General features: G+C 37.3%; 1 protein-coding gene across 1 annotated transcript; it reads left to right on the plus strand.

The window, feature by feature from the left end:
• The first annotated feature begins 1,406 nt into the window (after positions 1–1,406).
• Positions 1,407–108,825, plus strand: ofcc1 (orofacial cleft 1 candidate 1). Its single transcript, XM_058060813.1, has 22 exons — positions 1,407–1,416; positions 1,899–2,006; positions 4,051–4,119; positions 6,025–6,234; positions 6,986–7,083; positions 8,107–8,193; positions 10,822–10,892; positions 12,108–12,213; positions 18,377–18,610; positions 24,217–24,365; positions 24,521–24,635; positions 26,031–26,292; positions 34,122–34,213; positions 36,678–36,811; positions 51,232–51,489; positions 55,571–55,823; positions 57,531–57,694; positions 62,003–62,162; positions 78,531–78,737; positions 87,837–87,960; positions 88,115–88,207; positions 108,036–108,825. The coding sequence occupies exons 1-21, from the start codon at positions 1,407–1,409 to the stop codon at positions 88,183–88,185; spliced, it is 2,982 nt and encodes a 993-aa protein (XP_057916796.1). The 3' UTR covers positions 88,186–88,207; positions 108,036–108,825.
• Positions 108,826–144,179: the final 35,354 nt, after the last annotated feature.

Here is a 144,179-nt window from a genome sequence, read left to right on the forward strand (position 1 = left end):
TTACAGCAAGTAATAACAGCGTTTTATGCTAAAGAGGTAGATTGTAATTTTTTAAAAATACAGTCTCAAGGGGCACAGAATGTGAGCAAAAGTCAGGGGGTAAACATACATAATATGGAGAATAATAATTCAGTGTATTAATATAAATGTTCAATTAGCAATAGAACAATTGTGATGTTTTTTCATTACTTAATCTGATTCTAATACATAAATTTTAGTCAGATTAATCAGTTTATTTAAAATGTTTTTGGATTAATGAGGCTAACCAAGGACTGAGGATGAATCGATATCGATATGCTAAGTTTGATATGCTAATGTACTTTTCATTTTGGTCCTCGAAAGCACCAGTCCTGGTTCACATTTCTTATGATGGCCCCATCATCAAAAAAATCGAAAAAATGTTTTCGGATTAATGAGGCTAACCGAGGACTGAGGATGAATCGATATCGATATGCTAAGTTTGATATGCTAACGTACTTTTCCTATTGGTCCTCGATAGCACCTGTCCTGGTTCACCTTTCTTATGATGGCCCCATCATCGAAAAAATGTTTTCAGATTAATGAGGCTAACCAAGGACTCAGAATAAATCATTATCAATATGCTAAGTTCGATATGCTAACGTACTTTTAATTTTGGTCCTCAAAAGCACCTGTCCTGGTTCACAATTCTTATGATGGCCCGATCGTCGAAAAAATGTTTTCGGATTAATGAGGCTAACCCAGGACTGAGGATGAATCGATATCGATATGCTAAGTTTGATATGCTAATGTACTTTTCATTTTGGTCCTCGAAAGCACCTGTCCTGGTTCACATTTCTTATGATGGCCCAATCATCGAAAAAATCGAAAAAAATGTTTTCGGATTAATGAGGCTAACCAAAGACTGAGGATTAATCGTTATCGACATGCTAAGTTTGATATGCTAACATACTTTTCATTTTGGTCCTCGAAAGCACCTGTCCTGGTTCACATTTCTTATGATGGCCCCATCATTGAAAAAATTGAAAAAATGTTTTAGGATTAATGAGGCTAACCAAGGACTGAGGATGAATCGATATCGATATGCTAACGTACTTTTCATTTTGGTCCTCGAAAGCACCTGCCCTGGTTCACATTTCTTATGATGGCCCCAACTTCTAAAACGGAAGCCCCTTGCATGGAGTATTGAGTATAACATGATTTAATGCATATTTTTTTGCTCCAGCACCTGAGAAATACATGCAAAACTATTTAGATGGGAGTGAAATATTCAAGGGCGGTAATGAGAATGATTTGGGGTTAAAAAAGCTGCTCGGTGGGGTGCACCCTTAATAGAGAGTGCCCCCGAGCAGTCGGATTCCCATAAACTCTGTGCAGCAGACTTGATACCCATAGGTCAGTGATTGCTAATAAGAAGTCAATGAGACATGGGCCCAGGTTATTTTTCTTTTGGATCTACTTTTCCACACTTGCCCGCTCCTCAAGGCTGCTGACCTCCCAGTATTTAGACGGTATTGTCTTTGAAATTCCAGGTACTTTTGAGCTTGTCGACTTTCTCATTAGTCCCTTTTGAACACAGAAACATATGGCAGTCGTATTTAAGAGATTGCCTGCCGTGACCTTTTGCAGCATGCTAATTAGGCCCCAGAGCACTGCAGGCCGTGGAGGGGTGCACACACACACACATACACACACACACACACACACACACACATCGTGCACACTCAGTTCTGCCTCTTTGCTCGGGTCTCATCCTGGCTCTGCCTTATCAGGAAGCAGCCGTTGGCCCCGCACCTTCCACAGTCAAAATTAACATTTCGCTTCATGTGCTTCTAATAACCACTAACCTGAACCTGTACAACCCTGGTATCGCCGCCCCGCCACCACCAGCGAACCTCTCATTCTCTCACTTTTCACAGGAAATGAATGTGCGAGAAATTACTTTGACCCGACTTTGACGGAGAAGACGGACCCAAGGCGGAGCAGCGGCGCATCCGGGGTCAACAGCAAAGATGAGCTTGAATTAAGTACGCCATTCGCCATCATAATAGTTCTCCTCGGTTCATTAAAGTGAGGTGAGAGAGATCACCAGGTACAATCTATGTAAATACACCAAATGATGATGTCGCTAGATTGGCTCCCCCCCACCCGCCTCTACCACTTCACTGTCATTGATGAAGGTCACGTATCATTGGTCAGTTTTCCATTCCCTTCTCGTCCAACTCAATAGTTTGGAGGCCTATTAAAAGCGAGCTCCTGGGAGCCAAGTAATATGCATGTTATAATGAAACATGGCTATTAATGGAGAAGCCATTTCACCTGTATCTTTTTGGATATCACTGCCGTGTAATGTCAAAGGATTCACTAAAGCAAATCTCATCACATGATGACAGGCCGGCTAACAGGCATGTTAATGCTTCCACTTCATTACCCGGCCACTTGCACTCCATTTTCACCCTCTCTTGTCCCGGCGACTATCAGTCGTTTGCATGTTAATATGTTTTTAAAGCATAATTTTGAAGGTAGTGTCATTTATATTTGAAATTGTTTTGTTTCTTAATTCCTTCCAAAAACCCAACAATATGAACAACAAATGCATGTTTCTCAGCTTCTGAATCTGTAGTTTAAGTGCAATATTGTATGTAAACCAAGACAGTGTTTGAAAACTGAGGCATAAAATTTGATGAAAACCAAAAAATGGAGTGTATGAAAACCAAGTGTAGGAAGTATCCACTTCCACTTCATTACCCTGCCACTTGCACTCCATTTTTACCCTCTCTTGTCCTGGCTACTATCAGTAGTTTGCATGTTAATATGTTTTTAAAGCATAGTTCATGTCATTTATATTTGAAATTGTTTTGTTTCTAAATTCCTTCCAAAAGGTCTGACACAGGTCAAGAAACCCAACAATATGAACAACAAATGCATGTTTCTCATCTTCTGAATCTGTAGTTTAAGTGCAATATTGTATGTAAACCAAGACAGTGTTTGAAAACTGAGGCATAAAATTTGATGAAAACCAAAACATACAAAAAATGGAGTGTATGAAAACCAAGTGTAGGAAGTATCCACTTCCACTTCATTACCCTGCCACTTGCACTCCATTTTCACCCTCTCTTGTCTCGGCTACTATCAGTAGTTTGCATGTTAATATGTTTTTAAAGCATAGTTTTTAAGATAATGTCATTTATATTTGAAATTGTTTTGTTTCTAAATTCCTTCCAAAAGGTCTGACACAGGTCAAGAAACCAAACAATATCAACAACAAATGCATGTTTCTCATCTTCTTGATCAAATCAGCAATTTGCCATCAGCACTTGCAGCATTCTTTGGCCCCATGGTGGTTATTTAGCAGTCACACTCAATAAAAAGGCACTGACAGGGTGCTTTCTCTGAAACAATACGGTACAAGGCAATTTGACTAGTTTAAGTGCAATATTGTATGTAAACCAAGACAGTATTTGAAAACTGAGGCATAAAATTTGATGAAAAACCAAAACATACAAAAAATGGAAAACCAAGGCTTAAGTGTAGGAAGTATCCACTTCCACTTCATGACTTGCACTCCGTTTTCACCCTCTCTTTTCCCGGCTACTATCAGTAGTTTGCATGGTAATATGTTTTTAAAGCATAATTTTAAAGGTAGTGTCATTTATATTTGAAATTGTTTTGTTTCTTAATTCCTTCCAAAACCCAACAATATGAACAACAAATGCATGTTTCTCATCTTCTTGTCACACGCAACAAAAAGGGCACTGACAGGGTGCTTTCTCTGGAACAATACAGTACAGGGCAATTTGACTAGTTTAAGTGCAATATTGTATGTAAACCAAGACAGTTTTTGAAAACTGAGGCATAACATTTGATGAAAACCAAAACATACAAAAAAATTGAGTGTATGAAACCAAGTGTAGGAAGTATCCACTTCCACTTCATTACCCGGCCACTTGCACTCCATTTTCACCCTGTCTTGTCCCGGCTACTATCAGTAGTTTACATGTTAATATGTTTTTAAAGCATAATTTTGAAAGTAATGTCATTTATATTTGAAATTGTTTTGTTTCTTCCCAGCAACATTAAATGGGCAAAAGAGGGCTGTGGCTTTGTATGAAGATGAAGACACCTTCATTGACATACCCGGTATGTGATTGCTACGTAGAACTCAGGACTGCAAGGTGGACAAGTGGTTAGCATTTTGGCCATGCAGTCAAGAGATCTAGAAGATCTGGGTGTGTATCTACGTATATCTGTGTGGAGTTTGCATGTTCTCCCCGTGCATGCATGGGTTTTTTCTGGGTAGTCCAGCATCCTCCGACGAACCCAAAACATGCATGTTAGGTTAATTGGTGACTCGAAATTAAAAATGGTAATGGTAATGGTTTTATTTCATTTGAACATGCATCAGATTACAATTGAATGCAATGAATTGGAAATAAAAAATAAAAATTTACAAATTTACAAATTTACAAATTAAAAAAAAGAAATAAAAAAATAAAAAATAAATAATTCAGCATTAATAGTTTGATCAAACTATGTGGCCACGTTCCCACACATTTTTGTCATGGAGTGACTTTAGTGAGAAAGCAGGCTAGCAACACTGAGAATGAAGAATCCAATGGATTCAATGAAGTGAAAAGAGATTGGGAGTTTGGTGAACTTGCTTACTGGTAACTTGCTTCTTGGACTCCCGTGTAGCTGAATCATTGTTAATTTGTAAGGATGGTATTGAGAACCTATTTCAATGAAGATACACATGCTCGATTTTGATGAGCTTTTCCCAGGTTTTATATAATATACTATATATAATAAAGGAACGCAATATTCAAAATGTCTGTATTATGATGTCATGTTTCAAATCTATTTTCAGCATATTTGTCCAGAACAAAGCCCATGACCAGAGCTCACTGGTATGGCGGGTGCTTTCCAAGCAGGGATTGTGTTTAATGTGAGGCGTGCCCGTGCTCATTAGCACACTTTCATTGAAATATGTGACAGAGCAGGGCCACATTGAGGTGCTTTAAGCTTAGCATTGTTTTTCCGGATGAAGACACTCGCACCAGATCCTGTTGACATATGACGCATATCTTACCTTGTAATTCCCGCACACGAGTGATGGGTTTAGGGCCGCTTCGAGTCGAGGGCTTGTATTATTTGCTTTTGTCTTGGATTTAGCTGTACCGCAGAGATTAGCAGCCTCGTCTTCATTGTTTGGAAATGTTCATGAAATCCCACAGAAAAAAAAAAAAAAGTAAAGAGGATCTTGGATTAAGAGTTCCTGTATGCAATACAGGCTGAGAAGCAGGCAAGGAAGGCGACTTCACTAAGCGACAATAGTCTACCTTATGTTTTTGTGTGGATGCCTCCCACCGGTGTATCGGCCACACGTCCTCAAAGCTCCACACGTGGACATTTTGTTCCTTTTCCTGCATAAATATATACTAATATAAGGAATAGTGGACACTTTTTCAGGAAAAGAAATCCTAGACAAATCCTTTTATTCCCATCTTTCTTGTCTAGGTAGACAAATTCTACCACTGAAAAAAACACACAACCACATCGAGATATCGGCTTCTACGTGAAAAGCATTAAATGGGCGATAACGGCTTTGGCGCTTGCACATGTGGGACTGCACACGTCGCATATACTCTTCACACAGACGCTTAAAGAATAGATTCTGCTTTCTACCAACGAGGCGGTTGATGTTTTAGCTCCAATTTTAGGGTCTAATTCCTGGTTGGTAAAGAAAATGTGTTGTGGAGGTGTCGGGTAGCTGATGAGGAAGAGGATTTTCAGGAAAATTAAAGCAGGCTTGCATCATATAAGCACTTGAAAACAACCTATATTTATGTATAATATGAACACTCAAAATGGCCAGAATGGTACCTGGGGTAGGCTCCAGCTAGTATAAAGAATATATTTGAATGAATATTTGTGTCTGGTAAACACAAACAGGCACCCATCAGTACGTGTATGCATGTGATAATGTTTATGCGTGCCGATTTATTCATGTGTGTGAGTGCATGCCCACTGATGTTATCTCTCCAGGTACAGTGGTCGCCTCCAGGGATGGGGAGGTGTTGGAGGTGAAGGCGGGTAATCCAGTGCTGCTCCACCGTGGTGGTGGTAGTGGTAGTGGTGCCTCAGGCGTCGAGCCCTCCCAGGCCAGCACCACTGCCAAAACACAAGCTGGGCCCATTACTGGGCGTGGAGGGGATGGAGTGAGGGGCATAAGGAGCAGAGAAAGCACCGTAAAAAGTAATTATTTTCTTTTTAATTTGAGTTCATGTATGCATGCATGCAAAATTAAAAAATATATATTTATCAATAAATACACAGGAATTATTTTCCATATTATTATTATACTTTATATACTGTAATAATAATGTACTAATATAATTAAGGTTTTATGTCATTTAAATTAAAAAAATATATAATTACATGTTTTATTAAATTAAATTTAATCATCATTATAATGATATTATGTATACTATTAAATGTTATAATTACCACATAATTAAATACATTATTTAAATTCTAAAATATGTAAAAAATTAGGAAATAAAAATCAAATAAATAATAAAATAAATAAAATATCCAATATCAAAACATGCTATAGCAAAAACATGCTATAATATATAATATATAATATAATATTAAAATTGAATGAATGAATGAAAATAATAAATAATAAATAATAAAATACTTAAAAATATATACATTTTTATATAAAATTTATAAATTACTACTGTAAATAAAAATTTTGCATTTGTATGAATTCTAAAAATATAATATAAAAATGTAATATAAAAACATTTTATTTTATTTTACATTTTATTTTACTGCTATGTAAAGTAGTAGCCTACAGAATGTGCAAATTCAACTGCAGTTTAGGCGAATATGCATTTTAGGCTCATAGGCTAACATACCCATGAACCTCGTGAGTGCAAAGCAGTATAGAAACTGGATAAATGGATGCTGTAAGAGAATTATCCTCTTCTTCTTGCAGTAAAGCCAACCGAGGAGGTAGTCCCCCGCCATGCTTTGCTGCTGAGGGAGCGTGAGCGACCTGACATGATCACGCTTGGCAGCCTTTCACTGCAGCAGGTCAGCGCTACAAAGAGGAATATCTGTGTCATCCTCCCATATTCACCAGCACATCAGCCATGTCCATTATGCTGCATGCGTATGGGTGCAGCTAAAGCTAATGGACAAAGGATAGTATGTGTGTGTGTGTGTATTTAACTTTTTCCCTTTACTTGCAGCTTTGGCCCACTTTTTTTTGCCTTTTTCTTCTAGTGCAACTATTCTGATATTGCTACATCTCTTTCACAGAATGTCTCCTGAATGCACTTAAGTAAAAAGCTTTTAGTACATCAAGCATTCAAGATAGTTTGCAGGAAAGCTCCAAAATTTGTTCCATTCTCCGTTCATGGTACCTGAGCTTTCGACCCTTGCATAAGATTTGTAGCGAAGCCTTTTTTTTTTTTTGCTGTATTCTGAAGCTACATCTACTGTAGCTCCGGGGTTGGTCCATCTTATTTTCTTTTGACTTGCATTCCAGTCACAGCATAAACAAATCAATACAAGAATTCAATTCTACAGTTAGGGAATATAGAGCAACATTTACATGCCTGTGTAAACAGATTGCAGAACTTATAGCTACTGTTTATTTAGTCATAATCTCATTTGAAAGGGGAGTAGGAGTACGGTATTGTCAGAATAGAAAGGAAGTGTAATTGGCGAAAAATGGTCCAACAATGTCTCAGCATCACTGGGAAGTCAAAGACGAAGTTGACTCATCCTTTCTTACTGGATAATCAGTGTTGTGATATTCATGCACAGTTTCCACACCCACTACCCCCATTCAAAGTGCATGATCCATGAGAGATTTCACATCTATTTAAAAGGAAATAATTGTGCTTTTCTTCTCCAGCTATTCTTTCATGGAAAGCCTCTTGTCACTTAGCTGCGTCAACGTGTCGTGTGAATGTGCTGACTTGGTTGTAAACTCGCACTCTTGAAATATCTTCAGGGTTTGGCCCAGTATCGATTCACAACAGATTGCGGTGGAGTTTGTTTATTTTTGCTCTTCCGTTTTGCAATGACAGCATCCATGTACATTTGCAGCAAGATGCTGAGAAGACACGGCGGGATTGGAGTCAGTGGGCAAAGATGAAGAGGAGAATGATGGCGGTCTTCAGTGGGAATGTCGTAGTAAGTGATGGCCTAAGAACACGATACGATAAAAAACTTGGATCTACAGTGGTGTGAAAACATGTTTGCCCCCTTCCTGTTGTTTTTTTTATTTTTATTTTTTTGCTTGTCACACTTAAATATTTCAGTATCACAGGAAGTCTTCCAGGTCCTGAAGCAGCATAACAACCCCCAGACCATCACACTACCACCACCATATTTTGCTGTTGGTATGATGTACTTTTTCTCAAATGCAGCGTTACATGTAAATGTAAGCGTTACACGTAAACGTAACCCTGCATTTGAGAAAAAGAACATCATACCAACAGCAAAATATGGTGGTGGTAGTGTGATGGTCTTGGTTACATGTAAATGTAAGCATTACGTGTAAATGTAACGCTGCATTTGAGAAAAAGAACATCATACCAACAGCAAAATATGGTGGTGGTAGTGTGATGGTCTGCATTACATCGTTACATTGACATGTAACGCCTACATTTACATGTAACGCTGCATTTGAGAAAAAGAACATCATACCAACAGCAAATTATGGTGGTGGTAGTGTGATGGTCTGGGTTCCATGTAAATGTAAGCGTTACATGTAAATGTAAGCGTTACATGTAAATGTAACGCTGCATTTGAGAAAAAGAACATCATACCAACAGCAAAATATGGTGGTGGTAGTGTGATGGGCTGAGGGTTGTTATGCTGCTTCAGGACCTGGAAGACTTCCTGTGATACTGAAATATACTGATACTGATACATGTAAATGTAAGCGTTACATGTAAATGTAACGCTGCATTTGAGAAAAAGATCATCATACCAACAGCAAAATATGATGGTGGTAGTGTGATGGTCTGGGTTACATGTAAATGTAAGCGTTACATGTAAATGTAACGCTGCATTTGAGAAAAAGAACATCATACCAACAGCAAAATATGGTGGTGGTAGTGTGATGGTCTGGGGTTGTCATGTATGTCAAATGTATGGGGACATACACTTCAACCTTTGTCTCGTTAGACCACAGATTATTTTACACTGACCTTAACTGAGGCTTACAGTCGTGGGGTCTTTTGTGACCTCTTGGATGAGTCATTGCTGAGCTCTTAGGGTCATTTTTGGTTGGCTGGCCACTCCTGGGAAGGTTCACCACTGTTCCATGTTTTCGCCATTTGTGGACAATGGCTCTCTCTGTGGTTTGCTGGAGTCCCAAAGCTACTGATAAAGTTAAAGGCACTTTTCACACAAGGCCATATAGTTTTTTTTCCTCTTAATAATAAAAAAGTTTAATTTAAAAACTGCATTTTGTGTTCAGTTGTGTTGTCATTGACTGATATTCATGATCTGAAATTTACAGTAAGTGTCACAAACATGCAAAAAAAAAAAAAATCAGAAAGGGGCAAACGCTTTCAAAACAAAGTAACTTAGAGTATTTTATGGAGGAGCAGCATAGATTGGAGTTGCTCCCAAGTACATGAAGATAGTACAGCAGTACAGTGCCACAGAGAGCAGAGAGGTGGCAACAAAACATTTCCAGCAGAACATAACACACTCTTTTAATCATTATTATGTGTGGGTACGTGTGGTGGATTATGTGTTCATAGAACACATGCAGAGTAATTAACAACTCTGATTCTGTCTCATTTATTCCTCTTCCTAAGCACTGTGCCCCCTGCGTTGATGATACAATCAAGCACACTGTATATTTCTGACTGTTCTGTGTAGATACAGTACATATACTGTATAAAATGATATGTATATGTTTTTTAAAGCTGTATAATACCATGACGCCAGAACGTTAATATAAAGGTGACAAACACTCTTTAATTAAATAAAGAACCCGTAGGAAAGCACGATGTTAGCATTTGTTACAATAGGATATAAGTTAAGTATAACGCACGTTGCAGGGGGAACGTTTTAAGGGAGACACAAAACACAGAGTGAGCCGGTCCAGTGTGCGTGATAATCACACCTGATGATTGCACCTGCTTCTGAAGTTGACCGTGATGTTTAATTGAGCAACTTTACAGCTATAATCGTCCACTTTTTAAAGTTAAATTTGTACGGAATTAGAATTAAATAGCGTCTGCGTGGCTGTTCCGTCTTTCCCCTGTACTCCCTCCACTGTTCAGCAACAAGAGTCTTCGATAAAGGTGATGTTAATTCTTAATTTATCCCTTTTAGTCGTTATTTGTATGTGAGACTATTATTTTTCTTGATAAAAATGTGTTCTTATTTCTAAGTGTGGATGAACTGTATTTGTATTATTTCCCAAGGGAACAGTTGTCCGGTTTTCGTCGTTTCGACATTTATTGTTGTCGGACTAATGGAGAAAACTGACGTTTTCCACTGTTATTGTGTGTTCATATTTTCATAATATTTTCATAATATTTTCATAATATTTTCTTAGTGTAAAGGTAAGAAGTGTTAACATTATTAGAGCCCTCTACATATGACATAACACCCCTATAGTCACATTTACTATCATATTACTCAATAAAGTTGACATAACCAGATAAAAATAAGCCATATTAGACATATATAAGACAACATGGACTTACACGTTGGCATCGGGGGAGTTCACAGGGTGTTTTACTGTTTGTGTTGCTAATTATTGTTAAAGTTAATATAGTTTTTTTATGTTTAAAGGCCCCTCATCCGCAGAGCCGTGACACACCAAGAGAAGCAGCCCGCCACAGACACAATACACTTCCCCACTGGTGAGTCCAGCCCATTTCATTTTCATATTTCTCCCCATACGTAGTACATCTGATGGCACATCATCGCCACTCGCGTGAAAAGCATCCCCACTGACATTTGAGAAAGCATGTAATCATATAAGTCCTCCGCGTGCATTGCATTGTGGGTAGGATGGCTCGGGGCCATGAAAATCTGTCCATGTCATTGGGCTCGGAGGCGCATCAATTCTCGCCTGCGTCCACTTGAAGCCGGAGATCACACGTCACATCTCGCAAAGCCGAGCGCCCCCGGCGGGCGTGCGGCTCAGCATGTTTGGGTTTTTAAGTAATTATGAGCTAGCATGGCGGCTGACGTGATAGAATCAAGAAACTACTGCGCCCATCAGGATCTTCACTCGTGTTTGCTTGCTTTATGGGTGGGTGGTAGTTGGACACCAGCCCTGTCAGATGAATGTAGTTGGGAGTTTAGCGCTATGACCTCCTCTCGACAGCTTTGAACCCTGTAAATTCCTTCTGATATCAATGGTGGGTGGCTATTAGACACGGGAGACTTTGTACGCATCACCTAGGGCTACATCTGCCTGGAATTGAATGAGAAATTATTTCACGTTTGCTCTCGCTGTGCCCATGAAAGGAATAAGAGGGGAGACATGGAGCTGACTTGTGGTTTTTGTAACAAATGTAATTCATTTGTCTCCACTGTTTCTGATTTAATGGAGGTTGAGTAATTGCATTAGGAGGCACATTGTGCCTTGTTGTGAACTGATGAAAGCGCACGTAATACTTTTGATAGGCAAACAGAGACGGCGGGGAAAGAAAGAAAAGAAAGAGCCATTGCCTGCCTTTGATGCCGAGCATTTATTTGCCGAATTATCCTTCTTTTTACTCGCATCTTATCCCCAGTCACAGGCAGGCCAGGGCCCCTGTGATATTGCTTTATTTTGAGGAATTAAGAGACGTAGCGAGAAGACAGAGGGAAGCAGCCGCTTATTACGTTACTTCTGATAAGATTGAAAGGCTGAGGAAGAGAGCGAGAGGAGGAGAGAAGTGTTTTGTTCTGGTGTTATTAGATTGCGCTGCTGTTGGCGAGTCTGAAATGTGCCGAGCTTGCTAACAGGGTTAGCTTCTTGGCTGTCTTTGTGCTCCGACGTTGATCAGTGCTGTCCAGCGCGGCTCTTAAGGTGTCGGGGAGTGACGTTTACCTGCATGTTTACACTTGTGTATTTGTGTGTGTAGTCCATCGCACAGAGTGCTGGGGGAAGGCCAGGAAGCGATCTCCAAATATGGACAGATGACAGAACTCCCAGAATCCTCTTCGTCGGTGTCCCAATCTCTTTGGCAGGTAAAGATATGGTGCTAGTTGTCAAAAAACAAAAATATCTGCAGTCGACACCCTTACAGAATGTTGCCAAAATGTTTTCAACAATGGTAGTACTCGAAATTACAGTACTACTTGCAGGGAAAATGAACAGTTGAACATCCAAAGACATTAAACGATGTTTAAGAACTACGAAAAGTCAAAATTTTACTTTTTACATTTATGATCTTCTTTTTATCTTTCATATATTTATATATTTTATATATTTTATATTTTTATAAATTTTTTATATTTTTTATAATTTTTTATAATTTTCATAATTTTTTTATATTTTTTATATTTTTTATATTTTTATATTTTTTATAATTTATTTATAATAATATATATATTATAGATATTATACATATACATATATTATAATTTATATATTATAATTTATAATATATATTTATATATATATATTTATATACTTTTATCTTATCATTTATTATATAACATTTATTATCAGGTTTTATTTATACTTTATACATTTTGTACGCCCCAGTTTTCCTGATTACACATTGCTGGAGCCTATCCCAGCTGTCTTCAGGCAAGAGGCGGGGTACACCCTGGACTGGTCACCAGCCAATCACAGGGCACTTATAGACAAACAACCATTCACACTCACATTCATACCTATGGACAATTTGGAGTCGCTAATTAACCTAGCATGTTTTTGGAAAGTGGGAGGAAACCGGAGTACCCGGAGAAAACCCATGCATGCACGGGGAGAACATGCAATCCAAATGGCCGAGGGTGGGATTGAACTCAGGTCTCCTAGCTGTGAGGTCTGCGCGCTAACCACTAGATCACCGTGCATCAATTTTTTTCATCAATTATATGTGACTACAAATGTATAATTATTTTCTTCTGACTGGAAGGTGTTAATTTGATTTAAATGGGAAAAAATGCCTCTGTTTTGGTATGTTTTTGTTTTCTTTTGCAGTGAATTAGTGATAAAAACCGGAGTTGAAGAACGTGGGAATCTGAACCACCATTGTGTACGACATCCACAATTTTACGAGACTTCAAGTCAGCACATGTCATGTCTTCATTCAAAACGTGTCTCAGGTTTTATGTGACATACAACAGACTACCCTAATGCCAGTCAGTTTAATGGCCGAGTGAAAAACAATGAAAACAAGGGTATTTTCCGCACTTAAAAAAAAAATTGGAATGCCTGTAAAGGGTGGAAAAGAAGGAAGTACATTTGGTCACCATGTCCTATGGCAGGGGTGGGCAAATATTTTGACTCGTGGGCCGCATTGAGTTAACAAAATTGTCCAGGGGGCCGGAACATATATTTAACACACACACACATACTATTTTATGCTTATAATTTTCCTTGAATTATTTGTCTAATTTTATCTGTAAAAGTGCTTTACTATCAGCTGTATGTTCTCAGGCCCCTTTTTCACGAGCACTTTAAACATCAGACCACATCAAACTATATAATTTAATAGTTTTGTTGTTTTTTTTGGGGGGGGGTTGCACGGTGGTCGAGTGATTAGCGCGCAGACCTCACAGTTCAATCCCACCCTCGGCCATCTCTGTGTGGAGTTTGCATGCTCTCCCCGGTTTTCTCCGGGTACTCCGGTTTCTTCCCACATTCCAAAAACATGCTAGGTTAATTAGCGACTCCAAATTGTCCATAGGTATGAATGTGAGTGTGAATGGTTGTTTGTCTATATGTGCCCTGTGATTGGCTGGGGACCAGTCCAGGGTGTACCCCGCCTCGTTTTGTTTTACTAAATAAGACATCCGACTTGCAAGTCATGTTACCAGTTTGTATGTTAAAAGTTGAAATACTTAAAAAGCAACTAGCGGGCCGGATTCAAACGCTTAGTGGGCCGCATGTGGCCCTTGGGGCCGTACTTTGCACACCCTTGTCCTATGGGAACCTTTTAGACCGAATTAATGAAGACAAATCAAAGATCCCTTGCGTTTTTACTGAAATTTTGGAATGGATTGTGTTCAACCTTGGAGGTTCCAGTGTATATTTGTTTGGAAATATTTAGCAATTGCTAGCAATCAAAAACAATCAAGTGATGTAATTTCCGTGAAATCATGTAATGAATAGTCACCCAGACAGGTTTGGTGTTTGGGATATGCACGAATGACCTTCCCTATTGAATGATTTCTTGCAGCTTTGTGGTTCTAGGTATGGAAGTAGGAGGAATAAGAAGATGAGAAGTACGAGAGTGGAGTGAGAAGGAAGCTCAGCAGCAGCTGTGGGAGGAGCGCGCTGTTGTGTTGCATGCGGGGATGAGGCTGCCATGCCACCATGCTGGCTTAAAGATGTAATGAATCTTCAGTCAGGGGCTTTCCTTCCAGGGTGACAACTGGCTTTGAGGAAGGTTGTAAATGCAGGGGAGATTGTGGTATAATTCCTCAGACTGGCGTTTGTGCCCCCCAGTCACCATTCGATTATCTCCCAAATTGCTGTGTTTCACTGAGATAAAGATTTTTTATGGCTTGCTGACTTGAAACAACCGGCACAGGCAGAAGAGAGAAAGCAATGGCCAAACCTGCTACGCATAGTAATTTCCTTTGGTAAATGACAAAATCTTTGTTTAGGTGACATTTCCCCAAAATGACTGCGGCGAGATGAATCTGAAATATGAAATGCCGCATTTGGCATGCAAAAGTATGAAAATGTATTTCTGTGCAAAATTCATGGAGGCATTTAATTTAGAACGTGTTTAATAACTATGGCAGCCTGCATCAGTAATCCTGCCCGGAGGTCCCAAAAAGATTGTCATATTTATTCTCTCCTTTCTTCACCCCCCCTCCTTCATTCCGAAGCCAAACATTTTTAAGGGTAAATGTTCATTGTTAATTAAGATTTACTAATTAAAATGAAAATAATTAACGAGAAAGCTTAATCTCTGAATATTAGCCCGTACTTAGAAAGAAAGGAAGTTTTTGTATGTGGCATTTCCTGTCTCCATTAAGAGTGCATTTTGTGCGATCAGTCAATGTGTGCAAAGCCTTGAGAAGATACAGTATGTCAGCGACAGGACGGGGGACGGCGCCTTGCCAGCCGAGGCATGGAGGATCCCTCTGCGGAGCCTTTGATCTCATCTGTAGGAGTGCTGTAATGTTACGCCACTTAAAGCACGACTCCCGCTCGGGGGCGAACAAACCACCTCTGATATGGAAAAATTGGCCCACTTCACCTTTTGCCTTCACCTTGCCGTCTCGTGCAAACAATACCTCTTAAATACATACATGTGCAAATTGGAGTGCCGTGCTATTATATTTTGATTCCTTTGCTCCTTTATTCTCTTTCTCCCCATCCTCCTCCTCCTGTGCACTCTTTTTTTTCTGTGTGGGGGTTTAGAGGCCTCCGTCAACTCCTCCGAAAATGTGTGGGATAAACCCCTTTGCCACCAATTATACTCATTTCATTGAACTGGAGGGAGCAGAGATGCGGATGCTGAAGTTCTTATTGGGAGTGACCGGGATGGATAAGATCAGGAACGAGGGACATTACATGTTAGAGGCCTTCACTGAACTGGAGGTAGCAGAGATGCGGATTTTGTGGTTCTTATTGGGAGTGACCAGGATGGATAGGATCAGGGACATTACATTTTAGAGGCCTTGGAGGCCAGACTGAGATGTGCGGACAAGAGGAGGTTTATGGATGTAGTGAAGGAGAACATGAGGGTAGTTGGTGTGAAAACACAGGGTTGGATGTAGAAGATTGATTTGCTGTGGCAACCCCTGAAGGGAAAAGCCCAAAGAGAAAGAAGATTCTCATTTCACTTCTGCTCAAATTATTTTGTTTTGGTATAGTGATACACATGACAGAGTATGATAAAAGATATATTTTTGTACTCATTCATTTTCTACCGCTTACCCTCACGAGGGTCGCAGGGGTGCGTGAGCCTATTCCAGCTGTCTTCGGACGAGAGGCAAGATACACCCTGGACTGGTCGGCAACTAATCACAGGGCACATATAGACAAACAACCATTCACACTCACATTCATACCTATGGACAATTTGGAGTCGCCAATTAACCTAGCATGTTTTTGGAATGTGGGAGGAAACATTCCTTAACATTCAATAAACTTTCAGACCGTTTTAGTGTAGTAAATACATCTGCATGTTGATGTTGATTTTGTTGATGTGTGTCTTTATTTGAGGAGCCCAGAGAGGGGCTAACGTCATTGCAGCACCCCAACGAGTGCATTGCTCAGATGCAATACAGTATGGGAAAACTTTTAGGAGTTTTTTTTAATATTCATATTGGTACATGTTTGTATATTTGAGTGTGAAGTTGCTGACTTTACTGACTGTTATATTGTTATATACAATATTTTTATACACTATACTGTTATATACAATGACAGGGCACATATAGACAAACAACCATTCACACTCACATTCATACCTATGGACAATTTGGAGTGGCCAATTAACCTAGCATGTTTTTGGAATCTGGGAGGAAACCGGAGTACCCGGAGAAAACCCACGCATGCACGGGGAGAACATGCAAACTCCACACAGAGATTGCCGAGGGTGGAATTGAACCCCAGTCTCCTAGCTGTGAGGTCTGTGCGCTATATTTGTGTACTGTACACTTCAGCAGGCATGTTTATTATATCTCTAAATAGCGAGTATACCTCAATGAACAACGCTCCTGACGTCGAGTTAAGAGTCAGGTGTTTTAGCTTGATGGCTATTCCTTTTCTGGACCTTAGTTTGAGCCTAAAGCAGAATGTGGGAGCTGCGGGGACAGCTATTTTGGTATTAGATTTTTTTTTAAATGCAACTGAATGCAGCTTCTTAAATGTGAATATAATCAAATTTCCTTAGTTAATAATGAAAGCAAACTTACTATGTTTGTGTTTGGAAAACAACCTGAACCCCAAGCAAATCTTTGTGTTTTTGTATTGATTTGATCCATCATGAGCAAGGATGGGCAAACTGCAACTCATATATTCCCACCGCAAGGCATGCTGGGTAACTCTTTATTGCAGCTGAACTACCCAGCATGCTTTGAGGGCATTTGTAAATGACATTTTTAAGTTACATGTTGTGTTTAGCGCTTAGTTGTTTAACTTGCCGTGGATGTGATGTGTTTTTGTTTCGTTGCTCCTTGAGCAGGTATGTCATTCTGTTTGATGCCGCATATATATATAGACCTCCTCGTCCACTTTTCCATGATGATGTCACTGGTGACCTAACTTGTGCTTTCCCCCCCACCTTCCTTTCTTCTGGAGTTGTGTTTGGGCTAAATTTTTTTTGGACAGTTTTCCATGAGAGGGAACCATGCTTTGCTTCAGAACATCAGTAATGGTAATGGTTTAATTTCATTTGAACATGCTCAGATTACAATTGAATGCATCACATAATCAGTTCACAGTTCCACATGTCCAAAAGGAGTAGGAAGAAGCAAAGCTTATTAAATCCTACCCCTCCATCTGGTACTTTTACAATCAGTAACTGTTATATTTGTTCACTTCCTGCTTTCCTAATATAGTTTAAGTTTATTTTTTTATTTTAATTTTTTACAATTACAATACAATGACATAATGGTTACCATAGTAAGTGTCAATATAGTGATATAGTATATAGCACATCATGACTGGTTCAAGACTCTTCATCCTTGTATTTAGCAAACATCAACTGCTTGTATTGTTTCTTGAATTGGCTCATCGTTGTGCATTGTTTGAGGGTCTTACTCAATCCATTCCATAGTTTGATTCCACATACTGAAATGCTATGGCTTTTTAACGTAGTCCTAGCATATAAGTGTTTCAAATTTAGTTCTTCCCTGAGATCATATTTCTCTTTCTCATATTTCTCAGTACATGTCGGAATGGAGCTCCCCAGAGCAGGGAGCACTCATGCAGCCCCAGATTGTAACTGTGGGTAGCAGGAGACAATTTTCTTGATGCTCTCCTGTGTTGCCAAAATATTCACATTTAATTACTATTGTATTGTCATATAAGAAGACGTACTATATTGGTAATGCTGAAAGATGAGGGGTGTATTTTCTGAAACAAAGATGGTGGTATGATGTCACATTTGCTACGTAGCTGATGCAACACTCACCATCCTGCCTACACATATTATGGTAGCAATACATGCATAAAAAATACAAATATATGTGTGTGTGTGCGTGTGTTATGCTGTAGGTGCATCACACTACAACGACCACCCCCCAGCCTGTGCATGTGTGTGTGCGCTGTTTAAGGGCCACCAGAGACAAGCTTCCAAGAGGCCTCTACAGCATCAGTGTGGCCCTTCACAGCCGTCTTGGAGGCCCAGCTCTAGCCTGGAATAACGAATGGATGGTATCCACCGACCCGGTTGAACACCAAGGCCACCTCTACGACATTGACCTGCACTTCAACCAGAATGTGGTCATGGTGAGGCTATTTCCAAAACGTTTTTTAAGTGTATATTTTTTAACCTGATTCTAATCTGATGCATGCCAAAATATGATTGAGTGATTCCTAACCGCCGTGTTTTTTTAGCTGTGTGTAAACAGTGGAGCGTGTTTGGTTTGCACTATGCATTGCGATTCACAGATAAGACTTGCATGGCTCAATGACAACGGAAAGATCTTCATTGACAGGTAACAGTGACATGTTGCCTCCATTTCCTTTTGTGGATACTAATATGTTTTTATTCAAGCAAGCAAAGACAGAATGAAGTGGGGGGGCCCCCCCGTTTATTTACATTATGCTCAGGGAAGTGTCTTTCTCTCAGATGTGTGTATGATGAAAAAAGAGGCACAAATGCAAAACATGTGCTGCCTCTGCAACTCTGACGCTGCATGAGAAACTGGAACTGATGGGAAATTCATTGAAAAGCAGCACGGGATGCAATCTGGCATTCTGTACAGTTTCTGAAATCCTCCCCCTGTTTCTCAATGTGAAGACGGCATATGAAAATATGCCTGATACGCAGCCGCAAGGTTTTTTTGTTTTTTTTTTTTACCCCGGGAATCTTAGCATGAATAAAACAACAACTTTTCAACGTGACATTTAACCCTCGCATGTAAATCAAACCTAAAATCAATTATTCATTTAAATAAGGGAAGTCATGTTTTATTGGAATGCAATGAGAAATGCTGTCTGTAGGCATACTTGGAAAATAGTGGAGCAGAATTTTTGCAGAACTGACTGAAGCTGAACTTAAGTCTTAAAGCAGTGACTTTATTTATGAACTATACAAAAATAATTAGGGATGTCCGATATTGGCTTTTTTTTTTGCCGAAAACCGATATGCCGATATTGTCCAATTCTCAAGTTCTGATCCTGATATCAGCCAGAAAATAGTCTAGCAGAATTTTTGCAGAACTGACTGAAGCTGAACTTAAGTCCTGAAGCGGTGACTTTATTCATGAAATATACCAAAATAATTAGGGACGTTCGATATTGGCTTTTTTGCCGAAAACCGATATGCCGATATTCTCCAATTCTCAAGTTCTGATCCTGATATCAGCCAGAAAATAGTCTAGCAGAATTTTTGCAGAACTGACTGAAGCTGAACCTAAGTCCTGAAGTGGTGACTTTATTCATAAAATATACAAAAATAATTAGGGATGTCCGATATTAGCTGTTTTGCCGAAAACCGATATTCTCCAATTCTCAAGTTCTGATCCTGATATCAGCCGATACTGATACCGATATGTGTAACATGACATATCTCCTGTGGTGGATTTAATATAGTTTTTCATGATCAGGGAAAAAAAAATCAACCGATTTTTATACTGATATCGGGCTGATAATTATCGGCGACCTAATAATTAGAACGTTAATTATAAGCGACCTGAACCTCCTGTCTGAGTGCACTCCTTTCGTCACACTGAATTGGATTAATTTTTGTATTTTGCTTTATTTACCAGCTTAGATTATATGAAAAACTTCTAAAATATACTTATACATATACTATAAAAGTGCCCTTGTCTCACACACACACACACACACACACACAGAGGAGAGTAAGGCAAATATTTGTAATTTCTACATGCTTTTTGCTGTAATTTTTACACTGTTTATGTTTAATCACCTTTACACTTAACCAAAATCCCCCCAAAACCTACCCGAATGTATTCACATGCTATTTTTGGTATTGTTTCTTGAGAAGGTATACTGTAATAAAAATGTTTGATTTTTGACTTTTTATCTTTGCCAGATTGGAGCCATTTGATTAGCTTCTAGCCATTCCCTACTGTATACTGCTGAATCAGGGATCATTTGCACAGTGCATGCCCAGTTTTATATTTTCGTAAACTCTTTAAATTGGTCTTTTTTGGTAAAGCATTTCAGTCAATTGCATGGAATCCATGCACATTTAGAAGAAAAACATCTCGAGTTGCTGCCAAGTGAATGGTCAATAGTGACAGCTGGATCTTTGTGTCGGTTTATCCTGTGATCTTCACACTGAAGTTGAAGGGTTTCTTCTCTCCATTATACCATCCACACTAAAGGCCTTAGCTATAGCTGGAGCATTCAGCCCATGTGGACACTGTCAGTGCATCTGTGGGCGTATTCACTGAGCTCCAGCATCCACACGAGATTGTCTCCTGCTCCCATCAAACATAAAGAACGGGCTAAAAGCTGGCATGAAGTGAATGCAGACCTGGGATCTGATTCAGAAGTTTAAAAAAAAAAAAGGTTTAAGTACAGCATGGTAAATGGCTCATGACACTCACCCCCGTTCCTTCTCATCTCCCCAAAAAACAGCTATTGACAAACTGTTGTTGTCGTCCTCATTGCAGTGGTTGGTTGCTTGATCAGATTTGTCTGACGATCAGAGCTGGCTTGGTTGTTTTCTTTCTTCCGTCTGGCCCACACTATATAGCGTGCAATCTTTCCCCAGCCTTCTCTAAGAGGAAATGAGGAATTAGTGATAGTAGGAGGAAGCCAGGAGCTTATTTTTCTTTCCTCCCTTCTCCCTCCCGACTCTTTTTTCATGCACCCAGAGTCACTTCAGCTGGCGAGTGGGAGCGAAAGAGTCAGGCCTGCTGTCTTTGTTGTTGGTTTTTCTCTGAAACACTAAATAGGAAGCAGCACAAAAGTTTTAAGGTTAAGAGGATTTAAGAATTTATGGGATCCCCTTCCCTCCTACAATGTGTTTGCATGGTCAGTGAGGAATGTTTTTTTAATGTCTTTCTATTAGCTGCTGGGAAATTGGGCCATGATTCTCAAGAATTTAGCAGGAAAATAATTTTTTTAATTTTTTTGTAGAACCAAAAAACAAAATAGATGCTATTATTCATTCATTAATTCATTCATTTTCTACCACTTATCCTCACGAGGGTCGCAGGGGTGCTGGAGCCTATCCCAGTTATTTTTTCTTTTTTTTTATTTTGAAGTTTTTTTTTTCATTTTTCATCTGAAAAATTATGAATTCCAGACTATTCTTTTAAACAATACTAGCCCTAATTCATTCATTTTCTACCGCTTATCCTCATGAGGGTCGCAGGGGTGCTGGAGCCTATTCCAGCTATTTTTTCTTTTTTTTTCTTTTTTTTCATTTTTCATCTGAAAAATTATGAATTCCAGACTAATTTTTAAAACAATACTAGCCCTCATTCATTCATTTTCTACCGCTTATCCTCACGAGAGTTGCGGGGGTGCAGGAGCCTATCCCAGCCTTTTTTTTTCATTTTTTTCTTTTTTTTTCTTTTTTTTCATTTTTTTTCATTTTTTTCATTTTTTTCATTTTTTTCTTTTTTTCATTTTTTTCTTTTTTTTCATTTTTCAACTGAAAAAAGATGAATTCCAGACCAATTTTTTTAAACAATACTAGCCCTCATTCATTCATTTTCTACCGCTTATGCTCACGAGGGTTGCGAGGGTGCTGGAGCCTATCCCAAGAATTTAGCAGGAAAATCATTTTTTTGTAGAACCAAAGCATTCATTCTTTTGCAACAGTGAATAACTCATATGAGTTTGCCGTAGAAGGCAAGCGTTACAATAGGTTAACCAGTGTTAACCTATTAAACTCGACAGACCCCAGCACAGGGGGCGGTCTGTGTTGTTGCTATGGTAATTGCTACCCTCGGATCAATAAACACATGCCAGAGGAACATCAGCTAAAGCTAAACAAAACAATTTTAAGCACATGTACTCGATATAAAAACAACATTTTTCATTTTGCTTCTATTTTTCATGATATCACGGATCCGAGTGGGTTGAAAAATCAGTATTTTGTGTGACCACTATTTGACTCAAATACAGCATCCTGTACATACTCAGTGGGTGGTACAGTGTGTCCATGGAATCATGTACAGATCCTTGCAACATGGGGGCATGCATTATCATGCTGCAACATGAGGTGATGGTCGTGTCGTACCCATACCACCACCATGGATCACCTGATCTGCGGCACAGGTAAATTTTATTAACAGCATTTTAAATGCGGATCGGCATATGCACTACTTGAGGTACCTGGTAATAACACCAGAAAATGACTGCTTATTTTGGATTGGCCTTTTATTGTAGACACACTTGTTTGATAATCAAGAGTCCTGACCTGAATCCTATTGAGATGCTGTGCCATGACCTTAAAAAGGCGCTTGGCCAGAAGATGTGTGTCCCATTACATCTGGCGTAAAAGAACAGCAAACCAACAGTAAAATACGGTGGTGGTAGTGTGATGGTCCAAGGCTGTTTTGATGCTTCAGGAACTGAAAGACTTGCTGTGATTAATGGAACCATGATTACTGAATACATGAATGTCCTGCCATATGTTCCTCAAACTGAAACCAACCTGGGTTCTGCAGCAGGACAGTGATCCAAAACACACCAGCAAGTCCACCTCTGAATGGCTGAAGAAAAACAAAATGGCCTATTCAAAGTCCTGTGATACGACCTTTTAAAAAGGCTTCATGTTGGAAAAGCTTCCAATGTGACTGAATGACAACAATTCTGCAAAGATGAGTGGGCCAAAATTCCTCCACAGTGCTTCAAGAGACTCATTGCAAGTTATCACAAACACTTGATTGCAGTTGTTACTGCTAAGAGTGGCCCAACCGGTTATTAGGTTTAGGGGGCAAACACCTTTTCTCCCTTTTTATTTAAAGACAACATTTTTTGATGATATGAAACATTTAAGTGCAACACATGCAAAAATATAATAAATCAGGAAGTGGGGAAAAACACTGTTTCACACTACTGTATGTTTAGTACATTGGATTCTCTGAAGAAACACAGCATGTATGTCAAAGTGTGTATTCAAAAGACAGTCTACATGCATTATTTAAACACCGACTTCATGCAAAATGCATTTCTTACATTAAATTAATAATATGAAATGCTATTTTAAGTCATAAGTTAGTGTCCTACATTAGATACTGATGCTTTTTTTTTTGGTATATATTCATCCGAAAAGCAAATCAAATCTCTGTGCTTTCTATTCCTACTAATAGACAGAATAAGTATTTCCACCTGGTGATGGATGAAGTGGCCCACACCTCACTGTCAGTTCATTTTTTACACAATTCTCCGGGTAAATAAGAATGCATGTGTTTGGCATGGAGCACGATAACCACTAACACTATTTGCCTCATGCAAGATCGCCTTAATAATACCATCAGTCTGATTGATGGTCTCCTCCATGCGTTGCGAATTCAGTAACTGTCAGCTTGTCCTGTTCCCTCCACTTTGCTTGGATGCTTTATCACTCCAGCATCTCACTTCTGTGGACGGGTGGGAATGACAGTTAAGGAGGTTCGCACCCAAAAAGAAAAAAAACAAAACAAAACATGGAAATGAGATAAAGAGGATTCAAGTCTAGGATGTAGATTAAATTGACCCCCGAGGGCTCCTTTTCCTGTTGTTACCTTCTGTCTGTCATTGGCTTTGTGGTTGAGAACACGTCTGTGCATGTTTACTTCATTAGTGCTGCATTAATAAATGTACTGTGTCCATACTGTATGTGTGCTTACGTTGCGGGATGCACCTGCAGGCATCATCTGCATAAAATTAGGAGTTAGGTTGCACCCATTTTGTGTCTGCAGATCATGCCTCCAACCTGCGAGCTTCTCCCCTCCATGGTACTCGTCTTCCAACTGATTGCAGCACCTGGGCAGAGCAGCTACATGAAGTCGGTTCTGGCTTGGGGAGCATTTCCGGTTTGTGGACCGAGACTTGGCCTGGTCCAAGGCAGGTATGCTATATACTGTAAAACAGCAGACTATGAATATGCATTCTTAGGTTTCATGTATTCAAATATTCATAAAGAAGAGGACCTGCAACTGTTCTGTGTGCATAAATCAACTACATGAATTGGCAAAACACATTTGTATGCTTTACTCAAACCAGCTACAAAACTCCACTGCTGAGAGGGGAGCCCAACAGCCAAGTGAACCAGTTTCGGAAAATTGAAGCCCTCATGTCCTCTGATCTCGATCACTGGCTGTGCAACATGTACTTTCAGGTAGGCTATTTTTCCTTGATGGTGGAATTCTAAAATTTCAAGTGCTCTTAACTCAGCTTTTTTTGTGTATCTGCAGCTTTAATGCAAATGAGCTGTGTTTGTTTACAAAGGTCTAATGTACACTTTATCTACCTTAATCTACTAACACAATAGATGCTATAAATCATCATTCATTTATTTTCTACCGCTTATCCTCACGAGAGTTGCGGGGGTGCTGGAGCCTATCCCAGCTACTATTTCATTTTTTTAAATTTTTTTTCATTTTTAATCTGAAAAATTATGAATTCCAGACAAATTTTCTAAACAATACTAGCCCTCATTCATTCATTTTCTACCGCTTATCCTCGCGAGGGTCGCGGGGGTGCTGGAGCCTATCCCAGCTATTTTTTTATTTATTTTTTATTTTATTTTTTTTCATTATTCATTTGAAAAATGACGAATTCCAGACTATTTTTTTAAACAATACTAGCCCGCATTCATTTATTTTCTACCGCTTATCCTCACGAAGGTTGCAGGGGTGCTGGAGCCTATCCCAGCTATTTTTTCATTTTTTTTTCTTGTTTTTTAATTTTTCATCTGGAAAAAGACGAATTCCAGACTATTTTTTTAAACAATACTAGCCCTCATTCATTTATTTTCTACTGCTTATCCTCACGACGGTCACGGGGGTGCTGGAGCCTATCCCAGCTGTTTTCGGGCGAGAGGCGGGGTACACCCTGGACTGGTCGCCAGCCAATCACAGGGCACATATAGACAAACAACCATTCACACTCACATTCATACCTATGGACAATTTGGAGTCGCCAATTAATCTAGCATGTTTTTGGAATGTGGGAGGAAGCCGGAGTACCCAGAAAAAACACACAGATGAAAAAAAAAACAGATTGCCGAGGGTAGAATCAAACTCTGTTTTCCTAACTAAGGCCTGCGTGCAGCCTATAAATCAATGTTTAGCCATTTAAGCTAAAGTGCTAACATCGGGATGAGCTAGTATCTGTTCACCCATCTAAATGGTCTGTACAGAAACATCATGCTAAATGATCCAACTTTAATCAGCAACAGCTGACTGAGGGGAAGTTGGCAGCCATGCTTTATTTAAAGATGTGTAGCGAAGCCTGCTTTTTTACAGAGTTGTCTTATAGGAGGCGATGATAAAACGCTTTACTGTACTGACTAATAATCATGCACATTTTATACTCGTGGTAAGCCTGATCTTTATTGAATTAAAGTGTCATTATTTCATGCTGTGACACGCTCATTGATCACACATACCTGTAGTTTAATTACACACACATGCTGCTCTCCCACAGATAATAGCTATAACAGTCGTGCACCTGCAGAAAACAATAAACTGAGTATTTGAACTCAAAATATTTACCCTTTTTTATATTCAAGATAAAGGCACACCCACCAGGAGCATCCAGGGTACCAGAGTGCCCCGTCCCCCTGCAGTCGCCACCTTTAAATACGTCTGTCATGCTCCAACCTGTGGTCAGGCACAGCCAACCCCAATCCAAACCTGATCCACAATCCCAGTTGAATCCGCTCCATGGCGGCGCCAGAAGCGGAGCAGGAGAACCCGCCTCCATTCACTCTCCCCAGGGCTCTCCCTTTCACCTGTCAGCTGATTCCACTTGTTCTTCATCATCTCTGCCAGGTAGGGGTTCAAATGTTCAGTCCCACCCCCCACAGACTGTGCCACAGTGGGTAGAAAATGTCACCCTAATGTCACTTGAAGTGGGATTCAGTATGTTTCTTTCCCGGTGCTGTAGGGCAGGGATGGGTTAAGACAGTGGGCACCTCAACATAACACCTCAAAGTGTCTAAGGATCTCTTTGGTAAAAATATTGAAATACAGCATATTAATGGCCTTAAGTCATTGACTATTGGGATAATTAGTCCAAAAAAATGAGAATATCCGTATTACATGCACACAAGCACACCCTCCAAATCTTCAACGGACCACCGATTGCCATATGCAGATCGATACCAACTGATCCGACTGACTTATGTAGACTGAGGAGGTAGTAAGTACTCCAGAACTTGGAACGAGTATTACTTGCACCAACCTCAATTTCTGCAGAATAGTTTTAAATTGTTGACCCATTTTGTGGTCCCTGGAACAGGACTTTTTGTATCGTTATTGTTTTGAAGTTTTGGGTATCTTTTTCTGGAAGAATCGGTTTTAGAACTTTTGACTTTTTGTGTAACTGACGGTGATGGGTAGGTTTTTCCAGATCACGTTGCCAATCACTTGTGTTGTGTGTTTAGCGCGCAGACCTCACAGCTAGGAGACCCGGGTTCAATCCCACCCTCGAGCCATCTCTGTGTGGATCTCTGCATGTTCTCCCCGTGCATGCGTGGGTTTTCTCCGGGTACTCCGGTTTCCTTCCACATTCCCAAAACATGGTAGGTTAATTGGCGACTCCAAATTGTCCATAGGTATGAATGTGAGTGTGAATGGTTGTCTGTCTATATGTGCCCTGTGATTGACTGGCGAACAATCCAGGGTGTACCCCGCCTCTCGCCTGAAGACAGCTGGGATAGGATCCAGCATCCCCGCAACCCTCGTGAGGATAAGCGGTAGAAAATGAATGAAGGGGGGCTAATATTGTTTAAAAAAAATTGTCTGGAATTCGTCATTTTTCAGATGAAAAATTGAAAAAAAAAAGAAAAAATAGCTGGGATAGGCTCCAGCACCCCTGCGACCCTCGTGAGGATAAGCGGTAGAATGAATAGAATGAATATCGCCAATCTAAGGGGTGTAACCAGGAATTTGGGGTTCTAGGAAAAACTAATAATCATGTTGGGCCTTGTTCCGTTTTTTAAGAATTACCTATGATCCCTTGGAATAGGAATTTTAGCATTCCATCCGTCCATCATCTTCCGTTTGCCAGGCAGGCATTCATACCACCCCCACCAGCTCCAACGGGGGGCCTTCCTTGGCCAGCTGTGAGACATGGTCACTCCAGCATGTCCGAGGTCCGACCCGAAGGCGTCCTCCATGTTGGAATCGACCTGGAGGCATTTGACGAAGATGGGGATTTGTCCATTGTTTTTCCTGACATTATCTGTTAGCTCTTACCCAACTTTTAGTCTTTGTCTTAGCCTTGGTCGTCAACTTCTCACCCAACAGCTTCAAACACTCATTTGGTATCGATCCCCTTGTTGTTAATCCATTCCACGCCTCATCTTTATTTAACAGTCCTCAAAAGTTTCTGCTTTAAACATCACACGGGCTTTTTAATTACAAATGAGTTGTGACAGGTCTGCTGGGTAGCACCCTGGCCCATTTTAAACGTGATGCCGACTGACAGCTCGGCAGTGTTCTCCCAGCGCTGAAACATGTGGAAGAAATTGGTCTTTTACATTTCACAGCTTGTCGCTTCCTCCGCCGACTGACCTGTGACCCTCCACAGAGAGCCCTAACGCCCACAAGGGAAGTGTCCCCAACGAACCGAGTGGCTTTCGAGGGAGAGCGGGAAGACTAGGGTTAGATTTATGTTCTGCCAACACAGGTCTAAAGGTACACGGTCTCCTCGAAAGCACATGGCTTCAGACAAACTCGGATATGTCAGCACACACATCCACACTCTAGGTGAGAAGGTTGCTTTGGAAGTGAACCCGATCCGTAAGTGAAATAACGGATCAAAAGGTGTCCCAGCAAGCCCCTCATATCCGCCGCTGCCTAAGCCAAAGTGACGTTTTTGCCTCTTTTGCATGCAGATCCGTTCATGTTGCATTATGTCTGGAGCACATTCTGCTGTTTTATATGGAGGGATTACATCAACATTGAAGGAAAACCATTGGGCGGACAGCTTTAACCGATCTCAAAAATGCAAATCCAACTCAATGGGGAAAAAGAGGAAGGAATTATTCCCTCCCTTCTGCAAGTATTCAGGTTTGAGACGTTTTCCTTCCCATTTCATCGCTTCTAATATGTTCTGCGTGGCGCCGGATGTTCTTCATCAGTCATTTGTCTCCGAATTGGGACAAGTACATGGAGACCTCTTGGCATGCCATGTAATATAAAGCCGAGCATGACAGTCGGGCTGGAAGTTTGGGTTCCTGAGGCTAAAATTTAATTAATCCCCCTCGAAAAAGAAAAAAAAAAAAGTGTGAGGTGTCTGTTTCGGAACAAAACCTGACATCCCAATCTAAGAGAATAACTGACATGTTTCAACCCCTAAAAAAAATGTTATTGTGTAATGATATAGCTTATTTTTGGATGAAATGTCTCATTTGACTCATCCAAGCACGATGGAGAGTATTTGGCTTTTTAACTTGGAGATTAGCTGCAGGCGTTCTGGGTTAAGTGACCTTTCCCATTAAATGAATGATCCAGTTACATCGGGGTTTGTTTGAACCTACATGACTAATTAGATTAGCGTCTTGTTTCGTGATCGCCATTAGTGGATCACCATAAGCATGCAGATGATTCCGCAGCTCCTTCATTTTTGCTGCCTCCATTAAGACATCCGTCGCCCTTGAGCGGATATGTGGATTTCAAGGTTTCCTTATTGAATGTCTGCTTCGGAGCGTCACCCCTTCAGTTTCAGGATGTGGTCTCCTCGGGGGCCCCCGGTCCCTGTCATCATAGTTTGAAACCGCAACATCCTCCTGATGGATTCAATATTGGACTTCACAAGACATGCATAGTAAAAGGATTGGCTGAAATGCGAGGCGTTTTCCTGGGACAATAGTAGAAAAATCTTTACAGTAGTCAGTGAACAGTTTATATGCATTTGTAATGGTAATGGTTTTATTTCATTTGAACATGCATCAGATTACAATTGAATGCATCACATAATCAGTTCACAGTTCCACATGTCCAAAAGGAGTAGGAAGAAGCAAAGCTTATTAAATCCTACCCCTCCATCTGGTACTTTTACAATCAGTAACTGTTACATTTGTTCACTTACTGCATTCCTAATATAGTTAAAGTTTTTTATTTTATATTTATTTAATTTTTAATTTATTATTTATTTAATTACAAAGTATTTTTTTATTTATTTTATTTTTAATTAATTAATTAATTTTATTTGTAATTTATTTTTTTATTTAATTTTTTGTCACGTACCGAAGTACGAAGTGATATGACCATCCAATGACATAATGGGTACCATAGTAACTGTCAAAGTGATATGTATAGCACATCATGACTGGTTCAAGACTCTTCATCCTTGTTTAGCAAACATTACATACATATATACATACATGTATTACTAATATGAACCTATTCTCCTTACATTGCACTTTTTTGATCATTTTGGAAAAAATTTTATTTTATATTTTACTTTCTATGTGTTTTGTTACTTCTAGTATTTTTACTTTACTTTATTTTTACTGTTACTTTATTAATTGTCTTAATATTATAACTTTTCCCAAATTAATCTGACAAAAATTTCAACAAAATTACATATTTTCATCAATTTTTCAAAAGACAACCCCTTCAGTTCCAGACATTTTTCACCCTAAGGCACATAGAATGTTTTAAAAAGAATTTTTAAAAATATACTTAAAGTTGCTTCGAGATGAAATCCATTAGTGGAGAGTTGCATCATCATTACTTTTTGCCTTTCGCGCAAAAAAAAAAAAAATCATAAAAGATGTACTCTATAAATACGTTGTTGGGGTCAAATATTCCGTAAATGGCCCCCATGTCACACTTTGGACACTGCTGGTATAAATAGCTGGTGTGTACACCTAACAGTGAACATGTCCAAAATGTGACTATTTAGTGTGAGCATCCTTTAGCATTGCCTTAATCATTTGTTATCAATTGCTATTGATTTATGATGATTTCATTGGTAGAGCAAGTGGAGACACCTAGCTTGCCAGGGCACTCGTGCAGCCCCAAAGCATGACGCTACCACCACTATGCTTGACGGTCTGTACTTAGTGCTCACATGAGAAGACATAATTAAAAAAAAATGGCTGACGTATTTGGGGCGTACTCACTTTTGTGCTACTCGATGTTCATTTTTGTGGATGAAAGTAAATGTCCTATATTTTTAAAATTTTAGTTTTTTCACCATATGATTGTTCATTTAGTCATTTTACCCATGCTGAGATGATGAGTACTCACACGAGAAGACATAATTTATGTTCATTTTTGTGGATTAAAGTAAATGTCCTATATTTTTTAAATTTTTGTTTTTTCACCATATGATTGTTCATTTAGTCATTTTGCCCATGCTGAGATGAGTACTCACATGACAAGACATAATTTTAAAAAATGGCTGACATGTGAGGGGCATACTCACTTTTGTGCTACTCGATGTTCATTTTTGTGGATTAAAGTAATGTCCTATATTTTTAAATTTTAGTTTTTTCACTATATGCTTGTTCATTTAGCCATTTTACCCATGCTGAGACGATGAAGCATCTAAAAAAAAGTCCTGAAAGCATCACAAAAACAACCCGGCACACATACTCAAGGGTGAGCGGCTGACCTGTGATCCCTGTGTAACTTTGGAGCAGTCATCAGGCAATTAGGGGCCCAGGTGAGCAGCAACTGCCATCTCAGCGGTCAGCGCTTACACACTGATGGGGTCTCGACAGTGTTACGGCCCTCGGGCGTTTTCTGTCTCCTTGGCCTGTTTGGCGAGTGAGGTGTGTAGAAAGGCAGCACTCCTCCCACTGTGGGAAATGCAGAGAATAAAATGTTACTAATGATGGTGCGTCATTACAACGCAGGATGAGCGTGTTTGCTTTCTTCATACGTGCTCATCGCACCGGGGGATTCTTTCTGGCCTTGAGTACTTGAAGAGGCCTGAGTCGTGGCGGCTCCGGCGCTCCGAGTTCACGGACGTAGCCCTGGAGGTGTGCACGTTGAGGCTTCATGAAATGACGAGCAAAAGCATCTGAATTCACAGTGGGCCAAACGGTTGCTGTTTGTTTTTGCTTTTGTCCTTGAATGCATGATGAGACATTTGGCTGGTCTGCTTGTGTGTATTCATTCATTGCAGATTTGCCGCTAACCCAGTTTAGACAGTTCTATGGCTACATACTGTACCTGGTGTACTGCAGAACTCTTTAGTTTTGTTGCTCAATTACTAATAGTGTGTTCTCTCGCTGTGCCTAACATACGTATATTAGATTACTATTTTCGTATAGCAGGGGTGTCGCATATTTTTCCAGCAAGAATGCAAGGGCCACTTTGATATTTAATTTACTTATGCTAAGAAGTTGTATATATGGTATATTTCAAGATATATTTTGTGATAGTTTTTACTTTTTTAATTTTTTATTTATTTATTTTATTTATTTTATTTATTTTATTTATTTTATTTATTTTATTTATTTTATTTATTTCTTACTTACTATTTTTTATGAATTTTAATATGACAGTATGACTTTATTCTAATATTTAAATTATTATATTTTAATATTAAGTTTTATTTAAGTTAAATACATTTTCAAAAAAATTCTATTATTTTTTATTGTTTCTCATAATATTACAATTTAAAAAATAAGTTTCTTTAAAACTAAACAACATTTCACCTCAATATTATAATATATATCAATATACAGTATATTATTCCTTTTTTAATTTTGAGTTTATTCTTGTATTATTATATGCTTTTCCGCAACATAATTTTCCAAAAATGCGCCACAATTTATTATTTTTTTTGATTGTCACAATATTACCACTTCACGATTTGTCTTTCGGATTTTTCCTTATAAAATTACATCTTTTTCTCTTTACATTGCACATTTTTTATCTTAACATTTTGACTTTATTCTTAATAGTTTTTATTCAGTTATGAAAAACAAATAACTTAAAGCAGCAGAAAAAGGGTAAATAACAGTAAAAACTGACAAACATTATATAATAATGACTAGATAAATACAGAATATACTATTGCTAAAAACATAGATAGATAAAACCTTATTAAATACTACTATAATAAATTTGATTTAACAATTCAGAATTCAAAACCTTGCAAATTTGTGGATTTTTGGCCAGCAATATATATATATATTTATATATTTATGAAAATACTCTGAAAAGTCCATAATAGTTTTTAAATATGTGATAATAAAGCAGAAATATAATAAAAAAATAATAAATACAGATTCTTCCATAGTTAACTTCTGGCTTCAAAACGTCCAGACACAAGTTCATATGTAGAACTCATTAGTATGAATTGAATAATTAAAGTCAGTTATTGCAAATGTTGATCCAAAATCAAAACAGAGATGCAGCAGGAACAGGAATCAAAATTTTTCACAATGTACCAAATGAATTGCTGCTTTTTATTAAATATAATAAGCCCTCTGGTGGGGGCTGTATCTTCTCAAAGCCCCCCCAAAACATTGCTCCATGTATCTCTTAAATATAAAAATATATGATTTGTGTCTGGTTTTACCAAAAAATTTAACTAAAATCTGATGCAAAATGTAACTCACAGTTATGTAATGATAATGAAAGCGTGGAAAGACATGGAACCTTGTTACCGTGCAACTGAATGCAATCCAAATGGTTTGCAGCACTGCACTCGTAATTAACGCGAGCTGTGTGTTAGGATGAAATCAGATTTCAGACCCCCTCAAAAATTGATCTTAGCACTCTCGTCCTGCCGTTTAAAAACTATTTTGCTGTCAGGGAATTCTGATGGGTTGCCTATTTTTAGGTTTTTACGACTGATGCGGGGGGGGTGTTTCATATGTATTATATAGATATGACCGCTTCCACTGGGGCACCGAGTTTCACATAGTGAGATTTTTGCATGTATAAAAGCTAAGGTTTACTTAATTACAACCTTCAGGCAATGCAGGAACCCCGTTTTAAAATTCTGTGAATGTTAATATGCTAAATAATGCAGATCTCTGACTCTTCAAGCATGAGACACACATCTGGCGGCTTACCATTTAAATTACAGGAAAAAGGGATGGAGAGGGGGGAAAAAAAGAACACTTCAAAAAGTAATTTTCCAAAGAAGAGACAAATGGGAAACATGTATTATTTCATTTATTTTTTATACGTTTTTATTGCATACATTAGAGTCTGCTAGATGACTGTGCACTTAAAATGTGTGCTATGCTATAATATATTATTTATTTATATATTTATATATTTATTATTTATTTTTATATTTATTTATTTATTTATTATATTATATTATATATTATATTATATTTATTTATTATATATTTATTATATATTATTTATATATTTATTTGTTGAAAATGGATGCCAAAATGTTGCCTTTTTCCGGTCCAACTGTGTTGATGATGATGCAAGGGATAAATTAACATTCATCAGGTTATTCTTCTTCTTATTATTGTAATTATTATTATGCCTTTTCTGCGTTTTGCAGCTGCTATCAAAAAAAATCATTCAATTCAAAAACTAACTCATGGCAAAACAGGAAGGTGGTGTCATTTTGAAACAATCACATGTTCTCTTTCATTCATCATTTGTATTTATGCATTGTCAATACTATTGATTGATTGAGTTTTCTTCCTTTCTCTTTTTAGGGAAGGATTCTTCTCCACGAGCCATTTGTGGCAACGCCGGAACAAAGGGTCATCCTCGCAGGGAGAAAGAGGAGCTTGGGCCTCACTGCAAGGTAACAAAATATCAACAATATTAACCATTAGTTGAAAGTGTTTTCTAAAAATATACTTTAACAAGAGAATTTCAAAAAACAATGACAGCAAAAATGAAAAATGTGCAGAATTTTTACAAAAAGTTAGAAGTTAGAATTTTGAGAAAAAATAACATTATTTAGTCACATGAAGTTTCAATATTAGTCGTGTGTGTGAATATAAATATTAATATGCTAATATAGCATGTTAGCAATGCACATTAGTATGCTAACACGTGATAGTGGTGTTTGTGTCTAATATATTTTTTTTAATATATAGCATGTTAGCAATGCACATTAGCGTGCTAACACGTGATAGCAGTGTTTATGTCTAAATCCAAAAAAAATTAATATGCTAATATATCATGTTAGCAATGCACATTAGCATGCTAACGTGTGATATTGGTGTTTGTGTCTAATATACATTTTTTAATATATAGCATGTTAGCGATGCACCTTAGCGTGCTAACACGTGATATCAGTGTTTATATCTAAATATAAAAAATGTCAATATGCTAATATAGCATGTTAGCAATGCACATTAGCATGCTAACGCGTGATATTGGTAAGTGTTTATCATGTGTCTGAATATACAAAATGCTAGTATGCTAATATAGCATGTCAGCGATGCACCTTAGCATGTTAACACGTGATAGTGGTGTTTGTGTCTTAATATAAAAAATGTTTTATATGCTAATATAGCATGTTAGTGATGCACATTAGTATGCTAATATGTGATATTGGTAAGTGTTTATCATGTGTCTGAATATACAAAATGCTAGTATGCTAATATAGCATGTTAGCGATGCACCTTAGCATGCTAACACGTGAAGTGTTTATATGTGTCTGAATATTAAAAAAATACTACTATGCTGGTATCATGCTCCAGCTTGTTTGTGCATGAAACTCCTCCCTCCATCTTCTGCATGGTGTCGTGTCAACAAGGCATCACACATTTTTACCAATCACATGCGGCTTTATCAGAAACAAAAATGACGTCTCGTTCACTTCAAAGAGACGCCTCTAAGAGCCGCTTTGTTCACGAACAGCCCATCTCTACTTCCCACCTCCCCAGCTTATTATCTGAGATTTGTCAAAAAGCATTTCACACCGACAGGTATTTGGGAGCCTTCAAAGACTGTTTTGACTTGCCTGACAAACTAAAAGCAGGTAAAATTCAGTAAAATCATCAAAGCCGCATAACCTGGCCTCCGCTTTGCTCTTCTAGTTTGCATGTTACCTGATGTACTTGGAAGGAAAAGCTGCTTCTTTGTTTTTGTTATCCGTGCTCCCCGTTCAGGTCTTGAACCTCCCTCCGCTGATGTACAAGCGACCCCACTCATTCATCTGTGATGACCTGTTCTATAAATTGGTTTTAGTTTGCCGCATCCTCAACAGACTTTTCTCCTCCCGCTCTTTAAAACCTTGCTACGTCTGTCAAACGTTGTGGTGTGGAACCCAGTTGTCTAATGATTAAGTGGAGTGATCTCCAACTTGCCCCAGCCTGGAAGCACAAGGGATCAAATTTCAACCATTCAACCTGCAGTGCAGGCCTAATTAAAATGAATTTTCTCCAGGCGACCACTTTGCCCACAGGGCAGGAATCCAGCTATACACCAGATCTGCTTTTAAGGTATTGCATTAAATTTATTGCAGGGAGACGCCAGAGAACATTGTGCTTCATATACCCACTGCATTTCTTCTCTTTCTCCCTCTCGCTCGCTTTCTGCTTTCTTTCCCGTTTTCCTTTCCACCTTTTTATTGTGATCATCACTCTGGAATCCGAGCTTTCTTTGGCAAAGATTGCCCTATGAAAACGAATGGAGCTTTTATTGGGCCCTGCTCGTTTACTACTTCCTGGGTTTGTCTCAGGAGAGACAGAGAAAGGAGGGAGACGGAGGAGAGGAGCAGGTTGAAAAGAAGGAACGAGAGAGCGTGGAGCTCATTAGCATACATCAGTATGAGTATTTCGCAACTTCAAGCAGAAAAAGGCACTAAGCCCACCCAAGGGCAACGCAGGCAGGGGCTGACAGGGCCGGGGAAAGCAAGCCGTTAACATGTTGGCGGCTTAACAAATAATATCTGCTCCCAAGTACCTTGGTGAAATATTTAAAGCCCCACTTCCTAACTCCATTTGACTGTGTTTATGATGATGACAGTAAACGACTTGTATGCGATATCATATATTTAACACCGCCGTCGCCGTCGCCGCTCGCACGTTTCCCCCCCCCAAAACAGACGCCGAGTGAATGATGGCGTGCCATATGCGATTTTGCCATCGTGCTCGTCTCGTGTCAATGCCGCTGCGTTTTGAGACGCTCGGAAAAGCGCCACCGCTGTCAACCGTCGCCGCGTGCATCCCCCAAGATAAATTCCGAGGCCTTGCTTCCTGCTTTGCTTACAAATGACGTCCGCGTGTGTTCTCCCCAATTCCTGTTCCTCACAGAAGAAGCCAATCAAGAAGACAAATAGCCGCGGTCCCAGCGTGAGCGGCAGCAGCAGAAGCAGCGGCGGCGGCGGCAAACACACGATGCACAAACTCTCTGTGGAGGAGATGGAGGAGTACACCTTCTCCCTGCAGTAAGTCACATTGTCACTCATGATGAAATACACAGTATCTCATGAAACTGTTACCTGATTATGATTCATATTAGCTAAATAGTTAATGGATTACAGTCAATAGTCAGAGTCACAGCTCCCCAACGTCAGCAGCACTCATGCAGCCCGGCCCTCAGTTAGTCATCAGTACAATTTGAACGTTATTGAACAAACATCCCGATCATAACGGCATTTTATTAATAAATGCAACCCCTCACCTCTCATTCATTGAACCACAGCTCACCAACGTCAGCAGCACTCATGCAGCCTGGCCCTCAATTAGTCATCAGTACAATTTGAACATTATTGAACAAACATCCCAATCATAATGGCGTTTTATAAATAAACGCAAACCCGCACCTTTCTTTCATTGTACCACAGCTCCCCAACGTCGGCAGCACTCATGCAGCCCGGCCCTCAGTTAGTCATCAGTACAATTTGAACATTATTGAACAAACATTCAGATGATAACAGCATTTTATTAATAAATGCAACCCCTCACCTTTCATTCATTGAACCACAGCTCCCCAACGTCGGCAGCACTCATGCAGCCCGGCCCTCAGTTAGTCATCAGTACAATTTGAACGTTATTGAACAAACATCCCAATCATAATGGCGTTTTATTAATAAATGCAACCCCTCACCTGCCATTCATTGAACCACAGCTCCCCAACGTCGGCAGCACTCATGCAGCCCGGCCCTCAATTAGTCATCAGTACAATTTGAACGTTATTGAACAAACATCCCGATGATAATGGCATTTTATTAATAAATGCAACCACTCACCTTTCATTCATTGAACCATAGTTCCCCAACGTCGGCAGCACTCATGCAACCCGGCCCAACTGCTTGACACTGCTTGACTGTTGGCAAGACAGTTGCTACTCACCTTTGTTGCCATGGAATCAGTAGCTATTAATAGGATACAGTAATTGCTTCCAGACTTTGGTTCCTATTTTGCGGAAATTCACTTATCACAGTGATAAGTGAATTTCCACAAAGTAGGATTCAGTATTAATAAAATGAATATTTCCGTAGTTTGAGAATATAAAACCTGGTTAAGACCTCCTAATATGTTTTGTAAACATTATTAGAGACCTCTTGACATGAAATAACACCCCTATAGTCACCTTTACACTCGTATTACCCAATGTAGTAGACATAATAAGAGCAATTAAGCTTTTCTAAGGGATGATTGTGACTGTTGTGAGATAATGATCAAGTCTGGCATTTGTGACCATCATTTGTGAATATCATTCAGGGTCTTTGAATGCATCTTCTGAATGCATAATATTTACATTTTAGTTAATTTATCAATTTTTATGTTTGGAAATGCTTAATTTGCTTCAATATGCATATTTGTACATTAATAATAAGGCTGTATTCAAGCACAAATATTCAAGCTGTATTCTGACTACTCTGAAGCAAAGCATTTTGGCCATTTTCTTGGTCAGAATGCACCAAGCAACTGTAATCTTCACATAAAAACTCCATGTTCATTGCTACCAACAAGGTGTCCCAATACTTTAGTCCATATTGTGATCTTCTGGTGGAAATATTGAAAAATCCTGCAAGCACAACTGGCAATTTTGGGAGTAAGCAAAAAAAAACGAAACAATGTCCTTTCATTCCTTAATGAAATTTCAACTGTTTTGTATGCAAATGAATATGGAGTCCATATTGCTCATGTGTTCAGCTTAAGTTTTTGGCTACAATCATTTATTTTTCCCGGACCCCATTTTGGCATCAAAATTAAGTGACTGAAGTTTTCCTTTTCATCATCGCTTTCGGCATTTGATTTTAATGAGAAAAAGGGGAATGCATGGAAAACAAACAAGGAGCAGGGCACCGCAGCATTTCAAACAGAGTTAAAAGCAACAAGGTGCAGAACTTGCCCGTGGTGCATCAAAAAATGTCTGAAAGCGACATTTTCTTATTTGAAAGTACACACAGGTATTTGTTGGATTTGAAAGCCGGCTAAATTAAGGGGGAGGGTATAACCAAACGCTACTGAAGAATATGTTTCTTCATTTGTGCGTGTTGGTGATTTATAGCTGCTGGTCACATATTAAACAAGATCAGAGACTACTCGCTGACATCTTGTGAACATACTGAGGGAATTCAAATGATTAGCAGCGTGTCCTGCCAACAAATGTCGACTATCTGGAGGGAAAGTGAACACAATTAAATATTATTCAGTTTCAGACGTTTCTTTCATTGCTTTCTATAGAAGCAAAGTAATGGAGGCATGGCTGCATCCAAGTGTTGCTATTGATTTCATCTTCACAGGAGAAGACATTACACCATCTTTTGAGCTAAAGGCTCTTTTTATGACCTCACCTAATCAGAACATTAGAGAGACACACAGTGCCGCTGTCGGCTTTTCACAGGCGATATAAAAGACACACCGCAAAGCTCAAAGTCATCGCCTCACGCTTATCCCTCCTGCTGTGATGTTTGACTTTGCAGAGGCTTCTCCACATTACCTGCAGGAGGCAGAGATTGTTTATTTGTGTCGAATTTTTTTTGTTTTTGGATGCTAAAAATCCTATCAAATCAATAGATATAGTACCTGTATAGTACGTGTACACATGCCATCCCTGCTGCAGTGATTGAGGGATATTACTGCCATCTATTGAGCCACCAGAGACTGAGCTCACTGACGTTTTCATAGGATGTCCTAATACTCATGCATTATTAAACAAACATTCCACAACTCTACATGGGGGATTGATTGGGGATATTCACATGAATGACACGATGCATTCATTCCCAGTCATGCTCATCAATATGGTGTGCAACTGTTACCCAAAAAAAAAAAAAAAAAGAAATACACTGTGATGTGTCTTAAGAGGCTCCGCGGCTCAGTCTAAAACAAACGGAGTACATTCATTCATTCATTTTCTTCCGCTTTTCCTCACAAGGGTCGCGAGGGTGATGGAGCCTATCTAGCTGTCTTCGGGGCGAGAGGCGGGGTACACCCTGGACTGGTCGCCAGCACAATCACAGGGCACGTATAGACAAACGACCATTCACACTCACATTCATACCTATGGACAATTTGGAGTCGCCAATTAACATAGCATGTTTTTGGAATGTGGGAGGAAACCGGAGAACCCGGAGAACATCCAAACTCACACAAAGATCGCCGAGGGTAGGATTGAACTCGGGTCTCCTAGCTGTGAGCTCTGCACGCTAACCACTAGACCACCGTGCAGCCCCAAACAGAGTACATATTTGTGCTATTCAACATCTGTAGCAAGTCAACTGTCTGTCATGCGCGTGACAAGTGACAGCTTGTATAGGAATTAATCAGTGGCGCTAAAGTGTGTAGATCACAAACAAAATCCTCAGCAAAGGAACTCACTAAATCATATCTGAAATGATCCCGACCTTCCCTTACTGTATTGCTCGTGCTTATTTTTTATATTATGAGAAACCAGCCATGTTGTTTGACCTTAGAGACAGTGCCACTGAGTAAAAGACAGGAAGCAGAACTGGAGGTAGCAGAGATGAGGATGCTGAGCTTCTCATTGGGAGTGACCAGGATGGATAGGATCAGGAACGAGTACATCAGAGTGACATTACATGTTAGAGGCCTTGGAGATTAAGTCAGAGAGACCAGACTTTGGAGGAGAGAGAGTGAATATATTAGACCTGCCAGGTCGGAGGCATAGAAGAAGACCAAAGTGGAGGTTCATGGATATGAGAGTATTTGGTGTGAGAGAGACAGGGTTGGATTTTCTGCGGCGACCCCTGAAGGGAAAAACCGAAAGAGAAAGAAGAAGACAGTGGTTGTAGGTGAGGAACCTGTTTTAATCAAAGTCATTCTCACATTGCAATTAGATCTAATTAGTCCAATTATCAAGATTCTAATTACATTGAAATATATCCCCTTATTCTCATATCAATTATGTGACTTGTCCTGATCGGGAGAGACAGAGAGACGGCGTCAGGACGGAGCTGGGAGGTAAAAGAGAGACGCATTCTCTGTCTCGGGAGGACTTCACTTGTCCCCGAAGGTGTTTCCCAAAAGTGAGGACATCTTCTCAGTACTATAGAAATGAGCAGTCAGTCGCCACGTTTACATTAGGAGTTTTCCTCTTTCCGAATGGAATCTTTCCGAATGACCTTTCCGAAAGCAATGGTATACATGGAAAGGAATATTCCAATCGCGTGTCTACATGCGCCGCTATAATCAACCAGAATAGTCAATGGGGCATTAGCAGTAAAGCGTAAACACCAACATCACGTGATACCGACTTCCTCCAGTTTTTCTTTCACTTGTTGGAATAACTCCGTATTGACAGTTTTTCTGTCATCCAGTCTTGAAATTTAGTTTCGAGCACGTCTCGAGCTGCGTGTTACGTCATATCTCAGCATTCGCTGAAAGAACGCACCCGGGAACAGGAAGAGATAAAATTTTCTTTTTTAATAAAACTGGACTTGTGAATGGCGTATAGAAGGGTTTAGATTCTGTTCCACAGATGGCGCTAATGCACACGAAAGCTGCTTGCCAACCGCCAATAAACAACAGAAGAAGAAAAACACGAAGAAGAAGAACGCAGTCTGACAACTTTCCGATTGAGCGGGTACAAGATACCTCAATCGGATTGGGGAAAGGAATATTCCACCCCTGGGAATCCGATTATATATTCATTCGGATTGGCACTTTTTTTTCCGGAATGAGGTGTATACAAAGGTTACATTCTTTCCGAGCAAATAACCCGAATGGAATTGGAATATTTGGGTCCATGAATATGTGGCTAGTGTACGGCTTGTATATCTGGATGGATGCACAGGTGAAGTACTTGGGGTGCATGAGTGCTGCCGGCATGGGGGAGCTGTGGTGCATCACATGTACTGTGAAGAACCCACACACACCTAGAGACTGTGAGCCTAATTTTAGTTTTATTTAACTTGGTGATGAGACAAAGAATAACTATTTGTTATGTTGTATTTGTGTGCTAATAACATCATAACTCCCCAGATCTAATAGTAGAAATACTGCTACTTGTATTAAAATCAAGCATTCACACAGTATTAGCAGTATTGCATTACGGTATTGTAGGTACAAATGACACACACGGCATGTTCTTGTTGTAGAATCAAAGAGAACACAATGACCTAATTTCCCCCAGTTAGCTCGCCTCGTTGGGGACCAACGTTCCTCTCCGCAGCCTATCGCCGCTCACTCGCACCGCTTCTCGCCGTCTGCATGCGTCCTCCATCTGTTTACAAATGCAGTAGGAAAATGGACGTTCTTGAGATTTCTCAAGAATCCATCTGTTTGGCTCCGTGTCGCTAATTACTCAAGCGGAGCTGCCAACCTTGAAGAAATTTTACGAGTACATCCCCCATCCCATGCCAACTTGAAAAATCACCTTTTATCAGAAAAAAAATGGTAATGGTAATGGTTTTATTTCAACATGCATCAGATTACAATTGAATGCGTCACATAATCAGTTCCCAGTTCCACATGTCCAAAAGGAGTAGGAAGAAGCAAAGCTTATTAAATCCTACCCCTCCATCTGGTACTTTTACAATCAGTAAATGTTACATTTGTTCACTTCCTGCTTTCCTAATATAGTTTATATATATTTTTTTAATTTTTATTTTTATTTTTATTTTTGTCACATACCGAAGTACGAGGTGATGTGACCATACAATGACATAATGGGTACCATAGTAAGTGTCAATATAGTGATATGTATAGCACATCATGACTGGTTCAAGACTCTTCATCCTTGTATTTAGCAAACATCAACTGCTTGTATTGTTTCTTGAATTGCCTCATCGTTGTGCATTGTTTGAGGGTCTTACTCAATCCATTCCATAGTTTGATTCCACCTACTGAAATGTTATGGCTTTTTAACGTTGTAAAAAAATATCTGACGTTTTGTCGTTCTTAAGTAATCAGCAGTAGAACACAGGCAAGTTTCAGGGAAATATCGGTTCCCGACTAAAACAAAGAGAAAACTTTCAGTAAACAAAAAAATTAGTTATTTTACATGAAAATAACAATTTATTGACAAATAATAGTGTCATACTACAAGTCGAGGGTAAACTTGAAAGAGAAAACAGCAAAGTACAACCGAATTTGTACCTGGAGAAACAGCAAAGTGCACAAGTGTATTCAAGGGTCAAAGTGTGCGTCATGTATGAAAAACACGAACGTTGGCAGGTCTCCACAGGATTTTGTGTGTTGTGCATTCAGTCAACCTCACAGAAAACTAAAATAATCCTGTGGGGGGCAAGGAGAGGTGGGCCACTTTCCTGTGCTGAAGGGGCAGAGATGTTTATGAGTGGCCCCCCCACCACCACGGCGTTAGGGATTTCTATGTCCAGGCATGCTGTCAGCTTAGCAGCAAAGCCCAACGTGTGGGTCACTTCATATCTTGCATCATCTCACTTCCTCCTTTTACGGAAATGAGATCTGTCATTTTCCTGACAGGCGAATGAAGCCAAATGATTGGCTAATCTGCAGCGATGTGGCTGTCAGTCGATGCTGACTGGGATCCCATTGGTGCGCTGGGTCACATGCATGATGCTTGACAGGAACGATATGTGTGTGTGTGTGTGTGTGTTTTTTTTAGGCCAGAGCTCTGCAATCACTCGCTCCTCAGTCTGACACAAACATTTCAGCCAAAGTAAACAAACTGGTGCTTAAAAGCAGATTGTTATGACTTTTAGCATGCAGATGTGTACGGCAATGCAAAGAAATACCCGACAAGCACTTTGAATAATAAAACTGACTTTTTTTTTTGCTTTCAGAATTGAATGTTTGGACAGATCTAATACTACGGTGGTCAAATAGGTAAATACAATGAAGGATAAGCGGCATAGAAAGTGCATGTATGGATGAGTGTTTTGAGCAACAACTCTTCCTGTCGTGTGCCCTTCACTGGCTGGTTTGTCCCTTTTAGCTTTTCACTGTGGCTCACTCAATTTTCCACCAAGATCTCTCTAGCGACCATGTCCTGCAGTTTGGGATACAAGGTCGGAAACCAGTTAAATAATGATGCAGTTCTCTGGAGGCCTTGATCCTTTGCAGTCCTGGAAACGGATAATAATGCAATGCATATAATAGCTGGTTATTTTATCTAATTTTATTCCATACAGAGAATGACTTCAGGAAGTGGACGTAAGTGTACCTGTTTATGTGTTTATGTACGTATATGAAAAATGCCATGTCATCATTTCAATACTTTTATAAAATGTAGTACTTCTATTATAAGAAGTGGTAGTTATTATTAATAACTGGCAGAAGGTGCATTGATTTTACAACATGTACATATTCAGTCCCCATGTTGGGCTCCTGCACGGGCAAGCAAGCGTACCGTTGACTTTGTGGCTTATTTCTAGTTGTTCTGGTTAGTTCTGCTACACAAGGTGGTGATTAGTAATAATAACTGTCAGGAGGAACGATGCGAGTTGAGTCCGCATGCTGCGCTACCACACTGTCGTCTTTGACATTGTGGTTTATTTTATGAGTAGCTGGTTAGTTCTGTTATGCAGGGTTGCAATTATTCTTAATAACTAGCAGGAGGAACGATGTCACTGAGTATACAGTGCATGAACAACCATACTGTCGTCTTTGACTTTGTGGTTTATGTTAAAAGTTATTCTGTTTCGTCATGCAAGTTTTCAATTATTTTTAATAGCTGACAGGAGGAACAATGTAACATGCCCAGGTTGGGTCCCCATTCTGGGCTCCAACATTACCGTTGTCTATGCCTTTGCGGCTTATTGTATGAGTCGTTCTGGTTTGTTTTATTATGTAAAGTGGTGATTATTCTTAATAACTGGCAGGAGGAGCGATGACATGTTAATGTTAGGTTCCCATGCTAGGCTTCTGCATGAGCAAACGTACCATTGCTTCTGACTTTCAAGTTGTTTTTATTACTTCTGTGGCGCAAGGTGAGGATTAGTATTAATAACTGGCAGGAGGAGCAATGTCATTGATTATGCAACACATCCCGATTCGGTCCCCATGCTGGGCTCCTGCATGAGCAAACATGCTGTTGAAGAACTGTATGAGTCATTCTTGTTAGTTCTACGATATACGGTGATTATTCTTAATAACTGGCAGGAGGAGGGTCCAGGTTTGGTCCTCATGTTGGGCTCCTGCATGGGCAAGCGTACCATTGCTTTTGACTACAAGTTATTTTGATTACTTTTGTGATGCAAGGTGAGGATTAGTATTATAACTGGCAGGAGGAGCGATGTCATTGATTATGCAACACATCCAGGTGCCAGGAGCGATGTAATTGATTATGCAACACATCCAGGTTGAGTCAACATGCTGGGGTCCTGCATGAGCAAACATGCCGTTGAAGAACTGTATGAGGCATTCTTGTTAGTTCTATGATCTAAGATGATAATTCTTAATAACTGGCAGAAGGAGGGTCCAGGTTTGGTCCTCATGCTGGGCTCCTGCATGGGCAAGCATACAGTTGCTTTTGACTACAAGTTGTTTTGATTACTTCTGTGATGCAAGGTGAGGATTAGTATTAATAACTGGCAGGAGGAGCAATGTCATTGATTATGCAACACATCCCGGTTGGGTCCCCATTCTGAGCTCCTGCATGAGCAAACATGCCATTGAAGAACTGTATGAGTCGTTCTTGTGAGTTCTACGATATACAGTGATTATTCTTAATAACTGGCAGGAGGAGGGTCCAGGTTTGGTCCTCATGCTGGGCTTCTGCATGGGCAAGCATATTGTTGCTTTTGACTACAAGTTGTTTTGATTACTTCTGTGATGCAAGGTGAGGATTAGTATTAATAACTGGCAGGAGGAGTGATGTAATTGATTATGCAACACGTCCAGGTTGGGTCCCAATGCTGGGCTCCTGCATGAGCAAACATGCCATTGAAGAACTGTAGGAATCGTTCTTATTAGATTTATGATATAATAACAGGCAGGAGGAGCGATGTCATTGATTATGCAACACGTCCAGGTTGAGTCCCCATGCTGGGCTCCTGAATGGGCAAGCGCACTATTGTGTTTGACTTTGTGGCTTATTTCAAGTCGTTCTGGTTCGTTGTTGATTATCATTCACAACTGCCAGGTATCATGTGGAGGCCAGCGCCCATATTAGTCATAACAATTCAGACCTCATGTGTCTGAACGTAATATAATTTGTCTAGTGTGAGTGCATCCTAAAAAAACTTAATAAGCATTCCACAAATGGCTGGCAAGCCTGCCAAAGACAAATACCATCAAATCCTAAAACAGATGCATAATCAAGAAGATGAGATGTAAGCAAAGATAAGGTATCACCCGTCCTATCTCTTTGACACCTTAGATAATCACGCTTCTATAATCAGCACAGCAGTCATGCATGTGGGCCACGAAGAGAACAATCACATTATCTGTCAATCTTTTAAGTCTATTTTCACACTCTCAATCTTTAGCTTTCTCCACTTGCCCAACAGCAAGCCATTCCTCGACGATGTGTGAAAAGATGGCTGGTTTTTAGTGGCATTTATAAACAATGCCAGTGGCCCAAATAAGAAAGTGACAGGAAATAACTTTAATCCTCAAAATGAAAGGATAAGTCCGATACTTTAAGTGGCCCTCCACTGGAGGGTTTAAGCCAGCGGGGCCGTTGCAGAAGGATTCGGAGGGTTACCTTCTGTGTTCCCGGCCCCTGGAGACGTCTTCCCATTAATCTGCTATTTAAAATGAAACACACTACTGTAATCCCTCCCTCACGTTGCCCATTCTCATTACCTATGCATTTAAAAACATTTAATTCCTGTTTGTAGCAGCTTTTATTTTGCTATTTTTAAAAGGGAACCCCTCCAAGAGACTGTTCTTTGCACAGATGATTGACGGGTTATTTGCATACCTTTGCACAATCTGGCGAGGTTCGGATAAACTGACGAGTCCGTTTTTGCAGGGGAAAAAAAAAATGGAACACAAACATATCCAAAGTAAGCTAATTAGGGAACAGCTTTTGACCCAGATTTGACAGAATCCTTTAAAGTGCAATTAAAATGTCGTAATGTGTGCCAATGCATGGTTCATTTCAACTCTGGGCCTTTGCCACATGCTATCAGTCGTTCAAGGGACAAGCTCTTTCCTGCAAATCCAACTCTCCAGTCCCTGTTTATTGACGCATTATACATTTTGTATATGGAGGTGCTATAATGACATCAATTCAGTGGTGAGAAGAGATTTCACATCGAGTTACCAGCTCGCTTTGGAAAAGACGCAAGGCCGCCGCTCAAGTGTCTAAAAATATTCCTCTTTCACGCATCATCAATATCTTCATTATATGAAGGATGTGCGTCAGGTTGTGTTTGCTGTTTTCACTTAATGCCACATGACAGGGGACCGTCTTGCCTGTGTCTACGGCACGCTATTTATTTTTTTTAACCACGGTTGTACGATTCATTGAAAAGGCTGGCAATACCGATCACATGGATAAGTGCTATTGGCTATATGTGTCCGTGTCTTCAACTGAGGACGATGCCAAAACTCATTCATTCATTTTCTACTGCTTATCCTCACCAGGGTCGCGGGGGTGCTGGAGCCTATCCCAGTTGTCTTCGGGCGAGAGGCGGAGTACACCTCCAGCCAATCACAGGGCACATATAGACAAACAACCATTCACACTCACATTCATACCTATGGACAATTTGGAGTCGCCAATTAACCTAGAAGCCCAGAGAGGGGCTAACGTCATTGCAGCACCCCAATGAATGCGTTGCTCAAATGCAATACAGTATGGGAAAACTTTAAAGGATTTTTTCATTCATATTGGTACATGTTTGTATATTTGAGTGTGAAGTTGTTGTATGATGACTTTAGTGACTGTTATATTCATACCTACGGACAATTTGGAGTCACCAATTAACCTAGCATGTTTTTGGAACGTGGGAGGAAACATTCCGTAACATTCATTAAACTTTCAGACCGTTTTAGTGTAGTAAACACATCTGCATCTTATACTTTTGATGATGTGTGTCTTTATTTGAGGAGCCCAGAGAGTGGCTAACGTCATTGCAGCACCCCAATGAATGTGTTGCTCAAATGCAATACAGTATGGGAAAACTTTAAAGGAGTTTTTTAAATCAATTAATTTTTTTATAGAGAATAATACCGATATCAATGGGCCGATATTGTCAGACATCCCTAGTTATAGGTGGTCAACTGAGTCAACTTCACATATTACCGACAAAGACGGGCTCTCTCCGATTTTTACTTGGTCTTATACTGTCAAATTCCTGGCTTTTTTGTCCGCTTTTAGGCAGACTGTCCCTCACTTGAAAAATGTACAACATGGAGTCGCGGGGAGGGCTTTTTGCCAACCTGGACAGGCACACACAGTGTAAAATGAATTCTAAACCACGAACCAGAAGGGCTGTGCATCTCTGCAGATGAACAATTTGGTGCTGATCTGAATTAGAATGATGAGACTCTATAGGGATCTGCACTGTAAACTAGTCCTTTTGTATTCAACCTTTGCCTCACAGCTCGGAGGACCAGGGTTCAATTCCACCCTCGGCCATTTCTGTGTGGAGTTTGCATGTTCTCCCCGTGCATGTGTAGGTTTTCTCCGGGTACTCCGGTTTCCTCCCACATTCCAAAAACATGCTAGGTTAATTGGCGACACCAAATTGTCCATAGGTATGAATGTGAGTGTGAATGGTTGTTTGTCTATATGTGCCCTGTGATTGGCTGGCGACCAGTCTAGGGTGTACCTCGCCTCTCGCCCAAAGACAGCTGGGATAGGCTACAGCACCCCCGCGACCCTCGTGAGGAAAAAGCGGTAGAAAATGAATGAATAAATCTTGTTTTTATGATAGTGTCATGGATCCTTTGTATACAAAACTATGGTGAGACCAGCCATGTTGTTTGGTCCAGAGACAGTACAACTGAATAAAAGACAGGAAGCAGAACTGGAGGTAGCTGAGATGAGGATGCTGAGGTTCTCATTGGGAGTGACCAGGATGGATAGGATCAGGAACAAAGTACATCAGAGGCCTTGGAGAAATAAGTAATGGATCCTTTGTAAAGAAACACTTTACAATAGTGTGTATACTGTATATGTAATATGTGACTAAATACTATGACACCACTCACTGTAGTCGTAAATGAACACATCGCTGAGCACAAACGCTCCAACAGTGCAGAATTCCGCCATTACTGTTTTGACCATGTTTTCATGGTTGTTGTCATGTAACTGAACCAAAACAACACCATGTTTATTAGTTTTGAGCCTCCTTGCTATATTTGTGCACAAGTGTGGCATCACACGAGCAGACAGCAATCCCTTGCAGCAGTGTTCAGGATCCCTCAGCACCTCTGCCTCCTCTGTGCCGCCCTTTGTTGGTCTGCTCAGCTATTCCCTTTCATATAGAGGGCACAGATGGAGCAGCAGAGGAGACAAACTCGCAATATGTCAGAGTGGGCGAGTATACTCGGGTTTGCGTGACAAACTAAAACCGATGCACGGGCACATATAGCATATAGGAGCGTTCTGCGCTGTATGCTGTAATTTGTACATGTAAACACACGGAGCAATGCTTGACCTCTCTCATCCGGCTAACATTAATTAAAGCATTCTCAAAGAAGCCGAGTTCTAGTGAAAGATTTGATGGTGCGACTTTAGGCCTTTGCCTGTGGATATCCCAGCGTCTCACCACGGTGTCCCAGAGCACGGTTGGAATTCACTTTGTAGTGTCTATCTAGGGAAAATGTTCCAGTGCCTAAGGACAGAAAACAGAATCAATTGTGTTGCCCTACCCCTCCACCCAATAAATTAGTCTAGACTTGCATCTCACATTACTTTAATGGACTCCAAGCAAGCACACCGCATTTCCTCCCAACTTGTATCCTTGCCTGAATATGCAAAGTTTGTCCGCGTACAGCAAAACAGATTCTTTTTGTGAGCTTGGCATTCTCTCTGAGGTGTTGGATTGTTTCAAGTTCCTCAGTGGATGCGCACATGGGCAGAGGGATTCATTGAGAAAACACTTAGACAGCAATTTTAGGCTGATGAATATTAATAGGGTTCCTGAAACAATAGCAAGCCAACATCTGTCATGGAAGTTGGCCACTGGTGAGTTGAGATTAAGTGCAGAATTTGAACACATCCCTTTTTAAATACATGTATATAGGGTGATCATATTCATTACTCAATGCCAGGACACTGAGATAGTCCTGTGTGTGGATGGGAAATGATGTTAAAAATGTTATCAATAACCAAAGACACAAATTCCAAATGATAAATGTTTATAAATGTTATAAATATAATAAATAATATATAATAATGTAATAATATAATAAATATATAATAATAATGTAATATATGATAAATAATTTCATAAATAATATAATAATAATTTAACAATATAATAAATAAACATTTATAAATATTCATTTATAAAAACAATAAATATTCATAAAAATGTACAAATATTGATAAATATAATTTTTAAAAGTGGCAAAAAATAACCAATATTTGGGAAAAATAATTAATATAATAAATAATATAATCATATATATAAATATTAATTCATAAAAAATAGTAAATATTTATAAACATGTATACATATTAATAAATATAATTTTAAAAAGTGGCACAAAAAATAACCAATATTTGGGGAAAATATTTAATCATATAATAAATAATAGAATACTACTATAACAATATAATAAATAAACATTTCTAAATATTTATTCATAAAAAAATTAATATTTATAAAAATGTATAAATATAAATAAATATAATTTTTAAAAGTGGCACAAAAATAACCAATATTTGGGGAAAATATTTAATAATATAATAATAATATAGCAATATAGTAAATAAACATAAATATTCATTTATAAAAAAATAAATATTTATAAAAATGTATAAATATTAATAAATATAATTTTTAAAAGTGGCAAAAAAAAATAACCAATATTTGGGGAAAATATTTCAACCTTCTAAAGTCCCAGGAAAGGATTTCATTTCTCATTTTTACAAGACTTCAATTTTTCGATGAACTTTGTGCATATGTTTAGCTTTTTCTTTGGATTATTGGGTCTTTTGACAACATTAATTCCAAAACCCGTCCTTTCAGGGATTACATCACATGTAATTGTGTTCTACATTTTTTTTATTTTTGGAAGCAAATGGTAAACTATGGTAAACAAACATGGCTGTGGACTAGACAGAGAATGTTTTCAGTGTGAATTACTGTGAATTTGCTTATCTTTCAAATTGTCTTGTTAATGAGCATAAAGGGGACCCCACAGTAAACACATTGCTGTGAATGATAAATAACATGTCTAATGCATTGGATGCTTGTCGCTATGGCGGAATCGTGTTTACAATACAATAAACAAAGCACGACTTGTTCTCTGCCAACTTTGATTATCATCCCTTGTCTTAAAACAGATCTCCACAGAGTGGACCGAGTCCCTCTCAGCTGTCCGATCCCACCCACTTGGCCCTCCGCATGCTGCCGTCCGAGCTGGGCCTACCGTTTCCCCGGCAACAACAACATCAACAACAAATGCGCGGTAGATGTACGGGCTCCGTTTGGCAGCTCGGCCTCATTATGCTGCTGCTGGCTTTGATGTGGTTTGTGAGGCTCTACCTGCATTACTGCAGCCAGTGGCTCTACCTGCAGGCCATAGCAGTTCCTGTCAACAAGTGAGTTGCCTTCCTTTGATACTGTCATTCACACACACACACGCACACACACACACACAATGTAAGGACGGGTAGGGGATTGCACTGATATGTAGACAACACAGCTGTATAGATGATTTTATAGTACATTCTGCTGTACCACATAAAGTACATATATTGCTGAAGTAGACATATTGGATCTTTGTATTACATTCCAACAAACATTTTAACAAGTTTCCATTAATATTTGTCAAGGTTTGGCTAGAAATAAGATATGAAAATAAATCCTAGTAGCTCTTCACCATCTTCATTTTGTGAAAATGAGAAAACCGTTTATTATTAATGAATGAATTAAATTAATAATAATTTAATAATGTGTATATATGAACAATTTGGTGTCAATCTGAATTCGGAATGATCACACTTGCACTCTACTATTCCATTTGCATCCCACTTCTGACACCAAAATATGTCACTGTTTTACATTTTCCATAATTTCTCATCTTATTGTTGTATTAATCCTAATCCATTAATCCTAGCCATCTATCGATTAAAATGTGGCATTGATCTGAATTAGGAATGAAATGACTTACTAAGGGTCTGCACTTTACATTTGCATCCAATTTCTGACACCAAAAAAGGAAAACTGTTCTTTCAACACAACATAAAGCAAATAAGTTTAAAAAAATGAACCATTATTGTTGTCTTATACTTTTGGTAACTTTGCAAGGTCTTTTATTTTTTTTTGCATTTTCCAGAATTTTGCATCAAAAATTGCATCAAAAATTTTGACATAGACAGGAGCTATGTATCTATAAACAATTTGGTGTCAAACTGAATTATTTGCATCCGACTTCTGACACCAAAACAGGGGAAAATAAAATTATGAGTTAAGTAAATAAATTATGAGTTAAGAATGACCATATTTGCACACTACGATTTCATTTGCATCCAACTTCTAACACCAAAACAGGAAAAAATAAAATTGTGAAGGAATTCTGAGTTAAGAATGACCATATTTGCACTCTACAATTTCTTTTTGCATCCAACTTCTGACACCAAAAACAGAAAAACACGAAATTATGAAGCAATTTTGAGTTAGGAATAACCATATATGCACCCTACAATTTCATTTGCATCCAACTTCTGACACCAAAGCAGGAAAAAATTAAATTATGAAGCAATTCTGAGTTAAGAATGACCATATTTGCACTCTGTGATTTCATTTGCATCCAACTTCTGACACCAAAACAGGGAAAAATAAAATTATGAAGCAATTCTGAGTTAGGAATGATCATACCTCCACCCTACTATTTCATTTTTCATATAACTTCTGACACCAAAACGGAAAAAAAAAAAAAAAAAAAAAATGATGCAATTCTGAGTTAGGAATCACCATATGTGCACGCTACAATTTCATTTGCATCCAACTTCTGACACCAAAACGGAAAAAAAAAAATGATGCAATTCTGAGTTAGGAATGACCATATTTGCACGCTACAATTTCATTTGCATCCAACTTCTGACACCAAAAACAGGAAAATCTTTTGAAAAATGTTGTTCCCCAAATTGCAGATACGTCTTAAATGTTCTAAGCCTCACACTCGGTCCAATTGATGGTACTTTTCTTGGTCTTTTACCATATTGTTTTGATCCAAGCTCAGCATTAAACATCGTAATATCACCGGAGCACACTTTTCACACAACTTCTTTAGACCTTCACAACTTTTCAGTCTTAAAAAATCCCACAAATATAAAACATACCCTAAAGCATCCACATCAAAAAAGGCTTCAAAAGTTCAGATTCATGTCAAAAGAAACCCTATACAAAATCTGTGAGTTGAAAATGCATAATTTATAATGTTTGGGACACCTTCACAATACAAATCCTGCCTTAAGACGATGATACTGCCTAGTTTTTTACTTCAGAATACAAATATGGCATCTACACAATGATACTGTATCAGAGGTATAAACTGCATTGGTGTGTTTCGCTTCATATAAAACATCCAAGCACGTCGTCAGCGAGATTAATGAACAGAATCAGGTACGCTTTGGACTTTTCGAGCAAGTCAGGTGTGACTTCATGAGCATGACTGATGGGAAGACTGATGGGAAGATTAAGGAGCTCATGAGGCTTGCTGTAAATGCTGAGTCGAGCTAACAGAAGGTTGAACTCCATACTGATTTTACTGCCATTTCTTGTCGCTTTTTTTTTATGATGATAGCAGCATCACATCACCAACACATGCATATTGACACATGAACATTACCCCTCCCACCCCTCCTGATTCCAGTTCCACGCACACACGGTGGACCTTGTGTACCAATATATTAAATATTTATAAATATAATTTGAAAAAGTGGCACAAAAAATAACCAATATTTGGGGGAAATATTTAATAATATAATATACAATAGAATACTAATATAACAATATAATAAATAAACATTTCTAAATATTTATTTATAAAAAATTGAATTCATATGTATACAAATGTATGAATATTAATAAATATTATTAATTGATTAATTAATTATAATAAATTTTAAGTGGCACATAAATAACCAATATTTGGGGAAAATATTTAATAATATAATAAATAATAGAATACTAATATAATAATATAATAAATAAACATTTCTAAATATTTATTTATAAAAAAATAAAATAATATTTAGAAAAATGTATAAATATTAATAAATATAATTTTAAGTGGCACAAAAATAACCAATATTTAGGGAAAATATTTAATAATATAATAATAATATAACAATATGATAAATAAACATAAATATTCATTTATAAAAAATTATAAAAATGTATAAATATTAATAAATATAATTTTAAGTGGCACAAAAATAACCAATATTTGGGGAAAATATTTAATAATATAATAATAATATAACAATATGATAAATAAACATAAATATTCATTTATAAAAATATAAAAATGTATAAATATTAATAAATATAATTTTAAGTGGCACAAAATTAACCAATATTTGGGGAAAATATTTAATAATATAACAATATAATAAATAAACATAAATATTCATTTATAAAAAAATAATAGATATTTATAAATATGTATAAATATTAATAAATATAATTGTAAAAAGTGGCACAAAAAATAACCAATATTTGGGGAAAATATTTAATAATATAATAAATAATAGAATAGTAATATAACAATATAATAAATAAACATTTCTAAATATTTATTCATAAAAAATAAATATTATATTTATTTATAAAAAAATAAAAAATATTTATAAAAATTTATAAATATTAATAAATATAATTTTTAAAAGTGGCACAAAAATAACCAATATTTGGGGAAAATATTTAATAATATAATTATAATATAACAATATAATAAATAAACATACATATTCATTTATAAAAATAATAAATATTTAAAAATATATATAAATATTAATAAATATAAATTTGTGGCACAAAAAATAACCAATATTTGGGGAAAATATTTGTACCATCTAAAGTCCCAGGAAAGGATTTCATGTCTCATTTTTACAAGACTCCAATTTTGGATGAACTATGTGCATATGTTTTGCTTTTTCTTTGGATTATTGGATCTTTTGACAACATTAATTCCAAAACCCGCCCTTTCAGGGATTACATCACATAAAAAAGTGGCACAAAAATAACCAATATTTGCGGAAAATATTTAATAATATAATAATAATATAACAATGTAATAAATAACATAAATATTCATTTATAAAAAATGTATAAATATTAATAAATATAATTTTTTAAAGTGGCACAAAAATAACCAATATTTGGGGAAAATATTTGTACCTTCTAAAGTCCCAGGAAAGGAAATATGTCTTCATTTTTACATGACTTCAATTTTCAATGGACTATGTGCATGTGTTTTGCTTTTTCTTTGGATTATTGGATCTTTTGACAACATTAATTCCAAAACCCGCCCTTTCAGGGATTACATCACATGTAGTTGTGTTCTACATTTTTTTATTTTTGAAAGCAAATGGTAAACTATGGTAAACAAACATGGCCGTGGACGAGACAGAGAATGTTTGCAGTGTGAAAACATTCTTACGACTACCCTTCCAGATTCCAGTTCCACGCACACACGGTGGACCTCGTGTACCAGAGTTCTTTGCTCCACACCCGCGAGGAGCTGGCGATGGTGGTGGTGGGTCCCCTGACCTTGAACGCACTAACGTTCCTGCTGGTTCTGATCAGATGGGGCTGTCAACAGATATTTGGCTCACTCCCTTCCTTCACGTCAAAGTTTATCATGGCTCAGGGAGTGTGGACAGTCCTGCACCCCCTGGCAGTCCTTGCAGTGGACGCCGTCCTCGGGGTAAGTCACTTAAAAATAACTTGGACACTTGTGCACTTTAAATAGGAGTTCACTTTATCTTGGCAAAGTGACTTTAGATTACAAAAAAAATGAGGAGGGGAGAGAGGATGAGAGAGAAAAAATGCAAGGTTAGCTGGGTGTCTTTTTTTTTTTTTTTTAGTCACAGGGGGACATGTTGGGTTCTAACTGTAACTACAGGTTATAGTTTTTATTTTTTTACACTTTTTTTTCGTAAAGTAAACAAATAAACATTGCCCTGATGATAATATTCATTCATTCATTTTCTACCGCTTACCCTCACAAAGGTCACGGGGGTGCTGGAGCCTATCCCAGCTGTCTTCGGACAATAGGTGGGGTACACCCTGGACTGGTCGCCAGCCAATCACAGGGCACATATAGACAAACAACCATTCACACTCACCTTCATACCAATTAATCAATTAGCCAATTAACCTAGCATGTTTTTGGAATGTGGGAGGAAACCGGAGGACCCGGAGAAAACCCACGCATGCATGGGGAACACACAGATGTCCAAGGGTGGAATCGAACTGGGGTCACCTAGGTGTGAGGCCTGCATGCTAACGACTCATCCGCCGTGCAGCTATATATGATATATCCAAAGACGTACTGTGTTTATGTCTTTTACGTATAACAAAAGAGGTGATGATGTAACTCCACCATCAAAGAAATCATATTTGTTGCAGTTTTAAGACAAAAAAAAAACAGCCAAAAGGTACATTTTATAAGAGCTCGGAAGCATCCGCGTTCCATGCTCTGCTACAACCCCTGTTGTGAAAAGGCATCTTGTTATGCATTGAAAGGAAATTTTGTGAAAATGGGAAAATTGTAAATAGTTAATGGTGTTATATTTGTAAAAAATACATAGTTTCATGTTCATTCATTCATTCATTTTCTACCGCTTATCCTCACGAGGGTCGCAGGGGGTGCTGGAGCCCATCCCAGATGTCTTCGGGTGAGAGGCGGGGTACACCCTGGACTGGTCGCCAACCAGCCAATCACAGGGCACATATAGACAAACAACCATTCACACTCACATTCATACCTATGGACAATTTGGAGTCGCCAATTAACCTAGCATGTTTTTGGAATGTGGGAGGAAACCGGAATACCCGGAGAAAACCCACGCATGCACGGGGAGAACATGCAAACTCCACACAGAGATGGCTGAGGGTGGGATTGAACTCAGTCTCCTAGCTGTGAGGTCTGCGCGCTAACCACTCGACCGCCGTGCAGCCAAGTAGTTTCATGATTTTTATTCATTTTAGAAATATATACAAAATATGACTACTATATTTGGGAATACAAGTGTAAAGGTCACTCTAGGGGTGTTAGTTCATGTCTAGAGGGCTCCAATCATGTTAAAAACTGTTTTCTATACTTGATCAATGAACATATTCATTTATAAATAAGGAATCCAACTACTATTTTTGGGAATAAAAGTGTAAAGGTGACTATAGGGGTGTTAGATCATGTCTAGAGGGCTCCAATCATGTTAAAAATTGTTTTCTATGCTCGATCTATGAAAATATTCATTTATAAATAAGGAATCCAACTTAATGAAAATTCACTTATCACTGTAAGAAATTAACTGTGATAAACAAGGGATTAAAGTATATTGTTATTATGCTGTTGGGCGACAACCTTATATGCCTTTAAGTCAATATTCTCAAATATTTATCTTTGCAGCGTCTCACCTACAGCCCAGACAGACCAGTCGGCGACGCCGCCAAACTTTTCTGGCACTTCCGAAGAGTGGACCAATCGGGTGCAGCCGGAGTGATTATCACCGTCTTCCTTTACGGTGTCATTTTCCTTCTGTCCGTCACCATCGTCTGCATTTACCTGCTCAGGTGAGACTCCTGGTATTATGCTATCTCCCATTTATGTGAGCTCCATCTTACTCCTCCCCTGTGACGGAAAAAGCCAGAAATTGTGTGAGGAATGAAAGTCATGGCTATTTCTGAACCAAAGCAACCTGTAGGGACAGTCTGACAATGAAGATGAATACCCTCCCTGGAACACACTGCCCCTTACCATCAGACTATACATAAAATGTCCATTCAGAAATAACTCTGTCTTCCACACCCCAAAGTATGAACACATAATACATTATATGCACTGAAAATTCATGCATGTACTATATGTCCTGAATGTCCTGAACGCACCATGCTGAAATTAAATCTTGGACAATTATAACCCTCCTCTTGTGTTAGGGTCGGCACCGACCCGTTTTACATTTTAATGCATAAAAATAATCACATAACATTTGTTTATTGCATTAAGGCTTTTTGACTTTGTCAGGAAACTCTATTTCAACAAAATAAAACCAAAAAAATAATTTTTACTACCTTTTAAAATGGTCTGGTTGAAATTATGACCACTGTATTGTTAGGGTCGGTTTTCGTGTTGTACAATTAGCCAACACAATGACAACCAGCTCCTTTTCTCATCATGTAAGCTTCAGGGGATTCTCATTTTGACCGCTTTTCCAGTATACATGTGAGGTAAATTCACTCATTTGATTGGCTGATTCCACATTTACAATTTGGATCATGGAAAGAATGACAAGAAGTACAGTGAACCAAGATCTGGACCTGTTCTGCTTTTTGATTTCAGTTTATACTAAAGTTCTGTTGCTGAAAACAATAACTTTTTCTACCTTTTTTTGACATTAATATATATGGGTCAAAATTCCCCCGAACGCCATAGATGTTTCTTTAGTGATTAATACTAAAATGAGAAAATAAATCAAACTAATTGATTTAAGAGATATGTTCTATATCCCTCAGTAATAGCCAGGTAAGAAAAGAAACTTCAATTTATTAATATGATTTTTTTGAGGTTCATTTTACCATTTTTGGACATTGAAATCAAGGGGTATAGTGACAAAAAAGGCCTACATGCCCACACCAAAAGTATTAAAACCAACATTTTCATGGATGAGGAAGCCTAAGAAGGTAACCAAGGTAACATGAGAAGTAACTTACTGTTTTTAGTGTATTTTATAGCTGATTTAATACATGGGTCAAAACCGACCTGGTAACATAAGAGATGATACTAGAAAGCTAACACAAGAGGAAGGTTAAAATGACCCCCCCACCCAAAAAAAAATAAGATGTGTCTAAGTGTAAAATCCGAAGGTGGCTTATAAATGACTGAGTGGTCTAACACAGTATTCATTCAAGGTGTGTTCCCTCAGCCTTGTGTCTGCCCAAATTCCATTAACAGGCCCAAATGTAAGAAAACCCTTATTGAATTAATCAGTTTGGGATTGGCGGCCGAGGAGAGGGTGCCATCTAATTTCAGTAAGCGGGACGCTTATCGGGCTGCGGCTAAATGGACAATATTAAAACAGCAGCCGGGAATAATGACTTCTGCCACTCAAGCGCCACGTGGGTTTGTATTGAATGTAGGCCACAAGGCTGAAGCAAGGCTGATCATTTTATGGGTTACGGTTTTCCTATTGGCTGCAAGGAAGGGGCTCTGACATGGAGCATGACCCATTTTGAAAAAAAAAAAAAAAAGAAGAAGCCTTGGGCTATATGTATAGATAGAATGGACTGTTATCCTTTTTAATTATATTTTAGGCAGCCTTTATTCACTGGTTGCAAATGTGCTTATCAATGAATTACACCTCTATCCTTTTTTTAACACCTACAAACAGGGTCATGTGACATTGAAGGTGACGCTAGAACCAAATCGTTACATGGTTGCACGCTGTAGGAATTAATGAGTATATACCCAACGTGTCTTTATGCCTTTGGGTTAATAGAGTTGCCACAATTTGGATCAATAAATCATAGCCAATGGACATTTTGGGGTTCCGCCATTTTGTTTTACACGTCAACAAGCAAAAACACAAAAAATCCACAAATTATAACAAAAGAACCATAAGAAATTGCAGCGTTTTTGACTCTAACTCCGGTCTCCTGTATATAATGCATCTATGTTATTGAAAGAAGAATCACTCCACTGCATTTTTATTGACGATGTCTTTCCACACTGCTTACTGTACTTGTAAGCAACGTTCTTATTATACAGCATCAACGATCTTCGAGTGTTAAATAGACAATCTACGTCAGTGGGCAGGACAAACACTCCTGAAGGCGGAAGTTCTTGTGCACATGACGTCACATTTGATCATAGTTGTTGCTAGCTCCAAATCTTAGATTATTATTGGAACTCGAAACCGGACTACCCGGTGAAAACCTACCCATGCACGGGGAGAACGTGCAAACACGAGACAGAGATGCCCAAGCGAATTGAACCCAGGTCTTCCCCATCTCCTGACTGTGTGTCCCACATGCTAACCACTGGCCTCACAAAACTATAGATGCTCTAATTGTAATCACCCAGTCATTAATAAAAACCATAAATACACCATCACGATCAAAAAAGGACAAACACTCCTGAAGGCGGAAGTTCTTTACTCTGTCATTGCTAGATTACTGAAACTGAAAGACGAGATGTCCAAGTGGGGAATCAAACCCAGGTCTTCTGGATCTTCTGACTGTGTGTTCTACATGCGAACTTCATCATGGAACTTCACCCATATAAGGAATTCCGCCCGTCTGTGACATCACAAAGGGGCAGTTTTACCACGCCTTTTGAAACGGAGCGTTTTGAACCATCCCAAACTATCTATCTATCTATCTATCTATCTATCTATCTATCTATCTATCTATCTATCTATCTATCTATCTATCTATCTATCTATCTATCTATCTATCTATCTATCTATCTATCTATCTATCTATCTATCTATCTATCTATCTATCTATCTATCTATCTATCTATCTATCTATCTATCTATCTATCTATCTATCTATCTATCTATCTATCTATCTATCTATCTACCCATCTACCCATCTACCCATCTACCCATCTACCCATCTACCCATCTACCCATCTACCCATCTCTCCATCTCTCCATCTCTCTATCTCTCTATCTCTCTATCTAGCTATAAACCATATAAGGAAGTCCACCCCTCTGTGACATCACAAAGGAACGGTTTTACCACGCCCTTTCAAACAGAGCATTTGGACCCATCCCAAACTTCTTTCAGGTCTCACTTCCAAATGTGGAAACCTCATTAAACCTCATCTGTAACTTTGGCATCGTTTAACAGGAGAATACAACATTCTTTTTAATTTATTGTTCTGAATTTCAGAGAAAAAAATGTTACAAGCATGGTCTGAAACCGCTATGAAAAGGGGACCTAACGCCAACAAATGTCTTTTCATTGACCCTTTATATTGAAGAGGAATGGGTGGATCACTCCCACATTTCATTCAAATACAAAGACTTGTGTTTTCAAGCTCAAAGATGCAAAGATATGGACGTCTTTCTTTTGCGAGAGACCGCATAAATGAATGAGAAGCGTGATTCAAGTGTAGCATGAAAATAGATGCATGCTGTTTGCAGTGTGTGAGGTCAAGATACTACAAACATCTCCATCCCAAGAGGGACGGGGCATGATGCTGGGTTCAAAGCCGTGCACCACTTCCATGCATAAATCCCCGTTTCCTTGATGTCGGGTGTATTTGAGAGTTGATTACCCTCTGACAGACTACAATCTCTCTGGAAGGGTGCAAGGTCGGTTGGTTTTGATGGTCAGCCAATGCTATTTTTTGTATACAGACGTGGTGATTCCTTTTTCAGGGGTTGGCTGCATGCATCCATGTGTGGCTAAAAGAAACATGGATCAATATGCTGTCTGCTTTGGCCGAGTCTTTCCATGTGACTCAGTGCGGGTTCTCCAAACCGCACCAGGAAGATCTCAGGATTGGACTCCCACACATTAGCAGATGCATCAAAGAAACATGCACAGACAGAGTGCTGAAGTCAGCGTGAGAACAAAGTGCTTCCTACACACGGGGCAATGTATTTGATTCCGTTTGCACTTTGAATTATTTTCATTGTGTATCAGCCATTGCATTGTGTGATCAATAGTTATCTTCATCATTCCTAAAAAAAGCCACGGTGACAGTAAAATAACACAACTGCTACTATTGTATTCACACCTCGGCTTGTTTTGTCTTGCCTAAGTATTTGACCCCACGTGACCCTTCCCGAGAGAGAGCGGAGACAGTGATTCAGGCTGGCATCCCTCCTGCTTCCACTCCCACATCTTTGACTTCTTTTCCACTCCTTCTAGATTTCACAACGACGGCCGCATGCTGGACGTCTACCAGAGGCTCACAGCCAAGGAGGGGACTTACTTCCTACCTCAGGACTTGGAGCTGTCCAATCAGGAGCTCAGCTACATCGTCAAGAAGGCGGAGCAATGGAGGGGCTTTAATGGAGAGAGACGCAAGGTAGGCAAGTCTGTTCTTGTGGCTTCCTGTCAAATTTTCTTTAACCCTTTCTTGATGAATTGGGCTAGTGGTCACTTTTTATCTGACATAACAAAGCATGGTATTGGTCAATTGGTCAATTGTCTATGTGGCTATTTTTAGTTCTTATTTAATGTTATACTATGTTTAAACTATATTTAAGGCTGTAATAATTTGTTTACTGTGAGTGTATTGTTTGGGTGTATAATTTCTAATAATATAATTATAATAATAATTTGAAAATCTGAGATTTCCAGGAAAAAAAGTCAAACATTTTTCATGATAAAGTTGGAAATTTACAAGAATGAAGTTACGTCAGAAAAAATAGAGTATAGATCTTTATAATTAGCATATTCTAGTCCTTCCCACTTCCGCCTTCCTTACCCCATCCCTTCCACATGCCCAAGGCCAAAAGGTCAACTAAGCCGTTTTCATAGCGGTCTCAAACCATGCCCGTAACATAAATGTTTTTTCTCGAAAATTCACAATAAAGTCAAAAGAATGTTGTATTCTCCGGTTAAACGATGCCAATGTTTCAGATAATGAGATTTGCACATTTGGAAGTGAGCCCTAAAAGAAGTTTGGGATGGCTCAAAATGCTCTGTTTCAAAAGGTGTGGTAAAACTGCTCTTTTGTGATGTCACAGAGGGGTGGAATTCCTTATATGGGCGAAGCTCTCTGCCCTCCCCAAGCTCTGCTCCTCTGTTTACTTGCTAGCAATGGCTCGTACGGGAGTTCCCGATTCCCTTCCAGCAAAAGAAATACATTTTAATCTGTCAACGGTATTTCAAACTGGACTGTTTTGTGAACATGGGCCAGTAGTTGGACTAGCCGACAAACTTTCCAAAGGAAGAGCAAGCAGTAAGTAACAATTTATCAGTGTCCTAACTGTGTTTTTTTTTTTTTTTTTTTTGTCATGCAGCAAAAGTGCTTGCATACAGGGAGCGGGGTTGCCAATAGCCCTTTCCCACCACATTAAACGTTACTGATGCTGTAGAAAACACTAAAATGCTAATGCTACTTACCATTGAGAGACGTCTTGACGTAACCTCTTTTTTTGAGACACATCAGAATGTCCAGTCTCTACTGGATCGGATTCAGAATCTATCACATACAGCTTTTATGTTAAAAGCCGACAATTAAAAATGATACATCATTGTTTATTATCAACTCCTATACCATACGCAGCTAGCGGCGAGCTTGACCTACCAAAGCGGAATGGACGTGCCTGCAGGCGGGCCATGGATGGAATCAATTAAAATATAGACCTTGTTTTTGCGGGAACCACAAAATAAAATTTAAATACAGCTGAATAGGTGCAGATTCTGGAAGAACTCGAAAGCTGTGTGTGCTGTAGGAGTCCACAACTCAATACAAAGGGGCTGAAAAATGAGCATAATAGGTCCCATAAATAAAAAAATATGAATTGCATATTACTTAAAATTACAAAAAAATATATTAACAAACAAAATACAGCATATTGTGTAGAATAATGTACAGAGTTGGCAAATGATTACATTTTCTTTAGTTACATTTCAGAAAGCTGAGAACTCATCTCAGAGGTATTTAGCTTCATTCTAATTAGAAGAGGATAATTACCAAAACAGAAGCCCAACTAGGAGGCTGCCTGATTAGTCTGTGGAAACCATATATTCCAAAGATATTTCAATAATAATAATTCTCAATCAAAATGCATATGGGATGAATATGCAACACTGGGTTTATCTTAACGTGGGCTGGACAAGTCAATGTCACGAGTGCAGGATTCCACTTTGCATAAATGTCTGTCCCCATGAAATGAGGAGTGCGGCTCCCGCATGTTTGACAGCCAGGGATACCGTAGGTCAACGGCGACGACACCGACGCGAAAAGCGTATTAGCACCGAGCCGACACTGCCGATGTCAAATCTTTGCATGGTGAGTGGAAATGTGACTTGTTGAGATAAGGGGAAATAGAACGTGGTCATCAAACTGCAGGCCCCTCTTTAATTTAGCCTGGTGGATTTGTAGCGGCACGCATCGCTCTGTGTTCTCCATCTTCATTAACTCCATTTGCTCTTTGCACATACTGTAACCCTGCAAAAAAAAACTAATTTAGGTGTTTTTTATTCCCTTCCAGTCTAGTGTCTAACAAGTGTCAACAAACGATGCACCATTTTGACTAATGCTTACTAATCTACACTTTTTTTCACAATACAGATAAAGTAAATACAAGAAAACTGAAAAGACATGACTGCATTATACTAATATGTCACGTAATTTTAAAAATATGTCTTTATCATAATCATTTTCCGATGTGCAATTATTTGTGTCACTTTCCCCCTTATTAACTATTCATCACGTACAGGGGAAAAAAAATATATAAATATGAAAATTCATGAAGGCAAGCAAAGGAGCCGCCCGACAAGAGCTGAAACTAATATTTTGCAACTCTAATGATTTTTTGCATCCCTAATTAGATAGAATAGGGTTGATATGATTAGGTCAGGATGTAGTGTTTTTCATTAAAAATACATTTCAGAAACTGTATTCCAAATGTGCCCCTGCAATTAAATAATGAATCCGCCGCATTTCTTATTATGAACCCAATTAATATGAGAGGCAAGGGCGAAATTTTTAATAAGAGTAGGCCACGAGGCCTTCATTAGCTGGCTGAGAGAAAGGAGGGATGAGGGAACAGGGAAAACAGGGGACTGTGTCTAATTTTCTCATAGTGAGATCATTTTAGAAAGGTATGGAACAGGATATGACATTTTGAACCAAGGGACAACCAAATACCGCTTATACCTTTTATGGTAACAGGTGAATTTTAGCTGTCAGAGGTAGAAACAAATGGATAATACATAATACATAATTAAAAAATCAAATTTTAACCAGAAATTTGATTTGGGGATCATCCCCAGCGGTGTTGACGTAACCATTCATTCATTTTCTACCGAGGGTCGCGGGGGTGCTGGAGCCTATCCCAGCTGTCTTCGGGCAATAGGTGGGGTACACCTTGAACAGGTTGCCAGCCAATCATATATAGACAAACAACCATTCACACTCACATTCATACCTATGGACAATTGGCGGAGGGTGGAATCGAACTCCGGTCTCCTAGCTGTGCGGCCTGAGCGCTAATCACTTTGAATCACCGTGCAGCCCATTAGATAATACAATCACATTTAAAATCAAATAAATGTAACTGGGTCGAGTGGTTAGCATTCAGGCCACACAGCTAGGAGACCCGAGTTCGATTCCACCCTCTACCAGCTCTGTGTTGAGTTTGCATGTTCTCCCTGTGCATGCGTGGGTTTTCTCCAGGCACTCCGGTTTCCTCCCACATTCCAAAAACATGCTGGGTTAATTGGCAACTCCAAATTGTCCATAGGTATGAATGTGAGTGTGAATGGTTGTTTGTCTATATGTGCCCTGTGATTGGCTGGCCACCAGTGCAGGGTGTACCCCTGCATTATTATTATTATATTATATTCATATATACGTAAGAATAAAGTCATTCATTCATTCATTCATTCATTTTTCATTCATTCATTTTCTACCGAGCAAATCCTCACGCGGGTCGCGGGGGGGTGAAGCCTATCCCAGCTGTCTTCAGGCGAGAGGTGGGGTACACCCTGGACTGGTGGCCAGCCAATCACAGGGCACATATATACAAACAACCATTCACACTCACATTCATACCTATGGACAATTTGGAGTCGCCAATTAACCTAGCATGTTTTTGTTGGCCACACAGAGATGGCCAAGGGTGGAATTGAACACTGGTTCCCTAGCTGTGAGCCGTGTGTACCAACCACTTCTCCACCGAGCAGCCCTATCTCATCAAAAAAATGAACAAGCTGCAGGCTAAAAATATAAGTGTTCAAAAACAGGACACCCCGCCTCAACATCAGGGCCAGAAGGTGGGGCGCAGGTACTTGAGGTCCATGTTGCCTACTCATATCCCCAACACAGACAGACAGACAGACTGGGCAGCTCGATTGTTGTCGCCTATACTCTGCAATATTATACTCTGTCACTGAATGCCTCGTCTTTTATATACGTAGGTATTGCATATGGGCGTTGTTGCAAAAAAGCAAAATAACCTTTTCGTCTTTGATTGCCGTGGGAGTATTGATGAGCTCAGTGGTGCGAAAGGCTGAATTCCACTCAACAACACAAAAAAAAAAAAAAATCCACCCATCCCCAATGTCTGAACTCTAACGTTCTGAGTTATGGAGGGTTCTATAGAGCTACTCCTGCTTCAGTAATGAGCCCCATTAATTATGTAAAGGGAGTGATGCAGGCGGACCTTATTAATTGTCTCCTGTCACCCTCCCTCGGATCACCGTAGCGAGAAGGGAGGTGTTAAATTCTCTAATACTTAAACAGGTACGCAAACTGTTTAGTCAGAGGCACGGCTATGACAGTGACAGAGTGGAACAGCGGCTTACCTGCTGCAAACCTCGTTTGCTGCTAATTCATCCAAAAGCAAAGTTCCCCGATGGTGGTGGTGGTGACATTGGGATAATTGAAGGAGAGGTTAGATTAAAAAGAAAGCAGAAGGATGGCTAAGAGGTGGTTTGCACGGTGGCCCCGGAGATGTTTTCGCAACCTGATTGCATCAACACTCCTCCGTGCCGTTTGTCTTCGCATGTCTAGGTAATGGATTACCTCGGCAGGCAAATTTGGGAACACCCAAGGTGCTTTGCAACGGGGAGGAATCCTGTAGTGCGCATCGCAGCTGTTATGATAGCTTGACTGTGGCAGGTAAACTGTTACATCATTCATGGAACTCAATGACAGTGAGGGTGTTGAACGCTACATTCATCTAGTAACTAGCTTTTTTCAATGGGATCCAATAGTGCATGTTTATTAGGGGTGTACACAATGACAAAATATAGGACTGGACTAACAAAATAAAGCAGATAAACAAAAACTAGTTATAATAGTTGAGATGTTGGTAAATGTAGTTCGGTAAAAACACATGTAAAATAGACACTAAAATAACTACAATTCCCGTGATACCAGGAAGTATTGAATTGAAAGAAAACTTATGCAGCGATCAGACAAAACTTAAGTAAGTTTGATCAAATGCAGAATTACTACAGCTTCTGTTTAGACATTAACATTGTTGTGGCTATTAAACCTGTTATTCTCATTTTTCGACCCCTTATATTGAGTTGTGTTCTCCTGTAGAGCAGATACACACAATAACCCGCAAGGAAAACTTTTTTAGATTTTACAGAATCTGCACCTATTCCAGCTGTATTTCCTTTGATTTGCGTTTCCTGCCAAAATGGCCTGTTTTAATTTATTTGAAGCCAACTACGCTGTGATTGGTCACAAGCCCAAAGTGATTCCTAACTATTAATTATTATTAATATTAATTATTCTTATTTATTCAAAATAATTTGAATTATTTGTACAAATTACTGTTTACGCTGTTCATTGTTGTTCATATTTGATGTAATGTATTTATTGTCAACATTATTATTATTATTATTATTATTATTATTATTATTATTATTATTATTATTATTATTATTATTATTATTATTATTATTATTATTATTATTATTATTATTATTATTATTATTATTATTATTATTATTATTATTATTATTATTATTATTATCATTATTATCATTATTATTATTATTACATGAGAGCCAGGCAACGACATTTAATTGGCAATTTCTATCTCTATTTTTATCTATCTAGCTATGTAACTATTAACCATATAAGGAAGTCCACCCCTCTGTGACATCACAAAGGAACGGTTTTACCACGCCCTTTCAAACAGAGCGTTTTGACCCATCCCAAACTTCTTTCAGGGCACACTTCCAAATATGCAAACCTCATTATCTGTAACTTTGGCATTGTTTAACACGAGAGTACAACATTCTAACTACATTTATTGGTCAACACTTACATTTTTAAACAGATTTGACAATTTCAATTTTTCATCACATGCTGTGGTCATCGTACAGTGACGCGAGTCCTAAGCCACCTGAGACATAAATGTTGACCTTAAGTAGCAAGGTGAGGAAGCTGAATGGGGGTTTGGTCAGACAGAGGGGGCGGCAGACCACGACGGAATACACAGGAACCGCTGTCACTTAACAATACAACCCACCGCTCCCGAAACAGGAACCCATAACAGCAGCACAGGAACACCAAGGGAGGCGAGAACCAGCTGAGTGCTTTTGGTGGCATAGGTCAAATCAGAGGGGGCAACCTGTGGTCAATGGTGTGTGTGTGTGTGTGTGTATGTGTGTGTGTGTGTGTCCCTTGCGAGCTGTGAGTGTGCGTTTGTATGCTTCACTGCATTGCAAGAATCCAATTGGCTGATTATTTGAATGACATTGGTGCATGTGCATCTACAGCCTTACACGCATGCAAACCTTTTTGCGTGTCACATTAAAACAGCTCCTTCTATTACAGAGGAGGGTTTTTTTTTCCTCCTTTTTTTTTTTTTTTTGGACAGCGCTTTGGGCCGCCATGGCCTGAGGCGATAGCAGTCAGGCAAGGGCAGGAAGCACCGCATCTACACAGTCTGAGCATTAGGGAGCTCAATATGAGAAATGACTGCAAATGCTACACGCGGCCATGTTCCTGAAAAGGTCACAGACTTTGCTGAGCACTAACGTGTGAAAGCAGCGGTCAACTCAAACTAACGCGTAAAAGATAAGAAGACGAAACACACATTGCACACGATTCTTCTTCTCCGAGTCCAATGTGCAAAATTTTATGGACATAAGTACAAAGCGCATTAGGGGTAACCGAGCACTGACTATACATGACCATTGGAGCTAGGATGCAAAAGTACATGTTGTCTCCTAAATAATAACAATTCTGCTATAAAATGCTGCATTCGTGAAAACTAGGAATATGGGAATTAGAGATGTAGAAAATGTGGTAACTAAATTACAGTATAATTCCATTCCCTTTCAGATTAATGCTAATTAATCCTGATTAATTCTTTGCCCCCCCATGGTGATTAATTCGATTAATCTAATTATTGCTGTTATTATTCATAAAGAAGTGTAATATTTTCAACACAAAATATCCATTGACTATTGAGCCATGTGTTTTGTTTACTTTTAACCTGACCTCATATGCTAGTTCCCATTGTTATTGAATGCACCATTGACACTATTATTTTTAAAGCACCACTACCTCTACTGCTATAAAATGCTGCATTCATGAAAACTAGGAATCTGGGAATTAGGGATGTAGAAAAGGTGGTAACTAAATTACAGTATAATTTCATTCCCTTTTAGACTAATGTTAATCAATCCTGATTAATTAATTGGACCATGGTGATTAATTCAATTAATCTAATTATTGCTGTTATTATTCATAAAGAAGTGTAATATTTTCGACACAAAATATCCATTGACTATTGAGCCATGTGTTTTGTTTACTTTTAACCTGACCTCATAGGCTAGTTCCCATTGTTATTGAATGCACCATCAACACTATTATTTTTAAAGCACCACTAGCAGTACTGCTATAAAATGCTGCATTCATGAAAACTAGGAATCTGGGAATTAGGGATGTAGAAAAGGTGGTAACTAAATTTCAGTATAATTCCATTCCCTGTCAGGTTAATGCTAATTAATCCCGATTAATTCATTGGCAACATGGTGATTAATCTGATTAATCTAATTATTGCTGTTATTATTCATAAAGAAGTGTAATATTTTTGACACAAACTATGCATTGACCATTGAGCTATGTGTTTTGTTTACTTTTAACCTGACCTCATATGCTATTTCCCATTGTTATTGAATGCACCGTCAACACTATTATTTTTAAAGCACCACTACCAGTTGTAAAAGAGGAGAAAAGTCTTCCAGTATGAACTTGTCGGTCTGAACGCTTTAATTACAGGGAGTGTCAGCGCCATTGCTTAATGTGTCCCTCACAATTAATCCAGGGAGAGGATGTCATTATCCATGGGCAGGCTTTTGAGGGAGAGGGAAAACAAGGGAAAGGGATGAGACGGAGAGCGAGTAGAAGATCCCAAATAGGTAGAAACCATATTGTGTTCAACCAACATGTGTAGATGGACACTAACTCCTGAGGTTAAACTTGACAGATCTGATTCTTTGTGACGCTTTAGTGTTAGTCACTTGGTTTCCTCCTCCTTTGCCTTTAAAGACTTTGACCTTGGCTGCTTCCTGCGCCCCTGAGGGGATGAGGGAGGGAAGGTTCTGGTGATGGTGACAGGTGTCGCGTCTTAACAGCGCCACATGACATCCCGAGGAGACTTTTTTTTTCCACTCATAACCTTAAAGAGACAGCGGTGCATGTCCACAATCCACATGTGAACGCGTCTCATCACTGATTCCCAGCTCGAATTTTGGTTATGACCAGTGAGCCTCCGAGGCCTGATTAGTTTGAAGCATGCTCCAAAGTCAAATGTGTGATATCAAAGGCAACTTTGGCATCAGTGGGCTGCATCTTAATGCAAAGATGACCTGGTGAACTCTTTAAATGTGCGTGCACTTCAAAAGTCAGTGGTGAAAATGAGGTGGCAAGTCGACAACATACCAATGTGGTATTAGTTTATAGCTTGTGGGGTAGCTTTAACTTTAAATATACGTTTCTGGGTACAGCTTTTCCATTTGATATAGTATAAGGCCTGGATGAAATTATTAGCATTTATTTATTTGGGTTTTTTAACAAGGGAATTACCATAAAAAGTGGAAAAAAAGAAAACACAACAAAATATTAATGACACGGCAACTTGCACATCACACAGCAACTTAACACTTGAAAGCTATACCTAAAAATATACAAACATGTAAGAGTTTTAAAGTTTTCTCATAATGCATTTCATTGAAGGACAAGCAGCATAGAAAATGGATGGATAGCACTGCAATGCTGCCTCTGTCCACCAGAAAGAGCCACCAGAGGGAGGCTGATGTCATTGCAGCACCACAATTAATTTGTTGCTCAGACGCATTTCATTACGGGAAAACTTTTCCATTTTCAACACATAATGGCATATATTTGTATATTTTTTCAAGTGTACCTTTTGAGTGTTAAGTTGCTGTGTGATGAATGTAGTTTTATTTGTAAGATGACACTGTGATTCCGACTGTTACCTCTTGCCGTTTTCAATGGGTTGACAAGTGACTTCCTGTGACTTCACTCATTGCTTGTGATCGGCTTGGAGCGGCACAGATGAGTATTAAGTTGCTGTGTGATGAATGTAGTTTTATTTGTAAGATGACACTGTGATTCAGACTGTTATATTGAGATATGACCTCTTGCAGTTTTCAATGGGTTGACAGGTGACTTCACTCATTGCTTGTGATTGGCTTAGAGTGGCACTGATGAGTGTTAAGTTGCTGTGTGATGAATGTAGTTTTATTTTGTAAGATGACACTGTGATTCAGACTGTTATATTGAGTTATGACCTCTTGCAGTTTTCAATGGGTTGACAGGTGACTTCCTGTGACTTCACTCATTGCTTGTGATTGGCTTAGAGCGGCACAGATGAGTGTTAAGTTGCTCTGTGATGAATGTAGTTTTATTTGTAAGATGACACTGTATGCAGACTGTTATTTTGAATGATTACCTCTTGCAGTTTTCAATGGGTTGACAGGTGACTTCCTGTGACTTCACTCATTGCTTGTGATTGGCTTAGAGCGCCACAGATGAGTGTTAAGTTGCTGTGTGATGAATGTAGTTTTGTTTGTAAGATGACACTGTGATTCAGACTGTTATATTGAGTTATGACCTCTTGCCGTTTTCGATGGGATGACAAGTGACTTCCTGCGACTTCACAGAAGTGCACAGAATTTAAACATTTAGTAGTAATTCTGGCATAGTAAGCAGTAATGTTTTATCAAACCATTCTTTGTTTGATTCAATGTATCTCTATCTATATTCATTACCATATCTAGGTTATTCTTCTGCTATGTGTTAATTTGATTAACTGACTATTTTGATACACAATTGTGTGTTTGGGTTTTAGCAGCATTTTGGGCTATGAGAGAGCAGGTAAACTTAAGTATAAAAGGGGAAGCGATGTCCTTAGGGCCCCAGTGTGAGTCAGACACGGTGTAAAAGTAAGTGATGGCCTTCCATGTGACTTGTTTACTGTAGGCTGGCAATAGGCTTTATTTCCCATAAAGGAGATTAGTAACAGTAAATTATGCATATCTTATTTTTTGGATTATCTTAGCCACTCAGCGATATTATCTCGCCGGATAATCTTCTTTTAAAAGTCGCACAGTTTATTCCGACTGTGTATAGCCATCACTGCTTGTTTATCTTTACTCGAAGTCAAATTTGGTTCGCGCTAGTTTATGACGGAGGACGTGTGCGCTATTTTAGCTGTGATTATTCCAGTTGAGATGCTCACAGGCAGTGGCTTTGCCGCATAGGCACAGTAATGAGGCCGGTGAGAGTGTAGTGTTTGCTGTTTTGTCACTATTTGTGTGCATATGTGTGTGTGTTTCCAGCATGCAAATGTGAATGGGTGGCCTGTCTTGTCCAGTGGTGCGTTTAACAAGACATAGACCTTTGCTTCGGCCAAATCAGACTGTGCATCCATGCCATTTTCAAGCTGCTCCAATTATATCCGTCGAGCATCCACATATTGGCCAGATTTAGAATAATAGCATATCTATTTCCATTCTAATGGCTGACATTGCTTGGCTTATCCATGCATGTACGTCCATGCTCTTTTATGCTTTGTGCAGCCACACTTGTGTATTTCATCAACCCACACCGTGTGTTTGTGTGCGGATGAGCATTTGTGCAGCGTGAACCTTGACATATGAGGATTGTTCGTGTGTTTCAGCGTACAGTGTGCACTTGTTATGTCAAAATTGTGAATGAGTCCAATTCATCTGTGTTGGCATGTTTTTGTATGCGCAGTGTCTGCGAAGCTGCAGCATGTAGGCCTTGAACCTGGGTCAGCTCCATGGCGGTGGCGGGAGAGCATCCTGCTAGGGGACGAGGATGCGGGGTGGAGGGGTGGAAGAGGGGGGGTTGACCCTCAATAGCTTAGATAGCCTCTACACGGTGCGTACTCCTCTCACCCCTCCTCCCTTCTCCTGCCCATCTCCTCCCCCACCTCCTCCTCCATGCTGCCTGGCCCTGAGTGCCCGCAGGCACTGGAGATGCACGCATGCTCACCGTACGAGGCTTTGTTCATGAGCAAGCGTGTGTGTGTGTGTTAGCATGTAGATGGGTGTTACTGTTTCTATGTGTGTGCGGCTGAGGGATCTGTGGACAAAAGAAGCAACCGTTTCTCCTCATTTTTCTGAATACATCCCGATGCCGTCACTGTCCTACAAGAACGTAAACGGGAGAATCATTTACTATTTCTAGTTGTCAAAAAAAATACTGAAATAACAAATCCTTATCACTAAACTCTTTGTTTTTGTGACATTTATTAACACTACCTTTAGACACTAATGGTAGTTTCATGGTCTGGGGCTGCATGAGTGCTTCTGGCAGTTGGGAGCTGTGGTTCATTGTGGTGAACATGGATTCCAACACGTACAGTGACATTCTGAAGCATTCCCTGAGCCTTTTTGTGTTCTTACCAACAAAGGACAGCATATAGCATAGCATATAATTAGCATTGCTCATCATTGAAATCTGCTAAATGTATCGTTTAACTCATTCAATCGCCTTCAATCCCGATGATATTGACTAATCTTTCAAGGCACACTGAATATTTTTTTTCTATGGCTGTATTGTATAAACATGGAATCTACCAAAAGAAAGATTATTCAGAATAAAAATGTTCTACCTTGTTCTGTTCTTTAGTCATCAGCAGTAGAACATGGGTACGTTTCAGTAAAATATCCCTTCCGAGTTTTCATCGAATATACTTCTTCTACCTTGTGCCAAAAGTGAACTGTATTATTATGATTATCATACAGTAGATGGTAATGCTTTTATTTCATTTGAATATGCATCAGATTACAATTGAGTGATCACATAATCAGTTCACAGTTCCACATGTCCAAAAGGAGTAGGAAAAAGCAAAGCTTATTAAATCCTACCTCTCCATCTGGTAGTTTTAGAATCAGTAACTGTTACATTTTTTCACTTCCTGTTTTCCTAATATAGTTTAAGATTTTAATTGTAATTATTTTTTTATTTTTATTTTTATTTTTATTTTTATTTTTATTTTTATTTTTATTTTTATTTTTATTTTTATTTTTATTTTTATTTTTATTTTTATTTTTATTTTTATTTTTATTTTTATTTTTATGTCACATACCGAAGTATGAGGTGATCTGACCATACAATGACATAATGGGTACCATAGTAAGTGTCAATATAGTGATATGTATAGCACATCATGACTGGTTCAAGACTCTTCATCCTTATATTTAGGAGTTAGTATGTTCTCTGTAGGCGGCATTATGAATTATCCTTACTGACCTTTTTTGCAGTACATTTAGCGAGTGAACATTGCTTTTATAGTTATTACCCTATATATATTATCAAAACAATGTTTATTTGGTTTAAAAAAAAACAGTACACACCCTCTTGTGTCCTCCTGTGTCCTCCATCCTTATTTCTAGGAATGGTTTGAGCAGCACCAATCGGTAATATTCATGCAATTTGACTACAGAGTGTCAAAAAGTAGTACAGTACAGTTATTTGACTTAAAAACTTGAGCAAACATGCAAACCATTGTGTGTAGTATGATACATTCCCACCCTCTCCAACTCCACCATACCCCAATCTCCAGCCTAGTCCATACCGCGGTCCTGTAGCCACATCTTCGCCTTCCATTGTGTGAATGATACATAAATAACCAAGCCTGTCCGCCACCCAGGCAAATTCAAATGCACCTGTCAAAGTGATGAAGCACCCGCCCGCAGGGAAGCATTGTTTACATTTTCACTCCACTCTTTGCAAAAGTGAGACTCTAATTATTTTCTCCTATTGTAAATTAAAGCCAAGTGGGACAGAACCAGAAACCCGACCATATCTGGACTGGTGGTCTGGGTGCAGCAGAAACCTTTCCTTTCCAAATACTGTCTCAAAACTGGAATTAAAGCAAAAAATATGACCAAATCCTTTACATTTACGGACACTTGAATGAAAATTACACCTATACCTCAAGGTAATTACTTTTATTATGTATTTTCATGAGGTCTGCTTTAATTTGGTGAGTGTAAAATCACATTTACCCTGCAAAAAGACAGGCAGGCTCTCTTTGTGACCAATCCCTGCACACTTCCTGTGCTCCTGTCCCTCTCGCCCATTCTCCATTTGCCGTAATGTCCGCAAATTTTGAAATTTATGTCCCTGCTGGAAAACATGGTTTGCCATTTATAGTCCCGAGCCAAAAGACATAAGGTCTGTCTCTCCTGATGCCAGTCAAGGGACTCTATCAGATTTCTAAATACAGACCCCGACAATAAATCCCAGCTTGATTGGCTTTGAATTGGGTTAACTCACTTGAATGCTATCTGCTTAAACCACAGCTGGCCTGTCTGCTCTATGCAGGCATTGAACCTAAATCAGTCACTTAGTGCTATCAAATGGGACAATGGTGGAGTGGAAAAAGCACTCCCAAGTCTTGTTAGAAAGCAAGAAGCCAGGCGAGCTGCACAATGGAACAAAAGCAGACCAGAAGAAGAGTAGTGTGGAGTGTTTTGTCTTAAGCGTGATGCGCCCTGAGAGCCATGGCGCATTGCATGAAATGGCATCACCCAAACCCGGTACGAAAACACCTTTTCAAGCTTTTGTTGGGCCTTGTCAACTGGATTTCACATGCTAATTGGTGTGGGACCGTAGCATGGCGAACGGAAGGGGGGGGGGGGTCATACATTTACCACAAGCAGGTGCGTTTAACCAAAATAACTTCCTTCCATATTGTGCCTCTGTCAATAGCCACGTTTACATGGATCCAAATATTCCAATTCCATTCGGGTTATTTGATCAAACGGAAAGAATGTAACCTTTGTATACACCTCATTCCGAAAAAAAAGTGCCAATCCGAATGAATATATAATCGGATTCACAGGATTCACAGGATTGAGGTATCTTGTTACTACGTATACTGCGTTCTTCTTTGTGGTGTTTTTCTTCTTCTGTTGTTTATTGGCGGTTGGCAAGCAGCTTTGGTGTGCATTAGCGCCATCTGTGGAACAGAATCTAAACCCTTCTATACGCCATTCAAAAGTCCAGTTTTATTAAAAAAAGAAAATACATATCTATATAAAACATGTGCCGAGCTTCATTATAAAATATTAGCAAGATTGAACTTTATCTTTTCCTGTTCCCGGGTGCGTTCTTTCAGCGAATGCTGAGATATGACGTAACATGCAGCTCGAGACGTTCTTCGATTTTAAAAAATGGAGGCGAGCAATCGGCACTGGACTGCTGCGGAAAATTTGTTTTTGATTCAAACTAAATTTCAAGACTGGACGAAGGAAAAACTGGCAATACGGAGTTATTCCAACAAATGAAAGAAAAACTCAAGGAAGTCGGTATCACGTGATGTTGGTGTTTACGCTTTACTGCGAATGCCCCATTGACTATTCTGGTTGATTATAGCGGCGCATGTAGACACGTGATTGGAATATTCCTTTCCATGTATACCATTGCTTTCGGAAAGGTCATTCGGAAATATTCCATTCGGAAAGAGAAAAAATCCTCATGTAAACGTGGCTAATGTTATTCCATTCTTGAAGTTGAGGAACATATTTGTGATTAGATACTTCTAATTTCCTCAACAGAAGGCTGAAGTCAATGGTTATCTTATGGAAAGTCTTCTAAAACATTATTATTCTCAATATCAGTGCATAGTTCCATATTTACATATTATGTCACTATCAACAACAACAACATATCACTTCCTAATTCCCCACAGTTGGGTAAGACACTTCACCCACCTTGCCTCCATGTGGCGTCTGTGTCTACGGATGTAGAATACTACAACCAGTGTGTGACTGAGGAGAGAACGAATAATGGGTTCAAGTACTTTGAGTACCTTGATTTTTTTTTATTTGTGTGTGGGGGGGGGCATGGTGTTTTGTGCGTGTTGTCGTTTTACATTCTCTCACCGCTTGAGCAAAAAAACGGTGCGTTCAGGACACATCGGTAGCCTTTACCAGCACACGCTCTCAGAGTGGGAGCGAGAGCTTCCATGATCTTCACACATGGATGACTTCGAGTTACATGACCTATATAACATGTTACACGCTCTGCTTGCTGCTTGTGTCTCACCCTAATAGAGAAGGGCAGAGCATTACAGGTGTGTAAGGTGCAGATATACACACACACGCACGCACACACACACACGTGCGATGGACACGTCTGCTTTAGGGATGTGTATGCATGGTTGCATACACAACCAGCGTGTTTACCTGCTGCTGATTGGGCCCCATAGGACTCATGCGCTAGTCACAATTAGCATCACATACAGCCAGGCCAGACGGCGCTAATCTATGTTAAAATATTAAAAATAATGACATTTCACAAGTCATTTTAAAGGTCACTTCATAAAGTACACAATAACACTATTGAATAATCATTATGGCATCTTTTTGTTGGTTTTTTTTGTTGGTTAGTAGTTTGAGTAACTGTAGCTTTGCTGGATTTATTTTAGAATATTGTAATTATTTTGTCCGAGTGGTTCTCCCCGTGCATGCGTGGCTTTTTTCTCCGAGTACTCCGGTTTCCTCCCACATTCCAAAAACATGCTAGGTTAATTAGCGACTCCAAATTGTCCATAGGTATGAATGTGAGTGTTAATAGTTGTTTGTCTATATGTGCCCTGTGATTGTATTTAACAGTATAATGTATAAAAAATATTGTATATAACAATATGAGAGTCACTAAAGTCATCATACAGCAACTTCACACTCAAATATACAAACATATACCGATATGAATATTAAAAAAAAACTCCTTTAAAGTTTTTCTATACTGTATTTGTATTGCATCTGAGCAACACATTCATTAGGGTGCTGCAATGACGTTAGCCCCTCTCTGGGTTCCTCAAATAAATAAATCATCAAAAGTATAAGATGCAGATGTATTTACTACACTAAAACGGTCTGAAAGTTTAATGAATGTTAAGGAATGTTTCCTCCCACATTCCAAAAACATGCTAGGTTAATTAGCGACTCCAAATTGTCCATAGGTATGAATGTGAGTGTGAATGGTTGTTTGTCTATATGTGCCCTGTGATTGGCTGGCGATCAGTCCAGGGTGTACCCCGCCTCCTCTCGCCTGAAGACAGCTGGGATAGGCTCCAGCACCCCTTGTAACCCTTGTGAGGATAAGCGGTAGAAATTGAATGAATGAATAAATGAAATAATTAATATAACTTAATATTATTCAATTTTACATGTGTTTGTGTAGGTGGCGGTGTATGACTACATCTGGACAGCAGAGGACCCACTAGCTGGGTCCGCCACGCCCATAGATGACCCACAAAGGGAGCAAGGGTCGTCACCCCTGCCAGAGGGAGAGACCAGCACCCACCTGGCCGTTTATACGCTCTACCTAAGCGGTCTCAAGCAACGACACCGTCATTTCCTGCGACAACCAGATGGGGCCATTATTGAGGTAAGGCTGCTACACAACATCAGGTACACCTGCAGCAGTACCGGTATGAATGACGAAGGCGTCATAAAAGGTAGAGAAATGGGCGGGGACGCAGAATCCCAGCCACTCCCTGTCGGGAGGGAGGGAGGGTGAGAATAAGGGAGGGGTTTCGTCACTGAGTGCAATCCACAGACAACAGTACAGCGATGTGGTGTGAGGGGGTGAACAGCTACATAACAACTAGAAGAACTAGAATCAAAAGGTTTTCCTTGGGCAAAAACAAATGTAAAATTGTGTTTCCTTCTCAAACATAAGAGAAAAAAAAGATTTGCCCTCAGAAACAAATCCTAATAACTTTATTCAAAACATGTAGTAGTCACTGCTTACCAAATAGTATCCAGTCCAGCACCTTATTGAGACAACAATACATGGGGAATTGAACGCTTCATTACCGCTCCTGCGTTGCTCCATCATTCCTGGCAGTCGTCCCCCGAGAGCAACCTGCAGCGTCTCAACAAAATTAATATTTGGAAGTTTGACTGTCAGATAAAAGAAGTATTGAAGGAAGACGCTATAGGCGCTCACAATTAGTGTTCTGTCCTAATAGTCGTCTGTCATTATTTGACTGATGGAGGGGGGGGGCGTAAACATGCAACATGCGTCTCTCTGTGGTGTGTGTGTAGCCTCCAGAGCTGATCAGACATCTGGGTAAAATACACACACAAACACACACACACAATGCAGATATATAACCATCTACACCAGTGAGCTGATAAAGGCCACGTTAAGTGAAGGGATGCATGTGTCCCTTGGGTGTTGCTGTCTTTTCTTTGCATCTTCACCACAAGAGACGCTGATGGCATTTCACCCGCTGGTAGAACGGGAAGGGAGGGAGAGGTGTGGGGGGGGTGATAACACAAAAAAGAATGAGCCCCTCTTTGCATATTCCTAAACTAATCCTCCCTTGACTATATGGAGACTGCATTTTATGTTGATATGAGGAATCACCAAAGGGCATTCCCTGCACTTGAAGCTGATTTTTATTGGTGTTTTATACAATTGTAGCATTAAGATACATGCACACTGTGTACAAATTGTCCTCCAGATGTACAGTGATAGCTCCTTGGAGATAAATAGCAATAAAAACATGAATAGATAGACGATGGAATAATAGAAAACAAAATAGCTTGATTGGTGGATCCGTGGCAGGCGGTGCGTTTGGTAGTCGGGCCTTCAGTGGGACAGAATTTTTCTCGGCGGAGGGCTGGTATTGGCTGCACGGCGGTCACCCGGCACCTGAGTTCAATCCCACCCTCGGCCATCTCTGTGTGGAGTTTGCATGTTTGCATGGCTACCAGTCCAGGGTGTACCCCACCTCTCGCCCGAAGACAGCTGGGATAGGCTCCAGCACCCCTCACAACAAGCTGTACAAAATGAATGAATGAGGGCTAGTATTGTTTAAAAAAATAGTTTGGAATTCGTCATTTTCAGATGAAAAATGAAAAACAAAAAATGAAAACATGAAAAAAAATGAAAAAAATCTTCATTTTTTAAAATTAGTCTGGAATTCGTAATTTTTCAGATGAAAAATGAAAAAAAAAAGAAAATGAAAACATGAAAAAAAGAAAAAGGTGTACCCCGCCTCTTGCCCGAAGACAGCTGGGATAGGCTCCAGCAACCCCCGCAACCATTGTGAGGATAAGCGGTCGAAAATGAATGAATGAGGGCTAGTATTGTTTAAAAACTTAGTCTGGAATTCTTCATTTTTCAGATGAAAAAAAAAAATGAAAATGGAAAAAAAAGAAAAAAATTGTCATTTTTCATCATGAAATTTGAAATATTCAAAAAAATTGAATATATTCGTCTTTTTTTTAATTAGTCTGGAATTTGTCATTTTTCAGATGAAAAATGAAAAAAATGAAACTGAAAAAATGAAAAAATTCGTAATTTTTCATCATGAAAAAAATGAAAAAAATTGTCTTTTTTTTTCATTAGTCTGGAATTTGTCATTTTTCAGATCTCCTGCACCATGAATCTGCGGTGCTACCAGTTGAGCTCACCAGCTCAATTTTTCAGATGAAAAATGAAAAAAATTAAAATGAAAAAATAATGAAAAATAATGAAAAATAATTAAAAAAAATTTCGTCTTAAAAAAAAAGAAAAAATTCGGCTTCATCCACTGCTAACCCTTGATCTTTAAATACATTGTCACCAATACGCCTGACTAATAACTAACATAGCATCAGTAACTTCCACCACTCCAGTCCTCTACACTACAAATGTCATTTTGAGTTTTATGTTCAAGATCTGTGATACTGATATGCTCAGGTGTTTTTAAACAATCTTGGTCAAATTTTACACGCATGTGCCTGTCAGGCCCCTAAAGGTGTGTACTGAATTCGGTGGTGATTCAGATAAACACCCTTAAGTTACAGTGGTTGTTTTGTATTGAGTGTGTTTGCTTATACAAACAAATACATGCAGCAAAATTTAATTATCAGTTTATGATATATATATACATATATTTCTGCAGGTTTGATTACACCGGGTAAAATATAAAAATGTTATTTCTCTATCCCCAAAATGCACTTTTATCCTCGCCTCAAATCTTTGGTTGGACCTGCCCTCCGAGCTCCACACTGATACAAATATTTAACCTCATTTTAATACATAATAACGTGACTGCGCTCTCCTCCCAAGCTTAGTTAACAAGGCTAATCATGCTCCTTAAGAAGGCTGCTTCCATTTACTGAGGAAATATTGACGGATGGTTCATTTCCTTTAAAGTGCTCTGTTGTCACAGGCAGCGTCCTGGACGCCAATGCCCCGGAGGAGCAGCTCCTCCCTTAGACTAACATGACCAGTGCTCCGGGGGCCAGCGGCTTTGCATATTACTCACACTTTTTACAGCCCAAATTTGTCTAAACGAACACCTTAACAAGTCAAGTCCTGGAGCGATGGCCCTGAGGTGTAGACATTGTTAGACACGGTTTGGAAGCAACCCAACAGTCAGGTGTATCCTGTTTGGAGAGAAACAGTCGTGCAAAAACTCAATATTCCCGTGTTTATCCAAGCAACTTACCGTATGTTGTTTGAACCTGAAACAACAACATTTGTTGTGAATGAAATGCCACAAATTGTGTAGTAAAATGCCACAATAATGAGGTATTTATCGACTTTCGCTGAAAGAACGTTAATATTAATGATGTATATAATATGCTCAGTCTGCATAAGGGCCCCCGCGGCATAGTGACCCTACTTTTTGGAGCGGAATCACAACAATACAAAAACATTGTTATCCGTACGCTAATAAAAAGACACTGAAGGTAAAGTGAGGTGTAGCTTTGCAAACACTCATTACCTATAAACAGATGTTCCCCAGCTGCCAGCTCACAAAATACGCCGCTGACAACAACATTTAGGGCCGAAAATGACGCAGGGAAGTGCATCTGTATAACGCGGGACCTTCAATGAAGGCCTCATAACCGCTCTGTCTGCAGAAAACAAGATGGCTGATGAAGAAATTAATGCAGGGAAAGTCATTATCTCCCCTCCTAAAACCACAGTGGGTTTATGTCCCCCCGTGTCGTCTTTTTTCCTTGCGGGCTAGCGCTTAAGTGTCGACGGACAACTGTGCTCTCGTCTTTCGGCTCCATATGGGAGGTGGCGGCATATGCAAAAAAACTGGCTCGGCTTCTGTAAAACTTCCATTAAAGATGCACAACTAAGACTCCGCCAGCTTGACTATTACCTCTCCCCGCAAATTATTTATGGCTCCCCCGAATAAAAAAAAAAAAAAAAAGAGCTGATGAGGAGTATCTCCAGCGACGTGGATAAATAAAACGAAAAAAAAAACAAAAAAAAAACTTGAAATTTCTGCTGTGTTGTCTCCCTCCTTCTTTGAGAGAGAGTATGCAGTTTATTCACACGCTGCTGTTTTATTCTGCTGTTATGCTTTCTGAATATGAAGTATTTTGCTCTTTGGTCAAAAGTATAGGGACACCTAGCTGGAATAGTCACACTTGGAGCTTAAAAGACAACAAACATGGCCGACAATCATGATAAGCTAGTATAATGATAATCATTTCACATAGAGACCGTTTATATCAGGGGTCTCAAACACGCGGCCCGCGGGCCAAATGTGGCCCGCAGGACACTAGTTTGAGGCCCCCGCCTTGATATGAAAGTTTAATGTTTGCCCGCGCAAGTTTGATATGGATGCTGTATGGTATCATGTACCCAGAAAAAAATTATTACGTTTGATTAATGTTCATGTTAAAGGTTAAATAACTGTTAATAGTTATCCTCCCTATCCGTGTGGAAGTGGTAAGTTTTTGGCTATTTAATTTTAAAGGAAATAACTTGAAGGCTACCGTTTAGGTCGCTAACTCTCTAGTTTGCGAGTTAGCATGTGTCTCAAGACCCTGCAGTTGCGCAATATGTTGTGAATAAAAAGAGTATAAATGTGACTATAGTTGTGTTTTGTCATGTCTACAGGGCTCTAATAATGCTTTGTTCATTTTAATCTGAAAAAAATAATTTGTCTACCCACCAACTATATGTGGTTTCTTAAGTTTTTATTTTGAGAACAGTGAAATGTTTTATCAGAGCTTTTCTTGGAGAAAATTGAAACCAAAGCACTGAAAAAGTTTGTATATTTTTCTGTTTTTAATAAATGCTTTTTTTGTTTGTTTTTTTTGGGGGGGAAAAACTGATGCGGCCCAGCCTTGCCCAGACCCTAGCTCCAGTGGCCCCCAGGTTTGAGACCCCTGGTTTATATGATATAATGGCAATTAACTACTATAACCATTAAATTTATTATTATAATTTATTATTATTTTATTCTCATTTAGTCATCATTTTTCATTATTTCAGACGAGAAAATTACCTGGTTTTCATTGCTTTGCAAAATAAAACATATTTGGATTTAATCCTCTAATGCTTCCCGCCACATCACGCATAGCGATAATTCAAATTCCCAATTTCTTGTCACTTTAGAGGGCTCTTTTTTCCTTCAAAATATTAGTTATGTTCTAAAACATATCTTCTTTCTTGTTCTGTTTTTGGAATAACATCTTTTTTGAACATTCTTCTTTTGGATTTAGTTTATAGGCTCTAGACCCGACTGTGTTAAATAAATTATATGAGTCAATGTCAATAAATGAATATTTTCATAGTTAGCGTAGCATATAAAACCTGTTTATGGCTTTCTAATTGCAGGTTTTAACATTATTAGAGCCTTGTAGACAAGAAATAACACCCCTATAATCACTTTGCACGCCTGTTATTCTTTGTTTTCATCACATTGCTGATGCTACGGTGTCACTGCAGGGACATAACGATGGTATCATAGCAAGCTAGCGAGCTAACTTTTTGATTTAAGAAGAGTGGGGGATCAAAGAAGATGATAACATGTCGGCTCTATCGCTAGTTTCCATGCAGTGTGACAGGAAGTGTAATTTAAGTTCAATTAATACAAATCATATACAAATACAAATACAAAAATGGGGTCTTCACCGGACCAATATTGACCTAATTTAACATGCAGCAAATATGAAGGTGGGGGTTAACCTTTTTAAAAACACCTTGCAGCAACATTAATTGACGTCAAAGTGGACAAACAACATTAAAGTCATCACACAGCGACTTAACAGTCAAACATTATCCCTCAGAAATATAGAAACATGTATCAATATCAGTTTTATATGGGGAAAAAAAACAATAATTTCCTTGCTGAAATGTGAGCAGCACAGTATTTCAACAATTAGTAGTAGTCGTAGTAGTAGAGATTAGAATTTAGCCCAAAATTAGCCGTACCGCTGTATAATCCGCATTGTTTATGTTTAAGAAAAAAGTAGACGTCTTTCAAATGTTGCAACTTGTGTGGTAAATATTTCAATTATTTAAAATAATTTATATTAATATAAAAATATAACATAAAGTATAAATAATAAAATAAAATAAAATAAAATAAAATAAAACAAAATAAAATAAAATAAAATAAAATGAAATGAAATGAAATGAAATGAAATGAAATTAAATTAAATTAAATTAAATTAAATTAAATTAAATTAAATTAAATTAAATTAAATTAAATTAAATTAAATTAAATTAAATTAAATTAAATTAAAAGCGCTCACTATGGGAAAGGTCACGGTAAATCAAATCAAATGTCCTCAAATGCATCCCAAAAGTGTTTAATGGGGACAATAAAGCGTCTTTACTGCACTGAATTAAAGTAAAAAAGTAAATATTAAAGTAAAAATTAAAGTAAATAGTAATAGTAAATAGGATTGATTCACGAGTGACCCCCCCCCCCCATTATCTTGCTTCGTCTTGGCTCACCGCAACTCAAACGGCGGTCCATTTGGGGTCTTCACCGGACCAATATTGACCTAATTTAACATGCAGCGAATATGAAGGGGGGGGTTAACCTTTTTAAAAACACCTTGCAGCAACATTAATTGACAAAACGCATCCATTCTCCCTCCTGCCACTCTTTTGTAATTACTCAGCCCGCATCGTTTTGATTGCCGCTTCGGCGCTGGAGGAGCCACGCTTCATTTGCCGTGAGGTCATCGTCAGCCCTCAGAAATATGAATCTGATTTAGAAAGGAAGGGCTCTGCATGCTGCGTGTGTGTGTGTGCGTGTGTGTGTGGCTACAAGACAGAGGAGAACGTCCTTGACTATGTACTGTATGTTGCATGAAGAGATTAATGCCTCCCTGGCAGCCATATCTGCTTAGCAGGAGGACTTCTCCAAAGTACACCGCATGTAATTATCTGGCAAGTTAGTGCAAGTTTTAGATAAAGAAACACTCGGCGGCACATTTTTCAAGTTGGCTGCCCTATCTCTTGCAATGTGCAACTTTACAAAAGTGCCTACCGACATTTTTTCACATGATCGTGTTGAGAAATTACCTTCGCCGAGGAGGTTACCATTTGAACCACACTTTTTGGAAGGATGGACCAAGGACGGACCTTGTCATTTTTATGAGGATGCATTAAAATTGATAATGTATGAATGCTAAATGACAAAATTGAAGCATGTGCAGGAACAGGGTATCCATTTTGTCATTTACCATCAAGATGCATTCACGGACACTCCGAACATCACAGTGTCTTTATTATGCATGCACATGTGGTCGAAATAAACAGAAGTATAAAGAAACACGAAAATAAAATATTTGTATTACTCACTTGGTAACTCTTAATGTACAAGTACAATTTGCTGCATTTAAGTATGCTTGGAAATCCCAGAAAATACACAAAAAATATTAATTCAATTCTGGTGTATAAATTGTACCCTCTAAAGTTCGAGAAAAAACGATAAGTCACACATGTCCACGTCAAAGTGGACAAACAACATTCAACTCATCACACAGCGACTTAACACTCAAACATAATCCATCAGAAATACAGAAACATGTATCAATATCAGTTTTATATGGGGAATAAAAGGAAGATCATTTCCTCGCTGACTTGTGAGCAGTACATTATTTCAACAATTAATAATAGTTCTGAAGCATAGGAGATTAGTATTTAGCCCAAAATTAGCCACACCTCTGTAAGAAAGAAGTCAAGGCGATAATGTCTTTAAATGCAACCCCAGTTAAAATGTGTTTCAATTGTTGCGACTAGCATGCTAAATATTTAAATTATTTAAAATAATTTATATTAATATAATATAAATATAATATAAAATATAAAAATATATAATATAAATACTTAAAATATTAAATATTCTGTTCATTTGGAGCTTTTAATTCATACAAATATAGATTAGAATTTAGCCCCAAATTAGCCACACCGCTGTATAATCCGCATTGTTTATGTTTAAGAAAAAAGTAGTGTCCTTAAATGCAACCCCAGTTAAAGTGTGTTTCAAATGTTGCGACTAGCATGCTAAATATTTACATTATTTAAAATAATTTATATTAATATAATATAAATATAGTATAAAATATAAAAATATATAATATAAATATTTAAAATATTAAATATTCAGTTCATTAAATCATACAAATATAGATTAGAATTTAGCCCAAAATTAGCCACACCGCTGTATAATATGTAAAAGAAAAAAGTAGAGGCGATAATGTCTTTAAATGCAACCCCAGTTAAAGTGTGTGTTCAATTGTTGTGACTAGCGTGGTACTAAATATTTATTTAAAATAATTCATATTAATATAATATTAAATATTAAAATATATTATGTAAATATTCTGTTCATTTGGAGCTTTTAATTCATTTTAAAATAATTTATATTAATATAATATAAAATATAAAAATCTATAATAGAAATTTTTAAAATATTAAATATTCAGTTCATTAAATCATACAAATAAAGATTAGAATTTAGCCCAAAATTAGCCACACCACTGTATAATCCGCATTGTTTATGTTTAAGAAAAAAGTAGAGGCGATAATGTCCTTAAATGCAACCCCAGTTAAAGTGTGTGTTCAATTGTTGTGACTAGCGTGGTACTAAATATTTATTTAAAATAATTTATATTAATATAATATTAAATATTAAAATATATTATATAAATATTCAGTTTATTTGGAGCTTTTAATTCATACAAATATCGATAATCATGTCCTGTCATTTCTTCCCATATCTTTCTTACAATAAAATACATCAAAAATTGCCACATTTCACACATAGTTTGCAAATGTGATTAATCCTGATTAATTTTTTAAATGTGATTAATTCGATTAATCTTTTTTATAGAATTTCACAAAAATGCAGATCCTTCAAATGATTTTCTACAACTAGAAGGAATTTGGTATGTATACACATACGTATATATTCCCAAGCTTTACTGTGGTAATACGTAACGTCTTGCGAGGTGTGAATTGCATGTACAGTACATGAGGTAAGCCAAACCACAGTTGCGAGAGCAATTTCCCCTGCAGTACAAGAATGTGGACTGTACATGACAATACTACACATGTGCCTGCAGGAGAATAATGGTATTTGTATTTTGAGATGCCTGATAAATACTGTATGACTCCAGGCTTTCTGTTTGCTGCTCAAACTCGTTGTTCACTTCATGCATTATATTTGAGTGCACATTGCCTGAGAGAGACTCACTGATTGGGAGCTTTTTGCTGAAGGTGATTGGCGACCTGGACGGGTTAGACAACGCATCCAAAATGCAGCACAACCCGGCTGAAATGACGAACCAGGACGGCGCCGGCATCAACCACCAGCTAAGAAAGCGAAAGAAGCTCTTCGGACGTGAGTGCTGTTACGGTATTGAATATGATCTCGCATAATAAGACACCATTGACTCATCTCAAATATGTGTCCCTCCTTACCTGTGCAAACATTTTCCTCCCGCTGTTTGTTCAACTTAATGTACACAGTTTTACGGGTGCTCTGTTCCCCTCAGGGTGCCCTCGTGTTGAGCCAGTAGGAGGAAGCAGGTGTGACTCTGGTTTAGCACAAGACCTAAACCAATGAGAATCGAGCACAGGACTAAGAGGTTTGACCCTAAACTGATATCATGTCACCTTATAAACTGCCATTTTCACATTTCAAATATTAATATTCTAAAGAGGTAAAAAATGAAAAGTAGTTAACTAGTTAATGCAAGTGGTTGTGCGGATGTAAAAGTTACTAATCTCAATATTGGCTTGCCATAAGGCAGGATAATATCCCGGCCAGCTTGATTTGTATTGAATATGTGTCTGCTAGTCAGTGCTTAGTGTAATGAAGTAGCTCACAAATCAGACCATAATGGCCGCCTACTTACGCATATTGCTTCATTAAAGGTTGTGAGCTTATTAGCATGTGTCCTCGATGTCGGGGACCGGGTGATGGGGAAGGGGGATCAGGGGGTGTGGGTGTCGTCGTTGAGGGCCAGGCTTTAAAGATTTTATAGATAGCTAATGCTAAGCTTAATAACGTGTCATTTCTATTAATGAGGAGTCTCCTTTATGGGCATGGTATTACACAGCAGCTCCTGGGTCAGAAACTCTCAGCCACAAGGGGGCATAGTTGCATGGTCGCTGGGGTTTGCTATGATATGCTGTGATGCATAATAAAAGTGTTTTGGGTTTTCTTTGATTTGTGTTTATTAGCAGATATAAGATACTTTATATGAAAAAAAATTATGTAAGATTATCACTCCCTCTCCATTACAGGCATATTCAAAGAGTGAGTAATTTTACTTTATTTTAGTTGTATTTAGCTAGCTTTATGGTGCTAAAATGTTGCTTAAAACATTAATTCATTCATTCATTTTCTACCGCTTTTTCCTCACGAGGGTCGCGGGGGTGCTGGAGCCTATCCCAGCTGTCTTTGGGCGAGAGGCGGGGTAAACCATGGTCTGGTCGCCAGCCAATCACAGGGCACATATAGACAAACAACCATTCACACTCACATTCATACCTATGGACAATTTGGAGTCGCCAATTAACCTAGCATGTTTTTGGAATGTGGGAGGAAACCGGAGTACCCGGAGAAAAAACCCACACATGCCCAAGGGTGGAATCAAACTCGGGTCTCCTAGCTGTGAGGCCTGCGAGCTAACCACTTTTCTTGTACAATTTTTGTGTTCTAAGGCGATATAACCATGGAACTTACCAAAATAAAGATTACACCGCCGTCTTTCATCATAAAGTGATCAGTAGTAGAACATGGGTAAGTTTCAGGAAAATATCAGTTCCATACTAAAAAAAAACTGCTTTTTATGAAAATATTTATTTCAAGCAGAACTCTGACTTTGACACAAATATATCTTTTCCTCTGATATGTCAGTTAATTAATTATTGCAGATTAATTAGAATAACTCATAAGTCAACCAGCATCACGCATCGACTTCCACTGTCATGTATTCATTGAAAGTAACACTGTTACGTGTCCATCTGCCTTTTGACACAAGCCAGAGCCCAAAGAGCTTAATGCTCTCCAATTAGGGATCACTCCATTAACAGTGACAGTGCTACACCCCCCCACCCCCCTCAATTCAATCACTCCCATAAGGAACATGAAGCAGAGACGAGAGTTCTCGAGATGACAGGATGCTCTCGTCTGTCGCTTTTCTTGTGGCCTATACCTCTGAACTACAGTATATTTATTATGGTTCTTCAAAAATATATTAGAATACAGCCTATTATTAGTCAAAAATATGGATAATTTTGTGCATGAAATAGTCTAAATAACCAAAAACAAAAATATAAAGCATTGAGAAGACCCACACATGATGTCGTCATGATATGTAGTATTCTACACTGGCCACTCGGTGTCTGAAATGGGGCTGTAATGTTCGATGAGACACACAAGCACCAAACTATAACTCACTATAATTCACCACAGCACCTTAACAGCTGCCCATGAGTCTTATGTAGACCTTAAATGGCTTTTTTCCTTTACTGTATTGGGTAATATGATTGTAAAGGTTACTATAGGGGTGTTATATCATGTCTAGAGGGCTTTAGTAATGTTAAAAACTGTATTTAGTAAGTCATTTTTGCTGTATGAAAATATTTTTAATTCTTTAGAATGATTAATAAATAAGGAATCCTATTTAGTGGAAATTAATTTGTACTTTTTTCTTTCAATTGAATAATGAAATACAATTTTGTAATTAAATGAAATGAAATGAAAATGTCATTATTATTATTATTATTAAAATAATTATGAATATAAAATGTACTTAGATTTGAATAGTTAAATACAAATTGTATTACCACATTTGTTAAATTAAATACAACTTTAAAAATATGTTAAAAATATGTTATAAAAATATTAAACTATAAAAATACGTATTAAATTTTATTATTATTAAAATGTATTATATATATATTTACATTTATGTATGTATTATGTACATTATAAATACTAATTTAATTAAATAATGTAATTTAATTAAATAATTTAACAAATTTTATTAGAATTTTATTTTAAGTATATTATTATTATTATTATTATTATTATTATTATTATTATTATTATTATTATTATTATTATTATTATTATTATTATTATTATTATTATTTACATTATAAATACAGAGAATTTAATTTTAATTTAAAATATATTATTATTATCATTAGTAGTAGTAGTAGTACTATTTACATTATCATTATTTACATTATTTTTTATTGTTATTATTTATTATTCATTAAAGATACATAATTCAAAACCAGAATATAACTTCAGACCGCGGACATAGTGAGCTAGCTGCTGTTTGGAGCATTTCAGCGAACTGATATTATTGGACATTCATGCGTGCATGTAAATGTGAGTGAGTGGCATCCAAAACGGGAGGGGCTCTAGGTACTGCACTGGTTCAAATATTTGATTGCTGAGGACAAACAGCATTTCACCACAATCTAAATTTCAAAATGATCCCTAGGAGGGGGAAAAAAAAACATCACTGGGAGAAAGAAAGAGCGACATGCCGCTGGGTCTCAGCGCCGCACATTTGCTGATTTATGTTAAAAGAGGGCGGGAAGCATTTTTGCAGAGCTTTCATGAGGGAAGTGCAACTTTTTGAAGTGTGTGTGTGTGTGTGTGTGTGTGTGTGTGTGTGTATCTGCTTCAAGCCAAAGCCGACCTGGGGATGTAGCCTGAGCATGAGGTGCTGAAATATATGAACTAAAGCACTTTGTCCAATTCTATATTTATGAAGGCCTCAGCTGGAGGTGTGCACAATTTGTATTCAGAAGTGGATCAGCAATTCTTCAGGCAAATTCGTTTGAATTCAACTTACTCAACTAAATGAAAGGGATTCAAATTGCACACACTTGGCTGCTTTATGTTGATTTTTTTTTAAACAGTAAAGAATTTGAATTGTTTCTTAGAAACTAGCAGCTATTATTATTATAACAAAAATCTGTAAGTATACATTGAGGCTGCTTCAGTCTTGTTTATTTTGCACTTAGACGCTTTTGACTAATCTTTCAAGGCACGCAGAATATTGTGTTGAGTAGCTATAAGAACATGGAACCTACCAAAAGAAAGATTAGAATGTCGTCTTTTATCAGCGGAAAAAAGTAGGTTTCTACCTTGTTCCATTCTTTAGTAATCAGCAATAGAATATTGATAAGTTTCAGGAAAATATTAGTTGCCAACTAAAAAAAAGTGAGGAAAAAGAACTATTTGTGAAAAGATATTTCATGGTTATGGTCTTGTGTATTTTAGTTCTTTTTTTATTATTTTAATTGGTTTTATTTTTTATACTTTTATTGCTTTGCTTCTTGTTTTTAATATTTTAATATCTATTTTACTATTTTATTTCTTATTTGATATTTTAGTTTTAGATTAAATTCAATTTGTGCCTTTATTTATTGTATTTTATTTTTACTTTTTATTTTACTAGTCTGTGCAGCACTTTGGAAACTCTGTTTATAAAATGTATAAATATAAATATATTCAATATTCAATATATTCAAGCATAACTTTCACTGTCATATATTTTTTTTTGCTTTATTGACAGCTCAGCTAGCTAAACAACTATACCATAAAAATAAGAATTTACACCATGAATATTTAAAATGTTGACATTTAGAACAGTATATTTGTGTGCGTGTGAATGTGTTCAAATTTCCCAACAACGTGCAACTTTCATGATCCATGCCAGACACGTCTGCCATCTGGTGGCGGTTTTAATTCCTTTGAAGGGAAATGCATTAGTGGAGAGTTGCATCATCACCTCTTTTTGCCTCTTGTGCAAAAAAACGTAAAGGATGTATTAATACGTTATTGGGATTGCGTATTCTTCTTCTTTGGTGTTGAATACAACTTTTATCCAGGAGTTTGGCTACAATAGTAGCCTGTGTTGTTATTTTGATTATTATGTTATCTCACCGAACATTACAGTAGCATTACTGACACCTAGTGACCAGTGTAGAATACTACATATCATCACAACATCTGAGTCTGTGTTTTCATTCATGTAGCCATTTTCATGATTGAAAATGTTTTATTTCGGCATAAAATATGTAAAATTTGTTTCAAGATACTGAAATCTGTGAGCTAGCTTTTGTGTCCTTCCCCTACACCATGATGTTGAACATCTATGTTCTACAGTCTATGCTGTCAGGTCATTTGACAGTTTCTGATCCCAACAACCAGTGATTTATCAAGGAAAATCTTGAACTTTATCTGCTATTTTAAGTACTAATAGTGTAAAAGTGTGTTATGTCATATTTAGAGGGTTCCGGTTATGTTGAAAAACATATTTAGAAGGCTTTCTGTGCTTCAAGATACGTGTATTTTGACTGAACTGAACTTGAACTGAAATCTCTGAGCTAGCTTTTGTATCCTTCCCCTACACCATGATGTTGAACAATCCTTGCTCTCAGGTCATTTGACAGTTTCTGATCCCAACAACCAGTGATTTATCAAGGAAAATCTTGAAAATTATCTGCTATTTTAGGTAATAATAGTATAAAGATGTGTTATGTCATGTTTAGAGGGCTTTGGTAATATTGAAAAACATATTTAGAAGGCTTTCTGTGCTCTAATGATGAACATATTTAACTTCCAAGTAAGGAATCCTACTTTGTGGAAATGAATATATTTGAGAATCACCTGACAACAAGTGTTCCTGCAGCTTTTGTATTCAGTAGTGCTAATATGCTAATTACGCTAAATATGCTAATCCAAGCTGTATTCTTCTCTGGTGACCCTGAACATGATTTCCTGGTGGTTAAGTTGTGCAAAAACACAGGAAAAGACAGCTATAGGATGTCAACATTGTTCCATATTTCAGTGGCATCTGGATGGTGGATCTTGTGCATCCCCCACCCCCACCACCCATTCCACAGTGAAGTCAGGAAGGCAGATGTCCTGCTCACAGGAGAAATCATTTCCAGTGGGGGTTAAAAAGAAAAAGAAAAAAGAAAAGCAAAAGGGAGGTGGAGCGAAGGAAAAAAAATATATGAATATGCAAATCTAGTCACAGTGTGGAACCATGTAATGAGTGGCAAATGTAGACGCTAGCTTTCATTATGCAGAGGTCATTGCTTAATGCCAGGCAGCTGGGCCTTGCTTGCTTTCTCAGCCACCCTCCCTCCCTCGCCACTACCTCCGCTGTCATCTCACCGCAACTTAAAGCAGACTGGCACAAAGAAACATGGCACACACACACCATGACATGCGTGTATAGCGGGAACACTCAACCACCTGCAGATGACGCTTCAGCTGGTCGCATTTCACACCAGCTTTGAATACCTATATTATTAATAAGCGCGATCCATGCTAAATTCATACTATTGCCATTATTGGTCATTTAATGTAGTTAACATTTTAACCATTATTTGTATTTATTTTATTTAAATTGGAATAATAAATGTATGATTTTCTTTCAACTGAATAATGAAATGTCATTATTAAATAAAATAAAACAAAAATATATTATTAAAAATATAGTATTATTACTATTAAAATAATTAAATTACTAATAATTATTAATAATTACATAATTAAATTACTATTAAAATAATTATGAATATAAAATTTACTTAGAATTGAATAATTAAATACAAATTGTATTACTACATTTGTATTTACTTTGAAAGTATATTATTATTATTATTATTATTATTATTGTCATTATTATTATTAATATCATTTGTAGTAAATTGAGTAATTGAGTAATTAAATACAATTTTAACTTACATTTTTTTAATTTAAAGTTTTATTATTATTAAAATGTATATTTACATTCATATGTAAATTATGTACATTACAAATACTAGTTTAATTAATGTAATTTAATTAATTAATTTAACTAATTTATTAGAATTTTATTTAAAATATATTATTATTATTATTTACATTCTAAATACAGATAGAATTTAATTATAATTTAAAATATATTATTATCATTAGTAGTAGTAGTAGTATTTACATTATCATTATTTACATTATTATTTTTTATTGTTATTATTGACATTATTTAAATTATAAATTCATATAGAATTAAATTCATTGTAATAATACATGTATATATATATTATATATACATATACATACATATATACATATACATATACATATACGTATATATAAATTCATATTGACATTATAAATACAGATAGAATTTAATTATAATTTAAATGATATTATTATTTTCAATAGTAGTAGTAGTAGTAGTAGTATTTAAATTATCATTATTTACATTATTTTTTCATTGTAATTATTTTCATTATAAATACATATAGAATTTTATTACAATTGATTATTATTATTATTATTATCATTATTCCGCGTTAGTGTTAGTGAATATTGGTCCATCCAAGGTGTTGTCAAGCTAATTATTTTATGCTCCCAAAGGGCAAATGTCAGCTTTATGAATAATATGAACAAATTAATTACTACATATAAATTTTCTCAGCACAACATGTCCGCCATGTTTGTGTTCACAGGGTGTCGATACAGTACATCCATTTTTAGACAAGAGGAGACTGAGGACAGGGAGAAAACGGAGCACTGCAGCAAAGTGGAGAATGTGGACTACCGTATCGTAGTGTCCGAGGACAAGCTAATGTTAGCAAAGGGAATGCACGCTAATAGCTTTTAATAATTAGAGTTTCCAACTCCTGCTTTCCGGTGCACTCCTTCAAATAATCCCGTCTTTGAATGCTAAAAATGTAATGAACTTCACGCTTCATTGGCTCTGACATTGCTTAATTAATGGCTGCATTTAAAGTACATAAGGCCCCTGTAATTGATTTATATGCATGATTTGCACATACAGCTGTTGGCTCCTGTAGGAAGCCTCATCACTCAAAAAGCGGCGGGGCTGATGATCATGTCGTAAGGTAATACACGGTACGGCCTTGGGAGGAATTTTCGGGAGGATCAAACATTTTCGTTTTCACCTGCTCATTTTCAGACGACGAGTCACCTTTTCTGCAACGTTAGCATCGAATCCTTCATTGAGCGATGCCTTCATGCGTCGTCCTGCATGCGCTACACTTCTAATTAATGTTTTTCCATGTGAAGTTAGGGGTCACTGTTTATTTTGGACCGGGCCTCTGAGGAGATCGGATCAATTTCTCCACCTATAAACAACAATCTGGCACATTCCTATCGCTGACGTATTGATTTTTCCATGAGTAGGCGTCATGCTGTGTGCAAGATATTTTTCACTCCATATTTTGAACATGCACAAACACCGTAGCGTTGTCATTGTGCATATTCTTCAGTCGTAAAATGGCTAGCAAATAAGTTAAGGATGCGGCACGGTGAATCAATTGTGCTTATTTCTTTTCCAAGACAGATTTACAAATTATATTCATGCTGTTGTTTAGCAATAAAGAACCAATAAGGGAAATGTTGGACTACGGAGAAAGATCAGGGAATAAAACATCACGGCAGAATTTGTCAAAAGCCAATAATCATTGAGAGCGAGTACTACATCAGTAGCGGCAAATCAATATCACATTACTTTGAGTATGAGAGTATATACAAGACTCATCAAATTGATTATTTTTGATGCTACAATGGCAGTTTCATTTACTGGGGCCCTCTACCACGACGACTGTTCAATTACCGTTGCTGTGTTTTGGCAATGTGTGTGTGTTTATGTGTGTGTGTGTGTGTGTGTGTGGACGGAGGAAGGGAAAAAGAAAAATAGAAACCCACCAAGACAAATGGCTGTTGATTTGACTAACTACTGGAAAGCCTTGGCTGGAATAGAAATGAGGGATCGTGTGTCACGTTCAAGCTCTGCTTAAAAGATGACGTGCTTCATCTGACATTGAGATTTTCATGAATATATTTTCCAAAGGGGGTGCCGGGGAAAAAAAAAAACAAAATTTATCATGAAGTTTGTCGCAGGCCGTAATGTCACAGCAAAGATTAGTCAAATTCCTAATGGATTGTGTGTGGAAATGTTAAAGATGAAGCCTCCCTTACTTGCTTTTGTTGTTTTGCTAAAATAAAGCCATAATAGCTATTTAAACACATTTTAATACTTATTTAGGCATATTTTTTAAACATTTTTTAATTAAAATATAAGACATTATATCAACAACTAATCCACCATTTATTGTGTCATGATCAGGTCATAAAATACTATTGAAAAATATAAAATAAATGGGAAAAAGTCAGAAATTCCCTGAGCTTTTTTCCCCGTCACTCACAAACACCGGCAACCAGTTGAGATGTAAGAATGTAAGAATATTTTTTTGCCTTAAAAAAAAACGAAAATTCACAAATGAGTCAGAGCTTTTCTTCCCGTCACTTACAAAACAGTAACTACTGAACTACTTTAAAGTGTAAAAAGAAATTAACTACTGTAAAACGTGGAAAAAAAACTTTCCACCATAATTTCTAAATAATATTTAACACATATTTATATATGTAAAGTAACTTGTAGTGATCCAGCTCATAGACATGCCTCATTTTAACAGTTTTATAGTGTAAAAAAAACTATTGTTATAAGTAAAAAAACATGAAAATATTATTTAAAATATAGGATTAAAAATATATATTTAACTTACAACTTTTTAAAAAGCACAGATGAGACAGAGCTTTTCTTCCCATCACTCACAAACATCAGAAACTTGTAGATATCCTGCGAGCAGACGTGCCTCATTTAAAATAAGTTAACGACTGTTAAAATGTGAAAATGTAAAATGTAAAATTTGAACAGTTTTAAAGTGTTAAAATAAGTTAACTACTGTTAAAATGTGGGAGGGGAAAAGAACCGTGCCCTAACAAAGTACTATCAAAAATAAAGGATAAGAACAAACAAAAAAGATATATAGTACTTATATACAAGTATAATTGTAGTAGTATTTAATGAAATGTATTGACCCAAGACAATATTTGTTTCCCTTATAAAATTGGAAATTCACAGGCAAGTCAGAGCTTTTTTTCCCCGTCACTCACAAACGCCAGTAATGTGTAGCGATTCAGCTTGCATGTGTGCCTCATTTTAAAGTGTAAAAAGAATCTAACTATTAAAATGTAAAAACATTTGGGCCTCACTTAAAATATTATTTAATTTATTATTTAATATTATTATTATTATTGATTTAAATTGTTTATTATTTATGCAGGATTTTTAATTTGTTATGTGTGTAGCTTCCTATAAAATAGTTAGGAATTCCCAGGTCAGACAGAGCTTTTCATTCCGTCACTCACAGACAACAGTAACCAGATGCAGCAGGCGGCGACAGGTCGTTGAATCCTCATGCTAATTTTAAGTTAATGGTGATTAATGAAGCATAAAATGTAAAATGTAATTCATGTTTTTGGGCTTGAATTGATATTATTTCCATGTTTTATGTGCATCAATGCAGTATTTTATGTGTCCAATAATGTATTATTAAGAATTTGAACAGTATGAACGGTGGTTCCAACTCTAAAGTGCCCCTTAAGGAGCATCATCAGTCCAACTGTTGCTATATGAACAGCCGCCCCCTTAATAGCTCTAAGTCTTCAATATGGGGCCATCAGGAGAAACAAAGCGCGGTGGCTTCTTGGATGATTAAAAAGTCATTTTCTTAACTGTCCTCCCAGGATTTGTGAGTGTTTTGGAAAGAAAACATTAAATTGCTCCAATCAAGCATAAACGTCTCCTGCTTGTGGTATAATTTGTGCTGCTGTTCACATGGTGGGCGCTTATTTGTCATCCTTTTCCTTTGGCGCTTTTCCCAACCGCCTTGATCAACAATTAATAGTTGGAATTGCTTCCTAGTTACTCGTAGCTGTGCGTGAGACAGATGCCGAAAAGGAGTTTACTCCTTTTCTACAGCTCCGGCTCTTCTTTCTCTCCTACTGTTCTTTCCCCACAATGACCTTTAGTGCTCGTTTCTTCATTGTGGGGACAGGCCGCGGCCTGGCATCTGATAGAATCAATATTCTATTATGATAGTGCGTGGAGCGTGTGGGGCTTTACAACTCCACGGTAATAGTCTCGCTATTTCATCCCGTGGCAGCAATGGCCTGAGGGATCAGTTCCGGCTTCTCCGGGCTCTACGCTTCCAGCGTCACCCCCTTTCCATTAAGTCCTCTCTGCCTACCAGGGGACAATCTGTGTGAGCGATGGATGTGGGTGGGGGGGGGGCGACGGAGCAACGGAGAGAGTCCAGCCCAGGTGCATTATATGTCAATAGAGGTCGCGATGGCTCAATATATAAATATAAATATGTAAGCAGTCCTTTCATTCTATCACTGTATATATTTCACTATTAAATCAACCCTACAGGAGGATTGTTGACAAAATCATTCCATCTTTGGTTTGTATCAAGCAATTTATTTATTATTTTTACATAGATCACAATCATTTTCTGCAGGTTTATCTGTCCTGTATGTTGTTTACTCTTAATGTGATGGTGATTATTCCCCATTCCTACAAAAGTTGCATGGAAAATTGCAGGTTTTTAGACCCTTTCACACAGAAATGCACAGAATTTGGCCATTATCCATCAGCCGTTTGCCTGTGCCTTTCACACAGAGCCTAGCAAAGTAGTTCGGTAACTGTCTTACTGAATCCTGGAATCATGTAGGCAATAATTACAATAGATCTTTGCACAAGGGGGGTTTGAGGGTGGGGGTTCTACCGAGGGCCACATACTATCAGCTCAGAGGTGAAAAAATATAAAAAATAAAAAATTCACTAGATGTCACTTGCGATATTATCTACCTCTGTATGCGCTTTAAAATATTAATTGTAGATGTTGTAATGTTAACAACTGTTAACTGTTAACTGTAGTGTTAACAGTATTAATGCTGACTGAGCCGCATCATCACTGTTCCAACATTGGTTCTGTTGTGCTTGTATTTCAACATCCTGTCCTTTCCTGTGCAGAAGGAAAAATAGTAAAAATAAATATATGGAATGAAAAAAATATATTTTTTTTCTCATTAGAATGCAAATTTTTTTCCTAATATTTTGACTTTATTCATGTAAAATCTCAGCTTTTTTTCAATTTCTGCACTTTATTTTAATTTTCCAACTGTCTCAGTGTTCTTCTTTATTCACATCTTATTTTGACTTTATTCTCGTAACATTAAATTTTCCACAACCTACATACTACCAACATATTTAGATTGAATGACTGATAGAATGCTAACATGCTAATGCTAGCCTGCTAACATGATAGCGTGAAGTGTCTGTTTAAGTTCATATTCATTAAATTGCAAAAAATGGTTGTGTGCTCATGTTAACTTGCTAACATGCTAACACCTAACATAATAGTGGGTACTCATCAAAACTGATAAAAATGTTACTATGCTAATGTTACCTATGTTTTTTTTCTCGTAATATTTTTACTTCATTCTCGTAACATTAAATTCTCCGCAACCTACATACTACCTATATATTTAGATTCCTTGACCACGAAAACATACCACGGAAGGGATTGAATGACTGATAGAATGCTAATATGCTAATGCTAGCCTGCTAACATGATAGCGTGAAGTGTCTGCTTAAGTTCATATTCATGAAATTGCAAAAAAATGGTTGTGTGCTCGTTAACTTGCTAACATGCTAACACCTAACATAATGGGTACTCATCAAAACGAATAAAAATGTTACTATGCTAATGTTACTTATTGTTTTTTTTCTCATAATATTTTGACTTTATTCAAACATTTATTAACATTCAATTTTCCGTAACCTGCATATTTTAATTCCTTGACCAAGAAAACATACCACCGAAGGGATTGAATGACTGACAGAATGCTGTGCAGAGAAAAGAATAGTAAAAATAAATATATGGAATGAAAAATAAAAAAAATTTCTCATGAGAATGCAAATTTTTTTTCCCAATATTTTGACTTTATTCCCGTAAAATCTCAGCTTTTTTTCAATTTCTGCACTTTATTTGAATTTTCCACGTGTCTTAATGTTCTTCTTCATTCACATCATATTTTGACTTTATTCTCGTAACATTCAATTTTCCGCAACCTACATATTTAAATTCCTTGACCACGAAAACATACCACGGAAGGGATTGAATGACTGACAAAATGCTGTGCAGAGGGAAGAATAGTAAAAATAAATATATGGAATAAAAAATGATTTTTTTTCTCATTAGAATGCAAATTTTTCTCCTAATATTTTGACTTTATTCTTGTAAAATGTCTGCTTTTTTTCCATTTCTGCACTTTATTTGAATTTGCCAACTGTCTCAATGTTCTTCTTCATTTGCATCCATGACAGATGCACAAAGGACGCTCATAACTGCATAAAAAAAGAGAAAAATTTGACACCATGCTTGTTGGCTGCCAGTCCTCGGTGGTGTAATGGTACAGCTGCTACATTTTATGGTAGAAGTTGTTTAATTTTGATAGCACCCCCATACACTTTTGTTAATTCCAAAACCTACATATTTAAAATTCCTTGACCACGGAAACATACCACAAAATGGATTGAATGACTAGTAAAATGAATAGAAAAAATAAATATATGTAATGACATTTTTTTTTCTCATTAGAATGCAAAATTTTCTCAGAATATTTTGACTTTATTGTCGTAAAATCTCAGCTTTTTTTCAATTTCACTTTATTTTAATTTTCCAACTGTCGCAATGTTCTTCTTCATTTGCATCAATGACAGATGCACAAAGGATACCCATCACTGCATTAAAAAAAAGAAAAAGTTGACTGCCAGCCCCCGGTGGTGTAATAGTACAGCTGCTACATTTCATAGTAGAGGTTGTTTAATTTTGATCCCACCCCCATACACTTTTTTTAAAAAATTCTAAAACCTACATATTTCAATTCCTTGACCATGAAAAGAGACCACGAAAGGGATTGAATGACTAGTAAAATGAAGAGTAAAAAATAAATATATGGAATGAATTTTTTTTTCTCATTAGAATGCAAAATTTACTCAGAATATTTTGACTTTATTGTCATAAAATCTCAGCTTTTTTTCAATTTCACTTTATTTTAATTTTCCAACTGTCGCAATGTTCTTCTTCATTTGCATCAATGACAGATGCACAAAGGATACCCATCACTGCATTAAAAAAAAGAAAAAGTTGACTGCCAGTCCCCGGTGGTGTAATAGTACAGCTGCTACATTTCATAGTAGAGGTTGTTTAATTTTGATCCCACCCCCATACACTTTTTTTTAAATTCCAAATTCGGCCAATGACAGATGCGCAAAATAAGACCGACAACCGCTTTCAACACAACAGGGCAGGATAAAGGGGTCAACTTTCATGTGGCTGTCATTCACACAGAACTACACCACAGGGCAGCGTGAAAAGGGGGCTTTAATGACAGCGTTGCCACCGTGTGCACTAAACCCCTGCATGCCAGGCAGCTGTTGGTACCAACGGGCCCTACGTTGCAGCGTACTAGTGTGCAGGGAGTGCTAAAGTGAAATGTTAAGCTATTAGAGATCATTGCACCAGGCAGACCTCCTATAAAAGATTAATACCAATGCCGCTGCCTTTCTCAAATAATTAACTTAGGTGAGTATTTTACACTGCCAAATGCAGTTAAGGCTTTCAAAATCCTCGCATTCAAATGTCACTTGGGTGTGGAGTTTTGATGGGAATTTTTTAATCTCGGGCAATAAACATTATGAGGTTACCGGGGCATGCAGGAAAGGGGGAGGGCAAAAAAAAAAAGACTGTTATGATACCATTCTGTGATTTTCATCAAAGGTGTGAATTCTTTGCACTGTAAAATGTCAACATTTATTATCAAATAATTCATGCATGGAATTTTGTCACGGATTCCTTTAAAGCTGTGATGATATTTATGCATTGATATGTTAGAAATGAGCCTACCGTCTTCAGATGGTGGAAGGTGCTTGTCGCTGCCATTCTTCTATCCAGAGAAATACTTGTTTTTAATGTTATTCAAATGCACAAACGGTAGTGTTAGCCAAAGTTAGCAACAAATAAAGTTTGTTAATAGTAAATGCTCTAATTAAAGAATTTGACTGCTAAAATGGAGGACTGTAGTGTAGCTTTCCATTTGCACTACATGATCCCGTACCAGGTCCAAGCACTATCTTGATATGGGTTCTGGATCTGCATTGAAACTAACTGATTTAATTTTTAAAACATAATAAAACAGAATGGCATTATATGTACTTTTCGAAAATATTTTTTTTTGTTACTTTACTTTATTTGCCTTTTATTTAACCTACAAATGTGTCAGACCATTTTGCCTTACCCCGTAGATTGAATGAAGAATAACCGTTTTTTTTCTCGTAATAATGCAAATTTTTGTCGTAATATTTTGACTTTATTCTGGTAAAATCACAGCTTTTTTTTTCTATTTCTGCACTTTATTTTAATTTTCTAACCGTCTCAATGTTCTTCATTCACATCATATTTTGACTTTAGTCTCGTAACATTAAATTTTCTGCAACCTAAAAGAAATATATTTTTGTCATCATATTTCAGCTCCATACTACTACAATTATATAACTTTTCCTCATAATATTACAACATACTTTTCGTAAAACATTACGTTACAGCTTCTTGCTGTTAATATTTTGACTTTATACTTATTAAATTACTGTTGATTTTCCCATTTGTATGTGCGGGCCACGGGCCGTACTTTGGACACCCCTGATACTGCAGTATCTCACAAAAATGAATACACTTCTCATGTTTAAGGAGACACTTTTATTACTCTGTGCTTATACAGGGTCAGGGAAAAATGATCTGACACATTTATAGGTTAAATAAAAGAAAAATAAAAACACTTTTTTGTTACTTTACTTTATTTGCCTTTTATTTAACCTACAAATGTGTCAGATCATTTTGCCTGACCCTGTAGATTCAATGAAGAATAAATGTTTTTTTTCTCGTATGAATGCAAATTTTTATTCTTTATTCTTTATAACTTTATTCTCGTAAAATCACAGCTTTTTTTTTTCAATTTCTGCTCTTTATTTTAATTTTCTATTTCTAATTTTTAAAATTTTCTATTTTAATGTTCTTCATTCACATCATATTTTGACTTTATTCTTGTAACATTCAATTTTCCTCAACGTTGTGTTCCAGAAATGTTATTTTATTAGTAATATGACGACTTTAAAAAAAATAAAAATTCCTATCATATTTCAGCTCCATACTACTACATTGATATAACTTTTCCTTATAATCATTCACTCATTTTCTACTGCTTATCCTTGATTTTCCCCTTTTTATGTGCTTTATGTACTTTGGAAACCCCTGATTCTGCAGTATCTCACAAAAATGAATACACTTCTCATGTTTAAGGAGACATTTTTATTGCTATGTGCTTATACAGGGTCAGGCAAAATGATCTGACACATTTATAGGTTAAATAAAAGGCAAATAAAGTAAAGTAACAAAGTGTTTTTATTTTTGAAAAGTACATATAATGCCATTTTTTGGTGAGCATCGCACTTTCATTGTGGAAACGTTTATCAGCAGTAATCTTACAAGAATAAAGTCAAAATATTAACAGCAAGAAGCTGTAACCTAATGTTTCACAAAAATTCCGTTGTAATATTATGAGGAAAAGTTATATCATTGTAGTAGTATGGAGCTGAAATATGATGAGAATTTTTTTTTATTTTATTTGTCGTATTAGTAATAAAATAACATTTCTGAAACACAAAGTTGCGGAAAATTGAATTTTACGAGACTAAAGTCAAAAAATGATGTGAATGAAAAACATTGAGATGGTTAGAAAATTAAAATAAAGTGCAGAAATTGAAAAAAAAAAGGTGTGATTTTACGAGAATAAAGTCAAAATATTACGAGAAAAAATTGCATTCTAACGAGAAAAAAAAACATTTATTCTTCATTGAATCTACAGGGTTTCGGCAAAATGATCTGACACATTTGTAGGTTAAATAAAAGGCAAATAAAGTAAAGTAACAAAAAAGTTTCTATTTTTGAAAAGTAAATATAATGCCATTCTGTTTCATTATGTTTTAAAAATTAAATCAGTTTGTTTCAATGCAGATCCAGTCCAGATCCATAACAAGATGGTGTTTGGAGCTGGTACGGGATCAGGTCTACCAAGATTGAAGTGCAAACGGAACGCTTGTTGTGTTGCAGTTCCAGATTGGTTTGTTTTGATAAACGTTTAAAAGCACGATGCTCACCAAAAACTGTAATTATATGCACTTTTCGAAAATAAAAACACTTTTTTTGTTACTTTACTTTATTTGCCTTTTATTTAACCTACAAATGTGTCAGATCATTTTGCCTTACCCTGTATTTAGATTATAGTTATTCTTAGACTGAAAACTTCCGCCCCAAACATTTTCTATAAATTGATATTTTCAATTTCCGTGTGAAACCACACCGGTGTTCACTTGCAAGCGCACCGAGACCCACCTCTCAGGTGGTACCGGTCGGCTTACTCGGCGCAGATCGTGCTCCTCACTTGATTGAGAGTGGAGGTACGTGATGAAGCCCCGCTCATCTCCTATTCATCATGATGTAACCGTGAGCAACCTCATCTAAATTACCTTCGTCTGGCATCATTCCAGCACATGCTATAAATGAGGTAATCGTCCTTGACTATAAAATTTGCATTTTCCAGACTTAATTGCTATCATTACATTTTTTTGCGTGCTTCTATTAATTTAACAGAATGGGCTGGATCAGAGGCTTTTTTTTATGGTGATAATTTGCAGTAAAAGAATGCATTTGCAAAATAGGAGTAGCATCAGGTCCGCTTCCATTATCTGTTCCCATGTCATTTAGCAAATACTCAGGAAGCATGTTTGTGTAGAGCCGTATAAAAAACGCCGGCATATCATTGTGTGGGTTAAGTCAAGCTTGTGTCTCGGAATCTATTTTTGCCTCTTTTGTGTGAATGCGTACACCATGTCAGCTGCACTCAGTGGCGCTACGGAGGAGAGCACGGCGGATGACATGGAACAACAGAGCCATCAACTCCCATTTATGCCTCCCGCCGTGACCTTGCCACAGACGTCGAGCGAGGTTTCAGCGGCGCGCCGAGAGAAACATTCTGCAACCCGCTGCACTTCCTCGGCACTCTGCTGACCTTAAAAGTGTGTCCTCGATTTGGGGGAAGGCTGGAAATGTTCATAGGCGTCCTTGTGTTACGTGTGTTTGCGCTGCCCTACTTCCTTTCCCGAAGACGACGCTCTACTGCAAGGGTGTCCAAACTTTTTCTACCGAGGGTCACATACTCAAGGGTCACTGCCTCTCAGCTTTGAGGTGAAAAAATATAAAAAATAAGAAAAATAAAAAGATGGCACTAGCGGTATTATCTACCTCTGTATGCGCTTTAAAATATTAATTGTAGATGTTGTAGTGTTAACTCATCAGTCATAATGCTGACTGAGCCGTATAATCATTGTTCCAACAGTGGTTCTGTTGTGCTCGTATTTCAACATCCTTTCCTGTGCAGAGGGAAGAATAGAAAAAATAAATATATGAAATGAAAAATTGAAAAAAAATTCAAATTAGAATGCTAATTTTTCTCCTACTATTTTGACTTTATTCTCGTAAAATCTTAGCTTTTTTTCCAGAATGCTAACATGCTAATGGTAGCCTGCTAACATGATACCGTGAAGTGTCTGCTTAAGTTCATATTCATGAAATTGCAAAAAAAATGGTTGTGTGCTCATGTTAACTTGCTAACAATGCTAACATGCTAACACATAACATAATTGTGGCTTCTACGGATAAAAATGTTACTATGCTAATGTTACCTATGTTTTTTTCTCGTAATATTTTGACTTTATTCTTTTAACATTCAATTTTCCGCAACCTACATACTACCTACATATTTAGATTCCCTGACCATGAAAACATACCACGGAAGGGATTGAATGACTGACAGAATGCTAACATGCTAATGCTAGCCTGCTAACGTGATAACGCTAAGTGTCTGCTTAAGTTCATGTTCATGAAATTGCAAAAAATGGTAGTGTGCTCATGTTAACTTGCTATCAATGATAACACCTAACATAATATAACATAATAGTGGCGACTTTTCAAAACAGATAAAAATGTTACTATGCTAATATTACCTGTTTTTTTCTCGTAATATTATGACTTTATTCTTGTAACATTCAATTTTCTGCAACCTACATACTACCTATATATTTAGATTCTTTGACCAAGAAAATATACCATGAAAGGGATTGAATGACTGACAGAATGCTAACAACGCTAATGCTAGCCTGCTAACATGATAGCGTGAATTGTCTGCTTAAGTTCATATTCATGAAATAGCAAAAAAATGGTTTTGACTCATGTTAACTTGCTATCAATTCTAACATGGTAACATCTAACATAATAGTGGCTACTTATCAAAACAGATAATAATGTTAATATGCTAATGTTACCTATGGTTTTTTTTTCTCGTAATATTTTGACTTTATTCTCGTAACATTCCATTTTCTGCAACCTACATACTCCCTATATATTTAGATTTTTTGACCACGAAAACATACTGCGGAAGGATTGAATGACTGAATGCTAACATGCTAATGCTGGCCTGCTAACATGATAGCGCTAAGTGTCTGCTTATGTTCATGTTCATGAAATTGCAAAAAATGGTTGCGTGCTCATTTTAACTTGCTAACACATAGCATGGGTGGCGACATATCAAAACGGATAAAAATGTTACAATGCTAATGTTACCTATGTTTTTTTTCTCATAATATTTTGACTTTATTCTCGTAAAATCGCAGCTTTTTTTCAATTTCTGCAATTTATTTGAATTTTCCAACTGTCTCTATGTTCTTCATTCAGATATTTTGACTTTATTTTTTGTAACATTCAATTTTTCTAGTGAAAACCCAGTGTTCCAGAAATGTTATTTTATTAATAATACGACAAATAATATTTCAGCTCTATGCTACTACAATGACATGATTTTTCCTCATTATATCCTCAATATTACAACATAATTTTCATAAAACATTAGGTTACATCTTCTTGCTGTTAATATTTTGACTTTATTCTTTTAAAATTACTGCTGATTTTGCCTTTTTTATGTGCGGGCCACAGGCCGTACTTCAGACACCCCTGATACTGCAGTAGCTCACAAAAATAAATACACTTCTCATGTTAAAGGAGACATTTTCATTACAATGTGCTTATATATAGTAGCCTACTTATATACTTTAGAGTAGTCAGTGTTGTATAAATGCCCTGAAAATGACACCACATTACCATCAACTCCAGTAAATACAATGTTGAACAATTTTGGTCCCAGTATTGACCCCTGGGGAACTCCGCACGTAATATATGAACTTGCAGATGTGTATTCACTTAGCTATACATATTGCTTATTGTCAGTAGCTTTTGACACAGTTATGAATTTATTTTATGGCTTAAAATTGAAGTGAAGTATCTAAACTCATGCAAAAATGTGTGTGTGTGTGTGTGTGTGTGTGTGTTTCCACTCAGGATGCATGGAGGTGAGTCAGGCCCCTGCACACACCTCCGTGGCCACCCTCGCCAAAACGCTTCTGTCAGCAGCACTCTCTCGCTACGTAAACACCTGACAGCTTCCCCCTTGCAACGTGTGCAACAGAGCCACAACACGCAAGTCACACCACAGATGCTTGAAACAAAGACCCGGGAAGGAACGAACGACCTCGGCGCAGGAGCTTTTTGAGCTGATGCCGCCTGACACGGTCACAACATTGTGCCTTCATCGCCGCTACATCGGGCACCAGGCGGGGGTCGTACCTGCTTCCTGTTTGAAGGCTGCGTGGAAAGCGGCTGTGACGAGCACCTGGTCGGTGTCAGCAGAAGTCAGCATGAGGATTGGAGAAGCGGGGAAGCCTCAGGAAGCCCTCATAGTCATTGTTTTCCAATACTGTTGAAATATACCGGATATAGTCAGTATTCAGCCTGTATAAAAGTATCATTTACTGCCTGAAAAATACTTGGGAACACACCTGAGTAAAGAATATTTAGTGTGAGCACCATTGTTATCTAGCAGTACCTTAATCCTCTTGGGTGTGGATATTAAAGTATAATTTACTGCCTGAAACATTACTGTTTAATACTTGGGAACACACCTGAGTCAAGAATAATTAGTGTGAGCACCATTGTTATCTAGCAGTACCTTAATCATCTTGGGTGTGGATATTAAAGTATCATTTACTACCTGAAACATGACTGTTTAATACTTGGGAACACACCTGAGTCAAGAATATTTAGCGTGAGCTCATTGTTATCTAGCAGTACCTTAATCCTCTTGGGCGTGGATATTAAAGTATCATTTACTGCCTGAAACATTACTGTTTATTACTTGGGAACACATCTGAGTCAAGAATATTTAGTGTGAGCACCATTGTTATCTAGCAGTACCGTAACCCTCTTGGGCGTGAATATTAAATTATCATTTACTGCCTGAAACATTACTGTTTAATACTTGGGAACACACCTGAGTCAAGCATAATTAGTGTGAGCACCATTGTTATCGAGCAGTACCTTAATCCTCTTGGGTGTGGATATTAAAGTATAATTTACTGCCTGAAACATTACTGTTTAATACTTGGGAACACACCTGAGTCAAGAATAATTAGTGTGAGCACCATTGTTATCTAGCAGTACCTTAATCATCTTGGGTGTGGATATTAAAGTATCATTTACTACCTGAAACATGACTGTTTAATACTTGGGAACACACCTGAGTCAAGAATATTTAGCGTGAGCTCATTGTTATCTAGCAGTACCTTAATCCTCTTGGGCGTGGATATTAAAATATAATTTACTGCCTGAAACATTACTGTTTAATACTTGGGAACACACCTGAGTCAGGAATATTTAGTGTGAGCACCATTGTTATCTAGCAGTACCTTAATCTCTTGGGTGTGGATATTAAAGTATCATTTACTGCCTGATACATTACTGTTTAATACTTGGGAACACACCTGAGTCCAGCATATTTAGTGTGAGCACCATTGTTATCTAGCAGTACCTTAATCCTCTTGGGCATGGATATTAAAGTATCATTTACTGCCTGAAACATTACTGTTTAATACTTGGGAACACACCTGAATCAAGAATATTTAGCGTGAGCACCATTGTTATCTAGCAGTACCTTAATCCTCTTGGGCGTGGATATTAAAGTATCATTTACTGCCTGAAACATGATTTCGTCTGTACTCCCTCCAGAACAAAAAGCAATGGTATCATCCGCAAATAATACCAGCTTTAAGTCTTTCGTGACTTTGGAGATATCGTCAGTGTACAAGTTGAACAGTTTTGGTTCCAGTATTGACCCCTGGGGAACTCCACACATAATATATGAACTTGCAAGATATGTATTCTCCTAGCTTTACGTATTGCTAATGTTACTACATGCTATATGGGCTACTTCCTGGTTGGTGGAGGATGATGCACACTGACAAGATTGTAGCACTCGGTTTTGTAAATGTGAAAGAAAACTATTTCATGTTAAAGTAAACAAGTTCGCGTGCACTACGCTTCACAAAGACTAAGTACACACGTTTGTGAGTTCTGCGCTTTGTTTGGGTTTACTGGTGTTGAAAGCTGCAACTTAGCGCTAGCGCTGTGCTAATCCCCATCTATCAGCACACTAAGCTCACTGTATTCAATCAAACTACTTGTGCTGTGATTTTGTTTAGAGTGTCAATAGCGTGCTCCCGACTTCATGTGGCAATTTTTTTTATTTTTTTTATGTTGTGGTCTAAGTTTGCAAAGTGTACATTTGGAGAGTTGCATTAATGCCAAAATCAAGAGGTCGTTTAGCAGCAGAGGGAGATTTTGTTGATGAAGCACTGTACTTGGCATTCATCTGTTGTGCAAATTAACATTTAATAGCCACACACATTTGAATATGTTCTTTTCACAACACAGTGTGGAACGTGCGCACACACACACACACACTTGTACACACATGCATGCTGAGGGGGACGTGAGAGACGGCTTTGTGGCCGCGAGCGCTTTTGCCCACTGCTCGCGACATTCATTGTTTCCAAAAAAAAAAAAAAAATTGCACCGCCATGGACATTTTTTTTATGTTGTTTCTCGTGTTTCCTCTTGTAAACAACTTTTGCCTCAACTTGTTGTTGATAACGTTACACTGCATGGCTGGGGGAACACTTGGGTTCACAAAAGTAGTACCACTGAGGACCAAAATGAAAATTATGAAAATGAATGTATTTTTATTTTATATTCAAATAAATATATATGTAGATATGTAAGTAAGTTTATGGATATTTAAAAATGTTAATACAATAATAAATGTAATATATAAATATTTTATTTTAGATTCAAAAATATATAAATGAAATACATAAATATAATTTAATATTTAAAATAATATATCATAATATAATAAATAATATGTATATTACTAATCTATATATAATATAGATATAGATATGTAAGTAAGTATATGGATAGTTAAACATTTTAATACAATAATAAATGTAATATATAAATACTTTATTTTATATTTAAAAATATACAAATAAAAAACATAAATATAATTTAATATTTAAAATAATATATAATAATAATATAAAATATATATATTAATAATATATAAAAAATACAAATAATAATATATATAATATATATATATTAATAATATATAAAAAATGAAAATAATAATATATATAATATATAATAAATATATAGATATGCAAGTAAGTATATGGATATTTAAAAATGTTAATACGATAATAAATGTAATATATAAATAAATAAATTTATTAAATAAATATAAAAATTTTATTTCACATTTAAAAATATACAAATAAAATACATGAATATAATTTAATATTTACAATAATATATAATAATTATATATTTAATATATGTTAATAATATAAAATATAATATATATAATAATATATAATAAATATATAGATATGTAAGTAAGTATATGGATATTCAACATTTTAATACGATAATAAATGTAATATATATTTTATTTTATATTTAAAATATATAAATAAAATGCATAAATATAATAATTTAATATTTTTAATCATAAAATATATGCCAAAAATGATATTTTAGGAAAATTAAAAAGTAATATTAATAATAACAATAATTTATTAAATGTAACCAGCCTTAAGTCGAGATGCCAAATGACAACACCTTCCAGAGTCTCTGATTCACCTTCCAAGCATTTTTGGACTGCAGGAGGAAACGGCACAGAGTAGTTTGGCCGTTCTCCCTCAGGTGTGACTTCTAAGGTGACAAGGTGTAGTCTGAACAACAACGTTTAGCACCTGGACGTCGCTGATCCTCCTAGCCAGGATCAGGTGCTCTCCCTGGGGATGAGCGGTACGGAAACCCTGATAGCTACCTTGACCCTGAATTAAACACTCTAAGTCTTTGTGTGTGTGTGTGTGTGTGTCTGATTGAGACTGATGCGTGCCGATCGGTCGCCAGGCCGTGCTCAGCGGCGGCTCGGCAGTGTCAGGTGAAATTAGCAGCCGCCGATGAAGGACCATCAGATCCTGGGGGATTCATTAGGGACATACCCCCACTCTGCCCCACACACACTCTCACACGAGCCTGCAGCCCGTCACAGCATGCTGACAGCACTTCACACTTCTAGAGCCCTGCCACACATTGCATGCAAAGACGCAATCCTGTTAGTTTATTGGGTACACCGGCAAACTTCTACTAAAAGTACATAAGATATAAATATATATGATATATGCATATGCAACCAAATTTGATGCATTTTTTTTTACAAAAACACAAATATAAAGCTTGCAAATGCATTCAGTTGTGATTCATTGGTTCTGTTGTGCTTTTATTTCAATGTCCTGTCCTTTCCTGTGCAGCAAGAATAGTGAAAATAAATACATGGAATAAAAAATGTCAGAAAAAAATTCTCATTAGAATGCTAATTTTTCTCCAAATATTTTGACTTTATTCTTGTAAAATCACAGCTTTTTTTCAAATTCAATTTCGGCACTTTATTTGAATTTTCCAGCTGTCTCAATGTTATTCTTCATTCACATCATATTTTGACTTTATTTTTGTAACAATCAATTTTCCGCACCTTACATACTACCTACATATTTAGATTACCCGACTACGAAAACATACCACAGAGGGGATTGAATGACTTACAGAATGCTAACATGATAATGCTAGCCTGCGAACATGACAGACCTCAGTGTCTTAAGTTCTTAAGTTAATATTCATTACATTTCAAAAAATGGTAGTGTGCTCATTTTAACTTGCTAACAATGTTAACATGCTAACATGCTAACACCTAACATAATAGTGGCGACTTATCAAAACGTAGTAAATAGTAAAAATGTTACTACGCTAATGTATATGTTTATATATGTGTCTACCCATAAACAGCAAAAAATGATAGTATGCTAAAGTTAGCATGCTCACAAGTGCTCTCACCATTTTTTGCGTGTAGCAAAATGGTCCCATCTTGTAATGTTAACACAATAACACAGGCTACCGTTGCTATGGCTGCAATCCATTCCAGCGTAAAACTCAACTCTGAATCGCCCGACGTCACTTCCTGTCCTTCATACATTTATTGCAACACACATGAGCGTAGGTCTTATTTATGTCTTAAATGGCTTATTTTCTTTTATTGTATCTACTACATAGGATAATAGGACTGTACAGGTGATTATAGGGATATTTTTATTTATTAATTATTTTATTATTTTATTGTTATTTAATTATTATTTAATTATCATAAAAATATTATTTAATTATTTATTTACTATTTAATTATTTTATTTATTTTATTAATTGCGAAAGGGCTCGAATAAGGTCAAAATGTATTAAGAATGTCATAAACAAGTATGAAAGTGTTCTATTTAGAAATAAGGAATCTATCTCGGTCAGTTGAGGAAGCAAAACAAGAGATTACTATTCGTCTATCAGATGCTGGTGCACCCAAACAGACAATATGGTCCAAAAGAAAATAAAAATACTTTGAAAGAGAAAATGGCACCTGACAGATGGATGTGAGTTGTCGCATCAGTTTCACCTGATAAACAACACAAACGTTAACACGTCCTCATCTGTTCTACGCTGATGACTTTGGAAAAGATGGCTCCATTTACTCTCCCGAGAGTCTGTTAATCCAATGTTTACCACTTTAGGAGCTTGTGGCAGCGCCGCTCATTAGAAATCAGAGACATTAGTTACGAGCAAAGGAACTCTATTTCACGCACGTCTCCCCGACTGACTAAATGAAGCTTTGCGAATCCTCGCGCGCGTTGTTGTAATAGCTGCCGCTAATATTACAGGTCACATGCCATCGCTCGCTCTGATGTCTGCCTGATCCAACACAGACAGAGATTATCGCTGTTATTTACGCTTGTGTATCGCGCTGGCGTAAACACTCGTTTATGGAAATGGGATCGCTCGACGGTAATGCACTTTATAATGATTTATGCTGCAGTGATTTGTGGGAAATAAGGCAGCAGCATCACCAATGCATTTTTTTTTCATTCAGAAACACTAAGAAAGAATTATTTTTTATACTTTTGCAATATGACATCATTAAAATCATATTACAGTCAATACCTGGGGGATTTATACTTCAAGCTGTCTTTTTTCAAGAAAAAAAAACATTGTAATATTTTTTATCAGGTTTTTGAAATGTATTATTATTTTTTTATTATTTGTTTTAAGTATTATTTATTAGAAAAAAATAAAAAATAACAGGAAAAATATAAATATATTTTGTAACAAAAAGTCACACCCTCTCAAGAAAAAAAGCTGTCTTTTTTCAAGAAAAAAAACATTGTAATATTTTTTCTTATCAGGTTTTTAAAATGTATTATTATTTTTAATTATTTGTTTTAAGTATTATTTATTAGAAAAAATCAAAAATAACAGGAAAAATATGAATATATTTTGTAACAAAAAGTCACACCCTCTCAAGAAAATAAGCTGTCTTTTTTCAAGAAAAAAAAACATTGTAATATTTTTTTATCAGGTTTTTAAAATGTATTATTATTTTTAATGATTTGTTTTAAGTATTATTTGTTAGAAAAAAATAAAAAATAATAGGAAAAATATAAATATATTTTGTAACAAAAAGTCACACCCTCTCAAGAAAAAAAAACATTTTTTTAGAAAAGCTTCCATAATCTTTTTTTAAAAACATTTCAAATGTGATCAAAATATTAAGAATGCTGTTGGAATACTGTAAGAATATTTAGATTGCGGACAAAGTGCTGTTTGAATACCTTTTAGAATTTTACACATTGAATCCATTTTGAAAGTTTTTAGCATGCTCAAAACTTTTGGGCCAGCCACAAGAATGGGCTTTAATATTTGGAATGCACTCAGAATGTGGTCAGAATGTTTAGAATGCATTTTGAATATCCAATAATAAACCAGTATTTTTTTAAAAAAAATTTTAATAAATTTTAAAATTTTGATTTTAATTCTGATGCCATTCTGGCACATTCTACCACTAGGGGTGGCCAAACTATTTTTATTATATACTCTTATACTATTAAACTATTTTATTATTAACTATTTATACTATTTTTTTAACTAATATATCATCATGCCGAATGACATACTTTCTCACAGTGCAACAAAACAAAAAGAACACATCCACAGCAAGTTAACACATCACATAAATCAACAACTAAACACTAAACATGACACGTGTTTGAAAATATCCGCAAGGCATGCTGGGTAGTCCAGCTGCACCATCAATATAAACAATGTTAACTCTGTCAAGACTTTCAATATATTTTGCAATCAAGCCAAAATGCAACAAATGTAAAAAATGTTGGGAGAAAGAGTACCACAAACTACCCAGCATGCTTTGCTACACTTTGGCTATAATGAAGGGGTTAAATTTTGAAAAATGGCTGGGATTGAATGAGTTAATGACAAAATATGACAAAATCAGGAGATTCTGCTACTTTTTAATGATCTTGGTTTGTCTTGGCAACTTAATGGTCATTTACACGAGAGGGCATTTAAAAAACGTAACCTTGGTAACAACAGGATTTGTCTGTTGTTCTCCCTGATATCCCCTGCAGTCCAGCATCCGCAATCCAAGTAATTCATTGTGTTTCACTTTGTGTGCGAATGTCATTGGTGTCTATACAATTCGTCAACTCGTAGAGTTCTTTTTCAGTTCGCTCCCCCTGCACGACTGAGCTGGGTAACGTGGCGCTTTGCTCCGAGACGACTTCAATCCCCTATTATCAGGAGAGTGCACATTGCCGCTCACGAGGGTTTAATTTATTTGTGCCTGTTTCAGCCCAAGATTAAAGTTTAATTGGCGCTGACTGGCAGCTCCCAAGTTTTGACTAATTCGCCTTATCAGGAATCCTTAGCGAGTAGCTGTGAGCAATGTGAGGCACGCCTGCCTGCCTTGCTGTGTTTGTGGCACCAGTGGACCCCCCCCTGCCACCCCCCACCACCACCTCTACCACTACACCACACAGTAAGCATAGTAATCCCTGTGTTTAACTGGTTAATACAATGAGCACCTGTGACTGCATTAAAATAATAGACCCGCGACAGTACCCCCCCTCAGTGGAACTCACCACATTATTTGAGAAGCACTGCGTTATGTATCATCCAGACTTATACATGTTTTTTTACTTCTCTATTGTGTATTTCTGGCTAGTGCAACTTGTGCTCCAGAGCAACTAATAATCCGGAAAATACGGTTACAAGAAATGCAACCACTATAGTTTTAGTAAAAAGTTCTACTAAATTCTTGTGATTAAAAACATGACCAGGTCAATAATGTCCAAATTCTTTGTGTACTCGCCATATTATAATATTTCCCAGCATGCATAACAAGTATCCATCAATATCCAAATGCTAATAAAGCAAGATCGAGCCTTCATATGCGCCAGAGGAAATACATTTAACGTTGCAATAGTCCAAAATATAGCTTGTACAAAGTAGAATGGGGGGAATACCCCCCCCCCCCCACCACCACTACCACGACACCACACAGTCAGCATAATAATCCCTGTGTTTAACTGGTTAATACAATGAGCACCTGTGACTGCACTAAAATAATAGACCCGCGACAGTACCCCCCTCAGTGGAGCTCACCACATTATTTGAGAAGCACTACGTTATGTATCGTCCAGATGTCTTTTTACTTCTTTATTGTGTATTTTTGGCTAGTGCAACTTATACTTCAGAGCAACTAATAATCCGGAAAATACGGATACTAGAACAATGAAAATGCATAAGCCTTTTCAAGTAATCAACAACTACAGTTTTACTAAAAAGTTTTACTAAATTCTTGTGATTAAAAACATAACCAGGCCATTAATGTCCAAATTCTTTGTGTACTCGCCATATTATAATATTTCTCGGCATGCGCAGGCATGCATAACAAGTATCCATCAATATCCAAATGCTAATAAAGCAAGATCGAGCCTTCATATGCGCCAGAGGAAATACATTTAACGTTGCAATAGTCCAAAATATAGCTTGTACACTGTAGAAAGCGGGGAATATTTCATTAATATTTTTTAATGAATTAGCGCCCTTATCTCTAGTGGCCCGACCTGTGCTAGCCTGCTGTTTAATTTCAAAGTCATTTCCATGCTATATGAGCGTGCCGTTTATACGTGCTAAGGTGGCGGGCCTTGTCAAGCAACGCCGTAATTCACGGAGGAGTTAGCGTCGGCGTGCATCCCGATGTTTTGCAATTAAGCCCCAGAGAAAGACCGCCTTAGTGAAAAAAACAATGATATTAGCGACAATAATGGAAATAATTGCCGGTGAAGCCAACAATGGTAATCACACATCGAGAAATACCTCTGTGTTTGACCGAATCATACACAATTATCATGCATGTGTATATAATATAATTAATTCTACGTCTGAGCCTCTTAGCCCCCGAGGCCATCGGCATAGAATCACTTTTGTATGTATAATAGATCAGAGAGCAGTTCATGAATAAAAGAAACGTATGCAGCACTGACTGTGAATGTTTGTCTATGGACAGCACAATCAAAGTGAACATGTAATATTGAGATAATCCATACTTGATGAATTCAAGGGGCTGACTTGCCTTGGCTAAGTTCAGCTAATTTCCAGACAAGGCTTGCCTACGTAATTGAGTTTCCAATAACATTAGGATTATTTCAGCCCCGGCGTGATAATTGAATTCAAGGTATTTTTGTAATATTGTAGATGTGTGATTATTATTATGCATTTGCATGGAGATACCGCTGCCTTCCTGAAACTCATCACTTTCCTGCATAACTGGATTTCTGATATTGTAGCATACATTTGGCTTCGTAACAAATGACCGGATCCCGTTCATATAATAAGAGTCAATGAGCGCAAAAAAAGTTTATTTCTATATTACCCAAATACCACATCAGTATACTCACGCAGCACTACAAACTTTCAGCATACGGATGCCAAAAAACGTTTCACTGACTTATTGTTTTATTAATTGAGTGTCTTATAAATAATTAATATAATCTATTAACCGAGTGAGTGAAAACTGAAAACTGCAATACTATTCTGTCTAAGGTATGGTACCAGGGCCTTCATTGGGGACCCAATCCACCAATTATATCAAACATCAATAATATACAAAATTGCAATATAACATATATTCTTTCATTCAATTAATTTGTTTAATTATTATTCTCTCATTTATGTATTTTTATTATTATTTTATTATTTTTTTCTGACCTTTAAATTTTTTTCTAATTATATTTTTTTGAGTATTGCATCTGTATGTCTTGTCAGTTGTTGGGTGTAAATTTCTATTTTTTGACGTGTAATACTGGGAGAAACACAATGTATTTTTGTCACTCACACAAGCTTAACGTTCCCTTTCACTTCATCTTGTTGCTCAGTACACAGACCACATTCAGCCCAGTCAGAGTTGCACAACACGTACATACAACTGATGGAAAAATACTGGGAGAAACACAATGTATTTTTTGTCACTCACACAAGCTTAACTTTCACGTTCACTTCATACTGTTGCTCAGTACACAGAGCACACTTAGCCCAATCAGAGTTGCACAACACATACATACGACTGATGGAAAAATACTGGGAGAAACACAATGTATTTTTTGTCACTCACACAACCTTAACTTTCACTTTGACTTCATACATTATATCAAATATCAATAATATACACAATTGCAATATAACATATATTATTTTATTCAATTCAAAAATCTTATTCTCTCATTTATGTATTTTTATTATTATTGTATTATTTTTTCTGGCCTTATCCCGTGCCCACACAAACACTGCACTGCCTGTCACATTCACAGACAGTCAGAAATCACAAACTTGAACACTGTAAATAACTGCTAGGTCGCTATAATTTTATTATCTGATCAATCTGATTGGTTTGAAAAAAAAATACCCCATAATAGTGTCTAAAAGTGTTTGATATGGGCCCTCAATACTGATTCTGAAGGCCCAGATTGCATTGACTTGGCAACACAGACATGAATTGTGGTCTTTAATGCAACAAACAAACAAACCCCTATCATGAACATTATACAAAGTAGTCATATTACAAGGAGAAAACAAGCCTGTCTGCTGTAATATTTCATCAAAAGTGATTTTTTTTTTTTACTGTTCAACTCATCAAATTCACATCACTTCAGAGTTTGATCCTGCTTACGAAAACCTAGCAAACTTAGACATCTTGGCCCCAATGCTCATCTGTTGCATAATGTAGACTCTATAAGCAGCATCGCTAAATGCAATTTTCATTACCCCGCGCACCGAGATACAATAGACGCTCGCTGCATTATTCTTTTCAAAGACATTTCCTCACAGCTCGAGGTGAACTCACTGGCATCGTCTGCGCCCCTGCACAAAATGAATTTTTGACAAGAAGTTGTGCGTTCATGCATGCAAAAGTGGGGAATTATTGAGCGTTTCGGTGTTAGCTTTAGCTTCCTCGTGCTAGCTAGCACAGTTGGGGCCACTACTGGGCACACACACACACACACTTGGCTTTGTGGCTGTGAATAGAGCCTCTATCCATTGTCATGATTAGGAGTAGCCACAGGGCCTGCACAGTTGCACTAGCATGCCACCAGCCAAGACGCCATGCCAGACTTTCCGCTGTTGTTTTGCATAAATGTTGAATCATGCCAACGTCCTTTTTTAGTGTGTAACAACAGACCGCATTGATATTGATTTAATGCTCACTAATATTTAAACTGCCCTGAGGGATCGATGCGCTTCCGCATCATTTAATATGGCCTGCAAGTACGCGAATACACCAGCAAAACATAAATCGATACTACAAAAAATAAAAAACATATGGTTTTAGTTTAAGGAAATATAATAAGGATAAGCATTTCACTAAATAAACCTCAACATGTCCTTTAAATATCCTACTAAAATTTTTATTATTATTTTGCCAGGCACTTGAAATTTACCTACATGCTTTGAATGGGGAAAAAGTAGTGCCATCTGGTGGACGAATATAAAACATAAAAAATTTTTATTGCATTCTTTTGTAGTTACTTACTCGCTCCCATAAATGAATTAAAAAACATCATTTTGGTTCGTAATACACTATGCAAATGTGTATGTATAACTAAGCAGTGTAGTGGTCTTATTATTGAGATGGGAATACTTTTTATTAGATTTAGTTACTCATTCATTTAATTACAATTTCTGTGTTTTTCGTGTTTTCTGAGTTAACGTTGGTATAAAATTCGACTTACACCAACTGGTCTACAAATTGTTGGACTCAATTTTTTCCGAGATGAAAGTGGCTGAATCTAATTTACTTTGATGAAAATGAATTGATAACTGATTACACTTTTTGATTTATTGAGGTCTTAGTTACTGTTGCTCAGTACACAGAGCACACTTAGCCCAATCAGAGTTGCACAACGACTGATGGAAAAATACTGGGAGAAACACAATCAATGCATTTTTGTCACTCACACAAGCTTAACTTTCACTTTCACTTCATACTGTTGCTCAGTACACAGAGCACACATAGCCCTATCAGAGTTGCACAACACTTACATACGACTGATGGAAAAATACTGGGAGAAACACAATGTATTTTTGTCACTCACACGAACTTAACTTTCACTTTCACTTCATACTGTTGCTCAGTACACAGAGCAAACTTAGCCCAATCAGAGTTGCACAACATCTACATACGACTGATGGAAAAATACTGGGAGAAACACAATGTATTTTGTCACTCACACAAACTTAACTTTCACTTTCACTTCATACTGTTGCTCAGTACACAGAGGACACTTAGCCCAATCAGAGTTGCACAATACATACATACGACTGATGGAAAAATACTGAGAGAAACACAATGTATTTTTGTCACTCACACAAGCTTAACTTTCACTTTCACTTCATACTGTTGCTCAGTACACAGAGCAAACTTAGCTAAATCAGAGTTGCACAACACTTACATACGACTGATTGAAAAAATACTGTCAGAAACTCGATCAATGTATTTTTGTCGCTTACACAAGCTTAACTTTCACTTCATACTGTTGCTCAGTACACAAAGCACACTTAGCCCAATCAGAGTTGCACAACACCTACTTACATGTGATGAAAAAAAATACTGAGAGACACACAATCAATGTACAATACTTTTATTACTCACACAAGTTTAACTTTCACTTCCACTCAAACTTAACTTTCATTTTCTTTCATTGAGTTTTTTGTTGACGATCCCCGTCATTGATGCTAGAGTCCAGCTTTCTAACCAAATCTATTTTTCTTATTTTTTTTTTTAGGATCAAGAGAAGCAATAGCCATTACAAAAATAAACTAAGGTGAGTGTTAATCTCTTGGAATGTTGAGCCTGAACAGTGCCTCTGCTGGTTGCAGCCAAGTAGTGCACTCTATTTAGCCCCATACAATGAATCCATACAATACAATGTTCTGAACAAAGCAGCTGACATAATAATTATGAAGGATGATCATTAGTATAAAAAATACAATATACATTTCAAGGCAATAACGCATCTCTCGTTTTGTTTTCCAAGTGGATAAACGTCATTCGGGAAGGTGACGAGGAAGTGCGTGGGGCGGAAAGGCAAGCCAGACGTGAGTAGCAAAGAAAGGTTGCAACAACTTTTAACAAAACATGACACCCGAGTGAGGGCCGCGTCCTCATTTACATACGCTGACATTTTGCTGAGAATATTTCAATGTTAGGCTGAGCTGTAATGAACTCCTGCCAGGGAGCAGTCAAGGAATAATGTTTCCATAAAGGTAACCTGTCCACATCTCATGGAGAAAGATGTGGAGGAGGAAAAGGCCTTTTTTTTCTTCCTTTCCTTCTGCAATGTTGGCTGCTTGATAACAAAGGAGCATTTTTCTTTCAACGGCCTTCATCCGTCTTTAGTGATTTAGTGAATTTTTCCAGCCTCTTTACAGGCTAATTGCACTCCGAGTCGTGTGAATTTGTTAGTGGTGACACCTTGCCTACCCACTGGGAATGCATCTCATTACTGGACGGCGTGTCCAGGAACATCAGATATTATTAGCTGTCATTAATCTGCCACGTACGGGGGGAGGATCGGGGTGGGGGGGCAACAAAGAGACACATATGTGGCAAGGTCAAAAGTCAGAAAGGTTAAAATCAACCAATAAGGGACAAGGAGAGGTAAAAATGATGAGAACTCTATGAAATATGGATGCTGGTTTTGATGGTTTTGATCTACTGCTGTCGACTTCGACTCCAAATGAGTTTCATTTCATTTCTTTTGTGATTGACTGGTCACCAAAACAGGGTTTTAGTCCACTTTTGCCTGTGATAAGCTCCAGCGCAGCGGAAGAAAGTTGATTTGCAAAGAGCTAGAAATGTCACAGTCCTATTTGGACTTTGTTTCAAGTGCAGGGATGTTCAGAGTGTAGCCTGGGGGCCATTTACGGCCCGTGGCTTTTTTGGCTCAAAAAGAAAATTCCGAAAAAGGAAAAATGTGAAATAATTCTACAAGAATAAAGTGAAAATATTAGGAGAAAAAGTTATAATAATCTAACAAGGAAAAGTCATCATTTTATGAGAATAACTTGTGATACAATGAAGGTAAAATCATTTTTTTTTTCATTTTAGTAGCATAAAGTTTAAAGAATCAGGTAATATCACGTGACACAACCCCCCCCCCCCCCCCCCCAAAAAAAAAAAGTTAGGAATAGAATAGAACAAAGTCTAAATAGTTCTAATCTAACAAGAGGAAACCGAAATAAATGGAAAAGTTTAAAAAATGGAAAAAAAAATTTAAAATATCTGTAATTTTACGAGAATAAAGTCAAAATCTTAAACAAAACACAAACAAACAAAAATAATGTCATCATATTATGAGGAAAATACAATCGTTTTAGTAGCACAGCCGTAATACGAAACAAAACAACAAATAAAGTTGTCATTTTTGGGAAATGATGTTGCAGGAAAAGTTCAAATTTTACAAGAATGAAGTAAAAAATATTTTATAAATGAAGTCAAAGTAGTCCAGGAATAAAGTCATAACTAGGTTACAAGAAGAAAGGTGAAAAATAGTTGGAAACTGTAAAAAAAAAAAATTACAGGAATAAAGTCAAAATATTATGAGAAAAAAATTATATTTTAACTATTTTAATAATTTAAGGAAAAATGTTTCAAAAGTCATAATATGAGTCACAAAATAAATAACAATATAAAATAAATAAATAACAAAAAAAATATTTTTTGGGGAGGAAAAGTTATAATATTATGTAATTAAAGTCATAATATTCAGAAAAAAAATGTAACCTTATTTATGGAGAAATTTCAAATATTGTGGGGGTTTTCTCTGGGTATTCCGGTTTCCTCCCACATTCCAAAAACATGCTAGGTTAATTGGTGACTCCAAATTGTCCATAGGTATGAATGTGAGTGTGAATGGTTGTTTGTCTATATGTGCCCTGTGATTGCCTGGCAACCCCACCTCTTAACCAAAGTCAGCTGGGATAGGCTCCAGCATACCCCTGTGACCCTAGTGAGGATAAGCATCATCAAAAATGGATGAATGAAAAAAACGAGGAACTAAATATCAAAATGGCCGTCCCTGGAACAAATTTGGACACCCTAACCTAGCATCTTCCCACTATTAGCACTTTTCGTAACATTATTATTGTTTACATTTGTCAAAAAAACATGCAAAACATGATTTCAAACTATTATTGTGACATTAGATTGTATATATCTCTACGTCAATAAAGACTGCTTGATGTAAGTTCACAGTACACTGAATATTTTTGTAAATACATCAACTATGGGTGTGTTTATGCCATCTTTCGTACCGTTTTTGTTCTCCAATCCCATTTGACTTAAAACGAGTATGACAACCCTAAAGAAGATTTTCAGACAATCCATTCCCTTTCAATTCAACCTGATTGCCGACTGGTTTTGTCACATATGTTTAATTTGATACAGCATCTTTGGCATTTCCCTTAGCCCGCACAGCCCCGCCTGGAGACTACTACACGCATACTAGATAGGATTACACCTTCTAAGCAGATTTGGTTGCGGAAGGGTTAACACAGATCCCCGTGCTTTGCTGAACAAACAGGACATCATTTGAAGACACAGGAACTAAGCGGGTCCTCATTAAGAACAGAGAGGGGTGGGGGGGTTCTGTCCTGCTTTCTACGTTTCGGCCTCCTGCCGCGCCGCCTGGCTCTGTGAGCGACATTCTGTATGTGGCCTAATGACTAAAAGTTCCTCTATAAAAAGTATACAACACAGCTCCCTGCAAATTGAGCTTCCTCTTTGTGCCAATTGAGGGTGGTTTATGTAGGCTGCAGGGAGTTCCTTTGAACTCGCCTCCCCAAAAAAAACGCCAAATTCCTGGGTCAACCCCCTCCAAGCCTCCTTTCCTTTCCTCTTCTTGAGAAAGAGGAGGATGATGGCTCAGACACCCAAATTCATGCCACATTGCACAAAAACTCGACAGAAGTAAAAGGTAAAAATCACTGATTAAGAATAAGATTAGGACGGCGTTCTTCTTCTGTGTGATTTTTTTTTGTTTGTTTGTCACACTTAAATATTTCAGGTCATCAAACAAATTGAAATATTAGTCAATGACAACATGACTGAACAATACAAAATAGAAATAAGCAAAAAAAATGTGTTCTATCAATTTGAAACAGGTTCTAAAGTCATTTCCAATGCTTTGGGACTCCAGCCAACCACAGTGAGAGCCATTATCCACAAATGGCCAAAACATTGAACAGTGGTGCACCTTTCCGGACAACTAAAATACTGTATTTTCTGGACTATAAGTTGCTCAGGAGTACAAGTCGCACAAGGCCAAAAATGCATAATTATGTAGAAATAACATACATAAGTCACACTGGAGTTGCATTTTTGCGGGTAATTTATTTTACAAACGACTTGACCAAGGCAAGTTCTAACAATAAAAGAATAGAGAACAGGCTGAATAGATGTAAAATATGCTAACACAATGGTTATTCAGCTACACAAAAAATAAACAATAAAAACAATGTTTTTATAATACAATAAAAAATAAGGTGTCCAGTGTTTATGTAACATAAAAAGTTTTTCATTTCTAAGTCACTCTGGAGTATAAGTCCCAGGAACAGCCAACCTATGAAAAAAATGTGTGACTTTTAGTCCGGAACACACGGTAACCACAACAGAGCAGCAACGACTCATCCAAGAGGTCACAAAAGACCCCACAACAACATCCAAAGGCCTCACTTACCTCATTTAAAGTCAATGTTGATGGACTGCATCATAAGAAAGACAAGATAAAAAAAACATTAAGGTTTGTCTCAAAAACATCTTGAGAACTTGAGAACTGAGAACTTTGGGAAAATACTCTAAAAGTCACGCAGCTTTTCAGAAAATGAACATTACGCCAACGGTAAAATATGGTGGTGGTAGTGTGATGGAAATTTGGTCAATTTGTTTGATGATTTGACATATTTTAGTGGGACAAAAATGTAAACGAATAAGAAGTCAGGATGCGGCAAACACCTTTTTACACTAATATATGCTCATTAAAACACAATGTTTGGACACAAATATGAAAAATATATATATTTTTTGACTTTACACTTTAGTGAAGTCATCTTAGCAGGCTTGGTTTTATTTTTTTCAAGCTGCTGTGCTTTTCTGTAGGCCTTAGAACACACAATTAGTGACCGTATTTTTAAATTACTGTCAAAATAGTGGCAATAATTTAGCATAAAGCTATAGTTAATACTGTAGGATATTTCGTTTTTTACAACTTGCATATTAGTTTCCCCAAATATGTTCACTCGTCTTCCAAACTGCTCATCACTGACGCAATAAATACATATTAAAAACCAAAATCTGCCAACACTTTGCTGTCTTTTGTTCTCCGCTATCTTTATTGCCAAAAGCCAATGTTGGCGGCATCCCATGTGGAAGCAACGGGGGCCTCGATGCCCACGACTCAGCCAAGTGGCACCAATTGTCTTCCATGACGGAGGGAGGTGCGGCGGGGGGGGGCATGAAAGCTCGACACTCATCAAAAACCCTCAAAAAGGTCTCGGTGTAAATCTCGACACTACTTCTTTTTCCCTTCTTAGTTCCCCCACACCCTGCCCTCCTCGCAATTATCCACACGCACCGCCATAAATCTAATGCGCTTTCATGATCTCTGCAAGTACATAAAACGTGTTTGGCGGATTTGCATACAAACATACTTATTCTAAATCCCCCTCAGAAGTTGTAAATGATTGTCTTTTTCCTGAAATACATCTCCGCAAATTGTATTTGGGCATGTTTATGAATCCTATTACGGCGCAAGGTTTATCATATTTTGTGGACAGCGATGGCTTCTCAGCGTAGCTGTTAGGAAGACGGAGAGCGAGGCCTTGGGCGATTGTCATTTGTTTTAGATAGGCACTGGATTCCCCTTCATTGCTCTGTGACAGCTTCACAGTACCAAGATGGATCTCGTAAGTCCGTGCATTAGGACTAATTCAGTAACGACTGTCTAGTGAGGCAACAAGACCGCAGACACACTCATCAAATATATGTATATATATGTATCATAGTCTTGGGATATATATAATATAATATATAATATAAAATTACGCTTGATGTTGTAGGGACGTTTTCTGTTCAAGTCTACATACTTTGCTACATGTATTTACCTCTGCATGCACATGAAAGTGTCATGTGTTGGTGTGTTGGTTACAATGAACTCATCACCAATATGGCCGAAAATTTATATCACGATATATTTACGTAGAATATCAATATTTTTTTCCATATACTAAATTTAGACAAAAGGTGAAACCAAATATGTATGCAAAGTTTTAAAAATGTAAACAATAATAATGTTACTATTAGCGCTATTAGCGGGAAGACGCTAGGTTAGGGTGTGCAAATTCGTTCCAGGGAGGGCCATTTTGATATTTAGTTACTTGTTTTTTTTTCATCCATCCGTTTTTGATGACGCTTATCAAACGCTGGAGCCTATCCCAGCTGACTTTGGGTGAGAGGTGGGGCCGCCAGCCAATCACAGGGCACATATAGACAAACAACCATTCACACTCACATTCATACCTATGGACAATTTGGAGTCTCTAATTAGCCTAGCATGTTTTTGTAATGTGGTAGGAAACCGGAATACCCGGAAAACCCCCCCACAATATTTCAATTTTCTCCATAAATAAGGTTAAAAAATGTTCAAATATTATGACTTTATTTCCATAATATTATGAAGTTTCCAACTCCCAAAAAATACAATTATATTTTGTTTTGGTACTCATATTATGACTTGTGAAAAAATATTCCTTAAATTATTAAAATAGTTAATTAAAATGGAACTTTTTCTCATAATATTTTGACTTCATTACTGTAAAATAATGTTTTTTTAACAGTTTCCAACTATTCAACTTTCTTCTTGTAAGCTAGTTATGACTTTATTCCCAGAGTACTCTGTCTTTATTTCCATAATAGTTTTTTATTTAATTCTTGTCAAATTGTAACCGGGTTAGCGCCGTTAGCGCCTCCATCTCAAGTTCCAAAAGACGATAAACATGGTTGATGTCGTCTTTGAAGACCTTTATACCGTCTTTTCTGCTGTTCTATGCAGCCTCTCCACCTCCATATTTCCACTGGGATATCTAATCATTTGATGTAGCGAAGGGATGCTAACAGCTAACAGCTGCTCCCTATTGTCAACAATGGCGCAAGCAGCAAGCTACAAACGTAAAAAAATGAAGATCCGTAGCTGTATACTTGCTTAAGGGGTTGCTATGGCACAAAAATAATAAGGAGGCTAGCTTGCAATCGGGCGCCGCCATCTTGAAACACGAGACCTCCGCTTGTTTTTGATATCACACTTCACAGAAATATCGAGTCTAACGCTATTAATGCTAACGCTATTACAACATTGGTTCTGTTGTCGCTGTGTTGTGCACTTGTTAATTAGACAAATCAATCACCTCAACGCATCTCTCAAGTGGGGCGTGCCCCTTAAAGGGCTTTTACACCGTCCTTTCCTCATGGATGAATGTACAAAAACGGCCAAATATATGACATCATAATGTCGAGCATCTTCTCAGAAGGGTAGATATCACTAAAATTGCAATTCCGTATTTTATGTCCCCCCCCCAAAAAAAAATGTCCTCATGAATTGCTGCATAATAGAGCAGTCTTTAGTGAGGTTTTGTTAGCAGATGGCAATAATAAGGGTTCGCTCTACCTGCTCGCAGCCATAAATCAAAGCCACTTCAACATTGTCACATATTTTCTGCTTGTTTCCTCTGGGGGGGTGGCACTGGGGTCTCATGCACTCATCAAGCATTAATTGGTGCTGAGTGGGGAAGGTCATAAACATTTCAAGAGTTATAAAACTTTCATTAAGTTCTCGCGATATCGTGCGAGTGAATGACCCTATTGGTCTCTCACTGGCTTTTTTTTATTTTTTTCTTCAAGAGGGGAGCGATTGGGGAACAAGCGGCCTCTTTGTGGCGCGGGGAGCCTTTTTCAAACTGTCTCGGCCTCTTGACTCGTCCTAAGCCAGAGATCAGAGCTTGGAAAGTGGCAAAACAAAGGGCCGATTTAATGAGATTGTAAAACAGGCTGAGTGGAAAGGCGGGGGGTTACCAAATAGCCAGACTGCCAGCCTTGGTCCGTTTCAAAAGGTCTTTTCAGGATCTCCTCGAAGCTGTCTCAATATGAGGGGGGGCACCAAATCAAAGGGAACCAAAATGCTCTGACAGCTTTTGACATGAAGAAGATGGGAATTTTTGTCTCTATCGCACAATGGAGTCACATTCCTCACATGGAATCTGTCTTCTCCATTTCGCATGAAATCTGTATTTTCTGAAATACGCTGTACAACCAGCTGAGGTTATGTTTAATTTCAAATTTTAACTACTATTTTTACATTTTCTACTAAATTTCATTACTCAATGAAACAGTCTGACTTGCTTTCCATCTTACTAACATTAAACTCATCACACAGCAACTTAACACTGAAAATGTATATAGGATATAAATATTACGTGTACCAAAACGAGTAACAAACAACAGTTGTTTTAACATTTAATGCATTATTGCCAGAAGAGCAGTTCACTGGAGCACCAATCCCATAGGGAGGCTGACGTCATTGCAGCGTCAATGTCTTATGGGAAATGTTCATGTTTAAAATGACCAAAAACACATTTGAAACCAGTAACAATGTTTAAAATGACCAAAAACACATTTGAAACCAGTAACAATGTTTAAAATGACCAAAAACATTTTAAACATGTATTCATATATATTTGTATATTTCTGAGATATACTTAGGAGGTGTTAAGTTAATGTGTGATGAATTTTCTGTAAAATGACACCTTGAGTCAGGCTGTCCTGCAATTTTCAATGGTTTCCTCACTGACTTGCAACACTGGAGCACCAATCCCAGAGGGAGGCTGACGTCATCGCAGCATCAATGTCTTATGGGAAATGTTCATGTATAAAATGACCAAAAAAACATTTTAAACATGTATTCATACATATTTGTATATTTCTGAGGTATATGTACTTTGGGGATGTTAAGTTAATGTGTGATGAATTTTCAGTAAAATGACACCGTGAGTCAGACTGTCCTGCAATTTCCAATGGTTTCCTCACTGACTTGCAACACTGGAGCACCAATCCCATAGGGAGGCTGACGTCATTGCAGTGTCAATGTCTTATGGGAAATGTTCATGTTTAAAATGACCAAAAAAAAAACATTTTAAACATGTACATATTCATACATATTTGTATATTTCTGAGCTATGCTTTGGGGGTGTTAAGTTAATGTGTGATGAATTTTCAGTAAGATGACACCGTGAGTCAGGCTGTCTTGCAATTTCCAATGGTTTCCTCACTGACTTGCAAGCAGCACAGTATTTAAATTTCAATATTAATTATGAAGAAAATTATATGTCAAGATTTTAGAATTTAGCCATAGATTAGTCACACTGTTCAGGGTTCAAATTTTCGGAGTACCGGCTTACACAACAGAATTTCTGGAAAAAAAAAATCCAAAACAAGAAGTTAATTTTGTGACCTTTTTCCATCCTCCTTAAATATTATTTATTATATATATATATATATTCCAATATATAATATAGTTGGGGAAATACTTTTGATTAGTTACAATGTATAGCCTATACAAAGTTAAAACTTCAGTCCGCTCAGCAGAGAAATAACATGAGAAATGAGATGTGATCTTATCAGAATGCAGGAAGAAAACATCCAATTATGATAGTAGGAGGGCGGGGCTTCTTGTGGTTCACCCATTTGTCCTATAAATAGCCCCGGCGCACATCACAAAGGAAACAAGGCTGCCATTCACGTCGCTGCCTTGCTCTCTCCAAGACATGCCATCATCTGATTTATCTCCTCGCATCTGTCACGTATCTACACTCCCCAAAATCTCAAAGGAATTGGACCATTTAACCCCTCCTCTGTTGTCATTAGACGTCGGGCGGTTAGACGGGCTCGGTGGACGCGACGGACGCAGGAAGGGGAGGGTGGGAGAAGAATGAAAACAAGTCAAAGTTGAGGAGATAACCATCAGGCTCCTGAAGCCATTATGTGGCCCTGCTGCAGTGTGGAGTGTCAGGAGTCACACCCAGGTCCAACTTAGCCTGGAGCTGTTTGACCCCCACGCTCTCTGCTGACATTTCCATTCAGATGAATGACTCTTCGCTGCATGCTAGGAAGTGTCCGGTTTGACCCTTACCTGCCCCAAAGATTCCCTCCATTATTAACCGGGTTGGAGCCCCACTGTCTGTCTTCTATTCTATGACCCGCCTTCTCTGAGTAATAATGTCGGACAAATGATGGCAGACGGAACTAATAGTGCTGCTTTTTAATGACACTGTGTGTGTAGTTGCTTTTCATGTATAGGCATAGGCAATACACTTCACCCCCCCCGCCTTACATCACACTGGTGTATGGATGTGAATTAATGTTTGCCATAGGTGTGAATTGGCAGGCAAATTTCCGTGAGACTACACCAGGGCAGCTGTGGCTACAGATGTAGTTTACCACCATAACATACAGTCCATTCATTCATTCATTTTGTACCGCTTATTCTCACTAGGGTGCCGGGTATGCTGGAGCCTATCCTAGCTGTCTTCGGGCAAGAGGCGGAGTACACCCTGGACTGGTCGCCAGCCAATCACAGGGCACATATAGACAAACAACCATTCACACTCATATTCACGCATGCATGGTGACAACAAGATGGTCAAGGGTGGGATTGAACTCGGGTCTCCTAGCTGTGAGGCCTGCGCACTAACCAATTGACCGCCTTGCAGCCGGGATTCAATAATCAATAATATTGTGAGGAAAAGCGGTAGAAAATGATGATGATAATAATATAATATAATATAATATAATATAATATAATATAATATAATATAATATAATATAATATAATATAATATAATATAATATAATATATAAATAATAAATAATAATATAATATAATATAATATAATATAATATAATATAATATAATATAATATAATATAATATAATATAATATAATATAATATAACATAACATAATATAATATATAAATAATAAATAAATAATAATATAAATAAATATATAATATAATATAATATAATATAATATAATATAATATAATATAATATAATATAATATAATATAATATAATATAATATAATATAATATAATATAATATAATATAATATAAATATTAAACCAAATATTTATTTATTTATGTTTCTATATTTATATACAGTCCATTATTATTATTAATTTTAGAATGCCATTCTTTTGCACTTGCACTATTTAACAAAATCAAGCAATGGATGATTTCCTGACTTCATGGCTTATTTGTAGTACTTATTTTTATTTCTGTATCAGTTATTAGCAGGAAGGAGTAGGAAGAAGCACAGCTTATTAAATCCAACCCCTTCATCTCTTTTACAGTCTTTTATATGTGTTCACTTCCTATATTCCAGGTATGAATAATGTGGAAAAATATGAAAAATACAATAAAATGTATATTTAACACAAGGCGGAAAGACAGTACAGTACAATAATGAATTGAATTGAATATGAATTATCATTTAGTGACAGGTGAAGTATTGTAGAGCTGGGTGGCGTGTGGAATGAATGAAGTCCTGTAGCGTTTACTGTGGGAACGGAACTGGAGGAGTCTTTACATTATTTCCAATGGGAGAAATGGTTTCGGTTTTGTCATGCGATAATTGAAAATAAATGAATGAATGAATCAGCGGTTTTCTGCAGAAAAACAGCCTTTTTTTTGAAAAAATTGATTTAAGGAAATATTTTTTTTATCAAAAATCTGCAAATCTCAAATATTTTGATACAAAATCAGCTAATAAAAACCGTGCTTTGACTGTATTTTTGTGTATTTATGGGAATAATAACTTAAAGCTTATGAAAAATGTTTATTCATTATGCATCGTATTAAAACAATTACAACTTTTTCAATAAAAAGTAACTGAAAAACTGGAGTTAGGCCGTATGGGTAGGCGGGACTTAAACAGAAACAGTCTATTTCGAGCGGACATTTAAAAACGAAATTATAGCAGCTTTATTGAACGAAGTAGAGGAAACGTGTGTCTTTCAAAGTAAAATACCAAAAGGACCTTCATAGGTGTACTGTAGTTAACCAGTGTAATTAGCAAGAACACAAGTAATCAGTCCAGGGAAGTGTGTCATTAAATGGCACCCCTCCCCCCCCACTACCCCTGTCCCTATGTGATTAATTTGCCGCTCTTAATGACAAAATGAACCTTCCTGATGTCCTTAATGACCCTGGTTAATCTTTGAAGGAAACGTAGGAGGAGTTAGAGATGCATGAGACCGTTTACGTTACCGGACAACCATAATACTCTACAGAGGAGTGGTTAAGCAGCAGTGCAAACAGTCCATAATAACAATAATAATAATAATAATAATAATAATAATGTGTGTGTGTATGGATAATCCCCTTTTAGCGCTATTAAAGAACAGGCAAGCACATGGCAGCCAGCATCTGACACCAAGTGGAGCTGGTGAGGAGATTAGCGCAAAAAGAAAAGAGGCCCTATTATACGCCCTGTTGCATTATTAAACACACCTATTTTATTCAGTACATATTTGTCTTGGTAATTTTTCTTAAGCCGTGATAAAGCAGAATTAACCACTTGAATTAATCATGGGAACTAATGCTTTTGATAGCAGGCGTGGGCCCTCACATGGAGGCAGCTGCAACGGGGCCCGAGCCGGGGACCGGGGCCAGGACCGGGGCCCTGACTGCTTAACACCAGAAGTGCCAAGCATATGCTAGTTGGGAGGCGGAGCGGTGGCCCGGGTGGGCAGAGAGGAGGTCCCCGTGGAGCCCTTCACAATGAAACACAATATCCTCCTCCTCAGACGCGTGCAATGACTTAAACACTCCATTGTATGAAATATGAATGAGGTCCCCTATTGTCCGGGTGCAAGACAGTGTTGTCGATTAGCCACATGATTAAGCAGACGACACGGTAGGGGCCGGCGAGGTAAATAAAAGGCCGCCTTCTGTCATTTCCTCGTCCCCAAGGGTCCCCCTCCCTCTCCCTCGCAAAGTTACGTTGGTTAAAGCCAATTGATGGGAAAAAGTGATAATGTATGAGCGTGAAAACAGCTGAGCGGGGAGATTAGTCCGTGAGGAAGTGTCTGGGAAGGAAAAAAAAGAAACATTTCACCGCAGCCGTGCCCCATGTCAGGTGTTTATTATCACATTGTTTCATTTGCATATGAAAAAAAGATGCGTCCAAGCCCTCCTGCTTCCCTGCTTGGTGATTGGCTGAATCGGGCATCTGTGCAACACTTACAAAACCCCCCCTTTTTTTTCACCTTGTAAGTCGAGTGCGTGAACCCAGTCCCAGGCCCCAGTGTGTCAAACGGTTATTACGGGCGGTGTTAGCCGGGAATACAAATAGAGGCAGAGAAGCTAATAAGGGAAGGGAATACGTTGATTTAATCACTTCTCCTAATGAATCCATTTGGCGCAATATGTCACACACACGGGGCGCCGCATGCTATAACTGACAAGCCACTTAAATATTTACGAGTGTTTCTAATATTCTGGCTTTCTTATTTAGCATCACTTCAAGAGTGAATTATTAGTAGTTATTAGTTATGTATTTTATTAGTTGGGGTCGTAATGTTCAATTAGCATTTGGAATATTGATATATGTTAGCATATGTAAGTCTTTATGCATAAGTACCACCGATGACTATTTGTGGGATATAAATTCATTTACTTCAGATTGAATTTTTATTTTAAAGATTAAAAGTATATGTATTATGATTGAATTTATTTTTAATTTTCTTTCTATTTAAAAAAAAGCACAACAAAACATAACATTTATTTTTTTAAATGCATTTAATATTTTTCCCATGTTGTGATGCTCTTCAAAATTAAATAAACAAATATTAAAATAAATTTTATTATTTTTTACAGTATTTTTAGAAATTGTACATAAAACTAATACTCCAAAATAAAAATAATAACAATAACAATAACAATAATAATAATACTAAAACTAGCATAATAAGTATAATAATAACTATTATTTATTATTATTTATTATAATTATAATATAATTATAAAATCATAATATAATATATAATAATTATAATTATATAAATTATATAATTATATATAATTATTAAATAAATTGAATCATAATACATATTATTTTAACCTTTAAAATAAACATTCTAAATTCTAAAAATATAATCTATATAAATATTCAAATAAAATGTTTTAATTATTGAACTTAAATATTCTTGTAAATGAAAATATGCCATATACTTACATTTATTTTTTTTATTTAACATTAACAATAAATTCTAAATAATATAAACACTTTTAACACATTTTTTATAATATTTAATTTTTAAGTAAAATGTGTTGAAATTGCACATAAATATTGTGTCTTTATTGCACAAAAATATTCTTCTGAAATCTGATAATAATAAAACATGTCACATTTTTACATGTATTTTGAATTAATTTATTTAATACTATCAATATTATACAGTAATAGTCAATAATCTATTAAAATGAAAAAAATCAATACAAATATTTAAGTGAAAAGTGTCTTAATTCTTCCAAAAATGTGATCTTATAAATATCATTTAGGTTAAATCATTAGCATCCCGTCACCGTGCAAGTGAAATCCTCATGTGGTTGAGAACGTGCCTTTTGGGTAGCTCCATCACTTCACTGTTAACTATGATTCCCCCCCCCCCCCCTTTTTAATGATACCAAGCAGCTAACCTTAGCCCAATCTCCTGTCAGCATCACCCCCCCACCCCACTACACCCCCTCCTATATCCCGATGCGGGACATTCAGGTAACTAATCTGCCTTTAAATATGTCTCGAAGGAAGCGCGGCTAATTAGTATCGGAATTTACTGCCTTCACTTTTATTGACTTGTCCTACTTCTCCGATAATTAACTAATGAGCAAAGTAATGAGCTATGTCGTTCAGTCGTGCTGTTCAATTAGAGTGCGGAATCAATTATTGAAAATAGTTTCTGATGCCGTGTGCATGCAGAGAGGACGACGCCGGTTGAAGTGTCAAGGCCCTTGACCAAAAAAGTCAAGGGAAACAATCTGGCAAGGTAATTAAGGTGGAATATAAGCACCTTATAAGTGAGTTGTTGGGTTTTTTTTCCCTCTTTTTTCCCTTACATGATGTTGACGACATAAAAACAACAAATGCTATTATTAATTTGCAAGAAGCTGATGAAACAACGAGCGGAGCTTAAAGCGGCAGACGGCGTTGATACATAACAACAAGAAAGCTTTGCAAAGCAGAAATCCCGTTGGAGCCTTAAATGAGCTCTCACAGTAAACAAACGTGTCATTGAGGCATTTCGGAGCTTTACAAAAAAACACTGGGTTCATTATAGAAAATTAATTAGAGTAACACACTCCCGAGTGTTTTGGCTGATAATGAACGCGATTTCGTCAGGCCCGTTTAGTCTGACTCTCTTTGATAATTATGTTTACGTCCAAATCAATGCCCCTTGTAATGAAATATGTTAGGATGCATCATGCTTTTCCGCTTTAACACTGCAAGAAAGTTTTACTTCTCTTCGTAATTTCGTTCGTAATTTTTCAGATGAAAAATGACAAAAAATGAAAAAATGAAAAAAAGGAAAAATTTGTCATTTTTCATCATGAAAAAAAAGAAAAAGATGTGTTTTTTTTTAATTAGTCTGGAATTAGTCTGGAATTCGTCATGAAAAAAATTCGTTTTTTATTATTCTGGAATTTGTCATTTTTCGTCATGAAAAAAGAAAAAAATGAAAATGAAGAAATGAAAAAAAAGGAAAAATTTGTCATTTTTCACCATGAAAAAAAGAAAAAAATTGTCATTTTTTATCATGAAAAAAAGAAAAAAAAATGTTTTTTTTGTTTTTTTTAAATTAGTCTGGAATTTGTCATTATCCACTGCTAACCCTCGCAACCATCGTGAGGATAAGCGGTAGAAAATGAATGAATGAATATTGTTAGGGTAGTAATCGGCCATGACAGTTTTCCAAATATATTAATAAACCAGCGTCCATCATCATCATCCATGTAGACCTTGTCCGTGTCGGTGTCCATGTCTTTTGCAGCAAGTCTATCAAGCCCAAGGATTAGCACGCAAAGCTTTTTTCCTCGTCTTGTAAAGCTCTACAACACAGAGAATAAAATAAGAGAAGCGCGTAAACATGATTGTATTTTGGCGGAATCAATATTCTATTAATATTCACAAAGCCAGAGGTCTGAGTCTGGTGTACGCCATTCAACGCTGAGCCGATGTGACAGGCTCCCAGAAAGACGCTAAAGCCAAGGACGTTAAATTCCCCATGACAGCAACCTTGGAGGCCGTCCCAGGCACGCGTGGCTACATAAATCACAGAAATCAACTCAAAAACACCATAAAGGAGTTGCATGTCGTTATTATGTTTAGTGTACACTTCCTGTAACTCTCCACGGTCACGTGTAAGCCCACTGTACCGCACAGGAGGATTACATTGACAGTGTATTAACCTATAGCATTATACATCCTCAATGCAGGTGCACAACCTTGGCAGGCTCAAAGCATGCATGCATTTGTATGACCAATATATAATATACAGTATAGATCCACCATGACACATAGCTTTGTAATCTCCCGTGTTGCATACAAAATGTCGAGCTATATGATTTGAGAGATGGAGATAACACGCATTCCTGTCAACTGTATTTGTTCCTCTGATTACATCCACAAAAAAGAGGAAATAAAACAGATTATGACACCACGGAAAGCCTGAAGCAAGGCCCAATGTCTTCTATTCCCCCCTTTTTATTGAAGCCTTGGCCCAACCTTATCACCATTGCTCCCATTTGAATTGCATTACACACACGCTGGCCAAGAGAGATGGAGATGTCATAAAAAATTGTATTGATTTTTTTTTTTTTTTTTTTTTTGCGCAAGTCCTCATGCATTAATATCATCAAACAACTCCTGTTTTTTGAGTGTCGGACTGTGTGTGTCTATGCATGCACGAACCCCACACCCCCACTTCAATATGTCGTAACTGATTCGTATGACGTTATCTTTTCAGAGCAGCATGACTGATCCTTCTGCATCTTGTCAGGCCTGCCCGACAAAAACGGGAAGAAGGTGGGGGGGGGTGGGGGGGGGGCTGTTTGACATGCACAGTGATGCTGTGCCAGGATTTGACATGCAACCATGAACAGTGGCTCCTCACACTGGATGACCAAAACAAGCAGGGTGCTACTGTCTGCATGTCAATGTCAATTTCGCTTGGAGTATCTATCTATGTCTGGAATCCCACGTGTTGTTTTATGTGTCATCAGGGCCAGCAAAGCCTCCTCTGCAGGCCTAAACACCCACCTACATTTACAACTTATACATTAGTGTAATATATTGATTCCATAGCGTGTTTCTTGACTGCACTGCTTCCAGTACATGTATCAGTATGTTACATGTTTTTGTCCAATCAGACATCACCTTCTATGTGTTGCTACGGCAATGTAATCTGCCCACGGCCTTCAGAATCAGGAGTGCTGGCCTGTGTCACTTAAAATAAACAATGAAATAAAAATACATAGGAGAAAACAAATAAAATATAAAATGAAAATAAAAGTCGAACATAAACTATAAATATTTGGCACTTAAAAGTAAAATAATAATAATAATAATAATAATAATAATAATAATAATAATAATAATAATAATAATAATAATAATAATAATAATTTTTACTAATTTAATACATAATATTATGGAACATTATGGAATAAATATTATGGAATATTTGCACATCTAGTCCAGTGCTTCTATTAGTGTTAAGGCCAGCAGAGAAGGCCTTGGCTGCACACCACTGATGTAAAAATTATTGTGATGAATGATCGCAGTAGCTTACTTACACATTTGAAATTATGATTAGCATTTTTAATTCTAAAGAATACTAGTAATTCAATAATATCCAAAAATGGGTACTTATATTTGATAAAAATAATTAACCCTAACCCTAACCCTAATAATAATAATAATAATAATAATAATAATAATAATAATAATAATAATAATAACAATAATAATAATAATAATAATAATAATAATAATAATAATAATAATAATAATAATAATAATAATAATAATAATAATAATAATAATAATAATAATAATAATAATAATAATAACATGGAAAGGAAAATAATACAAAATAAAAATAAATAAAATTCAATATGCTAAATTTAAAGAGGAGCTATCATGCTCATTTTTTATTGAGTTGTGGACTCCTATAGAGCAGCTACACACAATAACCCACACAGAAAGCTTTCTAGATCTTCCAGAATCTGCACCTATTCAAGCTGTATTTCCTTGGTTTTGTGCTTCCTGACAAAATGGTCTATTTTAATTTATTACGCCCACGGCCCAGCTCCGTGCATGCCCACTCCGCTGTGATCCAAAGTGCTTCCTTGCTATGAACCATATAAGGAAGTCCGCCTCTCTGTGATGTCACAAAGGACCAGTTTTACCACGCCTTTTGAAACTGAGCGATTGTACCCATCCTAAACTTCTTTTAGCATCCGCAAACCTCATTATCTGACACTTTGGCATCGTGTAACACAAGAATACAAAATTCCAACTACATTTATATGTCAACAAAGTGGAAAAGACATAATAGGTCTCCTCTAAACATGATTATCAGTGGGACAATCAGATTTAATTTTTGTCTCAAGGGGCCAGCTAAACACCGAGTGTCACCCACAATGCACAGACGGGTTGATGGTATCGTTCTACAACTCCGATATCAACAACCTAAAACACCCACAATGCATTGCACCATCCCATCATTTTGTCTTGGCCATGTCATCCAAGATGGCGGTATAAACAAACCAGACGGTATTTTGGACGCAAGTGAACACAAGCCCAGGCAAAATTTTAGAGACAATTTTGGTTGTTAACTGAAAAACATGCTAACCAAGGCGGACGTTAACCAAGGTACCACTGTGATTTTTGTATATTATTGATGGTTGGCTGTACACATAGTACAGATTTAGTGTAACAGATTTAAAATAGTATTATTTTATGCATTATTCTTATATATTTTTCAAAGTGTCAGCTTTAAATTTAACATGGAACATCATGTTTCCTTAAAATAACAAATAACCAATTGCAGGACTGCCTTTGCGCCCCCTTTAACACCACTCAGCACAATTCCCTGACACAAAGAGGCACCAACAAGGAAGTCAGCACAAAAAAAAAAATCCACCAAAAATCAGAGGGGGTCAGCATATGTCCAGTCAGCGTACGACACCTTGCAAGACAACTGTCCCAAGCAAGCAGATTGGCTCCGGCCTGCGCGGTGCAGTTGTGTGCACGTAATGCGTAACGCTGCGTGTGTGTAAATGTGTGTTTGCTCACGTCAAGTACAATACTACGCAAGTGAAGAAGGGGCAGGATAGCAGGAGAGCTGCATGGGCACATTTGGGTGTTGCCCCCAGGGGGTGTACACTGGGTACCGTAAGTAGCAACGTGACAGGACTCAGACGCATTCTATTTTTTCAGGGAGGGAGATGGGGGGGGGACCTCAACACAAAAGAAGTTCACGAAATGAAGTATGAAAGATGGTCCACATATTTTCCTCCTGAAAGTGTCACGGTTAAGACTTTTTAGCTTGTTTGTTGACTTTATTTGACAGTTGTGCATGTGCATGCTGGATAGGTACAAGGGGATGCCAGGAAAATATGGAAAAGGAACAAAAAAAGGCGCAAAAATGAACAAAAAGACAGTAATGGGATATTGTGTGACATACTGCTATTCTATTGCTTTAGACTACAGCCTACTGCCAGAAACAGCACATGTTTACACTTCAGCAGAGAATCGAACCAAGGTCTTCCCAATAGCCTGACTGTGTGGCCTACATGCAAACCACTTGACTACCATGCGGCCTCTCTTTGATCTTTCATCAATTAAAAAAAAGTGTTTCTACCTTTTTTCGTCATAATAATAATAATAATAATAATAATAATAATAATAATAATAATAATAATAATAATAATAATAATAATAATAATAATAATAATAATAATAATAATAATAATAATAATAGCAGTAGAACATAGGTATGTTTCAGCAAAATATCAGTTCTCGACAAAAAAAGGGAGAAGTTTTTTTTTCCTCAAATTTAGTCATATATATTTCGCCAAAATGTCAAAACAATGATATAAAAAAAATGGCGAGATGCCTTTCCACTTCCTGATTGTTGTGTAGCGTGAATTTCTTATAAAATTGAAGTTCTTATAAAATGTGGTTGTTTCTTCGGCTTAAAATTGCATCAAACATGTTCTTTTCTATTGTAGAGTTACATCATCACCTCAAAAAGACATTTATAAATATGTCTTTGTGTGTTAGCATAGGAAAAAAATCTTTGGTAGTGATTTCCTGTTCGGAATCTGTCTATAGTGTTCTATTTGTAAAAGAACCACAGTACATTATTAGCTTAAATTGGCTCGTTTTAGTCGTTGCTTACTCTATTTTCCTTGAAGTCATGTTCCACATTCTCAAGTTTGTTTTGTTGTGATGACAATAATAATAATAATAAATAAATACAAAAAAAATTATAATAGATAAAATAATCATTGAGCCAATGCCAGTGTCATTACTAAGTGTTCCACCTCCTGCACCAGTTGCTGATCCATCCAAAGTTAATCACTCCAAACAGTGTCACAATTAGTGCGGTGTGGAGACAAACATCCATCTCCGGCTCTATCTATCACTGTTTTTCTTTTTTTTTTCCCCTGTGTGCTAATATTCCCCAATTAAAGCATTATTGTAGCCTACTTCATCAAGGGCTAAAGTAATCAAGATTAATCTCAGTGAGCTGACACGCGCTGTTTGCTAAGGAACACACAGAACAATCGCTCTGGGCAAGCATCATTAGGAAATGCAATAAAATTGGGCAAACTGATTATATTTCCAGAAGTGGGGAGCAAAATAAAAACACAATTTAGGGAGGGCTTGCAATTATTGCAAACCCAAGCAACACGTTGTGTATGAGTGTATTTATTTTTGTCGGAAAATATACAAGCTTTGTTATATACAAGCTAATTTTTCTGCACTTATTGATGCCGTACCGCCACTTGGATAAATAAATGCCACACCTCAAACAGATGGCACTAAAAAATAATGAAATCAAATTCAATAAATTAAGTAATTACTGTTAGTGTGACTGATAGCACCAATGTTGCATCTTTAGCATAATGGCGACATGGCGTATGTAAAGTTGAACAAATTAAATATTACCGTAAAGCAGAAAGTAATTTCCGCCACATTGTTCAGTTCTAAAATTGTTGATATTTCATAGTGTTATATTTGTAAATAAATAGTTATTTTGATTTTTAGTTGGGAGTTGATATTTTCCTGAAACCTGCTGATTATTAAAGAACATAAAAACTGTTAAGTTTAAAAAAAGGCATTTTTTTGTTTGATGATACGCACCTGCCACTCTGAATTTTCCATATTGTGGATGCATGCTAACCTGCGTATGTAAAGTTAAACAAATTAAATATTACCGTAAAGCGGAAACTAACTTCCGCCACATTGCTCAGTTCCAAAATTTTTGATGTTTCATAGTGTTATATTTGTAAATAAATAGTTATTTTGATTTTTAGTCGGGAACTGATATTTTCCTGAAACCTGATGATTATTAAAGAACATAAAAACGGTCAGGTTTTTAAAAAAAGGCATTTGTTGTTAGATGATACGCACCTGCCACTCTGAATTTTCCATATTGAGGATGCATGCTAACCTGCGTATGTAAAGTTGAACAAATTAAATATTACCGTAAAGCGGAAACTAACTTCCGCCACATTGTTCAGTTCTAAAATTGTTGATATTTCATAGTGTTATATTTGTAAATAAATAGTTATTTAGATTTTTAGTTGGGAGTTGATATTTTCCTGAAACCTGCTGATTATTAAAAAACATAAAAAACTGTCAGGTTTTTTAAAAAAGGCATTTGTTGTTAGATGATACACACCTGCCACTCTAAATTTTCCATATTGAGGATGCATGCTAACCTACGTATGTGTGCCTGGACTCAATAGCGTTAGCTTCCTGTGCAATCTGTTTATGTCATTCATGGCCACTCAGTAGTGAACAATACTGTGAAACACACACTGTGATCCGCCGCTTAGCACTGAAACCGTTTTAAATGCTTATTAATCTTGCCTGGGGGCAAACTCTTCTTTTTTTTTTATCCTCCACCCCCACCACCCCTGAACCCTTCGCCAAAATAGGATGAAATGAATGAAAACACATTGAAATATGAGAAATACCTTATCTTATCACCTCGTGGAGGTAATAATATTGCATGATTCTTTGTGGAACATTCCATGAATATATTTGGAATATTCCCTCGCCTGCGTTGATGTACGGCGGAATTCCGGTATCACAACACTCTCCCAATCAACTCTGACATGGAGCGCTACATTCCATTCCTTATTCCTTTAGATTGGATGACGGAAGAATAATGAAATGGTCTACTGGACTTTTTTCCTGTCACAACATGCATTACTGTTGCTGACAATAGATAGAGGGGGGAATTGAACGTATGTGATAACTGGTACGATGCATCCCACCCCGCCTACTATTTGCATGATATCTACCATGTGCAAAATCAATATAAAATACGCATGTTGCAAAATTCTGATCAATATATTAAAAAAAAAGAGGTGACCTTTTCATGCACTGTGACCTTCTTGCTTCTGATTAACCTTAGCGCCCCGTCACAATCTATAGACCTCATGAATTATAAATGCATTTTTATTATCATGGTGCGGTTATTAAAAGACATCACATAATGCATGGAATTTTGTGATTTCCAAATGTCTTTGAATGTAATGTGTCCTGACTGTGTGTGTGGCTGCTGAGTTTGCGGATTTTATTGTGGCGTGGTTCGGCCGTCAGTAGCTTGTTTTGTTTTTGCAATTAAGAGATCGTTGAGGCCCCGCCTCGTCATCCTTACAACCTGCAGGTAGATGTGAATGATGTGTGGATCAATACTGGCATATCGATACCTCCAATACCATATACTTATGCTCTATAATCCATTATCCAATAAAATGGTTGACTACGGTCTATTTTTAGTCAAGAAATATTGAATGATGGACATTACAGAGTGAAAAAAAGGTTCTCCTCCCGTTCCATGTGGAAGTGGTAATTTTTTTGCTACTTACTTTCTTTTTCCACCTTACTCCGTTTGCATCACTATGTTAAAATTCGAACAAATATATTGTGGGACAGCTTGGATAGGCTCCAGCACTTTAATTACACACAAATTAATGAATGAATATTGAGTTAGCTTGTTAGCTGTTAGCTTGCTATATGCTATGAGCGGTGCCCGTAAAGACTGTAGGGGTGCTGTTTCATGTCTACAGGGCTCTAATTTTATGTTACTTTGATGGACATTACAGAGTGAAAAAAAGTTATCCTCCTATTCCATGTGGAAGTGGTACATTTTTCTTGCTTTTTTCTTTGCTTCTTACTTTCTTTTTCCACCGTAATCCGTTTGCACCACTATGTTAA

This window comes from Doryrhamphus excisus, chromosome 21 (genome assembly GCF_030265055.1).
Source record: "Doryrhamphus excisus isolate RoL2022-K1 chromosome 21, RoL_Dexc_1.0, whole genome shotgun sequence".
In the NCBI taxonomy this organism is placed as follows: Eukaryota; Metazoa; Chordata; class Actinopteri; order Syngnathiformes; family Syngnathidae; genus Doryrhamphus; species Doryrhamphus excisus.

Bases quoted from the DNA above. Each gene is read 5' to 3' on its own strand.
- ofcc1 (XM_058060813.1), top strand. The intron at 6,235-6,985 runs GTAATTATTTTC...TTCTTCTTGCAG, and splicing joins CAGAGAAAGCACCGTAAAAA to TAAAGCCAACCGAGGAGGTA. The intron at 87,961-88,114 runs GTGAGTGCTGTT...TGTTCCCCTCAG, and splicing joins GCGAAAGAAGCTCTTCGGAC to GGTGCCCTCGTGTTGAGCCA.